Source organism: Myotis myotis, unplaced genomic scaffold (assembly GCF_014108235.1).
Source record: "Myotis myotis isolate mMyoMyo1 unplaced genomic scaffold, mMyoMyo1.p scaffold_m19_p_4, whole genome shotgun sequence".
In the NCBI taxonomy this organism is placed as follows: domain Eukaryota; kingdom Metazoa; phylum Chordata; class Mammalia; order Chiroptera; family Vespertilionidae; genus Myotis; species Myotis myotis.
The window spans coordinates 76,893,895-77,005,566 of record NW_023416346.1 but is presented as its reverse complement, the minus strand read 5'-3'; the positions used below and the strand labels follow the sequence as shown (position 1 = coordinate 77,005,566).

Sequence of the window (111,672 nt, the reverse complement as noted above, 5' to 3'; positions counted from 1 at the left end):
CACACACCACCAAGGCTAGAAAACCATTTCCTTATTAGGCCTTGGTCTTTGCCCCGAGTTAGTCAGTTATAGAGGAATTAATTTTGTAGGCAGTTTTACTGGGAAAGATGGTGTTGGCTCCTAAGGATTATCTCTGGTGCTGTTTCACTACCAGCAGCAATGCTTCAGACCACTGTATTTGAAAGACCCTCAGGGCATGCTTACTTGGCCCAGTGAAAAGGTAATCCTGGGGTGCATGACAATACACTTGTGCTTTGTGTTGCGTTTTGTTTTAACGTATTTTATTGATTTCAGAGAGGAAAGGAGAGGGGGAGAGAGAAATCAATGATGAGAGAGAATCATGGATCAACTGCCTCCTACACGCCCCACACTGGAGATCGATCCTGCAACCCCGGCATGTGCCCTGACCAGGAATCAAACTGTGACCTCCTGGTTCATAGGTCCATGCTCTATCCTTGTACTTTGAAAGGTGTGTGTGGTCAGGTTATTTTTAAATGACCAGAAACGCAGGCCCTTTGAGGAATTAGGTGTTCCTTAGGCTCAGAAAATAGAAACTGGACTGGAAAGGCGGCCAGACCCTAACTCTGTGCGCGACCCCCGCCCGTTGGTTGCAGTTTTTCAAAGGGATGTGAAAGGTTCCTAACGTAAACGGCGGCCAAGGGGCTCTAGGACCCAGCGGCCGCGCGTGGGGCCAGCAGGGCCGCGGCGCCTTCAAAGCCCTGGCGCCGGCCGTTGCAGGGCACCGGTTCTCGACCCGCCCTGGGACTGTCGCCTCAGGCGCGGGCACTGGGGCGCTGAGGCGGCGCACGGCTGCGCACGTGGGCGTGTCCCAGCGGGGCCGCGGGCGCCGCCTCAGAGCCGCGGAGTAGGTCGCCCCTGGGATCAGCTCCAGCGCTCAGGCGGGCAGCGCGGAGCGTGGAGAGCGGGAGCCGAGGGGCCGGCCGTGCCGCGAGCCCCTCGGGCCGCCCCCGCGCGGAGCTCCCCTGACACGCAAAGATGAAATTCCCGGGCTCGGTGCTGGCGTCCGTGTTCCTGTTCGTGGCCGAGACGATGGCGGCGCTGTACCTGAGCAGCACTTACCGCTCGGGCGGGGACGGCATGTGGCAGTCCCTGACGCTGCTTTTCTCGCTGCTGCCCTGCGCGCTCGTGCAGCTCACACTCCTCTTCGTGCACCGCGACTTCAGCCGCGACCGGCCGCTCGTGCTGCTGCTGCACCTGCTTCAGCTCGGACCCCTCTTCAGGTGCGTGCGGGACCCCGGGTCCCAGGCCCAGACCCCGGCCGCCTCCCCTTCCCGCGCCGGCCCGGGAGGTGGGAGGCGGCCTACCAGGAGGGACAGGTGGTGGGACTGGGGACAGGGCCCAGGGCGGCCCACCTCCACTCTCAGCCACCGTTGTAGATCCAGGAATGAGACAGACTCCTGGGATAGTGGCAATGAAGCTGGGCGTACTGTGTTCCTGTTAGGTTCTTGCCTATGAAATTACCGACACTCAACGGAATTTGACTGACAAAAATGGCAATTTCATGTGTTTGGACCTCCTAAAAATCCAGGCTTTCTCTGTGGTCAGGTGGGCTCTGGCAGGTTTGGCTTGGGTCCTGACGAACCCTTGGGAAGTGTGTCCTAAATTGCAGTTGGAGCAAAAGCGGGGACAGATTATTTAATTTATTCAACACGTGTAGTTTACTGTGTGACAGGCATTGTTCTGAACGCTTTACAAATATTAATTTATTCAACTCTCATACATAACTCTAGAAAGCCACACATCAGTCTTGTTTCTTGTGTGTGGAAACATACGGGGTTGTAGAACCATCTTCCGCCCCAGCCTGACTTATGAACCCGGTCCTTGAAGCTGGAACACAACGTGCCACGAAGACAAACACTTGTGGTGTGTTAAGGAAAGAAAAACTAGTTTTTATTAACACAAAGCAAGAGAAATACATGGTAATGATGTAGACTTTGGCTTATCCAAGGACCTTGAAGAGAGTTTAAAATGTGTTGTTTTGATGTCTTTCATCTCTGTAGGAAAAGCAAAACCAAGGGTTTCTATCTGGATTAGAAATAAATTTATATTACTGAACTTTAGACATAGGTGACAGAGGAATTGAAAGACAGAAAGACCAAAGAGGCACCTCAGCAGCCATAAAATTCAGCTATTCAGCTGGCCATGAACCTAGGGAGGCCCCAACACCACCACTACCCCCACATACACAACACAAAGTTAAGCAGCAAGATAGGTTTTACTAAGTGTTTAATAAAGCATTGCACTTCATATTAAAGACAACCATTCTAGCTGACACTCAGAATGTGGACTTGTAGTTTACACACAGTCAGGACAAAGTGGACTAACACATTTTCCTGAATATGCGGAATTCTAGAAAGGAAGAGAAACAGGTACATTGGCAGAAGTAAGAAGTAGCTACTGACATCTTGAGAGCAAGGGAAGAGTTAGGGGAGAAAGGGGAGGCGGGGGAGAGGGAGAGGGAAACGGAAAAGGAGACAAAGTGGGTGAGGGAAATTTTAAAACTCCTGCAACCTGGAGCCATTTGATGAGGAGAGAGTTCATCTTCCCTGGCCTAGTATGCCATAGCACCCTGATTGTATTCCTGTTCAGTAAAATCAATGTTATATGACTTTGGGCAAGGCTCTCATCATGTCTCAACCTGATCTGTGAAAAGAAAACTCAGTACTTGCAGATATTTAAGTAAAGTGACAGGGAAAAGGGAACTGACATTTGTCAAATGCTTCTTGTGCTAGATGGTTTGGTAGGTGTTTATATGCCTCATCATGAACTAGATGTAATTGTCCCCATTTTATAGATGAGGAAAATGAGACCCTAGACTATGTCCACAAGGCTTCTTAGAAATAGAGTGGAGTGAAATATGTTCTTTACACTCTGTGAAAGAAGGCAGAGGAGTGTGGAGTGCATTTTATCAGTAGTTCAGTCTTAAGAAAGTTTGGTCATCTTGGAAAAATTTAAAAACAACCTACAGTTATCCAGGTCAATGATAATACCCTATCATTTCTGTCATTTAATATTTTTTAAATATATTTTATTGAATTTTTACAGAGAGAAAGGGAGAGGGATAGAGAGTTAGAAACATCAATGCGAGAGAAACATCGATCAGCTGCCTCCTGCACACTCCCTACTGGGGATATGCCCGCAACCAAGGTACATGCCCTTGACCGGAATCGAACCTGGGACCCTTAAGTCCGCAGGCCGACTCTCTATCCACTGAGCCAAACCAGATAGGGCTCATTTAATATTTTTGTAAATACTAAGAGTGACTTACGATAAAGCTAATTATATAATATTATGTATAAAACAGGATGGCAAAGATAAAAGTGGTAATTTCTGATGGTGGAGTTATGGGTGATTTTAATTTTCTCCTGAAAAATATAGAAAGTACATCATTTCCTCCTTTAGTATACGCTTCTCTACATTTTTCAGTTTTTACAGTGAAAATATTTAAACTTTATTAAAAAATAAAGTTTGGTGCTTTGAAGAGATTACTAGTCATATGAAGAGTTACACCCCATAAAAAGACATATTTCCAGAAAATTCTGAATAAGTCATTGTTTTTTTGTTTTTTTTTTGTGGAACAACAAAATAAAATATAAAAAACAAACATTCCCCTTCTGTCAACAAGAACTCTGTCATTCTAATGCAGCTGATTTATTTCCAGGAGACATCGGACCCATGATCTTAGAGCTGAGATACACAAAATGCAGCTACAAGCCTCTTAGCTTCCAGATGAAAAAAAGAGCAATTTAATGTTGTGTATTGGCGTGGCTTAATATACTATGGAAGTTTTTTTTTGTTGACTGTTTCTATTTTAACTCTAAGATTTTACATAGGATCAACATTGCCCCCCGCCACCCCCCCCCCCCCCCCCGTACAAAGGAGAGTCATGGTGTGTTTCTTTTCCTGCCTTATCAATTAGACTTAGTAATATTTTGAAATTGCTTTTGGAAAAATTAGCTCTGTTTATTTTTGGGTGCACACTAACTGGCCCAACATATTCTTTTTAGGTGAGATGCTGTGTTTGAATTTACTCAGTTAAACTGAATTACAATGATGATGGGCTAAATACTGCAATCTAGACCCCGCTATTCTTTCCTTTGGGGATGCAGTGGAGAGCAGCATATTTCATTTATATCAATATTATATTTAAAACTAGACTTGCAGTTTGTATGGTTATTTCCTAATTAAGGCCAGGTTTCAATAATAAGAACACAGAATAAATAATGTCTTGATTTTTTTTTTATTTTAAGGGCAGTGTTATTGTGAATAATAATAGATGTTCTGAAAAACCAGAGGGTGGGTGGAAATACCTCTTAACAGCAACAACAAAATTTGTTTATGCTTTTACAATATGTTGATTTTAGAAATTAATTGGGAGAAGGAATGAATATAAATGAGTTACTAGTTCAAGTAATTTTCCTCTATTTTCATTTACTGGTGAGGAAAAATGGCTCATAAAAATCTATGTTTATAATATAAAAGCTAAGAAGTTCCAGTAATATTTTATAGAACATTGCAGAATTATTCACTATAGTATTTTTCTTTATTGCATACCTTCAAAAGACTTTAAAATAATAATACCCTACTTTTAAAGACCACTTTTTGTTGCAAAGTGCTTTTACATACAATATTTTATTTCATCCATTGTAAAACCCTGTGAGCTGTCATTATCTCTTTTTCACAATTTAGGAATTGAGGCTCAGTGAGATTATGCAAGTGCTTTTTCAGAGGTCACATGCCACTTTTTATTGTTTGGTTCTTAGGTAGCCTCATCAAGCATGTGTGTCTTACAAAGATAACATGATAGAAAAAAATCATAGTATTTTTTTTGAAATGTGTTTTTATTAACTACCTTCAAGGCTTTCTGTTACCGTTGGTTATTTAGGCTGACACCAACATGCATGGTTTTACTATGGTACTTGAAAATGAGATAAAGTTGGAGGGTAAAGGGGATCTACCTGCTAATTATCTGCATTAGGGGTTGGCAAACTATGCCCCACAGGCCAAATCCCCCCACTGCCTGTTTTGTAAATAAAGTTTCATTGGAGCAGCCATGCTCATTCATTTATGTACTGTGTATGACTTCTTTTGCACTATAGTGGCACAATTGACTAGTTGCAATAGAGGCCATGACCTGCAAAGCCTAAAATAACATTCTTTGTAAATACTTCACAGACAAAGTTTGCCAGTCCTTGGTCTACATCAAGCACATTAAACTCAAAGGCTAACATGAGCCAAACAAACAAGGTTTAAGTTTATGTGGGCTGCAAAAAAATGAAAGCTCCAGTTTTCATAGAAACGTAGGTTTATTTCAATAGAGACATGCTGAATACAAAGGGCTGAAATAAATGAGTAATCATTTAACATAAAATAATAGAACATTTTAAAAAGTAATGTTTTTTCTTGAACATTAACTTACCAGAAACTGAATAACTGCACAAATTAATAAGCGTAATGCAAATAAACCTATTTTTCTTGTTCTCAGAAAGTGAAATATTTCCTGTTGTGCACACCAAACAAGTCAGTACAAGACTAATGACGTGGCAATAGGCTGCTAAAATATTTTCTGCTATCATTAGTGGAGAGAAATGGTGCGCCTATGCATAAGTGCGTGAGGGAAATGAATGCAACATGATTATAGTAATCAGTCATTAGTGAACGTTGTAGTTCGTTAATAATTATGTATAACAGGATATTGTGAAAATTAAGTTACGAAATTTTTATTAAAATGTTGATTGCATACCACTATATTTGCTGGGCTGCAAAAATATTCATTGTGGGCCTCATGTGGCCCATACACTGTGAGTTTGACGTGCTTGGTCTACATGATACGGAAAAACTATCTTGAATGATTTTGATGAAAATATTTAATTTATGGCTATATTTAGACAACCTCTCAAGCAAAAAAAAAAAAACAACCCAAAACAAATAAAAGCAGCAACAACAAAAACCCACGATTGATGTAATTGGATGAGTCAGAGAATTTCAATAAGAAACAGAAATTTGTTTATCAGTTTCTTAACCAGTAGTGGCAAGTAGTAGAGGTCTTAGGGCAGTGATGGCGAACCTATGACACACGTGTCAGAGGTGACACGCGAACTCATTTTTTTGGTTGATTTTTCTTTGTTAAATGGCATTTAAATATATAAAATAAATATCAAAAATATAAATCTTTGTTTTACTATGGTTGAAAATATCAAAAAAAATTCTGTATGTGACACGGCACCAGAGTTAAGTTAGGGTTTTTCAAAATGCTGACACGCCGAGCTCAAAAGGTTCACCATCACTGTCTTAGGGCCTTTCACAAATGTATCAGATACTTATAATGTGTAAAACTCGGTACTAAGATAAATGTATTTTCTTAGGAAAAACAATGGATTGCGAGGGGTCCACCTGAGCTTCAGGGCCACCTCTGTGATTAACTCTTTCTGGGGCATTCTTTAATTTGCATTGGTAGACAATGAAGTTTCATTTCATTTACAATTTTGTAAGTTCTTGTTTAATGCCCCCTCCTCAGCATCAAGAGAATTGCTTTCTCCTCTGACCTTCTGTTTCATTCACTCCTTTCTTAGCATGTATCTGTGTTTCATTTTTTTGTTTGCTTTTTTATTTAGTCTTTAAAAATTCTGAGCTTGATTTCATTATTGAGGTAAAACATTTGTTGCTAAAAATGACAAAAGAGCAAAAAATCCATAAGCACAATTTAAAAATGTAAAAAAACCCTTTAATTTGACTGACTAAAGAGAACAATTCTTAAGATTGTGTTGTACATATATCCTTACTAATATTTTACAGTGATAAGCTAATAAACTTTGTTTTTGGGGAAAAGGCCATGATTGCAATGTTTGCTGATTTATATGATGTAAAATTCCCATTATGGCTTATTTCAAGCTACCAGTTGGTTAACAACTGGCTCACAAAATTCATAACTCTTTTTTTATTGTTTTATTGCTTAAAGTATTATAAAGAGTATTATATATGTCTCCTTTTTTTTTCTCCCCTTGACCATCCCCTAGCCTCCCATGCCCCCCAGTGTCTTGTGTCCATTGGTTATGCTCCTAAGCATGCATATAAGCCCTTCAGTTGATCTCTTACCACCAACCCCTCCCGCCCCCGAACCCTCCCTAGCCTTCCCGCTGTAGTTAGACAGTCTGTTCCGTGTGGTTCTGCCTCTGTATCTATTTTTGCTCATCAGTTTATAATGGTCTTAATTATCCATAGATGAGTGAGATCATGTGGTATTTTTCCTTCATTGACTGGCTTATTTCACTTAGCATAATGCTCTCCAGTTCCATTCATGCTGTCGCAAATGGTAAGAGTTCCTTCTTTTTTACAGCAGCAGAGTATTCCATCGTGTAGATGTACCACAGTTTTCTAATCCATTCATCTGCTGATGGGCACTTAGGCTGTTTCCAGATCTTAGCTATGGTGAATTGTGCTGCTATGAATGTAGGGGTGCATATATCCTTTCTGATTGGTGTTTCTGGTTTCTTGGGATATATTCCTATAAGTGGGATCACTGGGTCAAATGGGAGTTCCATTTTTAACTTTTTGAGGAAACTCCATAGTGGCTGCACCAGTCTGCATTCCCACCAGCAGTGCACGAGTGTTCTCTTTTCTCCACATACTCTTGAGCACTTGTCATTAGTTGATTTGTTGATGATAGCCATTCTGACCGGTGTGAGATGGTACCTCATTGTTGTTTTGATTTGCATCTCTCGGATGATTAGTGACTTTGAGCATGTTTTCATATGTGTCTTGGCTTTCTGAATGTCCTCTTTTGAAAAGTGTCTATTTAGGTCCTTTGCCCATTTTTTGATTGGATTGTTTATCTTCCTTTTGTTAAGTTGTATGAGTTCCTTATAAATGTTGGAGATTAAACCCTTATTGGTGATAACTTTGGCAAATATGTTCTCCCATGCAGTGGGCTGTCTTGTTATTTTGTTGATGGTTTCTTTTGCTGTGCAGAAGCTTTTTATTTTGATGTAGTCCCATTTGTTTATTTTCTCTTTAGTTTCCAATGTCCAAGGAGCTGTATTGGTGAAGAAATTACTTCAGGATATGTCTGAGATTTTGTTGCCTTTAGATTCCTCTAGTATTTTTATGGTTTCTTACATTTAAGTCTTTTATCCATTTTGAGTTTATTTTTGTGTATGGTGTAAGTTGGTGGCCTAGTTTGATTTTTTTGCATGTATCTGTCCAATTTTCCCAACACCATTTATTGAAGAGACTGTCTTGACTCCATTGTATGTTCTTGCCTCCTTTGTAAAATACTAATTGAGCACATTGGTTCGGGTCTATTTCTGGGCGCTCTATTCTATTCCATTGATCCATATGTCCGTTCTTGTGCCAGTACCAGGCAGTTTTGAGAACAGTGGCTTTGTAATACAGCTTGATATCTGGTATTGAGGTCCCACCTACCTTGTTCTTCTTTCTCAAGATTGCTGCTGCTATTTGGGGTCTTTTTTCATTCCAGATAAATTTTTGGAGAGTTCATTCTAGATCTGTGAAATATGCCGTTGGTTTTTTAATGGGAAATGCATTGAATGTATAGATTGCTTTGGGTAGTATGGACATTTTAATGATGTTGAATCTACCAATCCAAGAACATGGTATGTTCTTCCATCTGTTTATGTCTTCCTCTCTCTCTTTTTCAACATCCTGTATTTTTCTGAAGAGGACTTTTACCTCTTTAGTTAAGTTTATTCCTAGGCATCTTAATTTTTTTGGTGCAATGTTAAATGGGATTGCTGTTTTAGTCTCCTTTTCTGTAGGTTCACTATTGGTGTATAGAAATGCCTCAGATTTCTTGGGGTTAATTTTGTATCCTGCTACATCGCCAAATTCATGTATTAAGTCTAATAGTTTTTTGATGGAGTCTTTAGGGTTTTTATGTATAATATCATGTCATCTGCGAATAAGGACAGTTTTACTTCTTCTTTTCCAATTTGGATGCCTTGTATTTCTTCTTCTTGTCTAATTGCAATGGCTAATACTTCCAGTATTAAGTCGAACAGGAGTGGTGAGAGTGGGTATCCCTGTCTTGTTCCTGTTCTTAGGGGAAATGGTGTTAGTTTTTGTCCACTGAGTATGATGTTGGCTGTGGGTTTGTCATATATGGCTTTTATTATGTTGAGGTATGATCCTTCTATTCCCACCTTGCTGAGAGTTTTTATCAGAAATGGGTGTTGGATTTTGTCAAATGCTTTTTCTGCATATATTGATATGACCATGTGGTTTTTTTTTTTTCATTCCATTTGTTTATGTGATGTATCACGTTTATTGATTTGCTAATATTGTACCATCCTTGCATCCCTGGGATAAATCCTACTTGGTCATGGTGTATGATCTTTCTGATGTACTGCTGGATCCAATTTGCTAAGATTTTGTTGAGGATTTGGGCATCTATGTTCATGAGTGATATTGGCCTGTAGTTCTCTTTCATTGTGTTGTCTTTCCCTGGTTTTGGTATTAGGGTGATGCTGGCTTCATAGAATGAGCTTGGAAGTGTTCCTTCCTCTTGAATTTTTTGTAGTAGTCTGAGGAGGATAGGTTTTAGTTCTTCCTTGAATGTTTGGTAACACTCCCCTGTGAAGCCGTCTGGTCCTGGGCTTTTGTTTGCTGGAAGCTTTTTGATGACTGCTTTAATTTCTTTCATAGTTATTGGCCTGTTGAGATATTTAGATTCTTCCTGATTGAGTTTTGGAATGTTGTAGTTTTCTAGGAATATGTCCATTTCCTCCAGGTTGTCTAGTTTGTTGGAGTAGAGTTGTCCATAGTATTTTTTAACAATCATTTGTATTTCTGTGGGGTTTGTTGTTATTTCGCCTCTATAATTTCTGATTTTGTTTATTTGGGTCCTCTCTCTGTGCTTCTTGGTGAACCTGGCTAGAGGTTCATCAATCTTGTTTATCCTTTCCAAGAACCAGCTCTTGGTTTCATTGATTTTCTGTTTTGTTTTTTTGGTCTCTATGTCATTTATTTTTGCTCTGATCTATATTATCTCCTTCCTTCTGCTCACTCTGGGCTTTTCTTGTTGCTCTCTTTCTAATTCTTTGAGTTGTAGAGTTAGATGATTTACTACCATTTTTTCTTGTTTGTTGAGATAGGCCTGTAGAGCTATAAACTTCCCTCTCAGGACTGCTTTCATTGTGTCCCAAAGGTTTTGGATTGTTGTGTTTTCGTTGTCATTAGTTTCCACGATGTTTTAAATTTCTTCTTTGATCCATTGGTAACCCAAACAATCCTATCTAATAAAAGAGAAACATGGTAATTGGCGTACGACCGCTACCCTTCCCATTGGCTAATCAGCGAGATTTGCAAATGAACTGCCAGCCAAGATGGCGGCCGGCAGCCAGGCAGCTTGAAACTAACATGAGGCTTGCTTGCTTCAGTGACGGAGGACTCCAATGTTCCCTGCCTGCATTGCCGGCCTCTGAGCCTGCAGTTTGAGACATTGTAACAAATATAGAAGCTAAACAAAACCCCAGTAACCAGATTTCAGTGAGCCGGGATCTCAGAGCTTGAGTTGATACAGAGTTTCAATTATAGAACTGAAACAAATCAGTTACGTGCTTTCAGCAGCGGAAGCCTCAGAGCTGGAGCCAGGCCTCAGAGCTAAATCTGGCACAGAATAAAAAAAAAAAAAGAAAAAAAGGAGCAGTTGGGAGCTTCAGTCCCAGCCTGGAAACAGCCCTCAGCCCCTCACCCAGACTGGCCAGGCAGCCCAGTGGGGACCCCCACCCTGAAGGGTGTGTGACCAGCTGCAAACAGCCATCATCTCCTCATCCAGGCTGGCCAGGCACCTCAGTGGGGACCCCCACCCTGATCCAGGACACCCTTCAGACCAAACCAGCCAGCCCCCACTCATGCACCAGGCCTCTATTCTATATAGTAAAAGGGTAATATGCCTCCCAGCACCGGGATTAGTGCATCCGCGAGGCCTCCCGGCACCGGGATCAGTGTGACGGGGCAGCGTCCAAACCCCCTGATCGCCCTGTGGCTCTGTGTGTGACAGGGGGCGGGGCCACAACCTCCCTATGGGCCCTGATCTGTTCCAGATAGAGGGGAGCTCCCCAACCCCCTGATCGCTCTGCGCCTCTGTGTGTGACAGGGGGTGGCGCACCAATCCCCCCACCCCACGGGCCCTGCTATGTGGGTGATAGAGGGTGGCGCCCCAACCCCCTGATCGGCCCCGTTTGTGATGGGGTAGAGCCATAACCTCCCCATCGGCCCTGCCCTGAGTGCGAGAGTGGCGGTGCCCCAACACCCTGATCGGCCCTGCTCTGTGGGTGATAGAGGGTGGTGCCCCAACCCCCCAACCCCACGGGTCCTGCTCTGTGTATGATGGGGTAGAGCCATAACCTCCCCATTGGCCCTGCCTTGAGTGTGACAGTGGCGGCGCCCCAACTCCCTGATCGGCCCTGCTCTGTGGGTGATAGAGGGCGGTAACCCCAACCCCCTGATCCGCCCTCTTCTCTGCGTGACAGAGGGGAGCTCCCCAACCCCCTGATGGGCCCTGCTCTGTGAGTGACGGGGGGAGCTCCCCAACCCCCTGATGGGCCCTGCTCTGTGCGTGACAGGGGGGAGCATCCCAACCCCCTGATCGGCCCTGCTCTGTGCATGACAGGGGGCAGCGCCCCAACCCCCTGATTGGCCCTGCTCTGTGCATGACAGGGGGTGGCACCGCAACCTCCCCATCGACCCTGCCTTGAGTGTGACAGGGGGTGGTGCCCCAACCCCCCAATTGGCCCTACCCTGAGCGTGACTGAGGGTGGCATTGCAACCTCCTGATCCGCCCTGCTGTGTGCATGACAGAGGGCGGCGCCCCAACTCCCCAATCGGCCCTGCTCTGAGCCCGACCAGGGGCTGCACCTAGGGATTAGGCCTGCCCTCTGCCACATGGGAGCAGGCCTAAGCCAGCAGGTCATTATCTCCCGAGGGGTCCCAGACTGCGAGAGGGCACAGGCCGGGCTGAGGGACCCCCCCCCCCGCACCCCGAGTGCACAAATTTTTGTACACCGGGCCTCTAGTATTTAATAACATGCTATTCAGCTTCCAAGTGTTTGAGTATTTTGGGTTGTTTTTATTATAGTTTATTTCTAATATTATGTCATTGTGATCTTAGAAGATGCTTGGTATGATTTCAGTCTTCTTGAATTTGGGGAGATTTTGCTTGTGACCCAATATGTGGTCTATTTTTGAAAATGTCCCATGTGCACCTGAGAAGAATGTGTATTCTGTGGCTTTGGGGTGAAATGTTCTGAAGATGTCAATTAAGTCCATCTGATCTAGTGAGTCATTTAGAATTGCTGTTTCTTTGCTGAGTGTTTGTCTAGAGGATTTATCCAGTGATGTCAGTGGTGTATTAAAGTCCCCTACTATGATTGTATTGTTGTCGATATCTCCCTTGATATCTTCCAGGAGTTTTTTCATGTATTTGGGTGCTCCTGCATTGGGTGCATATATGTTTTTCAGGGTTATATCTTCTTGTTGTATCGATCCTTTTAGTATTATGAAGTGGCCTTCCTTATCTCTTGTTTCGGCCTTCACTTTGATGTCTATTTTGTCTGATATAAGTATTGCTACCACAGCTTTTTTTTTCATTTCCATGTGCCTGAAAGATATTTTTCCATCCCTTCACTTTCAGTCTGTGTGAGTTCCTTATTCTGAGGTTGGTCTCTTATAGACAGCAAATATATGGGTCATGTTGTTTTATCCATTCAGCCACTTGATGTCTTTTAATTGGAGCATTTAGTCCATTTACGTTTAAAATTATTATTGAAAGGTACTTATTTGTAGCCATTTGTATTTTTTGTGCCTGTTTTCTTTGTTAGATTTTTATTTCTTCTTTTTACTCCAGTCCCTTTAGCATTTCTTGCATTGCTGGCTTGGTGGTGATAAACTCCCTTAACCTCTTTTTGTCTGTGAAGCTTCTTATTTCCCCTTCAATTTTGAATGATAACCTTGCTGGATAGCGTATTCTTGGATTCAGTCCTTTGCTTTGCATCACTTTGTAAATTTCCTTCCATTCTTTTCTGGCCTGATGTGTTTCTGTTGAGAATTCATTTTATAATCTAATGGGAGATCCCTTGAATGTAACTTTCTGTCTCTCTCTTGCAGCCTTTAAGATTCTCTCTTTGTCCTGAACATTTGCCATGGTAATGATGATGTGTCTTGGCGTGGGTCTCTTTGGGTTCATCTTGTTTTGGACTCTGTGCTTGTGTGACTTTTTTCTTCCCCACCTCAGGGAAGTTTTCTGATATTATTTCTTCCAATAGGTTTTCTAACCCTCGTTCCTTTTTCTGTTGTTCTGGCATCCCTATTAAAATTTATAACTCTTTAACAGTCTCTTTCTTGAGTCAGTTCAAGACCTCCACCATTTATGTGTAAGTGTGTGTGAGAGAGATTTGTATATATTTTTACAGATAAGTAATTTTGTTTTTACAAAAAAAATTGGAACTTTCTATATAAATTCCATTGTAATTTGCTCCTTTCATTTATCAAATATATCAAACATTTTTATATATCAGTAGATATATGTGCATACCATCAAATTTAAGGACTGGATAATATTTTATTGAATACACATATTATAATTTATTTAATCATTGTTTTGGGGGGACCTTTAGAATATTGCTAGAATTTTGCTATTACAAATGATGCTTTAATTCAAATTCTTTCAATTGGCTTTCTTTTTTAAAAAAATCTATTTTTATTGATTTCAGAGAGGAAGGGAGAGGGGAGAAAGAGATAGAAACATCAATGATGTCAGAGAATCATTGATCGGATTCCTCCTGCACACCCCCTACTGGGGATGGAGCCCACAACCCGGGCATGTGCCCTTGACTGGAATCAAACCTGGGACCCTTTGGTCTGCAGACCGACGCACTATCCACTGAGTCAAGCTGGCTAGGGCTCAATAGGCTTTCTTTCAACATGAGTTAATATATTATAAATATCTTATAAACTGAAAGTGCTGTATACATATTAATTGTATTTACTATACTTTATTTTTATTATGTATATGTCCCATTTTCCCATTAGATTATGATCACCTCTGAATGAGGCATTGGAATCCAACTGTCTTTGCAGTCCTTACAGCATATAGCAAAGTGCATCTTCATTCATCACATATTTGAAAGTAAAGATGATGGTCAGTCCTTGCTGTGGTCAGTGGTCCCATAGTGTGAAGTTGCTAGGCCTCAAACAAATTTAAGTTTTTTCTCAGACAAAAATAGTTGCTTCAGGTTGCATCTGGTGGACTTGAACTCATAACCTGAACTTCATTATTTTCAGGTTAACAAATTGGTTCAGGCTGTTTTACATGTTTTCATGTAATATGTTAACATGTCATGACCCCACTGGACAAAATGTAGCTGACAAACCACACACACACACACACACACACACACATACACACACAGGAACTGCTATGTACCTTCTTTTTCCCAGGAACAAATGAACAAAGATGATAATAACAAAATATGTCCAATTTGTATTCTCTAGAGAGTTTCCTGCATTTCTTCTCTTACATCAAGTTTTAATATTTCAAATTATGAATTTACTAGAGGCCCAGTGCATTCATGCACTGGGGGCGGGGTGTCCCTTAGCCCGGCCTGCCCCCTCTCCGGAAGCCCTCAGGAGATGTTCTACTAGCAGCTTAGGCCCACTCCCTGGGGAGCAGGCTTAAGCCACAGTCTGGCCTCCCTCTTTGGGAGGTGATCTGGTGATCAGGGGAAGGCACCGCCCCCGTCACCCTGCCGCTGCTGCTGCTGCTGGCCGCCTCAGTTGCCTGCCCTTGGCCCTCACAGCCACTGCAGCTTTGTCTAGAACAGTGGTTCTCAACTTTCTGGCCCTTTAAATACAGTTCGTCATGTTGCGACCCAACCAATAATTATTTTCGTTGCTACTTCATAACTGTAATGTTGCTATTGTTATGAATCATAATGTAAATATCTGATATGCAGGATGGTCTTAGGCGATCCCTGTGAAAGGGTCGTTCGACTGCCAAAGGGGTCGCGACCCACAGGTTAAGAACCACTGGTCTAGAAGGACATCTGGAAGGACGTCTGGAAGGACATTCTGCTGTCTGGATTCTTCTTGCCATAGTTGCCTCGGGGTGAGAGTACAAAGTTAAAAACATTCAATAAAACAAGTGAAACCATAAAAACTTCCGTCAGTATTATAAGGTTGTTATAAAAATGCATGTTTGGGGGTAAATGTACTATGAGCATTTTTCTTATTCTTAGGAAAAACCCATTTTTTCCCAGCATTTTTTTATGAAAAATAGTTTTCATTGAATTTATGGAGGTGACATTGGTTCACAAACCATACAAGTTTCTAGTGTACAACTCAACAAAATATCTTCTTAACACGGCATGTGAGCTCATCACCCCAAGCAAAGTCTCTGTCCCCATTTCTTCCTCCTTTGCTCACCTCCACCTACCCCCACCCCCTTTCCCTCTGGCTATCACTACATTGTTGTCTGTGTGTATGTGTGCGATATATGGGCTTTTTTTCTTAATCCTTTCACATTATTTCATCCAGCCCCCAAACCCTCCTCCTCTCTGACAGGAAAATTTTTGAACATAAAGAGGACAACGTGAAAGAACTGTATGGTGAACACCCAAGTACTAGACACCTAGATTTTATAATTAACATTTTATTTCACACATCTATCCATATTTCTATCAATCCATTTGTGTATGTGTATATTTCAAAGTAAATCAGACACATCAGTACTCTTCCTCCCTTCAGTGTCCATATCATTACCTAAAGAGGAAATCCTATTTTAAAAGCCAGGTACTCTGTCAGCGTAAAAAGGTGACTGGTTACAGCTCCTTCCTCAGGTAGGCTTGAAATTCTAAAGCTGGTCAGCCCCCAGGCATGATTGACTTTAGTCATGTTCCACAATGTCTTATGAGAGCAGAGAGATAGGAAATATATAGTGGTCTTCCAGGGAAATGCTAAATGGCAAATTGTTCTGTGATTGGGGGGAGGAATCTTTCAACCATAGCTGCTGCTTTAACTAAGGAAATTTGGGGCATCTCTTGGACGTGGAAAAAAAAATAGAGAGATATTTATATATATAGATATCTGTGTGCATATGTATATATATATATATATATATATATATGTGTGTGTGTGTGTGTGTGTGTGTGTACATATATTCTGTATTAACTCCATAACAGTGTGGCAAGGTAGATTTTATCTCTGCTTTATAATTGAGGGAAATGACTCAAGGGTTAAATTACTTGCCCAAGACTGCACAGCTAATAAATGTCAGGAAAACAAACTGAATATTTTTCTAGAGACTTGGTTTGTTTCTCTCAGTGGGCTTCAATGTCACCTCTCAATTTGGTTCTCAGTCAGTCCCAGTTGGCCTGCTGGAGGGACTCAAGAGGACTGCATACTCAGAACTGGCCCTTGGTGTGGATGATTTTCTAGGAGGGGCTGCAGTCCAGAGTAGCCAAGTCAAGGCTTTAAGAATCGGGCTAAGTGTAAGCAGGGTAACTGAAAAAAGAGAATCCTGTCTGCCTCTGATTATCATGACTTGCTGATTTGTTTCCAGGTGTTTTGAAGTCTTATGCATCTATTGTCAGTCAGGCCACATTGAAGAGCCTTATGTCAGCATCACCAAGAAGCGACAAATGCCAAAAAATGGCCTCTCAGAGGAGATTGAGAAGGAAGTGGGCCAGGCAGAGGGCAAGATGTTCACCCACCGATCTGCATTCAGCCGGGCATCAGTGATCCAGGCTTTCCTGGGCTCAGCCCCCCAGCTGACCCTGCAGCTATATATAAGCACCTTGCAGCAGGACATCACTGTCGTAAGAAGTATGTATATCTTTTATCTCTGCCTTAATTTAGGGATCAACATGGGGAACAAAACATAAAGTTTATTTTGTTTTAGGTAAAATTCATTCATAGGTGCATTCAGTCCTGAGTTTGCATTCCAGTTACTAAGCTCAAATATTAGTGAGTTGAAACAATAACAGTGTTTATTTGCTTATGAATCTGCAATTTTGGGAGGGCTAAAAGTACTCACCTATGCTTTACTGTGCTTCAGCTGGTGTGGCCCAAAGATGGGAGGCTAGAATCCACTTCAGGCCCATCCACTTATATTTCTTACTAGAGGCCTGGTGCATGAAATTTGTGCACCTGAGGAGTGATCTCTCAGCCCGGCCTGTGCCCTCTCGTGGTCCGGGAGCCCTCGGGGGATGTCTATCAGGCTTAGGCTTGAGCCCGGCTTCTGGCTGAGCCTCACTCCCCCTGTGGGCAGCTGACCACCAGGGAGTAGCTTCTGCATTGAGCATCTGTGCCCTGGTGGTTCAGTGTGCGTCATAGCGACCTGTCATTCCACTGTTCGGTTGACTTGCATATTAGCCTTTTATTATATAGGAGTAGAGGCCCGGTGCACAAAAATTTGTGCCCCCGGGGGGTGGCCCTTCAGCCTGGCCTATGCCCTCTTACAGTCTGGGACCCCTTGGGAGATAACGACCTGCTGGCTTAGGCCTGCTCCTGGGTGGCAGAGGGCAGGCGCAATCCCTAGGTGCAGCCCCTGGTTGGGCTCAGAGCAGGGCCGATTGGGGAGTTGGGGCTCCGCCCCCTGTCATGCACAGAGCAGGGCGGATCAGGAGGTTGCGATGCCACCCTCAGTCACGCTCAGGGTAGGACCGATTGGGGGGTTGGGGCACCGGCCCCTGTCACACTCAAGGCAGGGTCAATGGGGAGGTTGCGGCGCCACCCCCTGTCACTCACAGAGCAGGGCCCATCAGGGGGTTGGGGAGCTCCCCTCTGTCATGCACAGAGCAGGGCGGATCAGGGGATTGGGGCACCACCCTCTATCACCCACAGAGCAGGGCCGATCAGGGGGTTGGGGTGCCGCCACTGTCACACTCAGGGCAGGACGGATGGGGAGGTTATGGCTCTACCCCATCACACACAGAGCAGGGCCCGTGGAGGAGGGGTTCGGGCACCGCCCTCTATCACCCACAGAGCAGGGCCGATCAGGGGGTTGGGGCACCGCCACTGTCACACTCAGGGCAGGGCTGATGGGGAGGTTATGGCTCTACCCCGTCACACACAGAGCAGGGCCCGTGGGGGGGTGGGTTGGGGCGCCGCACCCTGTCACACACAGAGCAGGGCTGATCAGAGGGTTGGGGCGCCACCCCCTGTCACACATAGAGCCTCAGGGCGATCAGGGGGTTGGGAAGCTCCCCCCTAACAGGTACAGAGCAGGGCTGATCAGGGGGTTGGGGCGCCTTCCCCTGTACGAACAGAGCAGGGCGGATAGGGAGGTTGTGGCCCCACCCTGTGTCACACACAGAGCCGCAGGGTGATCAGGGGGTTTGGGCGCTGCCCCGTCACACTGATCCCGGTGTCAGGAGGCCTCTCAGCTCCGCTGATCCCAGTGCTGGGAGGCATATTACCCTTTTACTATATAGGATAGAGGCCTGGTGCACGGGTTGGGGCCGGCTGGTTTTCCCTGAAGGGTGTCCTGGATCAGGGTGGGGGTCACCACTGGGGTGCCTGGCCAGCCTGGGTGAGGGGATGATGGCTGTTTGCAGCTGGTCACACACCCTTCAGGGTGGGGGTCCCCACTGGGCTGCCTGGCTAGTCTGGGTGAGGTGCTGAGGGCTGTTTTCAGGCTGGCGGGTGACTGAAGCTCCCAACTGCTCCTTTTTTTCTTTTTTTTTTATTCCTGGCCAGCTTTAGCTCTGGCTCCAGCTCTGAGGCCTCTCCTTCTGAAAGCAGGTATCTGGTTTGTTTGGGTTCTATAATCGAAACGCTGTATCAACTCCAGCTCTGAGATCCCGGTGGGCTGAAAGCAGGTTTCTGGGGTTTTGTTTAGCTTCTATATTTGTAACAATGTTTCAAACTGCAAGCTCAGAGTCCGGCAAGGCAGGCAGAGAACGTTGGTTTCCTCCGTCACTGAAGCAAGCAAGCCTCATGTTAGCTTCAAGCTGCCTGGTTGCCGGCCGCCATCTTGGCTGGCAGTTCATTTGCATATCTCGCTGATTAGCCAATGGGAAGGGTAGTGGACGTACGCTAATTACCATGTTTCTCTTTTATTAGCTAGGATTGTTGATGCTGGCTATTGCTCATGGTCTCAGATCCTCTTTGTTTCATCTCTCTGTTTGGGCTGGTTTGGGCTTCATTGCTTGGTGGCTGCTTTCAAGGGTCAGTGTCCCAAGACAAGAGAGAGGACCAGGTAGAAGAGTATCACCTTTTGTGATCCAGCCTTGGAAGTCCTGTGACCTCATTTATGCTGTATTTTCTTTGTTGAAGCAGTTAGGAATCCTTATGAAGTTGAAGGGAAGAGGAGGGCAGGAAACTGATTCTTGTTGGGGAAGAGTAAATAGAGTTCTGGAAGTTCACTGCAGTGACCATTTTTGAAAATACAGCTTTCTGTAGGCTGAAAATCCTCTTTGGATTTTGCCTCTGTCTTTCAGTGATAGTTGTAAACCACCTGTCACAGTTGGTTGTAACAGCTTCTTTATGGTAAATAATGTAAACAAGAGCACTCTTCTGTCTTCTTTCAGCTTTTAAATGAACAGTTCTCTAACCTTTGGGTTACTCTAACATTATCAAATTAAGGGCAGGTTTTGGTTAAGCTAGATCCCCTCCCCGGAAAAAAAGCCCCACCTTTATGTGCATGGACATAGTTGAAAACTTTCATATGAGAAGAGGAGATAGCCCCTTTCAAACATTAATATTATCCTATATAATAAAACCCTAATATGCAAATTGACAGAATGGTGGGACGACCAGTTGAATGACCAGTCGCTATGATGTGCACTGACTACCAGGGGGCAGATGCTCAATGCAGGAGCTGGCCCCTGGTGGTCAGTGGGCTCCCACAGGGGGAGCGCTGCTCAGCCACAAGCCGGGCTCATGCTGGCAAGCACAGTGTCGGTAGTGGGAGCCTCTCCCGCCTCCACAGCAGCGCTAAGGAGCAGTGAGCAGGTGGGTGGTAAGGAATGAGGGGTCCCGGACTGCAAGAGGGCACAAGCTGGGCTGAGGAAACCTCCCCCCATCCCATGCACAAATTTAATGCACCGGGCCTCTAGTTAGTAAATAAACTAGATGTTCTGATAAGTTTTACTACATAGATAAACAAAAATGAGTTAAAAGCCTTAAGTTGAAAAATACATATTGAAGATAATACTAAACTTAGAATTAAAAAATAAATCACTCATTAATTTTACTTCCCTTAATATTATCTTCTTTCTGCCTACATTACAAACTAAGGGGTAGAATTTCTTCATTTATGGCTGGGTCACAGGACATTTGCATGTTACAACTATCTCCCTCATCCTGGTTACCTCAGAGTGAATGTGATTCTTAAGATATATCAGGGCCTAAAGTTGAGGTCTTGAACCTTGGTGTATTAACATTTATGTTAAAATACCTTCCACAGCCACATGCAGGTAGTAAGTGCTCAAAAAGTACCAGAGTATCTCTGCTTTCTAAGGACTTATAACTGGAATGGGCATTGACCAAGGTGAGTCATGTATGTGTATGGCACTATAGCCTTTTCCCAGTTCCATTTTTTTTTTCCATGTCACAGTCAGGGACAAAGGGAAAGACCAGGTGTGATTATAGTCTGTTTGATTTTTACAAGTAGACCCATTTTTTCTCAGGTTTTTGAAAATGAAGATTGTCTTATAGTTCAGAGGTCAGCAAGAAACAGCACATTGGTCCAATCAAGCACTGCTAGTTTTTATATTCTTTTCAGAAAAATAAAATGTATCTTGTAAATGTCAGTGTCACACAAAAAATATCTGTGCGATGCCCTCAAAGGATTTGGAAAAATATAAGTCCTCTGAGAGTTAATAAATCAAATATATATGGAAAAAGGAAATGGCCATGGTCCTCTTAAAAATTCAGATGGCTGCAATTTATGCAGGTCTTGACTAATCCCAATCATCTCCTTAACATCTGTGGAAGGAATTCCTCACCAAGAAGGAGAAAGGCAGTTATAATTAAAACATGGTTTGGGGTGTGTCGCAGAGGCAAACATTGATAGTGTCCATTGTGTGATTGTTACAGAATTTACCAGGTGACCGAAAAATACACAGGCATACTTGGAGGTCCAGGATAAACCCATTTATTTTCAGATGTTTCACATGTATTAGTAGTGACTGAGGGGGTCAGTTCTCCAAATCCTGAGTAAGCCAATATGGATGAAGCTTTCTCTTTATACCCTTTGGTTTCTTTGTCTCCCATATATGGATCATACTTCCAGGTCTTTCACGGGCTTTGCAAAAAGCCCCATGTATTGGGATGGGGGACGTGAGACCACACCTAAAGGCCTAACCTGGTGCCAGCACTGATAACCCCCTCTGGGGGTTGTGTATTGTTCATGATTTATGGCTTCTATAAAATGTGAGTATTTAGGTAAATAGGTCTTGCAAGACCAGATAATTAAGGAAGGGCCAGTGACTAGACTATAGGCCAGTGATGGCGAATCTTTTGAACTCGGCGTTTCAGCATTTTGAAAAACCCTAACTTAACTCTGGTGCCGTGTCACATATAGAAATTTCTTTTTCTTTTTTTAATTAAATCTTTATTGTTCAGATTATTACATTTGTTCCTCTTTTTCCCCCCCATAACTCCCCTCCTCCCAGTTCCCGCCCCACCCTCCGCCCTCACTCCCCACCCACTGTCCTCATCCATAGGTGCACGATTTTTTTCCAGTCTCTTCCTGCATCTCCCACACCCCTTTCCCCCCCAAGAATAGTCAGTCCATTCCCTTTCTATGTCCCTGCTTATATTATAATCACCAGGTCATTCTGTTCATCAGATTATTTATTCACTTGATTCTTAGATTCACTTGTTGATAGATGCATATTTGTTGTTCATAATTTGTATCTTTACCTTTTTCTTCCTCTTCCTCTTCTTAAAGGATACCTTTCAGCATTTCATATCATACTGATTTGGTGGTGATGAACTCCTTTAGCTTTTCCTTATCTGTGAAGCTCTTTATCTGACCTTCAATTCTGAATGATAGCTTTGCTGGATAAAGTAATCTTGGTTGTAGGTTCTTGGCATTCATCACTTTGAATATTTCTTGCCACTCCCTTCTGGCCTGCAAAGTTTCTGTTGAGAAATCAGCTGACAGTTACCTTGTAGGTAACTGACTGTCTTTCTCTTGCTGCTTTTAACATTCTCTCTTTGTCTTTTGCTCTTGGTATTTTAATTATGATGTGTCTTGGTGTGGTCCTCTTTGGATTCCTTTTGTTTGGGGTTCTCTGCGCTTCTTGGACCTGTAAGTCTATTTCTTTTACCAGGTGGGGGAAGTTTTCTGTCATTATTTCTTCAAATAGGTTTTCAATATCTTGCTCTCTCTCATCTTCTGGCACCCCTATAATTCTGATGTTGGTACGCTTGAAGCTGTCCCAGAGGCTCCTTACACTATCTTCATATTTTCGGATTCTTTTTTCATTTGGGGTGTTTTTTGCTTCTTCACATTTCAATTCTTTGACTTGATTCTTGCGATCCTCTGGTCTGCTGTTGGGTGTCTGTATAATATTCTTTATTTCAGTCAGTGTATGCTTAATTTCTAGTTGGTTCTTTATCACAACATTGAGGGCCTCATTAGATTTCTTGAGGATCTCACTACATGTATCGGCAGTTTTTAGAAAATTATTGAAAGACCTTAAAAGTGTGGTTTTGAGCTCTATATCTTCCATTTCTGACATCTGTGTCCTGTTTCTTTGTCTCCGCATTTTTTATGCTTTCTTGGTGCAACCCCTAGTGGTCTTTATGCGCAGTCTCGTTGTAGTTAAGCCTAGATTGCTGTAGGTAATACTGGCGGGGATTTGACCTCCGGGCCAACTGGTGGTGAGAATCAGCTGTGTCTGCAGTGAGAGAACTTCTGTCCTCTAGGGAGGTGCTAATCTAGCGTTTGCCTGAGGCTCTCCGGCAAATGCCTCTGTGCAGGGCTTGGGCGGGGCGGGTCGCACGGGATCAACAGGGTGGGCTGGAGCGAGCAGTTATGGCTGCTCTCAGTCCTGTCCCCAGGGGCTCTGCCTCTGTGAGTCCCAGCAACTGCTGCAAACCTCGGAGAGAAAGCTGCCCTCGCGTTCCGACCGATGCCAGACAGTCCCCCTTCTCCCGTTTGAGTCTGGGTCCCTAAAGACTCTCCCGGATCTGGAGCTCAGAGTCTGCGACTCCCTCCCGATTGAAAATGCCAACCGCACCCTCAGCCACCAGCCCGCTCTGCATGCACTCTGCACCTTAGTATTTGACTTCAGCACTGCGCCTCCTCTGAGTCTCGGTATGTGTTTCTCTTTCCTCCTAGTTGTAGGACTTCCACTCAGCCAGTGTTCCTGTGGTTCTGGGTGATGTCCGTTCCGTCTTTTAGTTGTATTTTTGAAATGGTTGTTCGAGGCAGCAAACTCCGTCGTTAACCTATGCCGCCATCTTGGTTCTCATCCACATATAGAAATTTTTTGATATTTGCAACCATAGTAAAACAAAGACTTATATTTTTGACATTTATTTTATATATTTAAATGCCATTTAACAAAGAAAAAATCAACCAAAAAAATGAGTTCGCGTGTCACCTCTGACACGCATGTCATAGGTTCGCCATCACTGCTATAGGCTAACAGGAATGTACTGATTAACTAGGTACAGAGTCAGGCTGCTGGTCTCCCCCCCAAAAATGTCTTAATTTTCTCAGCATGATTAGGGATAGATTTATTGCAAGGGACTACACTTGACTACAGGTTTAAACACCTGGGGTTTATTTTGCTCATGTAACAAGAAAAATTGGAGGGAGACAGTTGTTTGTGGCATTCTTTCGGCTGCTCACAATGGCAAAGTTGATGGCCTTGATATTCCATTTATATTTTAGCCAGCAGCACTTCTCATGAACTTGTAGAATGCTAAGAGGTGGAAGGGATCTAAGCGGTCATCATGTCTGACTTTACATTTCATGTAGAAATCCCATCTTTGATGTCTCTGAAAGGTGATTCATTAGTCCCTATTTGACTGTGTTTAGCACTGGAGCTCTCAGTACTCAGAAGACACTGTTCCATTGATAAAACACTTGCTAGAACATTGTTCTCATATAGTGAATTAAGTAGGACTTTTTCTTTTTTTCCAGAAGTGATTTCAGGTCCAAGTGCTGGATATGCTGCATTCAGAAAAAAAGCCACTAAGTATTGGCCAGATTCTTTTTTTCAGGATCTTACAAGAGTTACAAAGCAGCCCAACATCCCCAACCTCATATTCTATAAGAAATACCTGTAGGGAAGAGGTGAGAGAATAGGGCAGTGATGGCGAACCTATGACATGCGTGTCAGAGGTGACACACGAACTCATTTTTTTGGTTGATTTTTCTTTGTTAAATGGCATTTAAATATATAAAATAAATATCAAAATATAAGTCTTTGTTTTACTATGGTTGCAAATCTCAAAAAAATTCTATATGTGACACGGCACCAGAGTTAAGTTAGGGTTTTTTAAAATGCTGACACGCCGAGCTCAAAAGGTTCGCCATCACTGGAATAGGGACTTCTATAACAAGCCACCTAAAGTAGGGTTTCAAAATGATGCCGAAACCGGTTTGGCTCAGTGGATAGAGCGTCGGCCTGCGGACTGAGGGGTCCCAGGTTCGATTCCGGTCAGGGGCATGTACCTGGGTTGCGGGCATATCCCCAGTAGGAGATGTGCAGGAGGCAGCTGATCGATGTTTCTCTCTCATCGATGTTTCTAACTCTCTATCTCTCTCCCTTCCTCTCTGTAAAAAATCAATAAAAAACATATTTAAAAAAAACCAAAAAAAACACAAAAAAACAAAATGAAGGGTACTCATAACATGGGTAGCCAAGTATTTCACTCCTTGTCTTGTACGCTGGGAACCCATAGACCCATCCCAATGATGTTTCCTTCAGAGATAGCTTGTTGTGTGTACCCTGGATTTTAGTAGCATCCATGAGCATAGAGGCTGAGGCCTGCTTCTTATTTGTAGATTTCTGAAGGAAGGAGTCTTGAGGGAATAGTCTGGGGTAAGTAGAGATTCTGTTGCCATTTGCCTGGAAAGGTGACAAGAGGTCATCACTGTGTCAGCTAGCTATTGTGAGTACCCAAGATTTAGTGGTTTAATTAATAAGTATTTATTGTTGTTCAATAATATACAGGGAAACAGAAGTTCTGGTCTGGGTCAGGCTATGCTGATCTTGACTGAACTTGCTCATTAGTACACACTTAGCCTGTGGGTCAGTTGGGAATGACTGGTCTAGGACAGCTGTACTGGTCTAGGAATGGCTCACGTCCATGTGGTCTCTACTTCCCAAGCCTGTTAGTCTCATGGTGGCAGGGCTCTGAGAAAGTCAAAGCATGCAGAACTGCAGAGCCTTTGTGGGTGGTCTAGGCTCAGAACTGGGACACTGTCACTTCTTTCACATTCTATGTCCACAGTTGAGTGGAGATTGGAGGGGTGGGGACAACAAATCCCTTTCATGATAATATCAAGTTCACAAAACTAAGTAGAGCATTTTCACTTAAATGATATGGAAATCAGCCTCCTTTCATCTTCAGCCTGATGGTTAGACCCGATTTTTCCCACTAAAGCAACACACACACATCTACTCCCCCTTATCACATGACAGATCCCCAAATATTCAAAACTATCCTGTGTCTTTTTTCTTTTCCATTCTCCAGATCCTTCAATCATTTCTCCAGTGACATGCTTTGAAGCTGAAGCCATCAAGGTCACTGTAGATGAGATCCAATCTGACTTGTCATTTTTTTTTTCTTAAAACATGATATTCACAATAGTACGTGACATTGAATTTATTTTGACAAGGGCTGTTAGCAGTAGGATTATGTTTTATTTTCTTGTTTTGCTTTAATCTGAACTCTGATTTTATTTATGTACCCAAATGTAGCTTTTGGGGGAGTTGAATCACACAGTTGGTTTATATTGATGGTTCAGTGAATTCTCCCAGTTTTTTTTATACTGAGAGCAGCTAAACCAAGATTTACCCATCCAGTACCTATACAGTATATTTAGAAATGTTTACCTCTTCCTTAGTCGACGGCTTCTCATCCTTGAGATGAAGGTGAGGGTCAGAGAGAGGGGCAAATGTCTATTTGTGCTTAGGTACCTGATAAGGTAAGGTCCCTTTAACACTGTTGAAGAGAGCCTTTAATTAATTGTATTTCCCAGTGGACAAAAAATCTCTGGGTTGTTGTGGTCTTTGAATTTTTGTCTCCTGGGAGTACTGGGAAATGAATGCTATTAATTTATTAGCTCCTATAACGCAGAATGTCTGCTTTTTACTTTTCCTTATATTTGGGAAACAAAATATTTAAAAATAAACAATATTTTAAACAAAGTCATAAGAATAATTATTCTCAATTCAGTTAGTTCATAACTACTTTTGTTTATTCTGATTATTTGCCAGTATTTTTTTTGAACAGAGTAATTCTTTGAAGTTTTATAAATCTTCATCCAGTTCAAAGATATGAATGGCCTGTTTAGAAGCTTGCAAGTCAGAGTAGGTCAGAGTCCTTTTCATGGATTTTTCTAAAGATATACCTGCAAATGCATCAGAGTAAAGCAATGACTGTCCATGAATGACAAGACTTAAAAGCAGCACGGTTATAGATTTGATTACAATGCAATTGATAAAAACTTTGCTTTTCTATAAGATATAACGTTCCAAGACAACAATTTCTTGGTAAATGATAATTATTATAAAATACATAGAAAATATAAAATCTGTATATATGTAGATTCAATATATAATTTTAGCATATAAAGAAGAAATATGTAAGATTTTAAAACATGGGACATGGCTTATTGCAAGGGGTATGTTGAGCATTGAAAGTAATTCATAAACTTCCAATATGTGAAACACAAATACCCAGAGTATCACCAGCAGATGCCCTCTCCCCCCCACCCTGCCCCCATCCCCCAACCAAGGAATCATTTTTGGCTTGCCTGGTGTCCTGGACTGGACACCTGCTACCCCTGAGAGTTTTCTGTTTGAACTTGGCTCTGAATCTTTGCAAGTTCCTTTCTGAAAGAGACTGAAATTTCTATAACATTCATTTTAACAAAATATATGTATATAAATAGAACATAGTTATTATTAATTTTTATTTGACAAAGCTTCCCACGTAATTTCAAGTATATTAAATCAGCCTAATTTAGTTCAAAAGTATTTCTTTTAAGAAGAGGGAATAAATCCTTTAGTTATTCCAGGGCCCATTGGAATGGCTCAAAGTCTCTTGGTTAAAAGTCTTAAAATTTAAACTTTGGAAAGATTGTCAAATATACTTAACCAAAAGATTATATCATAAACTCTTTGTAAATCTAGGAAAAAACATGTATTTTATGGTAATAACTCTAAAAGACATTAATCAAACTTAAACCAGTTTTAATATTAAAATTTTTGTCCAGACCACAGAATTCTGCTTAATTTATATAAGTATTTAATCTTTTTTATTTAATTAGGCCAATAAAAGGTTATATCCTACTAATGCCATCCAGAGGCTGAAAATTTACCATAGGTAATACACAGACAAACACATGCCACATAAAGACCATATACATAAATACCATAGCATAATTCGAATTACTAATTTTTGTCCGGAAAATGCAAGATTATTTTTTTCCTCTCAAAAATGAATCTCCATACCTCATGCATTCTATTATTACAACCATATAATTTATCCCTACTTAATTTGAATTTTTAACTCTTAGAAGCCTCAATTTCTAATAATAAAAATAAAATAAGTGACCAGCATTCCTTAGATTGATGTTTATGAACACATTTTAAACACACTCTCACTTTCAAGAAACACACCTCACGCACCAGATATTCTGTCAAAAGTTCAAATCCATTTTACAGACTTCGGCAATAAAGACAAAAGCAGGCGAATTTAAAGACCTATTTAGCAATCAATGTTTCAGTATTTCATGTTATTTCAAAATACCTAGAAATTCAATAACCTTAATTAAAATGTACTAATTTAGAAAGGAATAGTTGAAATAAGTTAAAAGTGATTTGTTTAGGGGACTATTTTCCAAAGATTTATACTTTAAAAATGGCCCAGACTAGAGTTCCTGGTATTTGCATTTCAAAAGTCCTGGACCTTTGGTTTTGGAAAGCCAGTTATAGCATTTTGAGCTGAATAGGGGAGATTTAAGGGAATGTAAAAGGAAGGATTTAGTGGGCTTTGATATTCTGAGTCACACACCTCTTGTTACAGAATTTACCAGGTGACCGAAAAATATGCAGGAGTATCGGAGGCACAGGAAAACCCATTTATTTTCAGATGTTTCGCATGTACTAGTACAGGACTCAGGGGAGACTGTTTCTCTCCAAATCCTGAGCAAGTCAATATGGAGGAAGCTTTCCCTTTACACCCTTTGGTTTCTTTGTCCCTCAAATATGGATCATACTTCCAGACCTTTTGCTGGCTTTGCAAAAAGCCCCGTGTATTGAGATTGGGGCCTTGAGACCACACCTAAAGGCCTGGTCTGGCACCAGTGCTGATAACTCCATCTGGGGGTTGTGTATTGTTCATGGTTTATGTCCTCTCTAAAATGGGAGTAGTACTTAGATAAATAGGTCTTGCAGGCCCAGATAATTAAAGAAGGCGCAGTTACAAACTATAGGCTAACAAGATTATGCATTAGGTTACTGGCACAGATTCAGATTGCTAGGCCCCCCAAAATGTCTCATTTTCTCCATCATTCTGACCCTGTAAACACTGCATAGTAAAACAAGGACAGTACTTTAATTCCTCAAGGATTGGAAAATGTTGGCAAAAGGACTAACAAATTCACACATTTTGAAATGTTTCTTTCATTTGAGTATATTTTTCTCTGAGGCTCTGTAGCAGTTACAGAGAGATCTATTTTACAGGTAGCATATATCAGTGCCATTTCTGACTCATAAAGGCTTGCATGTATGGAAAAGACACATTGATCTAAGAAGGCTTCTTTCTTCATTCACTTCCCTGGGAATTAGAAAACAGACCTAGCTGCAGGCAGGATAGCATTTAACTTAGTGGTACCATTAACTGGCCAAACCTCTTCATTATAAACCACTATAAAGTGGACATCACTAATTTTAAAAATCTCTATCTGGTAAATTGGGACTGAATTGACCAGTAAAATATGTTGCCCCTTAACATGCCCTAATTGAAAGGAGACAGGTTCTGATTTGAAAACAGCTATTTGTTGCTTAGACACCCCTACCATTTGTACAGAAGCTTTACTCTGAGGAAGGGGGAAACTTAGATGGATAGGGTTAATAGCAGACAAAGTAGCCCCAATATCAACAAGGGCTGTAGTAACTTCCCCTTTTTAAAAAAAATTTGTTTTATTGATTAAGGTATTACAAAGAGTATTACATATGTATCCTTTTTTCCCCCCTTGACCTTCCCCTGGCCTCCCCTAACCCACAGTGTCTTGTGTCCATTGGTTATGCTTATATGCATGCATACAAGTCCTTCAGTTGATCTTTTAACCCCCCGCCCCCCCCGAACCCAACCCGCTGTAGTTTGACAGTCTGTTCAATGCTGCTCTGCCACTGTATCTATTTTTGTTCATCAGTTTATAGTGGTCTTTATTATCCATAAATGAGTGAGATCATATGGTATTTTTCTTTCTTTGACTGGCTTATTTCACTTAGCATAATCCTCTCCAGTTCCATCCATGCTGTTGCAAATAGTAAGAATTCCTTCTTTTTAAAAGCAGCATAGTATCCCATTGTGTAGATGTACCACAGTTTTCTAATCCATTCATCTGCTGATGGGCACTTAGGCTGTTTCCAGATCTTCGCTATGGTAAATTGTGCTGCTGTGAACATAGGGATTCATATATCCTTTCTGATTGGTGTTTCTGGTTTCTTGGGATATAGTCCTAGAAGTGGGATCACTGGGTTAAATGGGAGTTCCATTTTTAACTTTTTAAAAAATATATATATTTTATTGATTTTTTACAGAGAGGAAGGGATAGGGATAGAGAGTTAGAAACATCGATGAGAGAGAAACATCAATCAGCTGCCTCCTGCACAGCCCTCACTGGGGATGTGTCCGCAACCCAGGCACATGCCCCAGACAGGAATCGAACCTGGGATTCTTCAGTCCACAGGCCGATGCTCCATCCCCTGAGCCAAACCAGTCAGGGCCCATTTTTAACTTTTTGAGGAAACTCCATACTGTCTTCCATAGTGGCTGCACCAGTCTGCATTCCCACCAGCAGTGCAAGAGTGTTCCCTTTTCTCCGCATCCTCTCCAGCACTTGTCCTTTGTTGATTTGTTGATGATAGCCATTCTGACAGTTGTGAGATGGTACCTCATTGTTGTTTTAATTTGCATCTCTCAGATGATTAGTGACTTTGAGCATGTTTTCTTATGTCTCTTGTCTTTCTGAATGTCCTCTTTTGAAAGGTGTCTATTTAGTTCCTTTGCTCATTTTTTTTATTGGATTGTTTATCTTCCTTTTGTTAAGTTGTATGAGTTCCCTATAAATGTTGGAGATTAAACCCTTATTGGTGATATCGTTGGCAAATATGTTCTCCCATGCAGTGGGTTTTCTTGTTATTTTGTTGATGGTTTCTTTTGCTGTGCAGAAGCTTTTTATTTTGATGTAGTCCCATTTTTTTATTTTCTCTTTAGTTTCCAATGCCCTAGGAGCTGTATCGGTGAAGAAATTGCTTCGGCATCTGTCCGAGATTTTGTTGCCTTTGGATTCCTCTAGTATTTTTATGGTTTCCTGTCTTACATTTAAGTCCTTTATCCACTTTGAGTTTATTTTTGTGTTTGGTGTAAGTTGGTGGTCTAGTTTGATTTTTTTGCATGTATCTGTCCAATTTTCCCAACACCATTTATTGAAGAGACTGTCTTGACTCCATTGTATGATCTTGCCTCCTTTGTCAAATATTAGTTGAGCGTATTGGTTTGGGTCTATTTCTGGGTTCTCTATTCTATTCCATTGATCTATATGTCCGTTCTTGTGCCAGTACCAGGCAGTTTTGAGAACAGTGGCTTTGTAATACAGCTTGATATCTGGTATTGAGATACCACCTACTTGGTTCTTCTTTCTCAAGATCGCTGCAGCTATTCGGGGTCTTTGTAACTTTCCCGTTTATGATCATTTCAATTTCTCCTAAAGTATTAGTAAGAAGGGGAAAATACCCTGTCATAGTCCTGGAGCTACCCTATGTTTGCTTCTGTTTTCTCTTTGTAAATCACACTTCAGGTTTTCCTTTTAAATAATTTTTTTTATGGTGACCTGGCTTTTTATAGCAAAAGACTCCTCTAGTTTCATAGCAGACCATATTTAGTAATTCTGTTGCCTTGCTCTCAGAAATCAGTAGGTGTATTGATTGGAGTAGGTCAGAATAGCCAGGATTACATGTTCTAACAGTTAAATTTTTGTGAATCCATCAGGGTCCCACATAAAGTCGGGAATAATTGCTGGTTCCTCTCTAGCTTCGACTAGCTTTTTTTTTTTTAATCCCAAAGGGAGCTGTTAGAATTCCTATTGTCATTTTCCTTCTGGTCAGTGGTAGTAGAGGAGAAGGAAGGGAAAGGAAGAGGGGAGATGAAAGGGCAAGTCAGGACAAGGAAGCTCAGAATGGAAGGGCGGAAAATGGGGTATAGCCATTTATTAGCTTCAGAATAGTTCTGAGACAGTCTCTAAAATTTCTTATTAATTTCTAGTTTGGGGGGGAAGAACTTTTTCTATGCTTCTCCTTAGAAGCTTCTAATTTCCAAGTCAAGATATGTTTCCCTTATAGTCATTCAGTTTAATTTTGGAACTGGCATTTTTCTAATTTTTGCATGCAAAATATTGATTTAGGTATCCAAGGACAACTGCATTTTGGCCATGTTTAAGTTGGTATTTTCTAGTTAAATCTTCCCATTTCTTTAAAACACTTGCAAGTAAAGGTTTCCTATCAGGAATATTAAATGAGGGCTGGGGTCTGGGAGTTTCTGGCCTTGGAAGAACAATTTCCCATGTTAATTTTTTATTTATTTTTGGATATCTATAGTCTGAGCAAATTTTTTAGACACGTTATGTAGTGGGTCAAATGTGACCTCAGTTTTTCTCCCAGCTGTCTAAAACAACTGGAAGGGTTCAGGGCCCGGGCAGACCAAGCCTTATGGTGGCCCCTGGATGAGCCATTAATTAATTATAGTTGAGTTGGGACTTCCCTTTGGGGCTCCTGCACGTCTGACACCTTCACAAAGATTCTTAGTCACCTAAGAACATCTGAGAATCGGACTGGAGGGAGGATGTGCTCCTTTATCTTTGGAGCTGAATGAGTTCAGCTCTCATTTTTACGGCAAATGTTTTTTGCTCAGACTCTCAGGGAGCAATTCCAATTAAAAAACCAAAATCAAAACCAGCCACCTATTTTTTCCTCCACTCTGGCCTTAGCCTGGGTTCTGTCAACCCTTAACCTTAGTTCCACCTCGAGGATTTTAAAATACAGCTCAAATAAAGTCAGACCCTATATCAAAAGTAAGGGAAGATCCAAGAGGCAACTCACCCAAGCAGGCTTAATGGGCCCTTTGCTAGAGGCCCTTGGGATGGTCCTGGGTGAGCTTCTTTAGAATCCTTCTGCCTACACCAAGTGATGTTAATGTAAAAGCATTACAACCTGTAAAGAATTTTGTGAGTTTGTTTGAGCCAAACTGTTGACAATTGCTGGGAAGCAGAATCTCAACAGATTAGGATAATGATCTGGAGAATGGCAGTTTTTCACCTATTTTTAGACATTATAATCAAAGGAGGAGACATAGGTGGGTTACATGAAATCCATTGGCGATAGATTAGAGAGGCAGGAGAAAGCAAAGTTGGGAAACCTCTGGGATTCCATAAAAAGTTAAATAATAGACACATTACTTTGGTGGGTACATGATAGTTAAAAGTCAACAATTAACATGATAACAATAACAATGAAGGAATTTATGGTCTCCTTTCTGGCACCCAGGAGCATTTGGTTGTGCCCCAGGTGTTGGGGGAAAAAGGGAAGTTACAAGTTACTCTGACATTTCATAGGTATGTTATCTTAGATGCAGAAAGGCAATAGGCTCAGTTGAAGTAAAAATTGACCTTGTCAGGGAAAATACCTGCCTAGGACATGGCTACTCACCATAACTGCTTTTAGTTAAAATTTTAATTTCAGAGCATCCTTTGTGGTTACTTTAGGTCTTTGAGTTTGCAAGACTGCCATGCAGGCCTTCCCTGAGCTTGTCAGGTTAGCATGTGGCCCCTTTCCTCCACACATACAATGTCCTTGGTTGATTACCTCCCACCCACCCAACCTCCCCCACCTTCCCTCTGACATTCTTCACTCTGTTCCATGCTTCCATGTCTCTGGATCCATTCCCTTCATCAGTTTATTTTGTTACTTAGATTCCACATATGAGTGAGATCATGTGATACTTATCTTTTTCTGACTGACTTATTTCATTGAGCGTGATACTCTCCAGGTACCACCATGCTGGCTCAAAGGGTAAGATATTCTTCTTTTTACTGCTGCATAGTATACCATGCTATAAATGTACCACAGCTTTTTTACCCACCTATCTACTGATGGGCACTTGGGCAGTTTTCAGATCTTGGCTATAGTATATTGTGCTGCTGTCATCATAGGGGTGCATACATTCTTTCTGATTGCTATTTCAGGTTTCTTATTATATACTAGAGGCCTGGTGCACAAAAATTTGTGCACTCGGGGCGGGGGGGGGGGTCCCTCAGCCCGGTCTGTGCCTTCTCACAGTCTGGGACCCCTCGGGAGATAATGACCTGCTGGCTTAGGCCTGCTCCTGGGTGGCAGAGGGCAGGCCCAATCCCTAGGTGCCTGCCCTGCAGCCCCTGGTTGGGCTCAGAGCAGGGCCGATTGGGGAGTTGGGGCTCCGCCCCCTGTCATGCACAGAGCAGGGCAGATCTGGAGGTTGTGATGCCACCCTCAGTCACGCTCAGGGTAGGGCCGATTGGGGGGTTGGGGAGCTCCCCCCTGTCACGCACAGAGCAGGGCCCATCAGGGGGTTGGGGAGCTCCCCCCTGTCACGCACAGAGTAGGGCCGATAGGGGAGTTGGGGCACTGCTCCCTGTCACACACAGAGCAGGGCGGATCAGGGGGTTGGGGCGCCGCACCCTGTCACACTCAGGACAGGGACGATGGGGAGGTTTGGCTCTACACCATCACACACAGAGCAGGGCCCGTGGGGGGGGTTGGGGAGCTTCTCCATGTCACACACAGAGTAGGGCCGATAGGGGAGTTGGGGCACCGCCCCCTGTCACACACAGAGCAGGGCTGATCAGGGGGTTGGGGAGCTCCCCCCTGTCACGCACAGAGTAGGGCCGATAGGGGAGTTGGGGCACCGCTCCCTGTCACACACAGAGCAGGGCGGATCAGGGGGTTGGGGCGCCGCACCCTGTCACACTCAGGACAGGGACGATGGGGAGGTTTGGCTCTACACCATCACACACAGAGCAGGGCCCGTGGGGGGGTTGGGGAGCTTCTCCCTGTCACACACAGAGTAGGACCGATAGGGGAGTTGGGGCACCGCCCCCTGTCACACACAGAGCAGGGCCGATCAGGGGGTTGGGGCACTGCACCCTGTCACACATAGAGTCGCAGGGCAATCAGGGGGTTGGGGAGCTCCCCCTATCAGGAACAGAGCAGGGTGGATAGGGAGGTTGTGGCCCCGCCCCCTGTCACACACAGAGCCACAGGGCGATCAGGGGGTTTGGGCGCTGCCCCCTGTCACGCTGATCCCAGTGCCGGGAGGCCTCACGGCTCCGCTGATCCTGGTGCTGGGAGGCATATTACACTTTTACTATATAGGATAGAGGCCTGGTGCACGGGTGGGGGCCAGCTGGTTTGCCCTGAAGGGTGTCTTGGATCAGGGTGGGGGTCCCGCTTGGGTGCCTGGTCATCCTGGATGAGGGGATGATGGCTGTTTGCAGCTGGTCACACACCCTTCAGGGTGGGCGTCTCCACTGGGGTGCCTGGCCAGTCTGGGTGAGGGGCTGAGGGCTGTTTTCAGGCTGGCGGGTGACTGAAGCTCCCAACTGCTCCTTTTTTTCTTTTTTTCTTTTTTATTCTGGGCCAGCTTTAGCTCTGAGGCTTGGCTCCAGCTCTTAGGACTTGGCTGCTGAATGCACGTATCTGGTTTGTTTGGGTTCTATAATCGAAACACTGTTTCAACTCCAGCTCTGAGATCCCATCTGGCTGAAAGCAGGTTTCTGGGGTTTTGTTTAGCTTCTATATTTGTAAAAATGTTTCAAGCCGCAAGCTCCGAGGCCAGCAGTGGCAGGCGGGGAAGTTGGAGTCCTCCATCACTGAAGCAAGAAAGCCTCATGTTAGCTTCAAGCTGCCTGGCTGCTGGCCGCCATCTTGTCTGGCAGTTAATTTGCATATTGCCCTGATTAGCCAATGGGAAGGGTAGCGGACATATGACTAATTACCATTTTTCTCTTTTATTAGATAGGACTAGAGGCCCAGTGCAGGAATTCATGCACCAGTGGGGTCGCTTGGCCTGGCCTGTGGGATCGGGCCAAAACTGGCTCTCCAACATCCCCGTAGGGGTCCTGGATTACAAGAGGGCACAAGCCAAGCCAAGGAACTCCACTGGTGCACAATCCAGGCCAGGGAGGGACTCGGGAGGTTGGCCAGCTAGGAAGGGACCACGGGAGGGCTCCAGAGCATGTCCGGCCCATCTCGCTCAGTCCTGATCAGCTGGACCCCAGCAGCAAGCTAACCTACTGGTCAGAACGTCTGCCTCCTGGTGGTCAGTGCACATCATAGTGAGCAGTTGAAGGGCGTTAGCATATCATTAGCATATTATGCTATGATTGGTTGAATGGACAACTGGCCTACTGGACACTTAGCATATTAGGCTTTTGTTATATAGGACTAGAGGCCCGATGCACGAAATTCATGCAAGAATAGGCCTTTGCAGCAGTGGTAGCTGCCTGGATGCCTCCTTCACACCCATGATGGCTGCCTTGATTCCGCGCCTGTAGCCCTGACTTCGCTTCGTCCAGAAAGACATTGGTCTAATTAGCATATTATGCTTTTATTATTATACTAGTGGAACCGTGCATGAAATTCGTGCACGGGGCGTGTCCCTCAGCTTGGCCTGCACCCTCTCCAACCTGGGAGCCCTCAGGGGATGTCCGACTGCCGGTTTAGGCCCGATCCCTATGGACATCCCTCTTGCAATCCGGGACTGCTGGCTCCTAACCACTTACCTACCTGCCTGCCTGATTGCCCCTAACCACTCTGCCTGCCAGCCTGCTTGCCCCCAAATGCCCCCCCCACCGGCCTGCTCACTTCCAACTGTCCCCCACAAGCCTGATCACCCCAACTGACCCCCTGCCAGCCTGCTCACCCCCAACTGCACTCCTTGCCGGCCTGCTTGCCCCCAACTGCCCCCCTATCGACCTGTTCACTCCCATCTGCCCTCCCCACTGGGCTGCTCACCCCCAACTGCCCCCTGCTGGTCTTCTCACCCCCAACTGCCCCCTGCTGGTCTTCTCACCCCCAAGTGCCCCCCACTGGCCTTATCACCCACAACTGCCCTCCCCTCTTGGCCCCTAACCTCCTCTTCCTCTGCCCCACCACCATGGCTTTGTCCAGAAAAATGTCCAGAAGGTCTCCTGGAAGGTCTCCCAGTCTAATTAGCATATTACCCTTGTATTAGTATAGATAGAGGCCTGGTGCATGGGTGGGGGCTGGTTGGTTTGCCCTGAAGAGTGTCCCAGATCAGGGTGGGGATTCCCTTGGGGGATTGAGCAACCTGGGCAAGTACCTGTGGTGGTTTGCAGGCTGGCCACGCCCAAATTGGAGTGAGAGTCCCCACTGGGGATGGTGCCAGCATGGACGAGGAGGTGGGGCAGTTTGCAGGCCAGCCACGCCCCCATGGGGTGAAGGTCCCCACAGGGGGGGCCTGGCAAGCCTGGGTAAGGGGTTGAGGGCCGTTTTCAGGCTGGCCCCGCCCCCCCAGCAGGGACCCTCACCCCGATGGTGGCGTGGCCAGCCTGGGTGAGGGGCTGAGGGCCGTTTGCAGGCCCCTCCCTCGGCAGCTGGCCTGGGCAACACAAGCCTCCGGCATGCTCAGTTTGGCTCTGTGGCTGCTGCAAACAGGCCCCTCCTTCAATGGCCGGCCAGGGTGGGTGGAAGCTTGGCTTCCTCCATCGCCAGGGGCGACCCAAGCCTCCTGCCTGCTCCGGCTGGCTCCATGGCTGCCACCATCTTTGTCCTGCTAATTTGCTTATTCCCTCTTGATGGGCTGTGGGGCATTGCAGAGGTACAGTCAATTTACATATTTTCTATTATTCGTGTAGATTACTAGACATGGGATAACTGGGTCAAATGTAGTTCCATATTTAATTTTTTGAGGAACTCCATACTGTTTTCCATTATGGCTGCACCAGTCTACATTCGTACCAGCAGTGTACTAGGGTTCTCTTTTCTCCACATCCTCATCAGCATTTGTCATTTGCTGATTTGTTGATGGTAGCCATTCTGACAGGTGGGAGGTGAGAACTCACTGTAATTTTAATTTGCATCTCTCTGATGATCAGTGACTTTGAGCATTTTTTCATATGTCTCTTGGCCATCTGTATGACCACTTTGGAGAAGTGTCTATTTAGGCACTTTGCCCATTTTTAAATTGGATTGTTTGTCTGCCTCTGTTAAGTTGTATGAAATACCCATATATTTTGGATATTAACCCTTTATCAGATGTATCATTGCCAAACATGTTCTCCCATCCCTTTTCATTTTGTTGATGGTTTCTTTTGCTGTGCGAAAGCTTTTTATTTTCATGTAATCCCCTTTGTTTATTTTTTCCTTAGTTTCCTTTGCCCTAGGACCATGGTCAGCAAACTGCGGCTCACAAGCCACATGCAGCTCTTTGGCCCCTTGAGTGTGGCTCTTCCACAAAATACCACGTGCGGGCGCGCGTACAGTGCGATTGAAACTTCATGGCTCATGTGCATAAGTCAGTTTTCAGCCTGGGCGAGTCTATTTTGAAGAAGTACTGTTGATATTTGGCTCTGTTGACTAATGAGTTTGCTGACCACTGCCCTAGGAGATGTGTCTGTAAACATACTGCTACAAGAGATGCCTGAGATTTTGCTGCCTATGGTTTCTTCTAGGATTTTTATGGTTTCCCAACTTACATTTAAGTCTTTTATCCATTTGGAGTTTATTCTCATTTATGGTGTAAGTTGGTGGTCTAGTTTCATTTTTTTGCATATATCCAATTTTCCCAACACCATTTTCTGAAGAGACTGTCTTGATTCCATTTTATGCTCTTGCCTCCTTTGTCAAATATTAATTGAGCATAATGCTTGGGATGATTTCTGGGGTCTCTGTTTCTGTACTGTTGATTTATATGGCTGTTCTTGTGCCATTATCATGCTGTTTTGATTACAGTGGCTTTGTAGTATAACTTGAAATCTGATATTGTGATTCCTCCAACTTTGTTCTTCTTTCTTAATTTTTCTTCTGCTTTTTGGGTTTTTTTTTTTTTTTTGTTTGTTTTTTTTTTTTTTTGTTCCATATAAATTTTTTGTACTATTTCTTCTAGATCTGTGAAATATGCCATTGGTATTTTAATAGAGATTGCGTAGAATCTGTAGATTACCTTGGGTAATATGGACATTTTAATGATGTTGATTCTACCAATCCATGAACACAGTATATTCTTCCACTTATTTATATCTTTTTCTATCTCTTTTTTCAACATCCTGTAGTTTTCCAAGTATAGGGCTTTTTCCTCCTTGGTTAAGTTTTTCCTAAGTACTTCAATTTTTTTGTTGCAATAGTAAATGGGATTGCTTGATTAATTTCTCTTTCTGAGAATTCTTTATTGGTATATAAAAAAAACCAGTTTTTTGGGTGTTGATTTTGTATCCTGCTACATTGCCTAATTCATTTATTAAATCTAGTAATTTTTTGATGGAATTTTTAGCGTTTTCTATGTACAATATTATGTAATGTGCTGTTAAAGTTTTACTTAAGCCTTTCCAATTTGAATGCCTTTTATTTCTTCTTCTTGTTTGATCTCTGTGGCTATGACTTCCAGTACTATCTCTCTATATAAAAGAGAAACATGCAAATTAACCATCCCTCCATGATGCCCATCAGCCAATGAGGGGTGAGTATGCAAATTAACCTGACAAAGATGATGGGTTAATTTGCATACACAGTTGCTGGGGAGCCGGGGTCGGGGTGGTGTGCATGGAAGCCGGGGGCAGGGCCTGGAGCTTTCTCCTGCACCACTTTTGTACATGTGTGGGCACCGGCGGAGGTTCTCACCCTGCGGCTGCCTGTGTGTGCACCGTCACCAAAAGGCCTGTGTCCCTGGGACAGGCGACCTTGGGAGCCAGGCCACCCCAAGCCTGTAGGCCTGCACCTATTCCCAGAGCAGCTGGGATTCTGGAACGTGACAGAGGGTGCACTTTGGGCTGAGGGTACTGCCCCCCCCAATGCACGAATTTCGTGCACCGGGCCCCTAGTGTTGAATAAGTGCGGTGAAAGCAGACGTGCCTGTCTTGTTCCTGTTCTGAGGGGAAGTGGTTTTAGTTTTTTCCCATTGAGTATGATGTTGGCTGTAGGTTTGTCATATATGGCCATTATCATTTTGAGATATACTCCCTCTATTCCCACTTTGCTGAGAGTTTTTATCAAAAACGGGTATTGGATTTTGTCGAATGCTTTTTTGTGCATCTTTTGGTATGTGTCCGAGTAGAGTATATGGGGCATTATCCAAGACATCCCTTGAGATAAACTTAACTGTGCAGGTGTTCAGACATTAAGTAGTTGCTAGCAAAGAGACTACTGTAAGCAAGCAAGACCGAGGGTAGACATTATCATCTGACCTTATATTAATACTAGAGGCGTGGTGCATGAAATTCGTTCGGGGGGCGGGGAAAGTCCCCTCAGCCCAGTCTGCACCCTCCCCAATCTGGGACCCCTCGGGGTGTGTCCAACTGCCTCTCGCAATCCGAGACTGCTGGCTCCTAACCTCTTGCCTGCCTGCTGGCTGCCTGATCACCCCTAGCCCCTCTGCCTGCCTGTCTGATCACCCCTAACTGCTCCCCTACCAGCCTGATTGACCCTAACTGCTCCCCTGATGGCCTGATCACCCCTAACCATCTCTGCCTCGCCCCACACCTGGGACCCAGGATTCCCTCCTCTGGCTGGTTGCAGACACCCAGGACCTGGGCCAGCTTCGCCCAGGCCGGCCACACCCATAGGGGACTGTGGGCGGGTGGCTTGTCCCTCTCTTGGGCTGCAGCTGCAGACACTGGTTCCCAGGACTGTGGGGCATGTGGCTTGTCCCTTTCCTGGGCTGCAAGCATATCCGCTGGTGCCTGGGACAATGGGACATGTGGCTTGTTTCTCTCCTGGGCTGGGCTGCAGCCGCAGGTGCAGCTGCTGGCACCCGGGACCGCAGGGTAGGCAGCTTGTTCCTCTCCTGGGCCACAGCCCCAGCCACTGGTGCCCGAGACTGTGGGGCGGGTGGCTTGTCCCTCTCCCGGGCTGCAGGTGCAGGCGCAGCCACTGGCACCCAGGACTGCGGGGCGGGTGGCTTATCCCTCTCCCGGGCCACAACCCCAGTCGCTGGTGCTCAGGATCGTGGGGCAGGCAGATTCTCTCTCTCCCCCCGGGCCGCAGCCTGGCTGGTCCCCATTCCTTTCTTGTGAGCTTATTTGTGCCTGGCTGTTCCCCATTCCTCTCTCCCCAGTGTTGAGTGTTTAAGCCATTACAGTGTGACGGCATGAGGGCGTGATGGACGTTTGCATATTAGCTCTTTATTATATAGGATAGTTAAGACTGCCAGAGGAATTACGCCACACAAAAATATGCAGTTGCAAACCACACAGCACACTTTATTACTCACAAGTTTCCTGGTGCCGTGGGCTCAGATTTAACAGGGTCCCTGGGGAAGAGTGGCATCCTCTGCGGGCAGCGGCTGATCTATCTTTGGATGACTTGCCGACTGGTTGTTCTAGTCAGCAGGAGGAGGGCAACTGAAGTCTTGTGATTGGAGGTTCAGCTTTTCTGCTGTCTGGCGTGGAGCAAGGCAGCATGGAGTGTGGATCAAAAGGATGATTGATGTCTGAAGTCAGGGACCCGTTTTTTAAACCTGTTCTGGCCCACGGCAGTCCAGGTGGCTATAGTAACATATGTCATCACATAAGTGTTAATCAGAGTACAAGCTGATTATCAGTAACATGCATCATTCCTATGGGTGGAGTACAGGAGGAATATGGGGTAAATTTTATCTATGTCTCACACACACACAAGGAGGTGGCTACCTAAGTGGTCAAGTCTGACACTTTATATGTCACTCTAAGAGTTCACCCTAATATTACAGTATGATCATATGATTTTTGTCTTTCAATTTGTTTATGTGATGTATCACGTTTATTGATTTGCAAATATTGTACCAGCTTTGCATCTCTGGAATAAATCCCACTAGGTCATGATGTATGATGTTTTTGATGTATTGCTGGATTCCATTTGCTATTATTTTGTTGAGGATTTTAGCATCTATGTTCATCAGGGATATTGGCCTGTAACTCTCTTTCTTTGTAGTGTCTTTATCTGGTGTTGGAATTAGGATAATGCTTGCCTCATAAAAAGGACTTGGACGTGTACCTTCCTCTTGGATTTTTTGGAAGAGTTTGAGGAGCATAGGTGTTCTTTGAATGTTTAATAAAACTCCCCTGTGAAGCCATTGGATCCGAGCTTTCGTTTGGTGGGAGTTTTTTGATTACTGCTTCTATTTCATCATTTGTTATTGGTCTATTCAAGGTTTTCTGATTCTTCCTGATTCAGCTTTGGGAGATTGTGTTTTTCTAGGAATTTGTCCCTTTCATCCACATTGTCCAATTTGTTGGCATATAGTTGTTCATAGTATTTCCTTATAATCCTTTGTATTTCTCTGGTGTCAATGGCTACTTCTCCACTTTCGTTTCTGAATTTATTTATTTGGGTCCTCTCTCTTTGTTTCTTAATGAGACTGGCTAATAGTTCATCAATTTTGTTTATCCTTTCAAAGAACCAGCTCTTGGTTTCATTGATTTTTGTATTGTTTTTTTAGTCTCTATGACATTTATTTCTGCTCTAATCTTTATTATTTCCTTCTTTCTACTTACTCTGGGCTTTTCTCGTTGTTCTCTTTCTAGTTCTTTAAGATATAGGGTTAAATAGTTTATTGTTGATTCTTCTTGTTTTTTGAGGTAGGCCTGTAGTACTATGAACTACTCTTTCAAGACTTCTTTTTCTGTGTCCCGGAGATTTGGGGTCCTTTTTTGTTTATTTTCATGAAGTTTTTTCTTTCTTTTTTGATCTTGTTGGTAACCCATTCGTCTATAATAATAAAAGGGTGATATGCTAATTAGATCCAATGTCTTCCAGACATCATTCCGGACATCCTTCCTGATGAAGCTGGGGATGGAGGGAAGCCAGCTGGGTCCCAGGTGGCTGCTGGTGGCCCAGGGGAAGCTAGCCTAGGGGAAGCCAGCCGGATTCCCAGGTGCCTGTGGGCGGCACAGGGGAAGCCAGCCTGGATGCCTGGTGTCTGTGGACAGCCCAAGGGAAGCCATCCCAGGTCTCGGGTGCCTGCGGGTGGCCTGGGGAAGACAGCCCAGATCTGGGGTGCCTGTGGGCAGCCCAAGGGAAGTCAGACTTGAGGAAGCCAGCCGGATTCCTGGGTGCCTGTGCGTGGCCCAAGGGAAGCCAGCCCGGGTCCCAGGTGTCTGCCGGCAGCTGGAGGAGGGAAGCCTGGGTGCCAGAGGGAAGCCGATGCTGGCAGCGGGGGGAAGGAAGGCATACTCTTGCATGAATTTTCATGTATCAGGCCTCTAGTTGTTTAATAACATGCTATTTAGCCTCCATGTGTTTGAATGTTTTCGGTTGTTTTTACTGTAGTTGATTTCTAATTTCATTACACTGTGATCTGAGAAGATGCTGGATAAAACTTCAGTCTTCTTGAACTTGTATAGACTTGTTTTGTGTCGTAACATATGTGGTCTATCTTTGCGAATGAACCATGTGCACTTGAGAAGAATGTATATTCTGCAGCTTTGGGATGAAATGTTCTATAAATTTAAATTAAACCCATCTAATCCAGTGTGTCATTTAGAGTCATTGTTTCCTTGTTCAGTTTTTGTCTGAAAGATCTATCCAGTGAGTTCAGTGGGGTGTTACAGTCCCCTAGTATGACTGTATTATTGTCGTTCTCTCCCTTAAATCCTCTAGAAGTGTTTTTATAAACTTAGGTGCTCCTATATTGGGTGCATATATTTTTACCAGGGTTATATCCTCTTGTTAGACTGACTCCTTTAGTATTATGTAGTGTCCTTTGTTGTCTCTTGTGATGGCCTTCATTTTGAAGTCTATATTGTGGGATATGAGTATGGCTACTCCAGCTTTTTTGTCTTTTCCATTTGCATGGAAATTGTTTTTCCATCCCTTCATTCTCTTCCTGTGTGTATCTTTTGTTCTGAGGTGGATCTCTTGTAGTCACCATGTAGTTGGGTCATGTTTTAATCCACTCAGCTACCATGTGCCTTTTGATTGGAGCATTTAATCCATTTACATTTAGGTTATTATCAATATGTACTTATTTATTGCCATTTTAATTCTGTGTGCCTAGGTTTCTCTCTCTATTTCCTCTTTTCATTATAGCAATCCCTTTAGCATTTCTTGTAATGCTGGTTTGGTGTTGATATACCCCTTTAGCCTTTTTTTTTTTTTTTTTTTTTTTTTTGTCAGGAAAGTTCTTTATTTGACTGTCTATTTTGAATGATAGCCATACTGGATATAGTAATCTTGGTTTCAGATCTTGCTTTCCATTACCTTGAATACCTCATGCCATTCGCTTTTGGCCTATAGAGTTTCTGATGAGAAATCAGGTGTCAGCCTTATGGGAGCTCCTTTGTAGATAACAGTTTGCTTTTCTCTTGCTGCCTTTTTGATTCACTATTTGTCTTTATTTTTGGCATTTTAATTATGATTTGACTGAGCGTGGGCTCATTTGGCTTCTTCTTACTTGGGGTTCTCTGTGCCTCCCAGACTTGTGTGACTTTTTCCTTTACCAGGTTAGGGAAATTTTCTTCCATTATTTCTTCAAACACGTTCTGTATTCCTTTCTCTCTTTCTGCCTCTTCTTACACACTTGCTATTCTAATATTGTTATGTTTCACATTGTCCCACAGCTCCCTTAAACTGTCCTGTTTTTTAATTGTGTTTTTTTTTCTTTTTGGTTCTCTGATAGAGTGATTTTTTTCAATTCTGTCTTCTAAATTCCCTGATTGGATTCTCGGCTTCCCCTCATCTGCTCAGTATTCCTTATAATGTGTTTTTTATTTGTGCTGTCATTCTTTATGTCTGTTTTAATGGTTATTATATCTTTTCTCATGCTGTTGAGCATCTTTACCATTATTATTCTGAACTCTGTACCAGATAAATTTCTTATCTCCATTTATTTATCTCTTCTTCTGGAGCATTCTCTTATTCTTTCATTTAGGGGTTGTTCCTTTGTCTCCTCATTTTGGCTGCCTGTTTGGATTTGTGACTATGTATTAGGTAGATCTAATACGCTTCTCAATCTGTAGTGTAAGACAGTGTCAAATGCTATTTCTGACTAATTAAATCAGGCAAAGATTCAAAGCTTCCAGAGACCACCTCTCTCTACAGACTGATAGGATTTTTTCCTTACTTGCCCTCAGTCAATCATCCACAGGTGTGGCAAGAGTTTTTCTTTTTCAACAGTGTGGGGCAATTGTTTCTGCTTGAAGGCTATTTGTAGTCTCTTACTGGACCTGAGTAACTCTGCATAGTGGGGCAAGGTATTTTCCAATAGGTGGATCAACTATCTTCCCCCCAGGCAAGGTCACCTGTATAGCAAATGTCTGTGTGAGAAAGATGACCTCCATAGCATGAGGGAATGACTCGGCACTGGAAACCTTTTGTCTGCCTTCTGAGCTCTAGCCCCAGAGTCCCTGATCCTGACTTCTGCTCACACAGCTCTAGTACACACCTTCCTCCCTCTGCTGGAGCACAAGGTGGATGGCTCAACAGGGAATTTTGTACATTAGCCCTTTAGGAAGGTGCCTGCATTTCTTGCTGTCTCTCCCCCGCTGACAGCAACCTTGTTGCTTTTCATAGCCAGATGTTATGTGGGTACCCTTCTCAGTTCTGGTGCTCTCTGATGGGGGAGGGAAGCTTGGGGTTTAGACCCCAGAGTTCTCAGTGGCAATCCCCCACAGCTAAGATATCTCTCCTGAACTTCACTTGCTGTCTGTGGGGACCCGGCCAGCCCTTTTGCACCTCTGTCCCTCCTACCAGTCTCTACACAGTCTCCACTTTTGGACTTCAGTTATCAGGGTTCTCTCCAGAGAGTCTTCTGTTGATTATTCAGGGAGTTGTTCTGTATTCTAGTTATAATTCCAGATTGGTCCTGAGAGCATGTCCGTGCAGCATCCACTTACTCTGCCGCCATTTTTAATCTCCCCTCAATGATTTTTTTGTCTCTTCATCTATAAACGGCATCTGTTAACATAGGTTTGACAGGATTGTTATGAAAATTAGATGAGATAGGCTGAAAACATGGGCATGTGATGCAAGTTCTTGGGGAAATACTCACTAGAGGTTAATTTACTATAATATTAATCATTTATTTATGAACGGTCTCCTTTAAGATCACTGTACTAGAAAGCAATGTTGCTTGGGCTATGTGCCTACTTTTTTTGTATAAAAATGTTAACTTTAATGGGTTGTAATGAAATTTTTAACCTTACTAAAGGCAATTAAAATGAGCTTTTACTCTATGTTTTGGCTTTTTCTAGTCTTGATACAAAGTAGTGATGAATTAATATTTCTTCATGGGAAGATTTTGCTAATCAATTTAATTCCTTTAATAGATAAACGGCTATTCAGGTTTTTAACCTCACCTTGCGTCAATTTTAGTAAGTTTTGTTTTTCCAGCAATTTTTTCATTTCACCTAAGTTACTGAATTTTCTGGCAAATGTTAATGTTTCCTTAATACAGTGAATGTCTATAGGACTATACTGGTATCCCCTCATTTCTGATATTAGCAATTCATATTGTGTCTTTTTTTCTTGATCAGTCTAGCCCAGGGGTGGGCAAACTTTTTGACTCGAGGGCCACAATGGGTTCTTAAACTGGACCGGAGGGCCGGAACAAAAGCATGGATGGAGTGTTTGTGTGAACTAATATAAATTCAAAGTAAACATCATTACATAAAAGGGTAAGGTCTTTTTTTTTTTTTAGTTTTATTCATTTCAAAAGGGCCGGATCCTGCCCGCAGGCCGTAGTTTGCCCACGGCTGGTCTAGCCAGTAGTTTATTAGTTTTATCTTTTCAATGACCCAACTCTTTATGTCTACTTTAAAAACTATCCCAAAGTAGGTACTTTCTGAAAAATATAAATAAACTAGAGGCCCGGTGCACAAAATTCGTGCATTGAGAGGAGGGGGGGGTGTCCCTCAGCCCAGCCTGCATCCTATCACAATCTGGGACTGTTGGCTCCCAAATGCTTGCCTGTCTGCCTGCCTGATTGCCCCTAACTGCTTCTGCCTGCCAGCCTGATCACCCCCTAACCCCTCCCCTGCCAGCCTGATCAACGCCTAACTGCTCCCCTGCCAGCCCAGTCACCCCCAACTGCCCTCCCCTGCTGGCCTGGTCACCCCTAACTGTCCTCCCTCCCCTGCAGGCCTGGTTTCCCCCAACTGCCCTCCCCTGCTGGCCCAGTCACCCCTAACTGTCCTACCCTGCCAGCCTGGTTGCCCCTAACTGCCCTCCCCTGCTGGCCTGATTGCCCCCAACTGCCCTCCCCTGCTGGCCTGGTCACCCCCAACTGCCCTCCCCTGCTGGCCTGGCCACCCCAACTGCCCTCCCGTGCCAGCCATCTTCTGGCGGCCATCTTGTGTCCACATGGGGGTGGCCATCATGTGAGCACATGGAGGTGGCCATCTTGTGCAAGGGCGTGGCAGCAATTAGCATATTACCGCTTTATTATATAGGATGATAGTGTTTTTGGAGAATTGTATGGGTGGAATTTCTCTGTTGCTAGTGGGAGTGAGGGATCCCTTTCTGCAGTGGGTGCTGGGGGTTTGGTTCTTATAATATCTTGAGAAAAAGAATTTTCTAAGACTTGCTTGGGAGAATGAGTGATTTTTATTTGTATGAAGTTATACCCCTCAATTTTCATATTCCCATTTCCCTTAAATCAGTCCTAGAAAAGGTTCAGCTTTGGATTCACCAGAGCTAAAAGCAAAGCCAGTGTCCAGAGTTTCCATGATGAAGCTGAATCTGATGTAGCATCAGGCTGGTTAAAGTCCATTAGTCCACTGTGTGGGGGGTCCACATGGCTGTGAGCCATGTGGGTGAGTGCAGAGCATGAGAGCCCCACAAGCCAGGAATCAGGTGCAAGCAGCAAGGGAGAGAGAGAGGGGGGACTCCTTTGTTCAGGAGCTTATGTATTTTAGATTTTGTGTCCTTGCAATGGCCACGCCTATTCTGGCCAATGACCTGCTCCCAGGTATGACTGACAGGAAAGCACCTTCTCTAGTTCTTGGGCATGAGTACATTCTTTCTTTGTCTAGTTCAAGCATGTCAAACTCAAAGGCTAACATGGGCCAAATACACAAGGGTTAAATTTATGTGAGCTGCAAAAAAAAGCTTTAATTTTCCACTGAGCCAAACCGGCCAGGGCAAAAAAAGCTTTAATTTTCATAGAAACATAGGTTTATTTTGATAGAGACATGCTGAATACAAAGGGCTGAAATAAATGAGTAATTTTTAACATAAAATAATAAAACATTTTAATAAAAATTAATATTAATATTTTTCTTGAATATTAATTTACCAGACACTGAATAACTGCACAAATTAATAAGCATAACGTAAATAAACCTATTTTTCTTGTTCTCTGAAAGCAAAATATTTCCTGTTGCGCACACCAAACAAATCAGTTCAAGACTAATGATGTGGCAATCGGCTGCTAAAATATTTGCTGCTAGTATTAGTGGAGAGAAATGGTGCACCTGCGTGTAAGACGTGTGAGGGAAATGAATGTGACAAAATTATAGTAATCAGTCATTAGTGAACATTGTAGTTCATTATTAATAATTATGTATAACAGGATATTGTAAAAATAAGTTACAAAATTTTTATTAAAATGTTTCTTACAAACCATTATATTGGCTGGGACGCAGAAATATTTGTTGTGGTCCACATGTGGCCTGCAGGATGCAAGTTTGACATGCTTGGCTAGTCCCTTCCCTCAGGATCTGTGGGGGACAGACCTGGAGAGTATTAAACTGAAGCTTTCTGGCAAAGATGTACAAATGGAGAGCCTATGTTACCTGGCCTTCCCTTTGCTCCTTTCCTTGGTTAATTACAATGGTGTCATTAGTATCCTTCATACATTATTGAAAACATCTTTTTTATGCCTTTAGCCCATGTGTAATAGGACCTAGCCTGATAGGCATTTGGGCACACTAAAGACTATTTTCAAAATTGAATTGAATTCACATTTTTGTTTCTTATGTGGGCATTATTAAATATTTCCTCATCCACTGCAGTCAAATATCACCCAGACTGCCAAGTGGGGGAATTAAAGGTGGTCTAAGGGCTGCAGATTTTGAAATGGGCAAGGGGGACATGTGGAAGGTTTCAAACTGGCTGACACAGCTATATTATAATGTGGACTAGAGGCCTGATGCACTAATTCATGCATGGGTGGGATCTGGCGGGCCCTCCTCAATGGAGGGAGATTAGGGGCGAGGCTGGCCAGGCCGAGGGGCCATGGGAGGTTGGCCAGCTGGTCCTGCCCCTGATTGGGGTGGGGGGCAATCAGGGGTGAGGCCAGCCGGGGGGGGGGCACAAGGGGCTGGCAAGGTGGATGTGCTGTGGGCAGTTGGCCAGCCAGCCCCTCCCCCAATCTGGATGGGAGGGCCAATTGGGGGCTGGGCCAGCTGGTGGGAGGGGCCATAGGAGGTTCGGGGGCCTGATCAGGGCCCCAATAGCGCCAGTTGGCTGCCACAGTGCATGTTTAAGTGACGGGGCATCCTGGTCATTCCAGTCACTTCGTCGTTCAGGTCGCTTGGCTTTTATATATAGATACATATAGATATAGATATAGATATAGATATAGATATAGATATAGATATAGATATAGATATAGATATAGATATAGATATAGATATAGATATCCTATATAATAAAAGAGTAATATGCAAATTAACTGTCACTCCTCACTCCGTCAGTCCATCACAAAGATGGCTGCGCCACAGAATTGGAGTGAGCAGGAGTCTTGCATTACCCCTGGCAATGGAGGAAGTCAAGCTTCCTGCCTACCCTGGCCAGCCCTGAGCTCCACTCAAGGCTACAAAGTTTCAATTATAGAAGATAAATAAATCCCAGATACCTGCTTCCGGCCAGCATGGCCTCCACTCAAGGAGGGGCTGGGAACCTCGGTTGCCATGGACAACCCAACCTGGGCTCCGCTTAAGGCTACGAAGTTTCAATTATAGTAGTTAAATAAATCCCAGATACCTGATTCCAGCCTGCGGCCATGGCCAGCCTGAAAACAGCCCTTAGCCCCTCACCCAGGCTGGCCAGACACCCCAGTCGGGACCCCCACCCTGAAGGGGCTGTGGTCAGCCTGAAAACGGCCATCAGCCCCTCACCAGGCTGGGCAGGCACCCCAGTGGGGCACCCTCCACCCTGAAGGGGCTGTGGCCAGCCTGCAAATGGCCATCAGCCCCTCACCCAGGCTGTCCAGGCACCCCAGCAGGACCCCCTCCCACCCTGAAGGGGTGTGACCAGCCTGCAAACAGCCATGAGCCCCTCACCCAGGCTGGCCAGGCACCCTAGTGGAGACCCCCACCCTGAAGGGGGTGTGAATAGCCTGCAAACAGCCATCAGCCCTTCACCCAGGCTGGCCAGGCAACCCAGCAGGACCCCCCCGCCCCCCAAAGGGGCTGTGGCCAGCCTGCAAACAGCCCTCAGCCCCTCATCCAGGCTGTCCACACCCCCATGGGGTGAGGGTCCCTACTGGGGGGCTTGACCAGCCTGAAAATGGCCCTCAGCCCCTCACCCATGCTGGCCAGGCACCCCAGCGGGACCTCCACCTTGATCCGGGACACCCTTCAGGGCAAACCAGCTGGCTCCCACCTATGCACCAGGCCACTATCCTATATAATAAGAGGGTAATATGCAAATTGACCCTAACAGCAGAATGACTGGGAATGACTGGTCACTATGACACACACTGACCACCAGGGGACAGACGCTTAATGCAGGAGCTGCCCCTTAGTGGCCAGTGCGCTCCCACAGGGGGAGCTCTGCTCAGCCACAAGCCAGGCTGACGGCTGCCAGCACAGCAGTGGTGGCAGGAGACTCTCCTGCCTCCTCAGCAGCGCTAAGGATGTCTGACTGCAGCTTAGACCTGCTCCCCGCTGGCAAGTGGACATCCCCCGAGAGCTCTTGGGCTGCCAGAGGGATGTCTGACTGCCAGCTTAGGCCCGATCCCCTGGGGAGTGGGCCTAAGCCAGCAGGTGGACATCCTCCGAGGGGTCCCAGACTGCGAGAGGGCACAGGCTGGGCTGAGGGACCCCCCCCCCAAGTGCAAAATTTTTGTGCACTGGGCCTCTAGTATATATAAATTTTAGTTGTTTTGTGTTTCTGGCCTTTTTTAAAAATTAAGGTTATTTCTGCAGTTTTTCAGCATGTAGGAGACAGAGAAATAACATTGAGAGAATCTTTATATTTCCAGAAATAAGTAGTTTTTTAAAATTTATTGATTGATGAGAAGGAGAGAAAGGGAGAGGGAGGGAGGAAGGAAGGGAGGGAGAGAGAGAGAGAGAGAGAGAGAGAGAGAGAGAGAGAGAGAGAGAGAGACATCACTTTGCTGTTCCACTTATTTATGCACACATTGTTTGTTTCTTGTATGTGCCCTGATCAGGGATCGAAGGTATCTGAATGATGCTGTAACCAAACTAGCCAGCCAGGTCCCAGAAAGAAGTAGTTTTTAATGCTTGTTTAGATTGCAAGTTAATTCCGGTATTTCTAATTGTGCCTCAAGAGACTCAAAAGTAAGTTAGATTCAGTGGATAGAACAAATTTGAATTTTCTCTAAAGAAAATAATATTTAAAAAAAGAAAATAATATTAAATATAAATTCAAAGCATCTTATAACAAAGTTATTACAATGACATATGTTCTCTATGTTTAGTAAAAATAAATAAATAAATTCATGACTTATGACTTCCAGGAATTGGCTACTTTGAGTTCAACTTAAGGACATGCAATTGTTATCATCTGCTTCTTTTAACATTTTCTAAGTTCTTGTATGTGTGCTCCAGGTTCCAAATTTCAAAGGAAGTGTGTGTGTGTGTGTGTGTGTGTGTGTGTGTGTGTAGAATGATGAATATCTAGAAAGAATCTACAAAAGTTCCTAATTGTTTTAATGTTTCATTATTCACTTTTACACCTTCTATAAGTGCATTTGAATTACTTTAGTTAATGCTTAGTAAAAAGGATGATAATACATTGAACAGAGAGTTGGCTAACCGATTTCTTCTCTTTCAAAGAGTAACTATCAGAACAAATGTGCCACGAAACTCACTCACTTAGTACAAAGAAAATGGAGATTTCTGGGCATTTGATTTTCTAGTAAATATGGGCCATGCAGAAAATATTTTGCTTATATGTTTTTAGCCTTATTTATTTTATCTTTCTGCCTTTCTTTGGAGAATATTCCATACATATATTAGCAACATTCTTTGGGGATTGAGGTCGGTGCACCATTTGGAACATGTTTGTACCATATGATTTGGTAAATGAAGAATGTATGTAAACACTTGCTTAAATAGAGTGCTTTTTCAACCCAATTTAAAAAAAAAAAATTGGGCAGAGAACCTGAACAGAAACCTCTTCCAAGAAGACATACACACAACCATCAGATACATGAAAAGATGTTCAACCTCCCTAGCAATTAGAGAAATGCAATTCAAAACTACAATGAGATACCGCCTCAGACCTGTTAGAATGGCGATTATCAATAAGACGTGTAATAATAGGTGTTGTAGAAGTTGTGGAGAAAAGGGAACCTTCATTCACTGCTGGTGGGAATGTAGACTGGTACAGCCACTATGGAAAACAGTCTAGCAATTCTTCAAAATATTAAGAACAGAGATACCATATGACACAGAAATCCCTCTCCTGGGTATATACCTGAAAAGATATATGCACCCCTATGTTCATTGCAGCATTATACACTGTGGCCAAGACATGGAGACAACCAAAGTGTCCTTCAATAGACGACTGGATAAAGAAGATGTGGTATATATACACAATGAAATACTATTCAGACAGAAGAAAAGACAAAATACTGCCATTTGTGACAACATGGATGGACCTTGAGAATATTATGCTAAGATCAGTCAGTCAGGCAGAAAAAGCTAAGAACCATATGATTTCATACATATGTAGAATATAAAACAAACTCGTAGACACAAACAGCAGTGTGGTAATTTTCAGACAGAAGGGGATGTGTGCAGGTAAAGGGGGTCTAATATATAATGACAAAAGATGACTTGACTTTAGGTGGAGGGGACACAGTGCAATATATAGATCTTGTAACATAGAAATCCATGCCTGAAACCTTTATTAACTAATATCTCCCTAATAAATTGAATAATAGTGTTTTTTTACTTAATAATAAATCCTTATTATCAGTTAACTTATTCAACAAATATCTATTGAACATTCACTATGTACCAGGCACTGTACTTGTTGCCAGGCATCAGTGAACCAAACAAAATTTCTGTTTTTGTTGAACTTCCATTCTAATTAGGGACATGAACTTCACAAATTTCTCTTGTGCAGAAAAGCACAACATTGGTTAATTGGAAAATCTGGTTAAATATTGGCTAATTGAAGTTTGTGGTTATTTTAGTTACTAAAAATTTTACTTGCCCATGTCCAAACTCATCAAATTGTACACAATAAATGTTTGCAGTTCTTTGAATATAAATTATACCCCAATAAAGCTGTAAAAAGTACTGTAGTTTGTTTTCTTCTTACCCTAAGATTGATTTAGGTGTATTGTATTGGTTTTGCTTCAGTATGGAAGTTTCTGAAACCTCTGCTCCATGTTAGATGTGTGTGATTTGTATCCCACACTGCTCTCATCAACCCATACCCAAATGAATTTATTTGACTATTGAAAATCCAAGAAAGAAGTGATATATATTTAAATATTTTTCTGCACTGAAGAGCATTTTCAACTATACTTAGTATAGTGTACATAGCTGCTATACTATAGTGATCTAAACAATAGTCTATATATGATTGTGTAATGGGCATATATCAATGTGTAAGACAATAGGAAATCTGCAAGTCTTCACATCCATTCCTCCTCAGTTGAGCTCATCTCCAAATGCACTGGGGGAAACATGCTTCTGTATACCCCTAAGACTTTTCATTCAGGCTTGGATTTTGCCTGGGTGTAGGCTTCAATTTTTTTCTGTAATCTGTGGCCACAGCCAGTTGAAATTACTTACTGCTACTCGGTGGAAAGACACACTACTCTCCTCCATATGAGTGTGTTGTCAAGGCTGTGCTTCAGTTCCCTGGAGCATGGAAATGCTGCTTATAAAACTTCTCAGGTTTACTTCTAAGAAAACACACACACACACACACACACACACACACACAAAACTGTATAGAACCTTCTGATTCCTCACCCATTTCTGTAAAGTAAGTAGGTCTTGGTTGTGCAGCTTAGAATTTGGAGCATTGAGCAGAAGGTGAACTGAAGTCTTCTTTGCAAGGTCCAAGCCATTTATTTAACCATTTTAAAATATATTTATATCCTACCTGTTTCTAAAAGGTTTCCCAGCTGTTTACAACTATAAATTCATTTACAACAAGACCATTAAATAAGAAGAACAGAATAAAGCATTGGAGAAAATAGAAGGGAAAATAGTTTTGGGGAAAAATTATACTGAGAATTATTGTAGCAATTGTAAGACCAGTGGAGGTAAGGATGTGTGTGCAAATATATGTGAGTGTCTAAGGTTCAAGTGTTGGCAAAGGCAGAAAATGCATGATATTATGTTAGTTGTAGAGGGTCAAGTGGCCATGCCTGATTACTTACAAAGTTCACTGTACACGAATTACAATGCTTTAAGACAGTTTGCCATTCCTTGCCATAGTTGAGACTCTGCAGCAAAATGCAGAACTTTGTCTTGGGGTTCCAAGTAGTCCTGTTACCATTGCACTGTTAGACAACCTGATAGAGGGTTCCCAAACATGGGTCAGTACTAACTTCCTTTGTCTGGCTAAGAAGTACAATGGTTGTCTTTTCTCTAGTTCAACTCACTGATGCCTCTTTTCTCTGCCTGAGGCAGGATGACAAGGAAGTTGGTAGGGCAGATTGAAGAGCTTGCCCCACTTCTTTCTGATCATTGGTTGTGCCTTGGAGTGCCATTACCAGAAACCATCTTAAGTGTAGTAAGGCTTACCCATTCCCAGGTGCCTAGACAGCACACTTTCAAGAAGCCTTTATATTTAAATACTCATGTAATAGAAAATATTTATGAATTTTTGGCTCAGTGGGAGCAAGGAAGAATTGGAAATTATCCAGCATACTCTAGGGAGATTCTTCAGACTCTGGGCCTTGGGCAATTTCAAGTGTAGCTGACTACTGCTTCTTGTCTCCTATTGATGAAAGAAATTAAAAAGTGGGGCTAAGACCACTGTTAGGGAAATAGCCCTCATTATATTTATGTAGATAGAATTGCCTACTACTTCTATGTAGTTAAGACTCTAGAGCAGGGGTGGGCAACCCCTGGCACGCGTGCCAAACATGGTACACCGGTAACTTTTGCTGGCACGCGAAACCCTCTCTTATAATCTTCCATTTACAATTTTTTTCTTAATATCGACTTTTTTATTTTTCAGATAAATTCAGTTTAGGTGCATCTTAGATAAATAATTTTACATAACAAGTTATCTTAAAGAACATAGACATGGTTTGACAAAAGAGGGGAAGAGAAATTTCAATAGTGTCAAAAACGAACTATTGAGGACTTGGAATGCCATTCCAGAAAATTTTTTCTGTTAAAAAAACTTTGCAACAGCGTTACCCTCCATGTTTTCATCCACATACGCTTGTGAATCTTTGTTCTCAGTGATGAATTTTGTGAAGTCTCATAATAGGAGTAGCCTGACGGATGAAAGTAGTAGCTCATGAATATCTCTGAAGGTCACGAAATATAAACCTGATGTAAAATCTCTGTCATCAGTGATGCAGCAGCAAAAGTCCCACTGATAATATCAAACGGAGTCATAAACTTTTCTGTTGTACTATCATTGTACATGTATACATTAAAAAATAAATGTATTTTTCATCATCATATATTGTGTTTTTGTCGCTCGAATGAATTTTATTATTTCTTCAAGGTTCTTCACATACGTACACCTTAAGAGATACCAAGTAGGCGTAACATGTTCTCAAAAACTTAGGGTTGGCCTGCAGAAGAATTTTGAGTCAGAGATTTTGCTGGTTTTCGCACGCACTCACAAAAAGTTTGCCCACCTCTGCTCTAGGCAAACCTGCTTAGATTTTAATTTCCGTTTTGCCAGCTGAGTAATTTCTGCAGTTATTTAGCATTTTTGTATCTCTGGTTTCTCATCTGCATAATGAGGCTAAAAACAGTATCAACTTTATAGAATTGTTATAATTAAGCATTTAGCACTATAAAGTGCTTACAATAGTCACTAGCATGAAGTAAGTTTTTTAGCATAAGACTGATGAACCAGAACAGAATTTATCATCTAGTTTCTTTAGACAAGTATTCAGAACAATGTGTAGAGAAAAATAGCAAAATCGTTCAGGATCTCTGGTGCTTGTAGAGTAGACAGTAATAATCATATCATGTGTGCTTATTATATTTGTCCTGAAAATTCTGAGTGCTAATCAAATATATAAATATGTATTGAAAGGCCTCGATTTTTTACTAAACATCTGGTAAACTGGCAGATGTTCCAAGAGAGATTTTGGTGAGCATAAGGTCTTAGTCACTAGAACTTTAAGATGTATTTTACAGTATTAGGGTGTCATTATGGTTATATACGTAGAACTATAGTTTTACTATAGTGATCTAAGTAGGGTTTATACTATGTTTGTTTCCTACTTGGCATTTTGCCAGGGTAGGGAAGAAACTGTTTCTGAAACAACTTTATTACAGTAATGGAAGAGTAGCCCTTTGCCCTAGAAAATTCAATTAAACAAACATTTATTGAGTGCCTAGTAAGTATAGTAGTAGTACACCTGGTTGTTTTTAAATAAACATTTTTATTGGTGTGAAATATATACAGAAAACTATACTCACCATACAGATGAAGCTTGATGAATTATCATAAATTAAATACACCCATGTAGCCCTTTACCCAAGTAAAACAGAAGAGTACCTACACTTCTAGAAGCCTCCCCTGTACTTCTCAATCACTTTACCAATATTCCTTCCCAAAGGGTAATCACTAAGTAGAAAGCAGCCATCTAACATTACAGATGAACTTTTTTTGTTTTTTACATTTTATATAAATGGAATCAGAAATCTAGTTTCTTTTATTCAACATTGTATTTGTAAGTTATCCGTGCTGTGGCTTGTAGAAGTTTGTTCATTAGCATTGCTGTGTAGTATTCCATTGTATGAATATACCATAATGAATAGATACACTTTTCTTTATTAATATTTATGTTACTTCCAGCTGGGGATTATTAAAAATAATGCTACTGAAAATATCCTTATACATGACTTTTAGCAATATATGTATGCAGTGCTGTTACATCTATAGGTATACCTTGAAGATATTGCAGGTTTGGTTCTAGACCACCACATCAAAATGAATATCTCATTAAATTGAGTCACAAGGAATTTTTGGTTTCCCAGTGCATATAAAATTATTTATGTTTACATTATACTGTAGTCTAGGAAATATACAATAACATTATGTCTAAAAAAATGTACATCCTTAATTTGAAAAAAAATTATTGCTAAAAAATGCCAACTATCATCTGAGCCTGTTGGAAAAATGGTGCTGATAGACTTGTTTGATGCAGGATTGCCACAAACCTTCAATTGGTAAAAAATGCAATATCTGCAAAGCGCAATAAAGAGAAGCACAATAAAATGAGATAATGCCTGCACTCAGGAGTACAGTGGTTGGGCTATAGGGAATGCCTATCTTAAGCTTTAATAGAAACTGCAAAAGTGGTTGTACCACTATACACGTCAACAAGCAGTGTATAAGAGTTCCAATTGCTCCAAATCCTTGTCAACATTTGGCTTTACTTTTAGTAATGCCATGGGTGTGCAGTTGTGTCTCATTTTTTTAAAATTTTATTGTTTAAAGTTTTACACGTATTCTTTTTCCCCCGATTGACCACCCTGCTGGCCACTCCCACCCCCGAGGGCAAGTCCCCACCGCCCCAGTGTCTGTGTCCATTGGTTATGCTAATATGCATGCATACAAGCCCTTCCATTGATCTCTAACCCCCTCCTCCCCTGCCATTTGTCTCTGGATTATTTTTGTTCATCAGTTTCTGTTGATCATTATATTTCACATATGACTGAGATCATGTGATATTTATCTTTCTCCTACTGGCTTAGTTCGCTTAGCATAATGCTCTCCAGTTCCATCCATGCTGTTGCAAATGGTAAAAGTTCCTTCTTTTTTATAGCGGCATAGAATTCCATTGTGTAAATGTACCACGGTTTTTTAATCCATTCATCTGCTGATGGGCAGTTAGGCTGCTTCCAAATCTTAGCTATTGCAAATTGTGCTCCTGTGAACAAGGGATGCATATATCCTTTCTGATTGGTGTTTCTGGTTTCTTGGAATATAGTCCTAGAAGTGGGATTACTGCTTCAAATGGGAGTTCAATTTTTAATTTTTTGAGGAAACACCATACTGTTCCACAGTTGCTGCACAAGTCTTCAATCCCACCAGCAGTGCACAAGTGTTCCTTTTTTTCCACTTCCTCACCAGCATTTGTCGTTTCTTGATTTGTTGATAATACCCATTCTGACAGATGGGAGATGGTACCTCATTGTTTCAATTGGCATCTCTCAGATAATTAGTGACTTTCAGCATGTTTTTATATGTCTCCGGGCCTTCTATATGTCCTCTTTCAAAAAGGTCCTTTACCCATTTTTTCATTGGAATGTTTATCTTCCTTTTGTAGAGTTGTATGAGTTCTCTGTAAATTTTGGAGATTAAACCCTTATCTGAAATAGCATTGGCAAATATCTTCTCCCATGCAGTGAGCTTTCTTGTTTTGTTGATGGTTTCTTTTGCTGTGCAGAAGCTTTTTATTTTGATGTAGTCCCATTTGGTTATTTTCTCCTTGGTTTCCATTGCCCTAGGAGCTGTATTGGTAAAGATGTTGCTACAACATATGTCTGCAATTTTGCTGCCTATGGAGTCTTCTAAGATTTTTATGGTTTTCTGCCGGGAGCCGGTCCATCCTTGCTGTTTCAAGGGACCTGGCATATGGCATACGGTTCTTAATATGTTTGCTTACCTTCTTGGCACTATGTGTTTTAACCAAGGTCTCTGAGAAAGGTTGTTTCCCCAGGTAGGGATTTTCCCCTGAAGTTAGGGAGGGAATAAAACCTCTTAACTAGTGCCAGGTGGGTAATTAATCACTTTAACTACGAACAATCATGCTTAAGCTACATAATCTTTACTCCCTGGAATGAAGATAAGAAACGCCCTAACCTTTGTAATAGAGATTGATAGGATTGAATCAACTGGTATAAATACAGATGTAATAAGACAGCTAGAGACAGAACTTAGAACACAGAACCAAGAGAGACAGAACCTAGGCACAGACCCTACACAGAACGTTCTCTAGAGACAGAAGAACTTCGCTGGAGAGAACATGGCAAAGGATCCTGGACAGAAACTGACCTCAGAACTTAGAGACAGAACCTAGCAAGAGAACATGGCAAAAGATCCTGGACTGAACCTGACTACAGAAATTGGCAAGAGAACCTGACTAGAACCTGGTGACTGAACCTGGCTGGAGAACCTGGACAGAACCTGGCTGGAGAACCTAGCGAGGGAACTTGGCTACAGAACCTGGCTGGAGAACCTGGAGAACCTGGCTGGAGAACCTAGCAAGACAACATGGACACAGAACCTGGCTGGAGATCCAAAGCAGAACCTCTCTGGAGATCCAGACCAGAACTTGGCTAGAGATCCTGACTGGAAATCCTGGCTGGAGATCCTGGCTAGGCTGCTGATCAACTGAACTCCGTCTCCGTGTCCTTCCTTCTTCGCCGACTCCATCCACACCTTTGGGGACCCCTGGACCTGCTGGGGTTGGACCCCGGCAGTTTTCCATCTTACATTTAAGTCCTTTAGACATTTTGAGTTTGTTTTTGTGTATGGTGTAAATTGGTGATCTACATTTGCATGTATCTGACCAAATTTCCCAGTACCAATTATTGGAGACTGTCTTGACTCCATTATATGCTCTTGCCTCCTTTGTCAAATATTAATTGAGCATAATGCCTTGGGTCAATTTCTGGATTCTCTTCTGTTCCATTGGTCTATATGTCTGTTCTTGTGCCAGTACCAGGCAGTTTTGAGAACCGTGGCATGGTAATATAGCTTGATATCTGGTATTGTGATGCCTCCAACTTTGTTCTTCTTTCTCAGGATTGCTGTTGCTATTCAGGGTCTTTTTTTATTCCAAATGTATTTTGGGAGAGTTTGTTCTAGATATTTGAAGTATTACATTGGTATTTTAATGGGGATTGCATTGAATATGTAGATTGCTTTGGGTAGTATGGAAATTTAATAATGTTGATTCTACCAATCCATGAACATGGTATGTTTTTCCATTTGTTTATGTCTTCCTCTATCACTTTTTTTCAATGTCCTGTAGGTTTCCAAGTGCAGGCCTTTTACCTCGTTAGTTAAGTTTATTCCTAAGTATCTTAATTTTTTTGTTGCAATGGTAAATGGGATTGTTTTTTTAGTTTCTCTTTCTTTGAATTCATTATTGGTGTATAAAAAGGCCATAGATTTCTGAGTGTTAATTTTGTATCTTGCTACATTGCCAAATTCATGTATTAAATCTAGTAATTTTTTTATGAAGTCTTTTATGAAGTCTTTCTATGTCATCTGCAGATAACGACAGTTTTACTTCTTTTTTTCCAATTTGGATGCCTTTTATTTCTTCTTCTTGTCTGATCTCTATGTCTAGCACTTCCAGTACTATATAGAAAAGGAGTGTCGAAAGTGGGCATCCCTGCCTTGTTCCTGTTCTTATGGAAAATGGTTTTAGTATTTGCCCATTGAGTATGATGTTGGCTGAAGGTTTGTCATATAAGGCTTTTATTATATTGAGGTATGATCCCTCTATTCCCAGTTTGCTGAGAGTTTTTATCAAGAAAGGGTGTTAGATTTTGTCAAATGCTTTTTCTGCATCAATTGTTATGATTATGTGGTTTTTGTCTCTCAATTTGTTTATGTGATGTATCATGTTTATTGATTTGTGGATATTGTACCAGGCTTGCATCCCTGAGATAAATCCCGATTGGTCATTGTGTATGATCTTTCTAATGTAATTTTGTTGAGGGTTTTAGCATCTGTGTTCATCTATGTAATTCTCTTTCTTTGTATTGTCTTTATCTGGCGGAGGGATTAGGGTAATGCTGGCTTCATAGAAAGAGCTCAGAAGTGTGCCTTCCTCTTGAATTTTTGGAATAGTCTGAGGAAGGTAGGTTTTAGTTCCTCTTTGAATGTTTGGTAAAACTCCCCTGTGAAACCGTCCAGACCACAGCTTTTGTTTGCTGGAAGTTTTTGGATTACTGCTTCAATTTCCTCCATAGTTATTAGCCTATTCAGATTGTGTTTTTCTAGGAATATGTAAATTTCATGTAGGTTGTCTATTTTTTTGAAATAGAGTTGTTCATAGTATTTTTTTTACAATCCTTTCTATTTCGTTGGGGTCGGTTCACCTCTTTCATTTCTGATTTTATTTATTTGGGTCCTCTCTCTTTGCTTCTTGGTGCACCTAGCTAGAGGTTCATTAATCTTGTTTAGCCTTTCAAAGAAATAGCTCTTGGTTTTATTGATTTTTTGTATTTTTTTTTTTTTGCGTGGCGGCGGGGCGGGGGAGGGGGCGTCTCTATGTTATTTGTTTCCACTCTAATCTTTCCTTCCTTTGCATACTCTGGACTTTTCTTGTCTCTCTTTTTCTAATTCTTTAAGTTGTAGGGTTAGATAATTTATTACCATATTTTCTTGTGTGTGTTTTTTTTTTTTTTTTTTTTTTTTTTTGAGGTAGGCCTGTAGAGCTCTGAATTTTCCTCTCAAGGACTGCATTCACTGTGTCTCACAGATTTTGGATTGTTGTGTTTTCATTGTCGTTTGTTGCCAGGATGCTTTTTTATTTCTTTTTTGATGTCTTTAGTAACTCAATCGTTGTTTAATAGCATGCTATTTATCTTCCAATTGTTTGAATTTTTTCATTGTTTTTTATTGTAGTTCATTTCTAATTTTATGCCATTGTGATCTGAGAAGATGCTTGATATGATTTCTATATTCTGGAATTTGAAGAGACTTTGACTGTGTCCCAATATGTGCTCTACCTTTGAAAATGACCTGTGTGCCTTGAGAAGAACATATATTCCGTGTCTTTGGGATGAAATGTTCTGAAGATGTCAATTAATTCCATCTGACCCAGTGAGTCATTTAGGATTGAAGTTTCTTTGCTGATTTTTTGTTTAGAGGATTTATCCAGTGGTGTTAGTGGGGTAATAAAGTCCCCTACTATGACTGTATTGCTGTCAATCTCTCCCTTGATATCTTCCAGAAGTGTTTTGTTATTTTTAATGTATTTGGGTGCTCCTGTATTGGGTGCTCATATGTTTACCAGAGTTATATCCTCTTGTTGAATTGATCCCTTTAGTATTATGAAGTGGCCCTCCTTATCTCTTCTTATGGTCTTCACTTTGAGGTCTAATTTGTCAGATATAAGTATTGCTACCCCAGCCTTTTTTTTTTTTTAATTTAAATTCGCCTGACTTTTTTTTCCCATCCCTTCATTATCAGTCTGTGGATGTCCTTTTTTCTGAGGTGGGTCTCCTGTAGATAGTAGATATGTGGGTCATGTTTTCTTATCTATTCAGCTACCCTGTGTCTTATGATTGGGGCATTTAATCCATTTATGTTTAAAGTTATTATTGATAGGTACTTGTTTGTCACCATTTTTATTCTTTATGCCCATGTCCCTTCTTCCCTTCGTGTTTTTTCTTTTTACAGCAGTACCTTTAGCATTTCTTGGATTGCTGGTTTGGTGGTAATAAACTCCCTTAGTCCTTTTTTGTCTGTGAAGCTTCTGATTTCACCTTCAACTTTGAATGATAGCCTCGTTGGTTATAGTATTCTTGGATTCAGATCCTTGTTTTACATGACTTTGTATATTTCATTCCATTCCCTTCTGGCCTGATGTGTTTCTGTTGAGAAATCAGTTGATAGTCTGATGGGTGATCCCTTGTAGGTAACTTTCTGTTTTTCTCTGGAAGCCTTTAAGATTCTTACTTTGTCATTGGTGTTTGCCAATTTAATTATAATGTGTCTTGGTGTCAGCCTTTTTGGATTCATCTTGATTGGGAATCTGTGAGCTTCTTGGACTTGTGTGGGTTTTTTCTTCCCAATATCAGGAAAGGTTTTTCTTGTTATTTCTTCAAACAGGTTTTCTATTCCTTTCTCAGTTTACTCTCCTTATGGAACCCTTATTATGTGGATGTTGTGTCATTTTGTGTTGTTTCAAAGCTTCCTTAGGCTCTCCTCCTGTTTTTTTAAGGTTTTATTTCCAGTTGCTGCTCTGCTTGGGTTTTTTTCCTACCTTGTCTTCTAGCTCACTGATGCGGTCCTTAGTTTCTTCTAGTCTACTGTTAATGCTTTCTATTGTGTTCTTTATTGCAGCTATGCCATTCTTCATTTTTTCTGGCTCTTACACTTGTTGTTGAATTTGTCTTCCATCCTTTTCATTATCCTTATGATCATTGCTCTGAATTCTTTCAATGACAAATTGCTTGCCTCCATCTCATTTACTTCCGTTTCCATTTCATTTCCTCCTTTTCTTTTGTATGGGTTCTGTTTCTTTGTCTCCTCATTTTCACTCCTCTTAAGGTGTCTGGTTTTGTGGCTCACTCTCTGCTGCATTGACTTAAAGACACAAAATATAACTTAACAAGACACAACATAGAAGGCACCAAAAGTGAATGTATTTATGATACCAATGACCCCAAAAGGTAAGAGAGAAAAAAAAGAAGAAAGAGGGGGGGAAATATATGCATATGGGGAGAAAACACCAAAAAACCAACAACTAATCCAAAAAATGCAAACAACAAACACCCATAAAAGAGGGAGGGAAGCTAAATCTGAAGAGATAGAACTTATTTCCAGAAGGTAGGGTCAAGGAATTGAATGAATGGGGAAATGGCCACGATTCGGTATAGAGGAGGTAGAAAGAGAATAAGTGTATAAAAAGAAAAGTAAAAAAGTACTAAAAAATAGAAAATAATAATTGACAAAAATAATAATAATTGAAAAAAGAAAACATTATATCCTATCTAATAAAAGAGAAACATAGTAATTGGTGTACGACCACTACCCTTAAAATTGGCTAATCAGGGCGATATGCAAATTAACTGCCAGCCAAGATGGCGGCCAGCAGCCAGGCAGCTTAAACTAAACATGTGGCTTGCTTGCTTCAGTGACGGAGGACTGCAACGTTCCCCGCCTGCCTTGCCGGCCTCTGAGCTTGCAGTTTAAAAAACATTGTAACAAATATAGAAGCTAAACAAAACCCCAGAAACCAGCTTTCAGAGAGCTGGGATCTCAGAGCTGGAGTTGATACAGAGTTTCGATTATAGAACCAAAACAAACCAGATACCTGTTTTCAGCAGCTGAGGCCTCAGAGCTGGAGCCAGCCTCAGAGCTAAAGCTGGCCCAGAATTAAAAAAAAAAAAGAAAAGAAAAAAAGGAGCAGTTGGGAGCTTCAGTCCCAGCCTGAAAGCAACCCTCAGCCCCTCACCCAGACTGGCCAGGCACCCCAGTGGGGACCCCCACCCTGAAGGGTGTGTGACCAGCTGCAAACAGCCATCATCCCCTCATCCAGGCTGGCCAGGCACCCCAGTGGGGACCCCCACCCTGATCCAGGACACCCTTCAGGGCAAACCAGCTGGCTCCCACCCATGCACCAGGTCTCTATTCTATATAGTAAAAGGGTAATATGCCTCCCAGCACCAGGATCAGTGGAGCTGAGAGGCCTCCCGGCACCGGGATCAGCATGACAGGGGGCAGCGCCCAAACCCCCTGATCGCCCTGCGGCTCTGTGTGTGACAGGGGCGGGGCCACAACCTCCCTATCCGCCCTGCTCTGTTCGTGACAGGGGAAGGTGCCCCCACCCCCTGATCGGCCCTGCTCTGTGCCTGATAGGGGGGAGCTCCCCAACCCCCTGATCACCCTGCGGCTCTGTGTGTGACAGGGTGTGGCGCCCCAAACCCCCACCCCACGGGCCCTGCTCTGTGTGTGACAGGGTAGAGCCATAACCTCCCCATCAGCCCTGCCCTGAGTGTGAGAGTGGTGGCGCCCCAACCCCCTGATCGGCCCTGCTCTGTGCGTGACAGGGGGGAGCTCCCCAACCCCTGATCGGCCCTGCTCTGTGCGTGACAGGGGTCAGCGCCCCAACCCCGATTGGCCCTGCTCTGTGCATGACAGGGGGTGGCGTCACAACCTCCCCATCGATGCTGCCTTGAGTGTGACAGGGGGCGGTGCCCCAACCCCCCAATCGGCCCTACCCTGAGCGTGACTGAGGGTGGCATCGCAACCTCCCAATCCGCCCTACTCTGTGCATGACAGGGGGCGGAGCCCCAACTCTCCAATCGGCCCTGCTCTGAGCCCGACCAGGGGCTGCACCTAGGGATTGGGCCTGCCCTCTGCCACCCGGGAGCAGGCCTAAGCCAGCAGGTCGTTATCTCCCGAGGGGTCCCAGACTGTGAGAGGGCACAGGCTGGGCTGAGGGAACCCCCCTCCCCCCCGAGTGCACAAATTTTTGTGCACCGGGCCTCTAATATATATATGTATATATTAGATGTACCAGTTAATAATGCAGATTTTTTCAATAGATGGAGTTACACATATGTTGATATATATGCGATTTGATATGTATGCTATTTTGTTTATTGAAAGCAAGCTTCAAAACTTCATATGTTAAATTTGCTGAAGGTATTAACATCATAGATATTTCATGCTTAAAAATGTTGAATTTGTGCCCCAAAAAAGAGCATTTATGGGCAGTTTTAATTCATTACTTATTTTGAAGAAAAAGTTATCATATACTTCGGGAAGCTTATGGTGAACATGCTCCATCTCAAGATACTTGTGAATGCTTGTTTAAAAGCTTTAAAAGTGATGATTTCTATATAAAAGACAAAGAATGTACAGGACAAACAAAAAAGTTTGAAGACCAACAATTACAAGCATTATTGGATGAAGATGTGTGTCAAACTCAAAAACAACTTGCAGAAAGATTAAACATTGCTCAGCAAACAATATCTGATCATTTACAAGCAATGGGAAAGATTTTAAAGGAAGGAAAATGGTGCCACATCAACTGAATGAAAGACAAATGGAAAACCGAAAAGTCATCAGTAAAATGTTGCTTCAATGGCACGAAAGAAAGTCTTTTTTGCATCGAATTGTGACTGGCGACAAAAGTGTATTTATTTTGAGAACCCCTAATTCACAAAATCATGGGTTGATCCAGGTCAACCATCATCGACTGCAAGGCCAAATCACTTTGGAAAGAAGACAATGCTCTGCCTTTAGTGGGATCAGGAAGGTGTGGTGTATTATGAGCTTCAAAAATCAGGTGAAACTGTTAATACTGATCGCTACCGACAACAAATAATCAATTCTAACCACACTTTGATCGTGAAACGACCAGAATGGGCCAGAAAACACGGCAAAGTAATTTTGCTTCATCATAACGCACCATCACTCACTTCAAAACCAGTTAAAGACACTTTAAAAGATCTTTCCTGGGAAGTATTAACCCACCTGCTGTATTCACCACACCTTCCTTCTTCAGATTACCACTTGTTCCAATTGATGGCACACACACTTTCTAAGCAGCACTTCAAAATGTATGAAGAAGTGAAAAATTGGGTCTCCGAATGGTTTGCCTCAAAACAAGAAAAGTTTTATTGGGATGGTATGCACAAATTACCTGAAAGATGGGGGAAATGTGTAGCTAGGGATGGACATTACTTTGAATAAAGCACTTTTGATGTTTCTCTTGAAATTATCATGTTTTCTTTGATTACAAAATCTGCCATTATTAACTGGTACACTGTGTGTGTGTATGTGTGTGTGTGTGTGTGTGTGTGTGTGTGTGTGTGTGTCTCCCTCCTTTCTTTAATCTATATATCTATATATTCATCTATTTTTAGAAAAGGAAAATAGAGAAGATAGGCCTGGGTTGGTAATTGAAACTATGTAAGCTATTAGTAGAGGAAGGGAAGAAACGAGGAGAGGAAAAACAAAAGCATAAAATAAAATAAAAAACTAATAAACAAACAACAACAAGGAAGAATGAAAGAAAAAGAAAAAAATTTTGCTAGTGAAGAAAGAGAAAACAGACGTGTGCATGGATTTGGAGCAAGGGAGAAAAATTAGATATATGAGTAGGCCAACAGAGACTATTTTAATAGTCATGCATCAATAAAGCAGATAAAGAAGATCAATTTTTAACAGGGAGGAAAAAGGATAGAGAAAAAGTAAAGTAGGAGCTGGGGAAAAGAAACAGGATGAAAAAGTGGAAAAGTGTGGAAGAAAGTGTTGGCATAAAGGAGAAATTGAGATAGTAAAATAATGATATAAAAAATAAAAATAGAATGTAGAACAGTAATCCAAAATGAATAAATAAATCTTAAAAATGGTAAAACAATAATAATAAATAAAAATATAATAAAAAATAAAGTGAGAAAAAAATTTAGTTTCTTAAGTAAAAGATAAAAAATAAAAAAGTAATGAAGTTCATTTGCTTTAGCGGAGCTTCGATGTCCCATGGGAGCAGGTTTAAGACCCCTTTCTAATGGTCTGTCTGCCACATCTGTTTCCTGTCAGGCAGTCAGCACAGCATTGAAGTTCCCAGCAATCCACTGGTCCTCTGTGTCATACTCCACAATCTTGGTTTCTGGCAGGTGGTATCATTCTGTCTACTCTGTTTTTCTGTCTGCTTTCAGTTGTCTTTATACAAGTGTCTATGTCTGACATGAACCCTGGGTGTCAGTGTTTCTGTATTAGTTTCTGGGACCAAATGTCCCCTCAACCCAGTCCTCCAGGGCTCCCTGGAGGTATTTCAAATCTTCCTTTCCCTGCTGTGCTTCATACTGGGTGTAGCTGCTCTACTAGGAGGAGCCTAGTCTTCAGGAGAATAATGTCTGTTCAGGGTTGTAGGGAGAGACAGTCCCAGAGCTGGTTTCCTCCTCATCTCTCTCTATTTGCCCCAGTTTCCACAAAAACCATCTTCTCCTGAAGTCTCGGTGAGTGTTTTTATTGAAAGATCCTATGCACTGGGTTTAGCAAGTAAAAGCAAGGGATTTATCAAGACAGAACAACCATACCACTTCGCATTTTTCTCTCCCCAGCACTGCGCGGCCAGTATAGAACTTCAGGCTCTGGGTGCAGTCTCCCATGGCTGTGGGTTTAGAGTCCCCAGCTAACAATAGCCCTGTGGACCCCCTTCCACATTCGAGGGCTACACTGACCCCAAGGGGCACAGATTTGGTGCAGCACAGTATCCCTCTGAGAATCTAGTCCCTGCTGTGTGCGTTTCTCCCTCCAGTCCAGATCCCTGATCCCACCCCTCTCCGGGTGATCTCTGACCTTTCCATCCACAGATGGCCTCAATAGCTGTGGATGTTATTTGATTCAGCTGTTTCTTCTATCTGCTCTGTGAGAAGGTGCAGGACCCATCCACGTATTTGGCCGCTACCTTGTCTCCCCCTGGACAAACTTTTTAGGTGCACGTGGCCAGGGAGGCTGGAGTCTCATTTTTCATTGGTTCACAGCCGAGGCATCTGGTCCTTGGGTGCTGTGGTTGTAGGGTCCTGGGTGGTATCCAAGGCTTCCTCAGATGAAGGTAAGGCTGGGCTTCTAATCACAGCTGCTCTCCCCTTCAAGATGGTGCAGTCTCTGTGGCAGAGCTGGCTGCCCCAGGATAGATTTCAGTGGTAGTAGAGGCTGCCCGGCCAGGGGAGCCTGGTTTGCCAGTTCCTGACAGTCCTGTGGAATATAACTGTCTCTCACTCACAAATATACACACTCCCCGCACATCCACACACTCTCCTTTCGCTCTCTCACTCACTCACACTATCTTGCTGACTGCCGTCCTGTCGGCTGCCATCTTAGATCCTTCAGTAGTGTCTCATTTTTGTTTGAATTTGCATTTCCTGATGGCTAATGAGCTTGTTAGTTTTCATGTCTTTAGTGGCCATTTTGATGTGTGTGTGTGTGTGTGTGTGTGTGTGTGTGTGTATGAAGTAAATGTTAAAATCTTTCTGCCCACTATAAAATTGAGTTGTACTGCCAGGCCAGTGTGGCTCAGTGGGTGAGTTTCAGCCTATGAACAAGGAGGTCATGGTTCGATTCTCAGTCAAGGAACATGCCTGGGTTGTGGGCTCAATCCCCTTAGGGGGGTATAGGAAGCAGTTGATCAATGATTTGCTCTCATAATTAATGTTTCTCTTTTTTAAAGGTTATTTCAAGGACTTTATTTTTTAAATGTATATATATCATTACTTTTGATAGTATTATATATATCTCCCATTTTTCCTCCTTTACCCTTTCTTCCCAGCCCCTACTCACACTCCCAGGTCTTCAGCACCCTATTGTCCATGTTCATGGACTATGCATATAATTATATAAAATTTTTTGCTTATCCTCAGTCACAGAACCCCATATTGAGGTATATTAGTATGTACCATGCCTCCATATTTTGGTTTCTTAATTTGTTGATCAGTTCATTTTGTTAATTAGATTACACAAATAAGTGATATCATGTGATATTTGTCTTTCTCAGATTGGCTTATTTCACTTAGTGTAATAGTCTTCAGGTCTATCCATGCTGTTCCAAAAGGTAAAATATGCCTCTTTTTTACAGCTGCACAGTATTCCGTTGTGTAAATTTCCCATGCCTTTTTTTTTTTAATCTATTCACCTATTGATTGGCTCTTGAGATGTTTCCAAATCTTAGCTATTGTAAACAAGCTATGAACATCGGGGTGCATGCATTCTTTCTGATCAGTGGTTAGGGGTTTTTAAGATATATTCCCAGAAGTGCAGTCACTGTATCAAACAGAGGTTCCATTTTTAATTTTTTGAGGAAACTCATATTCTTTTCCATAGTGGCTGCACCAATCTGCATTCCCACCAGCAGTGAACTAGTGTTCCCTTTTCTCCACATTCTCGCCAGCACTTGTTTGTTGATTTATTTTTATTTATTTATTTATTTATTTATTTATTTATTTATTGCTTAAAGTATTACAACGGGTATTACATATGTGTCCTTTTCCCCCCCCCAGCCCTTGACAGTCCCCTAGCCTCCCCTACCCCCCAGTGTCTTATGTCCGTTGGTTATGCTTATATGCATGCATACAAGTCCTTCGGTTGATCTCTTACCCTCCTACCTCCTGCCCCCCAACCCTCCCCGGCCTTCCCGCTGCAGTTTGACAATCTGTTTGAGGCAGCTCTGCCTCTGTATCTATTATTGTTCAAAAGTTTATAATGGTCTCTATTATCCATGAATGAGTGAGATCATGTGGTATTTTTCCTTCATTGACTGGCTTATTTCACATAGCATAATGCTCTCCAGTTCCACCCATGCCATTGCAAAATGTTTGTTGATTTATTGATGACTAGAGGCCCGTTGCATGAATTCATGCACCAGTGGGGTCCCTTGGCCTGGCCTTTGGGATCGGGCCAAAATCGGCTCTCCGACATTCCCCCAGGGGTCCCAGATTGCGAGAGGGTGCAGGCCAAGTTGAGGGACTCCACCAATGCATGACTGGAGCCGGAGAGGGACACGGGAGGTTGGCCAGCCGCGGAGGGACCGCGGGAGGGCTCCAGGGCAAGTCCAGCTTGTCTTGATCAGTCCAGATCGGCCAGACCCCAGCAGCAAGCTAACCTACCTGTCGGAGCATCTGGCCCCTGATGGTCAGTGCATGTCATAGTGACTGGTCGACCAGTCGACTGTTCCCTGGTGGTCAGTGCATGTCATAGCAAGCGGTTGAGTGGCCTTAACATATCATTAGCATGTTACACTTTGATTGGTTGAATGAACAACCTATCGACTGGACACTTAGCATATTAGGCTTTTATTATATAGGATAGCCATTCTGACAGGTGTGAGGTGATATGTCATTGTGGTTTTAATTTACATTTCTCTGATGGTTAGGGACTTTGAGGATCTTTTCATATGCCTCTTGGCCATTTGTACATCCTCTTTGGAGAAGTGTCTATTCAGGTTTGCTGCCCATTTCTTGAGTCTGGCGCCTTAGACCACTCGGCCATCCTGACACACTACTGCCCATTTCTGTATAAGTACCGCACGCTAACCGATTGCGCCACTGGAGCTCCAACTGCCCATTTCTTAATTGGATTGTTTATCTTTCTTAAGTTGAGTTGTATGAGTACTTTTTATATTTAGGATATTAATCCCTTATCAGATGTTTCATTGGCAAATATATTCTCCCATAGAGTGGGTTCCGTTTTCATTTTGATCGTGGTTTCTTTTGCTGTGCAGAAGCTTTTCAGTTTGATGGAGTCTCATTTATTTATGTTTTCCTTTGTTTCTTTTGTCCTAGGAGAGGTATTGGCAAAAATTCTGCTATGTGAGATGTCTGAGATTTTACTGCCTATGTTTTTTTCTAGGATTTTTATGGTTTATGGCTTACATTTAAGATTTTTTTATCCATTTTGAGTTTATTTTTATGTATGGTGTAAGTACTGGTCTAGTTTCATCTTTTTACATGTGCCTGTCCAGTTTTCCCAACACTATTTGTTGAAGAGATTTTCTTTACTTCATTATATGTTCTTGCCTCCTTTGTCAAATATTAATTGATGATAATGGTGTGACTCCACTTCTGGAGGCTCTGTTCTGTTCCATTGGTCTGTATGCCTGTTTTTGTATCAAGACCAGGCCGTTTTGATTATAATGGCTTTGTAGTATAGTTTGATATTTGGTATTGGGATCCCTCCAACTTTTTTCTTTTTCAAGATAGCTGCAGCTATTCAGGGTGTTTTATGGTTCCATATAAACTTTTGTAGTATTTGTTCTAGTTCTGTGAAGTATGCCATTGGTATTTTAATAGGGATTGCATTGAATCTATAGATTGCTTTGGATAGTATGGACATTTTCATAATGTTAATTCTTCTAATCCATGAACATGGCATTTGCTTCCATTTGTTTTTATCTTCCTCTATTTCTTTTTCAATGTGCTATATTTTTTCAAGTACAGGTCTTTTTACCTCCTTAGTTATGTTTATTTCTACGTATCTTATTTTTGTTGTTGAAATGGCAAATGGTATATTTTTTTTAGTTTCTCTTTCTGAGAGTTTGTTATTGGTGTATAATAATACCATCAGTTTCTTGATGTCAATTTTGTATCCTAGAACCTTGCTGAATTTATTAAATAATTCTAGTAGAACCCTGATAGAATCTGTAGGGGTTTTTTTATGTACAATAACATGTCATCCAAAAATAATGAGAGTTTTACTTCCTCCTTTCCAATGTGGATGTCTTTTATCACTTCTCCTAGTCTGATTGCTGTGGCTAGGACTTCCAGTACTATTCTATATAATAAAGAGGTAATATGTAAATTGACCCTCACACCCTCACAAGATGGCTGCCTACCACCAGGCTGGCAGGGGGGTTAGTGAGGGATGACCAAAGACTAAACAAGCAGGCTGTGTGGGGTGACCAGGCCGGCAGGGGGGTTAGTGAGGGACGACCAAATGACTGAACAAGCAGGCTGTGTGGGGCAACCAGGCTGGTGGGGGGTTAGTGAGGGACGACCAAAGGACTGAACAGCAGGCTACATGGGATGACCAGGCTGGCGGGGGGGGGGGGGGCTGTGAGGGGTGACCAGGCTGGCAGGGGGGCAGTTAGGGGCAGCCAAACCAGAAGGGGGACATTTTGGGGAGACCATGCCAGTAGGGGGGGCAGTTAAGGGCAACCAGCCAGCAGAGGGGGACTGTTAGGGGTGACCAAGCTGGCAGTGGGGGCAATAAGAGGCTACCAGACTGGTGTGAGGGCAGTTAGGGGTGACCAGGCTGGCAGGGGGTGCAGTTGGGGGCAACCATGCCAGCAGGGGGGAGTTGGGGGCAATTAGGCTGACAGGGGAGGCAGTGAGAGGAGACTAGGCTAGTGGGGGAGGCGATTAGGGGTGACCAGGCCAGCAGGGGGGAAGTTAGGGGTGACCAGGCAGGCATAGGGGGGCAGTTGAGGGCAACCAGGCTGGCAGGGGGGGCAGTAAGGGGTGACCAGGCTGGCAGGGGGTGCAGTTAGGAGTGACCAGGCTGGCAGGGAGGGGGCAGTCAGGGGCGACCAGGAAGGCAGGCAGGTGAGCGATTAGGAGCCAGTAGTCCAAGACTGTGAGAGGGATGTCCGAATGCTGGTTTAGGCCTGATCCCTGGGATTGGACCTAAACTGGCAGTTGGACCTCCCCCAAGGGGTCCCAGATTGTAGAGGGTGCAGGCTGGGCTGAGAGCACGAATTTTGTGCATGGGGCCTCTAGTATTGAATAAGAGTGGTAAAAGTAGAAATCCTTGTCTTTTTCCTGTTCTTAATGGAAATGCTTTTAGTTTTTGCTCAATTGAATAGATGTTGGCTGTGGGTTTGTCATATATGGCCTTTATTCATATATGGCCTTTATTATGTTGAGGTATGCTCCCTCTATTTTCACCATGCTGAGAGTTTTTATATAAAAATGGTGCTGGATTTTGTCTAATGATTTTTTATATCTATTGATATGATCATGTGATTCTTATCTTTTATTTTGTCGATTTGTGAGTCACATTTATTGATTTTGGAATATTGTACCAGCCTTGCATCCCCAAAATAAATCCCACTGGATAATGGTGGATGCTCTTTCTTTTTTTTCAGACTCTTTCTTTCTCTCACACTCTAATATTTTCTCTTTCCCATAAGTCTCTCATGCTTTTTATTTCTCCATTTTCTTCTGACTTGCCTTCTATTTAATTAGTAATTATTTTTATAACTATTTCTAGCCTATTAAACCCATTTGTTGATTTATTAATTGTACTTATTGTATTTTTCAGTTCTAGAATTTTCACTTGAGTTTTAAAATAGTTTCCAGTCTATGATAAATTCTCCATCTTGTCATATAATTTCCTGAACATATTAGTTACAGATATTTTAAAGTCCATGTTAGATAATCCAATATCTCCTATGTGTCTCTTTCTATTATCTATTTTTATCCTTGGAATTTGATCATGATTTTGTTTTTTGTTGGCATGTCATGTTATTTTTAATTAAATGTCAGATATTTGTAATGAAAATAGAGATAATTTATCCTGGCCAGTATTGTTCAGTTGGTTGGGCGTCATCCTGTGCACATGCATCAAAAGGTTGCCTGTTCCATTCCTGGTTAGGACACATGCCCAGGTTATGGGCTCAAATCCTAGTAGGGGATGTGCAGGTGACAGCCAACTGATGATTCTCGCATAATTATTTTTCTCTATCCCTTCCTCTCTGTCTAAAATGAATTTTAAAAGAATAGAAATAATTTAAGTGAGTTATCTTTGTCCAGGAAGATATTACTTTTGTTTATGACAGGTAATTAGATTAGCTACAGATAAACTTGACTCATTCACAACTTGAATTAGTTGAAATTTGTACTTTATTCTCTGGGAGGACTTATCTATTTCTGGTCATCCTTACTTCCAGTGCCTCATCCTTTAGGTTCCCACCAGAAAGTTTTAGGTGCATAACAGGACTATTCATTATAAATCTGGAATGTTATGATTTGCTCCCATACCCACCAGCTTTGAGAGACTTCTACAAGCTGGGTTTAAATTCTTAGTCTCTTAGTATCCATTATCATATGGGCAAACATCTAGGGGAAAATTAGCTTTAGAATTTTCTTTTGGGACTTTTCTTCTCTTTGAGATCTTGATCCCAGAAACACTCACTGCTTTCTGATGCCTTTGAACAGATGTTTGTGCAGTTGGTATTGGCAGACAAATTGAACCAAAACAAACTATTCTGCCATTGCCACCATGGTAATTTTCTTTTGCTCCTTAAAATATTTTTAGGGAATTTAAAAAGCATGAGAAGATTGAATTGTACATTTTTTAAAAAGTTAAATGTTTAATTATGGCTGTGTGGAAGGCTAATATATTGTTCTGAAATTAGTCTATGAATACTGGATGCAATATCTTTGGAAAACAGTTTGGCAATTCTTCAAACAATTAAACATAAAGTTACCATATGGCCTAGCAATTCTACTCCTACAGACCCAAGACAAATGAAAACATTTGTACAGGAATGTTCATAGCAGTATTATTCATTGTAGCCATACAGTGGAAATACTGCAAATTTTCCTCAAGTGATGAATGGGTAAACTAATGTTGTATATCCACATGTTGGATTATTATTTGACCCTAAAAAGGAATGAAGGCCCTGACCAGATTGCTCAGTGGATTGGAATGTTGTCCTGTACACCAAAATGTTGTGGGTTTGATTCCCTGTCGGGCCATAAGGGAGGCAGCTGATCAATGTTTCTCTCTCTTTCTAAAAAAATGTAAAAATATATCCTTGGGTGAGGATTTTAAAAAAACAAATGAAGGACTGATATATGCTATAATGTAGATGAATTTGTAAACTTTATACTAAGTGAAAGAAACCAGTTACAAAAAAATCACATACAGTTTTACTTCCTCCTTTCTAATTTGGATGCTTCTTTTGTTTTCTTCTTGTATGATCTCTGTGGCTAGGACTTTGAGAACTATTTTGAATAAGAGTGGTGGAAGAGGGCATCCCTGTCTTGTTCCTGTTCTGAGGGGAAATGGTTTAAATTTTTGCCAATTGATTATGATACTGGCTGTAGGTTTGTCATATATGGACTTTACAATGTTGAGGTGTGATTCCTCTATTCTCACTTTGCTGAGAATTTTTATCAAAGAAGCATGCTGAATTTTGGCAGATGCTTTTTCTGCATCAATTGATATGATCCTATGACTTTTGTCTTTCCATTTATTTATGTGATGTATCACATTTATTGATTTGGGAATATTGTACCAGCCTTGCATCTCTGGAATAAATCCCACTTGGTCATGGTTTGTGATCTTTTTAATATATTGCTGGATCTGATTTGCTAAAATTTTGTTAAGGATTTTAGAATCTATGTTCATCAAAGATATTAGCCTATAATTCCCTTTCTTTGAAGTGTCTTTATCTGGTTTTGGAATTAGGGTAATGCTGACTTCATAGAAAGAGCTTGGAAGTGTTCTTTCCTCTTGAATATTTTGGAATAGTTTGAGGAGTATAGGTGTTAGTTCTTCTTTGAATGTATGGTAAAACTACAACAACAAAAAATAGATACTTAGGAATAAACTTAACCAGGAGGTAAAAGACCTGTATTTGGAAAATTACAAGACATTGAAAAATGAGATAGAGGAAGATATACGTAAGTGGAAGAAAATAGCGTGTTAATGGACTGGTAGACTTAACATCATTAAAATGTCCATACTATCCAAGACAATCTACAGATTCAATGCAATCCCTATTAAAAACCAACAGCATATTTCACAGAGCTAGAAAAAAATTCTCCAACAATTTATATGGAATTAAAAAAAGACCCTGATTAGCTGCAGCAATTTTGAGAAAGAAAACAAAGTTGGAGGAATCACAATGCCAGATTTTAAGTTATACCACAAAGCCACCATAATCACAACAGCTTGGTACTGGCACAATAATAAGTATATAGAGCAATGGAACAGAACAGAAACCTCAGAAATCGACCCCAAGCCATTACGGTCAATTAATATTTAACAAAGGAAGCAAAAGCATGCAAGGGAGTCAAGACAGTCTCTTCAATAAATGGTGTTGGGAAAATTGGACAGATACATGCAAAAAAAAAATGAAACTGGACACCCAACTTACCCCATACAGAAGAAAAAACTCAAAATGTATAAAAGACTTAAATATCATTCATGAAATCATAAAAATCCTAGAAGAAGCCTAGGTAGCAAAATCTCAGATATCTCTCATAGGAATATGTTTATGGATACATCCCCTAGGGCCGTGGTCAGCAAACTGCGGCTCGCGAGCCACATGAGGCTCTTTGGCCCCTTGAGTGTGGCTCTTCCTAAGCCTTAGGAGTATCCTAATTAAGTTAATAACAATGTACCTACCTATATAGTTTAAGTTTAAAAAATTTGGCTCTCAAAAGAAATTTCAATCGTTGTACTGTTGATATTTGGCTCTGTTGACTAATGAGTTTGCCGACCACTGCCCTAGGGCAAAGGAAAACATGGAAAAAATAAACAAATGGGACTACATCAAAATAAAAGGCTTCTGCACAGCAAAAGAAACCATGAACAAAACAAAAAATGAGCCCACTGTATGGGAGAACATATTTGGCAATGATACATTTGATAAAGGGTTAATATCCAAAGTATATAAGGAACTCATGCAACTTAACAAAAGGAAGACAAACAATCCAATTACAAAAATGAGCAAAGGACCTAAATAGACACTTCTCTAAAGAGGATATAGAGATGGCCAAGAGTAATATGAAAAAATGCTCAAAGTCACTGATCATCAGAGAGATGCAAATTAAAATGACACTGAGGTATCACCTCACACCTGTAAGAATGGCTACCATCAACAAATCAACAAATGACAAGTGCTGGCAAGAATGTGGAGAAAACGGGAGAAAACGGAATCCTAGTTCACTGCTGGTGGGAATGCAGACTGGTGGAACCATTATGGAAAACAATATGGAGTTTCCTCAAAAAATTAAATATGGAACTGCCATTTGACCCAGTGATCCCACTTCTAGGAATATATCCCAATCAGAAAGAATATCCCAAAACACAGTCAGAAAGAATATATGCACCCCTATGTTCATAGTAGCAGAATTTACAATTGCTAAGATCTGGAAATAGCACAAGTGAACATCAGCAGATGAGTGGATAAAAAAGCTGTGGTACAATTATACCATGGAATACTATGCAGCAGTAATAAAGAAGAATATCTTACCCTTTGAGACAGCATGGAGAGTATCATGCTAAGTGAAATTAGTCAGTTGGATAAAGACAAATATCACATAATCTCACTCATATGTGGAATCTATGTAACAAAATAAACTGATGAATGGAGTGGATCCAGAGACATGGAAGCATGAAACAGAGTGGGGAATCTCTAGGGAATGTGGGGGAGGTGGGTGGGTGGGAGGTAATCAACCAAAGACCTTGTATGCATATATGCTTAACCTATGGACACAGACAATAGGATGCTGAAGACCTGGGGTGGGGGTGGGGAGATAGGCTGGAAGGGGGTCAATGGGGGAAAAAGGGGTACATACGTACTACTTTCAACAATAAAGAATTATTTTAAAATGATATATAGAAACAAAGGAGAATGACAGTACAACACAGCAAAACCTCTGGGATGCAGCAAAAACAGTAATAAGAGGGAATTTTATATCATTACAGGCCTATCTCAAGAAATAAGAGAAATTCCAAGTAATCAACCGAACATTGCATCTTACAGAACTAGTAAAGGAAGAACAAAAACAACCCAAAGTCACCAGAAGAAATGAAATAATAAAAATTAGAGCAGAATTAAGTGAAAGAGAGAACAAAAAGATTATACAAAAAATTACTAAAAGAAAGAGCTGATTCTTTGAGAGGAAAAAGAAAATTGATAAACCCCTGGCTAGACTCACTAAGGAAAAAAGTGAAAGGACCCATATAAACAAAATTAGATATGAGAGAGAAGTTACCACAGATATCACCGATATACTAAGGATCATATTAGAATATTATGAAAAGTATATGCCACCAAATTCAATAATCTAGAAGAAATGGGTAAGTTCCTAGAACTATATAACCTTCCTAGATTAAATCATGAAGAATTGGAAAATCTACCAGTGAGGAAATTGAAACAACCAGCAAACCCCCCCCCCCAAAAAAAAAAAAGTCCAGGACCAGATGTCTTCACCAGCCAATTCAAAGAATATTTAAAACCTATCCTCAAACTCTTCCAACAAATTGAAGAAGAGGCAATACTTCCTAACACATTCTATGAGGCCAATATAGTCCTGGTACTAAAACCTGGCAAATATAACAGAAAAAAAGGAAACTAAAGACCAATATCTCTGATGAACACAGATGCAGAAATTTTAAAATACTGGCAAATCGATTATAATAGTATATCCAAAAAATAATAAATCATAGTCTAGTGGGGATTATTCCAGGGGCACGAGGATGATTCAACATACTCGAATCAATCAGTGTAATATACTACATTAAAAAGCAAAGGGATAGAGAGAGAGAAAATGGCATTGGAATAGATGGCTGTGTCCTGAGCCTTGTCCAGGAGCAAATAGAACGAGCAGCTGAAACAAATAACATCCAACAAGAATTGGCGAAGGAAACTCAGCTGGGAGACAGTTGTACCAGGGAAGGGCAGAGGATCCCTGGAAAATGGTGGCCACTTATAGTGGGGTTATTGGTGTTGTGAGTACATTCGTGCTTTGTTCCCTTTGTGTTGTGTCTTGTCAAGGTGAATTTTATCCTGTCTGGCCAGGTGCTAGAGAGTGAGCCTCAAAACCAGACACCTGGAGAGGAAACCCCATCCGTGAACGGGTCAATAACATCCCAGACCCAATTACAGAGGCAGGAAGAAGGCAGAAGTGAGGGAGAGAGCATGAGTGAGTTAGGGAGCAAAAGAGGATCGTGTGGTCATGTGGCATGTGTGTGTGTGTATGTGAGTGAGGCACAGTTAGATCCCACAGGACCTTTGGGGGCAGGCTAACTGGGCTCGCCTAACTAGGCAGCCTCTGCTACCATTGTAAACAGTACCAGAAAGCCAGCTAGTCCTCAGAGGCCAAGCCTTTTTGAAGGGGAAAGCTGCTGTAACTGGGAGTCCAGCCTCACCTCCACCCAGGGTGCCCTCAGATAATACCTGCGACTCTACAGACACCCCTGCCAGGGACCTGCTACCTCAGCTGTGATCCCATGGTTAACAAGTCTCCAGCCACCCTGGGCGCAGGCTCCTGTGAGTTCTGAAGCATACTTCCCTCTGACTAGCCCAACGCTTAAGCCCAGGCCACTGCAACCATGTGAACAGCAGACACGTGAGCAGCCCACTCCTGTCCAAGGAGCAGCAGCCCTGCGAGCAGCCTGCCCCAGGCCTAAGAGCAGCAGCCTCATGTGGCCTGCCCCTGTCCAAGGAACAGCAGCTGTGTGAGCGGCTCGCTCCCCCGTCCAAGGAGCAGCAACCACGTGAGCAGCCCACCCCATCCGAGGAGCAGCAGCCTGCCCACAATTGAGGAACAGCAGCTCCATGCAGCCCACCCCCATCTGAGGAGCAGCTGCTGCACTCAGCCTGAACCCTGCACCTGTCTTAGAAGCAGCAGCTGTGCAATCAACCTGTTCGTGTATGAGGAGCAGCAGCTGCACAAGAAGCCTGCTTCCATTTGAGGAGCAGCAGCTGTGTGAGCAGCCTACCCTCTCACGAGGAGCAGCAGGGCCATGAGCAGCCTGCCCCATTCGAGGAGCAGCAGCTGCCCGAGCAGCCCCCCCAGTCTGAGGAGCAGCAGCCACACTAGCAGACCGCCCAAGTCCAAGGAGCAGCAGCATTGTGCAGTCCGCACTGGTCTGAGGAGCAGCAGTCACATGCAGCCTGCACCTGTCTGACAAGCTGCAGCTGGGAGAGCGGCCTGAACCCATCTGAGGAGCAGCAGCCACATGTGTAGCTCAATCCTACCCAGGGAGCAGCAGCTGTGCAAGAAGCCTGTCCCCCATCCGAGGAGCAGCAGCCGCGTGAGCAGACTGCCCCTGTATGAGGAGCAGCAGCCTCACGTGCAGCTAACTCCCGCCTGAGGAGCAGCAGCCACCCGAGCAGCTGGCCCCGGTCTAAGGAGCAGCAGTCACAGGAGCAGACTGCGCATGTCCGAGGAGCTGCAGCTGTGCACAGCCCACACTGATCTGAAGAGCAGCAGCCACATGCAGCCTGCACCTGTCCGACAAGCAACAGCTGTGTGAGCAGCCCACCCCTGTCCAAGGAGCAGTAGCCGCATGTGAAGCTCCCTCTTGGCTGAGAAGCAGCAGCCGTGCAAACAGCTCGTACCCCATCCGAGGACAGCAGCTGTGTGAGCAGCCTGCACCCATATGAGGAACAGTAGACCTGTAAGCAACCTTCCCTTGTCCAAGAAGTGGCACCCTCACCAGCAGCCTGCCCCATCTGAGGAACAGCAGCAGCATGCAGCCAGCCCCAGTCCAAGGAGCAGCAGCCACATGAGCAGTCCGCCCCTGTCTGAGGAGCAGAAGCCACGTGACTAGCCCACCCCCTTCCAAGGAGCAGCAGCCTTGTGATCAGCCCACCCCTGTGCAAGGAACAGCAGCTGTATGAGCCACCTCCCCAACCAGCCAGAGGAGACACCACAGCTGCGAACTGCACCCAACAGAGCAGCACTTGCCAACTGAGGTGCAGCCACTTCCATGACCAGCTAAAGAGCAACTGCAGCCTGAGGAGACACTGCCACCCAAGGAGTAGGCCCTGGATGACTCGACATCTAGATCAATCGGAGAGACCAAAAATAAGTAGACAGAGAAACCCCCAAAGGAAAGAAAAGGAGGATTGCCAGAAAAGCAGCTAAGTGAAACAGGCATGCAATATGTCAGAAAAAGAATTCAGAATAAGGGTCATACAGTTCATAAACCTGATGGAGGAAAAAAATCAACAACTTATGTAAGAATCAAGAAGAAATGGAGGTAGGGGAGGTCAGGGGATTGTCAAGGGCAGGGGAAAAAAAGGAGACATATGTAATACCCTTTGTAATACTTTAAGCAATAAAAAAAGAAGAAATAGATAAAAAAATCAATAACTTCTGTAAGAATAAAGAAGAAACGAAGAGTAATATAGCTGCAACAAAAAACACTGTGGAAAGTTTCAACAGTACACTAGGAGAAGCAGAGGACCGAATTAGTGAATTAGAAGACAGGGAAGCAAAACACACCCAAAATAAACTGCAATTGGAGAAAAAAATTAAAAGACAGCAGGAGAACCTAAGCAAGTTATGGCAAAAAATGAAACAAAGCAACATACATAGGGGTGCCAGAACAACAGGAAGAGGAACAAGGGTTACAAAACATATTTGAAGAAATAATGTCAGAAAACTTCCCTGAGGTGGGGAAGAAAAAAGTCACACAAGCACAGAGAGTCGAAACAAGATGAACCCAAAAAGACCCACACCAAGACACATCATAATTACGATGTCAAATGCTCAGGACAAAGAGAGAATCTTAAAGGCTGCAAGAGAGAGAAAGTTCACACAAGGGATTTCACATTAGATTATCAAATGATTTATCAACAGAAACACATCAGGCCAGAAAAGAATGGATGGAAATTTACAAAGTGAGGCAAAGCAAGGGACTAAATTCAAAAATAATCTATCCAGCAAGGCTATCATTCAAAGTTGAAGGGGAAATAAGGAGCTTCACAGACAAAAAAAAAGGTTAAGGGAGTTTATCACCACCAAGCTAGCAATGCAAAAAATGCTAAAGGACTGGTGTAAAAAGAAGAAATAAAAAGCTAAGAAAGAAAACAGGCACAAAAAATAAAAATGGCTACAAACAAGTACCTTTCAATAATAACTTTAAACGTAAATGGACTAAATGCTCCAATCAAAAGACATTGAGTAGCTGAATGGATAAAAAACAAACATAACCCATATATATGCTGTCTGTAAGAGACCCAGCTCAGAATAAAGGACTCACACAGACTTCAAGTGAAGAGATGGAAAAATATCGTTCAGGCAAATGGAAATGAAAAAAAAGCTGGGGTTGCAATACTTACATCTGACAAAATAGAGCTCAAAGGGAGGGTCATAAGAAGAGATAAGGAAGGTCACTTCATAATACAAGAGGATATGACCCTGATAAACATATATGCACCCAATGCAGGAGCACCCAAATACATTAAAAAAAAAACTCCTGGAAGATATTAAGGAGAGATCGACAATAGAATCATATTGGGGAACTTTAATACCCCACTGACATCACTGGATAAACCCTCTAGACAAAAAATCAGCAAAGAAACAGCAATCATAAATGACTCACTAGATCAGATGGACTTAATTGACATCTTCAGAACATTTCACCCCAAAGACACAGAATATACGTTCTTCTCAAGTGCTCATGGGACATTTTCAAAAATAGACCACATATGGGGTCTCAACCAAAGTCTCCCCAAATTCAAGAAGATTGAAGTCATATCAAGCATTTCCTCAGACCACAATGGCATAATATTAGAAATAAACTACAATAAAAACAATCCAAAAAATTCAAACATTTGGAAGCTGAAAAGCATGCTACTAAACAATGATTGGGTTACCAAAGAGATCAAAGAAGAAATAAAAAGCATCTTGGAAACTAATGACAATAAAAACACAACAATCCAAAATCTATGGGACACAAATGGGAGCATTCCTAAGAGGGAAATTTATAGCTCTACAGGCCTACCTCAAAAAACAAGAAAAAATGGTAATAAATCATCTAACTCTACAACTCAAATAATTAGAAAGAGAACAGCAGGAAAATCCCACAGTATCCAGGAAGAAGGAGATAATAAAGATCAAAGCAGAAATGAATGACATAGAGACCAAAGAGAACAATACAGAAGATCAATGAAACCAAGAACTGGTTCCTTGAAAGGATAAACAAGATTGATGAACTTCTAGCCAGGCTCAACAAGAAGCAAAGAGAAAGGACCCAAATAAACAAAATCAGAAATAAAAGAAGTGAAATAACAATAGACCCCACAGAAATACAAAGGATTGTTAACAATTACTATGGACAACTACATTCTAACAAAATAGACAACCTGGAGGAAATGGACATATTTCTAGAAAAATACAACCTTCCAAAACTCAATCAGGAAGATTCTAAAAATCTCAATAGGCCAATAACTATGGAAGAAATTGAAGCAGTAATCAGAAAGCTTCCAGCAAACAAAAGCCCAGGGCCAGACGGCTCTCAGGGGAGTGTTACCAAACATTCAAGGAAGAACTAAAACCTATCCTCCTCAGACTATTCCAAAAATTCAAGTCAAAGGAACACTTCTAAGCTCATTCTATGAAGCCAAAATCACCCTAATACCGAAACCAGATAAAGACAAGACAATGAAAGAGATTTACAGGCCAATATCCCTCAAGAACATACATGCCAAAATACTCAACAAAAGTCTACCAAATCAGATCCAGCAGTACATGAGAAAGATCATACACCATGACCAAATAGGATTTATCCCAGGAATGCAAGGATGGTAAATATCCTCAAATCAATAAATGAGATACATCACATAAAAAAATTTGAGAGATAAAAATCACATAGTTATATCAACTGATGCAGAAAATCATTTGACAAAATCCAACACACTTTCTTGATAAAAATTCTCAGCACGGTGGGAATAGAGGGATCATACCTCAACATAATAAAAGCTATATATGATAAACCCACAACCAACATCCTCCTCAATGGCCAAAAACTAAAACCATTTCCCCTAAGAACAGGTACAAGACAGGGATGCCCACTCTCACCACTCCTGTTCAACATAGTACTGGAAGCACTAGCCATTGACATCAGACAAGAAGAAGAAATAAAGGCATCCAAATTGGAAAAGAAGAAGTAAAACTGTCCTTATTCGCAGATGACATGATACTCTACATAGAAAACCCTAAAGACTCTATCAAAAAAATATTAGACTTAATAAATGAATTCGGCAATGTAGCAGGATACAAAATTAATGCCAAGAAAATTATGGTATTTCTATATACCAATAATGAATTTACAGAAAGAGAGACTAAAAAGCAATCCAATTTACCATCACACCAACAAAATTAAGATACCTAGGAATAAACTTGACTCAGGAGGTAAAAGTCCTGTACGCAGAAAATTACAGGACATTGAAAAAGGAGATAGAAGAAGACATAAACAGATGGAAGAACATACCGTGTTTATGGACTGGTAGAATCAACATCATCAAGATGTCCATACTACCCAAAGCAATCTATAGATTCAATGCAATCCCTATTAAAATACCAATGGCATATTTCACAGACCTAGAACAAACTTTCCAAAAATTTATCTGGAATAAAAAAAGACCCCGAAAAGCTGCAGCAATCCGTAGGCAGGATCTCAATACCAGATATCAAACTGTATTACAGTCACTGTTCTCAAAACAGCCTGGTACTGGCACAAGAACAGACATATAGATCAATGGAATAGAATAGAGAACCCAGAAATTGACCCAAACCACTATACTCAATTAATATTCAACAGAGGAGGCATGAACATACAATGGAGTCAAGACAGCCTTTTCAAAAATGATGTTGAGAAAATCGGACAGATACATGAAAAGCAAAATGATACTAGACCACCAGATTACACCGTACACAAAAATAAACTCAAAATGGATAAAGGACTTAAACATAAGATGGGAAACCATAAAAATACTAGAGGAATCCCCAGGCAGCAAAATCTCAGACATATGCCAAAGCTATTTCTTTACTAATACTGCTCCTAGGGCAATGGAAACTAAAGGGAAAATAAACAAATGGGACTACATGAAAATAAAAAGCTTTTTCACAGCAAAGGAAACCATCAACAAAACAAGAAGAAAGCCCACTGCATGGGAGAACATATTTGCCAATGTTATCACCGATAAGGGTTTAATTTCCAACATTTACAAGGATCTCATACAACTTAACAAAAGGAAGATAAACAACCTGATAAAAAATGTGCAATAGACCTAAATTGATACTTTTTGAAAGAAGACAGAAGAAAGGCCAAGCGTCATATGAAAACATGCTCAAAGTCCCTAATCATGTGAGAGATGCAAGTCAAAATGACAATGCAGTACCATCTCACACCTGTCAGAATGGCTATCATCAACAAATCAAGAAACGACAAGTGCTGGTGAGATTGCAGAGAAAAAGGAACCCTCATGCAGTGCTGGTGGGAATGCAGACTGCCTTAGCCACTTTGGAGAACAGTATGGATTTTCCTCAAAAACTAAAAATGGTGCTTCCATTTGACCCAGTGATCCCACTTCTAGGAATATATCCCTAGAAACTAGAAACACCAATTAGAAAATATATATGTATCCCTATGTTCATAGCAGCACAATTCACCATAGCTAAGATTTGGAAACAGCCTAAGTGCCCATCAGTAGATGAGTGGATTAAAAAAGAGTGGTACATCTACACAGTGGAATACTATGCTGCGGTAAAAAAGAAGGAGTTTTTACCGTTTGCAACAGCATGGATGCAACTAGAGAGCATTATTCTAAGTGAAATAAGCCAGTCAGAGAAAGATAAATATCACATTATCTCACTCATTTATGGAATATAATGAACAACATAAACTGATAATCAAAAACAGATCCAGAGACAGAGAAGCATCGATCAGATCATCAAACCTCAGAGGGAAGGTAGGGGAGGGTGGGGGTAAGGGAGAGAGAACAACCAAAGGACTTATATGCAGGCATATAGGCCTAACCAATGGACACAGACAACAGGGGGGTGAGGGCATGAGTGTGTAGGATGGGAGGTAATGTGGGGATAAGGACAGATATGCAATAACTTAATCAATTAAGAAATTTAAAAAAAGAAAATTAATTTAACAAAAAAAACCCCAAAAACGAAAAGATAAAAGTCACATGATGTTATTAATAGATGCAGGAAAAGCACTTGATAAGATACAACATCCATTTATTATTAAAACACTGAAAATAGGAATAGAAGGAAAATACTCAACATAATAAAGTCCATCTATGATAAATCCTCAGCTAATATCATACTCACTGGTAAAAAACTGAAAGCTTTTCCTCTAAGAGCAGGAATAAGACATGAATATTCACTCTCACCACTCTTCCCACTCTTATTCAGCATAATACTGGAAGTTCTAGCTAGAGCAGTAAGGCAATAGAAAGATATAAGTCATCCGAATAGGGAAGGAAGAAGTCAAACTGTCACTTTTTGCAGATGATATGGTTCTGTATATAGAAAACCGTAAAGGCTCCACCAAAAAACTATTAGAAACAATAAACTAATACAGTCAAGTTGCAGGATACAAAATCAATATGCAAACATCCATTGCCTTCCTGTATACTAACAACAGAACTTCAAAAAAAGAAATGAAAAAAATTTCTTTTGCAATAGCAACCAAAAGAATAAAATATTACCTACGAATAAACTTAATAAAGAACATGAAAGACCTATATACTAAAAACTACAAAGCACTATTAAAAGAGATTGAAAAAGACAGAAAAATTGGAAACATATTCCTTGTTCATGGATTTTAGAATCAACATAGTTAAAATGGCCATATTACCCAAAGCAATATATAGATTTAATGCAATCCCCATCAAAATCCTAATGTCATTTTTCAAAGAAATAGAATGAGAAATCATCAGATTTGTATGGAACAACAAAAGACCCCAAATAGCTAAAGCCATCCTAAGAAAAAAGAATGAAGCTGGAGGTATCATGCTACCCAAACTAAAATTATACTACAGAGCTATGATGATTAAAACGGCATGGTATTTGCATAGAAACAGACACACCTATCAATGGAACAGAATAGAGAGCCCAGCTATAAAATCACATGTATATGGACACATAATTATTGACAAAGGAGCCAGAAATACACAGTGGAGTAGAGACAGTCTCTTCAATAAATGGTGCTGGGAAAACTGGAAAGTCACATGCAGACGAATGAAAATGGATTACAGTTTGTTCCCATGTACAAAAATTAATTCAACATAGATCGAAGACCTAAATATTAGACCCGAAATAATAAGTTACATAGAAGAAATTATAGGTACCAAACTTATGGACCTTGGTTATAGAGAACATTTTTTTAACTTGACCCCAAAGGCAAGGGAAGTAAAGGCAAAAACAAATGAATGGGACTATATCAAACTAAAAAGCTTCTGCACAGCAAAAGAAACTGACAACAAAACAATCAGGTAGGCAACCAAATGGGAGATATTTGCAAACAGTTGCTCTGACAAAGGTTTAATTTCCAAAATATATGGATAACTCATAAAACTCAACACCAAATAAACTATCCAATCAAAAAGTTGGCAGAGGACCTGAAAATACATCTCTCCCAAGAAGACATGAACAGCCAATAGATATATGAAAAGATGTTCAACCTCACTGGCAAGTAGTAAATGCAAGTCAAAAGTACAATGAGATACCACCTCACACCTGTTAGATTGGGCATTACTGCAAGACAAGCAATAACAAGTGTTCCAAGGTTTTAGAAAAAGGGAACCATCATTCACTGCTGGTGAAAATGTAGACTGGTACAACCACCATGAAAAACAGTCTAGTAATTTCTCAAAAATTAAGAATAGAACTACTTTAAGACCCAGAAATCCCTCTCCTGAATATATACAAAAAAGCCCAACAACTCAAAATCATGTATTCACAAAGATATATGTACCCCTTATGTTGATTTCAGCATTATTCATGTTGGCCAAGACATGAAAATAACCAAAGTGTCCCACAATAGAGGACTGGATAAAGAAGTGATACATATACACAATTGAATACTACTAAGCTGTAAGAAAGGATGAAATAGCACCATTTCCAACAACATGGATGGATCCTGAGAACATGTTGCTAAGTGAAATAAGTCAATCAGAAAAAGCTAAGATCCATATGATTTCACTCATATGTGGGATATAAAACTGAAACTTATGAATACAAACAGCAGTGTGGTGATTGCCAGAGGGAATGGTATGGGGGAGAAGGGGGTCCTAATATGAAGTGACAGGAGAAGGTTTGACTTTATGTGGCGGTGACATTGTGCAATATAAAAATCTTGTAACATAGAAACGCACACCTGAATCCTAGATGTTCATGTTGAGCCATATTACCCCAATAACTTTAATCCTATATAATTAAAGCCTAATATGCAAATTGTCCCCTTGACTAGTGTTCCTCTGGGAGTTAACAGCTCGACCAGTCACTGTGACGTGCACTGATCATCAGGGGGCAGACGCTCCAACCCATAGGTTAGCTTGCTGCAGGATGCTGGTGGGCTGGACTAGAAAGTGAGGTGTGAGGTGAGAGCTGTCAGGAAGCTCCAGGGTTTGGCCCAAGCCCCTGGTGGAGGCATGCAGGGGCAGGAGCCAGGAGAGACCAGGTGACATGGGAGGCTGCTAAGCATGATCTGAGAGCCATGGGTTGCACAGCCCTCCGCAGTCTGTGGTGTTTTCAGTGCGCAATTCATAATCTTCAGAGCTGCTTCTTTTTATTTGTTAAGTTTCACTAACTACTCCAGGAGAGTGGGTAGCTCCATTATGGGGGACAGGCCAGGTGCACCTGCCTGAGGCCAAGGGGCCACCTAGGGCTCCTGGGGACACAGTAGAGAGGGGGGGCAGGGCTGAATCAGAGAAACCAAGTTCAAAATTTGAAAGGAAACAGGAGGAAGAGAGGGGAATAGGGTGAGGAGCCCAGTGCCTCTCCCACAGTACAGGATCCACATCCTTCCCTCCTTCTCCCCCTCCTCCTCACCATGACCCGTCACCCCAGCTCTCCTCCAAGGTCCCTCCTGGGCTTGCCCCACACAGTTCCACACCACTGCATGGCCTGCACAGCTCTGCCCTGCCCTGCACAGCCTTTGGGGAGCTCTGCCCTGGAGGAGAAAAGGGGGGGCTGCAGACAGGAGGTTGTAGGAGGAGTGGCAGAGCAGGGACCACCAAGTTCAATGGAGGGGAGGGAGGGAGAGACCCCACAGGACTGGGGACAGAGATGGGCGGGGAAGGAGGGCCGTGTGGAAGTATCGCCCTTGGTTGAAGTAGAAATCCTGACCCCATTTTACAGACCCCAGCAGAGTGTCTGTGTGTGTGTGGGGGGGGGGGAGGGGGGGCGAAGGGAAAAGAGGTTGTGAGGGGACTGGTTGGATGGAGAGCAGCGATGTTTGATTCATGGCCTATTTATTTTTATTAATATGTTTTTATTGATTTCAGAGAGGAAGGCAGAGGCAGAAAGAGATAGAAACATCAATGATGAGAGAGAATCGATCTGCTGCCTTCCACATGCTCCCTACTGGGGATTGAGCCCACAACCCAGGAATGTGCCCTTGATCAGAATTGAACCCAGGGCCCTTCATTCTGCAGGCCGTGGCTCTATCCACTGAGCCAAACCATGTAGGGAGACCCATGGCCTATTTAAAACTGCTGCAGTAGGCTGAGCAGGGGACTTACCACTATGGTATAACCAGATAATGAGGGTATCTCTCCTTATGTTGGGGTAATCAGAACTGCAGTGAAGTAAAGACATACCCATGGAGCCTGCAAAGGGTTTCCATGCACATGATGCAATTTACTTCGTGTGGCAGTGGAAGAGGGTGAGTAGAGCCTTGGAAGGACATGAGGTCTCCAAGACCAGGGGCTGGAGGGAAAGTGTGTGCTGAGCATTCCACGTCATGAGTTACAATCCTATATAATAAAAGAGAAAAATGCAAATTGACCATCCCTCTGCTATGCTCAAGTCATGCCCACAAGCCATGCCCACAAGCCAATCAGAAGCAAGTATGCAAATTAACCCAAGTAAGATGGCGGTGGCCATGAAGCTGGAGCAAGCAAGAGGCTTGGGTTGCCCCCAGCGATAGAGGAAGCCAGGCTTCCTGCCTGCCCCGGCCGGCCCTGGGCTCCACTCAAGGCTACAAAGTTTCAAGGAGAGGCTGGGAGCCTGGGTCACCAGGGGTTGTAGCCATCCTGAAAATGGCCATCAGCCCCTCACCCAGGCTGGCCAGGCATCCCAGCAGAACTCCCCCACCATGAAGGGGCTGTGGGCAGCCTGAAGATGGCACTAAGCCCCTCACCCAGGCTGGTCATACCCCCATTGGGTGAGGGTCCCCACTGGGGGAGCTTGGCCAGCCTGCAAACAGCCATCAGCCCCTCACTCAGGCTGGCCAGGCACCCCAGTGGGGACCCCCACCCTGAAGGGGGTGTGGCCAGCCTGGAAATGGCCCTCAACCCCAGGCTGGCCAGGCACACCAGTGGGACCACCACCCTGATCCGGGACACCCTTCAGGGCAAACCAGCCGGCCCCCACCCGTGCACCAGGCCTCTATCCTATATAATAAAAGGGTAATATGCAAATTTACTCTAACAGCAGAACGACTGGGAATGACTGGTCACTATCACACACACTGACCACCAAGGGACAGATGCTCAATGCAGGAGCTGCCCCCTGGTGGTCAATGCACTCCCAAAGGGGGAGGTCTGCTCAGCCACAAGCCAGGCTGATGCTGCCAGCACAGCGGTGGTGGTGGGAGCCTCTCCTGCCTCCTCAGCAGCACTAAGGATGTCCGACTGCAGCTTAGGCCTGCTTCCCCGCTGGCAAGTGGACATCCCCTGAGAGCTCCCAGGCTGCCAGAGGGATGTCTGACTGCCAGCTTAGGCCCGATCCCCCCGGGGAGGGACCCCCCCGAGTGCAAAATTTTTTATGCACTGGGCCTCTAGTCTATATATATAAAAGCCTAATATGCTAAGTGTCCAACTGAGTGGTCAACCAACCAGTACTATGACATGCACTGACCACCAGGAGGCAGATGCTCCGACGGGTAGGTTAGCTTGCTGCTGGGGTCTGGCCAATTGGGACTGGGCGAGATAGGGCCAGACATGCCCTGAAGCCCTTTAGCAGTCCCTCCCATGGCTCCTCCCAGGCCACCTGCCCCGATCAGGGCCTCTAGTTAATAAATAAATTTTAAAAATAAATTGTAAAAAATGAAAATGGAGGAACCAGCCCTGGATGGTTTGGCTCACTTGGTTGGGGCATCGTCCCATACACTGAAATGTTGCAGGTTCCAATTCATGGTCAGGGTGCATACCCATGTTTTGGATTTGATCCCTGGTCTAGGTGTACATGGGAGGTAACCTATTGATATTTCTCTCTCTCCCTTTTCCTTTCTCTCTCTTTAAAATAAATAGAAACATATCCTCATGTGATGATTTAAAAAAAATTTAAGGAACCAGCACATGATCCAGCATTTCCTCTTCTAGGTATTTATCTGAAGAAAATGAAAACACTAATTTGGAAAGATATATGTTCCCCTATTGCAGCACCTCTATGTTGCAGCATTGTGTATAATAGCCAAGATATATAAACAAAGTGTTCATTGACAGATGAGTGAAACAGATCACACACACACACACACACACACACACACACACACACACACTAGAATACATAAAAAGATGAAATATTGTCATTTACAACAATATGGATGGATCTTAAGCTCATTATGCTAAGTGAAATAAGTCAGATGTAAAAGTACAAAAATATTATTTCACTCATATGTGGAATATAAAACAAAAAAGTAACAAACCAGCAAAACAGAATAATAACCATCTCATAGGTACAGACAAGAGAATGGTGCTTACCTGAGGGGAGGGGGACTAGGGGAAGTGTGAAAATGAGTAAAGGGAAGAGAAGGAAACCAGACTTTTAATAGTCTCTATCAGGGGTGAGGAACCTTGGTCCCGAGGGCTGTATAAGGCTTGTGAAATCATTTGGTCTGGCCCTGCCAAGGCATTAAGGGTGAGTTAATTAAATGTTTGTCCAAATATAGCTGGCTAATTTTCAAGTTGATAATTTTGTATGGCCTGCAAATGATGTTATAATTATCCAAATGTCCTTTGGCAGAAAAAATGTTCCCACCCCTGGTCTATACTCTAGCACCCTATAGAGTATACAGATATTAAATTATAATGCTGTGCACCTGAAATTTAGACAATATTTTTAGCCAATATTACTTCAATAAAAAAATAAGAAAAAGGAAAGTTGACTCTAGTGATGGTTGTACATACCTCTGAATCTACTTTAAAAACACCCATTGAATTGTACACTTAAAATTGTGAATTGTGTAGTATATGAATTATTACTCAATAAAGCTGTTAAAATAAAAAAAAGCAGTATTTGTGCTATCAACTGTAGGGTAGGGTAGCAGATGTGGGTGCAAGCTCATGGTGATGATGATATCTCTCATTCTCAACGTCTTCATTAACAATTTGCTGACCAGTTATCAGGGCCTGGGTTGGAATTAAAACAGAGCACTGGGTCCTAGAATAAGTGGTCAAGGATAACTCCAGGGTGTAAACCATGGAATACAGCAAGAACAGTGATCTCAAGAACTAGCCAGGAAGATACAACACTGCCAAGATAATCCAGACATAATTCTGGTTGGTCCCCACATCCTGAAACAGTACTTGGATTCCTTAGTTACTCTGTGGTCAGAGCATCTTGCACTATTCCTACATCACCCTGTTTTGCAGTCCTCTTATGTCCCTTAAATAAAATGTTTTAGGGTAAGACAAATCTCAAAACCCTTTTTCTAATTTGGATGCTACTTCTCAGGAAATGTTGGAAACAGGTACAACTTTGTTTTTTAAAGGTATAGTTGACATACAATATTATATTAATTTCAGGTGTACAACATAGTGATTCAGTATATACATACCTTATGATATCACCACAAGAAGTATAGTAACCATCTGTCACTGTAAAAAGTTATTATGATATAATTGACTATATTCCCTATGATTTATTAATTTTAAAACTGGAAGTTTGAACTTCTTATTCCTCTTTACCTTTTTTACCTATCCCCACCCCAGGTGTAACATCTTAATTGAGAAAGGCATATGAAAGCAGATGTATTTGCATAGGAACCCCATAACCCCAGAAGTCATCCTCTGGTAAGGGGCTATGAGAGTTCCCATTGCTCACTTCAATTATGTCTGTGAGAGATTTGGAGCCTAAATATCTCATTCCATGGTGAAAAAAGGCAGTTCACAGATTGTACAATTTTTAACTCCTTCACTTATTCAACATACATAAATCATAACTTACTCTGAGCCAGTAACTGTATTATGTTCTGTGATAGTGATAAAAATATTCATGAACCTCTAGGAGAGTGCATTAAATCAAAGGTATCAAGTGATGAAATTAAGGTATGCATAGGTGCCTGTGAGACCCCAAAAGAGTGAGTTAACTGAGCTTGGGAGAATCTTGGAAGCATTTAGCACAACTGAATGAATGTCATCAAATAAAGGCTGAGGAAAAGCATCACTAATGAGGTAACACTTTAACTGAAACTTGAAGAACAAGTATGATTTATTCAGGCAGACAAAGAGAAGAAGGCTGTTGGTAGAGAAACAAATGAATTAGTACCCTGTGGCAAGAAGCATATGAAAATTATCAAGGGACAGAACCAGAATGGAAGGAGGAAAATAGCTTAAAGCACTACTTCTCCAACTTTAATGGTCACACATATCACCTGAACAATCTTGATAAAATTCAGATTCTGACTCAATGGGTCTGAGGTGGAGCACTTCTAACAAACTCCGTCAGTGATAGAGTTGCTGGTAATGAGCTACACTTAGAGATCTGTTTGGGTGTGATAGGAGAGGAAGGTGAAAAGTTCAAGTTAACACATAGATTTTTTGATAGAATGATCTGTAGTAGTAGTATCATGGACTTCTAGAGGAAATTTAAGAGGAGATTTTCAGGAAAATACAAGTTTTCTTTTTGTGGGGTTTTTTTTAGTCACCTCTAAGATCTAGGAAAAGATATCTATCTGGTAGGCCCTTGGATAGAAGGGGAAAATAAAACTATGGTACAAAATGAGAAGGGGTACAAAGGAAGTGAGAGGATGATTAGAAGAAAATGATATGATCAATTCTACAGGAAAAATTTCAAGAAGGTGGGGAATGAACAATGTCACATGTTGCAGAGACATCAGGTAGGTGCAAGACTGGAATCCAGATTACAAGGAGTTGAGGATTAGAAAGTGGGTGTTTTGATTAACCATAACTCTGGACGGTTGACTGGAAAGTGTCAAGGAGAGTGCAGTAATGGAGTGGGAAGAAAGAAATGCAGAGTGAAGAGAGGGGTTCTTCCTCCCTCCTACCCTCATTTTCCTTTGTCCTTACTTCTTTCCTTCTTCCCTCCTTTCCTTTCAGCATTGTTTTAGAAATTTTCCAACATACGAATAGATTGAGAGGATATTATAATGAATTTCCATGTATCTATCACACAGCTTCCACAATTTTGTACATTTTTGCCAAGTTGGGATTTTTTTTAGATGCAGCTGACTTAGGTATATTTATTTATACACTCAGGAATAAGTCAAGACAGAAGGAACAGTTGAAAGTTTAGAAGAGAAAAATGATAATTGATGGAGCAAGATTTTTGAGAAGGAGGCAGTAATGGAGTATAGTACAAGTGGTGATTCTGGCTCCAGATAGTGACACAGACACTTTGTCTACTGAGTTGAGACAAAAAGAACCATCAGAAATCTGGTTAAAATTTCAATTCCCAGTCCCACTGCACATCATATCTCTTCAGGCTTCTTCAGTTCCTTCCTTGAATCCATTCACAATTTTTTTTCAAAAATCTATTCCACCCAAACATTTCACAAGTTCAGTCATTTTATTGAAGATCCAGTGCCAACTGAGAGTGGTCACATTACAGAGAACAGTCACTTAGCATCTTCCATCTTGGGAGCAGCCTCTATTATCTCTCTAAAGCAACAGAAGTGTTCCTTTTGTCCTACAACTAAAATTTCTTCCTAAGAAACCCAGGGGAGAAATTGTTTTAATCACTTAACATGGAGATTAAGTTTTTGGTATCAAGTCAAGAAATGAGCAAATTCATTCCTAATACAAATTAATTTATTTGTAAAATATGAAGAGAATTCATTTGGAAAGAGTTCATTTGGTTGGAATTGTGTGAAAAGAAGTTTTATAAGTGTGGCAAGGGTTTGGAATATTGCCAAAGCCTTCCTTTTAGCTTTACCTAAAGTGATGTATTGCATTCTAATAAAAGATGAAAACAGCAAAATGCACCTACACACACACACACACACACACACTCACAGAAAATAAGAATATAAGTATTAGGGAATATTAAACTTCTATGAAGTTCCACTTATATAGGTGGGTCTGTCAACTGGTCCCCTTTTGTGTTTACTGTTGGAAGATAAAGTTGGGGAACTTTTTTTTTTTTCACTTAAGTCTGAATAAGTAGATATTTGTGTGAGCATCATCCTAGCCATTCATTAGATAACAGCTTAATTCTACAGGTAGAAATGTACATTCCAAATATTTTCTACAAGCTTCTTGTCTCCCAAGCGTATCTCTTACTGCCTCCCTTTCTATCTGTGATATTTTGCATTGAGCACCCAATACTGGGAGTGATAATTTAAGTCAGTAATTTTAAGATTATTTCAATTGGGTAGTAATTTAGTAACTCTCTTGATAGAGAAAAAGATATAATTTGGAAATGATCTAATAAAAGAAAAATGGATAGATGCTTAAAAATCGCTTGGGTCATTACATTGCTAAAAGCAATAAATAATTTGGAGTTTAAGTACCATAAATATAAACAATATAAATACTGTACGTGTATAAATTCATAATTTACATTTTAATTATTTAAACTTAGCTCATCTGCATTTGAAATATTTTTATTGTAGTGGAAAATCATAAGGACTAAAAGAAAAGGATTCAATACTATATTCTTATGGTATAGAAATTTGTAAGCATACAATATGTACTACTTTACAGTATTTTACTGAATTAGCCTTTCAAGAAAAATAACTCAGTCCAATTACCTGCCAGTCTATTCTTGTGATAGTATTTCTATCTTTAAATTTGATTAGTAGACAACAGTCTTTCCAGTGAATGATATTGATCACTTAAATCAGTTCCAAAGACTAAGAAATATTGATGCTTTGCATAAAATTGAGCTTCTCCCAGGCAAATAAGTACCAAGGCTTCAGAGTTTTTATGCCCACCAAAATATAGATTTTTCCCCATTGATTCAGAAAAATCAAACAAACAAACAAACAAAAAAACGACAACCTTTATTCCCATGCATTTAAAGTTACACATTTAGGAAGAGGCAATTATATTACAATGACATTGCATTTTAAGAAGCAGGCGTGGAAGGTGTTACCTCAATTTTATGGATCAGAAAACAGAACCCAGAGAGATTGCTATTTCCCCAGTGTGGCCTGGCAAGACAAGATTAAAACCAGAGCCAGATTCTTGGTTCCTAACTCCAAGCCCTGAGCCCTGTCCCTCTTTATTCGAGTATTTGGACTTGGTGGCAGGCTTGTGTTAAGTGATTATGTTTTGACCTCACAGTTTGTGCCCTTGAGTTGACAGCATATTTCTTAGATAGTAGAACTCATAGCCAGCAGTGTCATGCTATCAAACACGGCATGGTGCTCCACTTACATGAACCATATCTTCTTCTGCTGCTTTGTATAAACCTGGATAAACCCATTAGCCATAAGTCATTTTAAGAAAAAATAATAAAGCTTAGATTTGAGACTTGTTAAAGCACAGGTCTTTCAGCCCAAGGCAGATCGACTCAGTAACAGTGAGGTTCTCATTTCTTTAGCAATCTGTAGAATTTAAGAATATAACTGAAGAGTAAAGAAAAGTAAAGAATAGTTAGTATGTAAATGTAAAAAGTCCTGCAGCTAGAGCTATTTATTATTGAGCTTCTTCTGTTGTATACCTTCTACTGGCATATGTTGAGATCAAGAAGAAATATCAGAAGTTGCCACTCTTGACTCCTCAGGAACTTAGAAGCCAATTGAAGAAACAAAACACACCATGTAATGGGCTCTATGGATTCAGGCAGAGCAACGGGGTCAGAAAGGTGTTTTAGTTTGAGTTAACCCAGAAGTAGACTCCAAGACAAGGATTTGAGTGCATGTATGTTTGGTGGAAGGTGGAAAGAGCATGGGAAAAAGAAAGGAAACAGAAGAGAAGATAGCCAATAAAGGGAACATTATTAGCTATCACCATGAGTAGAGGGCTGACGCATGTCTGCCATAGTAGGATTCTTGGTGGAGGTGAGACTTGACAATGCTCTTTCTCATCTCTCCCCAGGTGTCTGCATGTTACTATCCCTATTGTCCATTGTGTATGGAGCCTTGCGCTGCAACATCCTAGCCATCAAGATCAAGTATGATGAGTATGATGTAAAAGTGAAGCCTCTGGCCTATGTCTGCATCTTTCTCTGGAGGAGCTTTGAGATTGCCACTCGAGTCATTGTCCTGGTCCTCTTTACATCTGTCCTGAAGGCCTGGGTGGTACTGGTAATACTCATCAACTTCTTCAGCTTCTTCTTATACCCCTGGATCCTCTTCTGGTGCAGTGGTTCCCCATTTCCTGAGAACATCGAGAAGGCCCTCAGTCGAGTGGGCACCACCATCGTGCTGTGCTTCCTCACCTTACTTTATGCCGGTATCAACATGTTTTGCTGGTCAGCTGTGCAGCTGAAAATCAACAGCCCCGACCTTATCAGCAAGTCTCAGAACTGGTACCGGCTACTGGTGTACTACATGCTGAGATTCATTGAGAACTCCTTCCTCCTCCTTATGTGGTATCTTTACAAGACTGACATCTATATGTATGTGTGTGCACCTCTGTTGATTTTGAAGTTGCTCATTGGGTATTGCACAGCCATTCTATTCATGCTGGTATTCTATCAGTTCTTCCACCCTTGCAAAAAGCTCTTTTCCTCCAGTGTTTCTGAAAGCTTTCAGCGGTGGCTAAAATGTATTTGCTGTCACTGCCGGTGGCAGAAATCCTCAGATTCTGTGGGAAAGACAGATGTAAGGTCATCTGGAGACAGAGATGAAACACCTTCTAGTAGTAAAATAAGTTCTATGCCTAGCCAGATCTTGAATGCTGATGATCTCTGCTCTGCTTAATAGGACCTGAGTTTCTTGGGCCAAAGACATATTGTTTTTTGGGTTGATTACTATTCCTCATACAAGTGATGAGCCCCACACAGTAAACAAAGCAGGAAGTTAGCTCTCACCTCCTTGTGAGTTATTTCCATTTAGAGAATACTTGGGTGTGTGAGAACTATGGAGAGAAGCCAGGGAAGCTTCTGAGGGTTAGAGGAGCAGTCTAAGGCACCACCATTCACAGTCGACCATGTTAACCCAGGCATTACTGTGTATGTGTGTGGGTGTGTGTGTGTGTTTTTCACTGACAAAGTACTCATGATATCTGAGTTGAGCTGGTTAGATTTATAATGAGGACAGGGGCTTTCTTATTTTCTAGTTTTCTAGACTTCTAGTCTGTGTAGCCTAATTTTTTATTATCCCTGAGCATAGTTTTCATCCAAGAGCTGGCTTGATGATCAGATAAAGTGACTGTGTTTTGCCATTGGCAACATCATTACTGTCAGAGTTTTCAGAGAGGGCTGTTCAAGTTTCATTTTTGAATAGACAGGTGTTTCATTTTCATTTCATTAGGGCTCTTTTTATATAACCAACTGTAGCCACCTTGGTCTGCTATCTCTAATTGATTTAAAAGTCTAGATTTGGAGACTTTATACCCAAAAATCCATGGATACAACATTGAATTCTAAATTTCATTATGGAAGCCCTAGAATTTTAGGAAAGTTATGCGTTCCTTCAATATGTTGAAGTTCTGGAACAAGAGGGTTGTTAAAACATCAAAATTATGTAGGCTTTTGTAAGCAGAATTCTCAACTTCTTGGGAAGGTTGAAGATGTGAATCAGTAAGAAGGTAGGCTTAAACCTCTTCAGGGTTTAGTCCTGTCCTACAATTCTGGGGAATTTCTAGTATAATTTGCTAGGATTTGCCTTCTTAAGAAAGAAGAAAATAAAACTCATAGTCTTTACTCCACTTCTTCCTTACCTGTTAGGAAATTTGAAGACAAGATGTACTTTGGTTAGGTTAAAAAAAGTTATTTTGGTTAAGTTTTTCTAGAAAACTCTACAGAAATCTTTCATCTACGCAGGTATATAGGACATTTCATTTTTTATTAGTTGAAGGAAAAAGGATTGTTTTTTCTCCCCCCAAGTTAGATGTTGACTTCAGAAACTTAAATTATAGAAAGTGATGAAATGACCAGAAGATATTTGTCTTTAACTGAATGCATTTTGATTTGGTATTGTTATTATTTAATTTGTACAAGATCTCCAATTTTATCCTTCTATACTCTCCGATCTTCAGTATAATTTCTGAATCCTATTTGCTTCATAAAAGGATTGTGTAGGATATCCTTAGTTGTCTTGGGAAAATGCCTGGATTTAATGCCCACCATAAGAACCTTGATAATGAAATACGTAGAAGCAGGTGGCCTGTCATTAAGTAGGCTGTACATTATAGGTCAATCAGGGTTGACAGTCTAAATACTTGGCTGAACTTTCTGACCAATCCAGATTCTAATGGCCAGACTCTGAGGGGACAAGTTAAAAATGGTTAGTTTGAGCAGGAATAGTTGTCAGAATTATACAGGGATGGAAAGACTGGTACTTCCCAGCCTTGGTTTGGAAGCTTGTCTTCAAATACATTTTAAATCATTTCAATGTAGAAAATAGGTAAGCAGTTTTGAGTGATCTCAAATCAAACTAACAGTGATGGCCTGTCAGATTCCCAAAGCCCAATTATAAGCCACTTATATCAGGACAAAGAAGTTTGGTAACTAAATTGGACATTTTGTCATCTTTAAGCCTTATATACAGATACCCTTGCTTTGGGGCCATGTGTGTCCATTCATTTTGGGGGAGAGAAACCACTATTTTTTTTTTCTGTATGGTGAAAATTTGTCATGGTGAACTGAAATGGTAAAATTATAGTTCATACTGCAGATCTAGGTTGACCTAAAACAAACAAACCAGAAAATTCCCTCACATGTTGAGAGTTAAAATGTGGTTTTCGGTTAGAATTCCAATTTTAAAAACTCTCAATGCTTTGTCTAAATTATATGCCAAAACTTGTCATGACAGCTGCTCTAATTGAATTATTATGATTTCGCTGGTTAGAAGTGAAGTACTTCCCCAAAATATATTGAAATAAGATCTTCAAACATATTTAGACTTTCTTCATTACTGGAGACAGTGCAGTATAGAGATTGGCATCTCCTTGTTAAGCCCTACAACTGCTTTATGCCTCAGTTTCCTTATATACCAAATTTGGATGATATACTTGTCCAGCCTACCTCACAAGGTTGTTGAAAAGATCAAATTAGTTATAGATTTGAAAATATTTTTAAAGTGCCATGTATATTGAAGGAGTTTTATTATAGTTATTCAAATCCATAAACAGGTTATTATTATTTTTTTTTACTGTTAGAAAAGAAACAACATCATCCACATGAGTGTCTCTAGTAAATATGTTGGCATTTGGCCTTATGGAAGGGCAAGTGTAAATTGCCTTTACTTTTGGAGAAAACTCAGCTCTTTCCCATCTCTTACCATTAGTTACTTACAAAAATTCTCACACAGTTCTTGGAGTGAAAAGGCCCACTGCAACCTGAGAAATTGTTTTTGATAGCAGATGAGTATCATTTTTGTATCTTACCATCTTTCATAAGGGACATGATAGTCTCTTTTGGTAATTTACAACTTGAGTGCTTGAGATCCTGCTCCACTTTAACTGAATGTGGGTTTAATCTTTTCAGCCTTGTAAATGGGAAAATGCTGCATTTCCTTGGAAACCACATTGGAAATTTAGTGCTAATGTTATGTGTGAATGTGTCAGTACTTCTCAGCCAGTAAATTGTGAATGTGAGTTTTATAGGCTGCTTCTCTTCAGCCATTGATGCTAATAAATGTTGTTTATGTTTCTTCATTTAATAAATTACTTTTGCAATTTCCCCGTTCTTTTCATTCCTTATATAGTCCTTTTATGGCTTTTTTACTTTAGGGAAAGTTTTAAAAACAGGATTTTGAAAATGATTTTGTTGTGATTAATTATGGTTTTGTAATTATGGTTTTGTAACCTAACCTGGAAATTCTTTCTGTAAGATGAGAAACTTGAGTGTTCTAGGATTCTGTCTTGTGAGACTAACAGTTCAGGTAATCTCTTCTGATTGTTTTTTATAAGCATTTACTCTATTTGTTAAAGCTGCATTGCTGTTTCCTAAGATTCGGCTCAGCTATCTGTCAATTGCTGTGTGTGACACAAAAGAAGTAAGGTAATAGAAATCTCTTCTAGACAAATATAAATAGTGTACTGATTCAGAAATATAAAATACCAAAGGAGTGACTTGATATTAACATAAACAAATAATCAAATTTAAGTGATGACCCATGGTTGGAAAAATCGTCAGTTATGAGACAGACATGGATTATTTCAATAATTCCTTTTCTTCTAAAGGTGGCCTTACAATTTAAAAAGACTTAACTATAGGATGCATCTTTTAAAATAGATCTCTTGGTGTTAAATCAATCCTTGGAGAAAACTGAATGTCTACAAATATAGTGTTAAGTATATTAACCTAAAATTACTTCATTCAGTGTTTGTAAATGTTTTATTTTGAAATAATTTCAAGGTAATTAATAGAAGATCATAAAAATTGTTTCAGGAGCCCCGGCCAGTGTGGCTCAGTTGGTTGAGTGTCATCCATGCACCAAGAGGTTGATGGTCAAGGCACATACCTGGGTTGCAGGTTTGATCCCCGGTAGGGGGAATGCAGGAGGCAGGTGAATGTTGTTTCTCTCTCTCTCCTCCCATCTTCTCTCTCTAAAATCAATACAAACATATTTAAAACATAATAGTACAAGAAATTCCTTTGTATCCTTCACCCAGATTCACCTATTAACATTTTGCCAAGGTTGCTTTATCATTCTCTTTCTTTCACCCCTCTTTTCCTAAATACTTTGGTGTGTATTTCTAAAGAACAAAGGCATTCTCTTACATAGCCACAATACAGTGACCAAATTCAGGAAATTTAACATAGATACAATACTAGTATCTAATCTCGAGTCCTTATTTCACTTAACAATTGTTCCTATCACTTCATTTGTTGTCACAAAACTTCTTCAACAGTGTAAACCCACTCAGTTCTCTTCTATGGGTTCTTTTTGTTTAAACTTATCAGTAAATTTTAACTTGCCTATGAACACTGGGAAAACTACAGCAGACTTTGAAAAGCTATTTGAAGAGAACATATGTTATCGCTATTGACTAATATGTTAAAACCATAAATTTGGAATGGATACTGGTGAACTGTGAGGAATTCTTTTTCATGATATCTATTTTAGGCATCAAGTGTTTGCTTCTTAGTATGTGAGCCTGTAGTTCTGTCACCATCCTTGCCCCACTGTTTGACAAAGTTTGGTCCCAAGTTTGTAAAAATTAGGAAGGAGATAAGGGAAGTATATATTATCCCTCTATGGGCACATTTCTCCAGGTTCTGCCTTATGGGAGACTATATTCTCTATCAACATCTTTACAAATGGAGAAGAGCTCAGAATTGTCAACTATATACTGTAATTAAACGAGTAACATTTTGAACCTTTTCTCTCTCTCTCTCTCTTTTTTTTTTTTTCAGAAAAAGGCACTTTATAGAAGCATAGATTTGTACAGAGCTGGGAATTCAGAAACACCTCAATCCCACCTTTCTCAGCACATAAGACATCCTGTCAGGCTAGACCCCCTAACCTGCTAAGAAGGTGTGTCTGCCTCAGAAGCCTGCTTGAGGGAATTACTCACTCCTTCTTGTCACCCTGTATGCATGGTTGTTTCTGTGAAAATTATTAGGCCAGGAAGGTCTAAAACAGTGTTGGTTTAAGCCGGTTTTGTATCCCAGAGAAGTATGCAACTGCATCTCTTTGTCGCAGATTATCAGGAAATTTCCTACCTAGAGTCTACTGCAGCATACACTTTCATGTGAGGGGGTTTCAGGGTTTGCCCCCTACCAAGGAGAGATTCATTCAGAAAGATTTTTGAAATTCTGCCCGTGGTGCTGCTGCTTCTTCTCCTTCTTCTTCTTCTTCTTCTGCTTCTTCTTCTTCTTCTTCTTCTTCTTCTTCTTCTTCTTCTTCTTCTTCTTCTTCTTCTTCTTTCTTTCTTTCTCTCTCTCTCTCTCTCTCTCTCTCTCTCTCTCTCTCTCTCTCTCTCTCTCTCTCTGAATTAATTCTCTTTCTGTCTGAATGTTGAGTTCCTGATTAAAGCCTGATTAGTATGCTTCCTAGAGCCCTGGGAATATCATCCTCCTTAGACATCTGTATTATACACCCTGGTTTAATGTCTTATCAGTCAGCTTCCTATTTTAATTACCTAAACTCTATGGTTAATAAGTCAGGTTTTCAGGGTGAGCAATAGCACCCTAGAAAAAAAAAACAGAATTTAGAAATTCCATTCTGGGGTGGTACTGTAAGACCATTCCCCCACCACCCAGTGAAGAAGAGAATGGTTCTCTGTTGACCTCCTTAAGTTGAGTGGCAAAATCTTTTAAGAACAACGGTGGCCAGCTGTATGGCTGCAGAGCTCCAAGAATTGGAAAGTTATCACTCACTCCTCTCCACTAACTAGAAATGTTTGCACACTAACCAGAGATGTCTGGCATACACTCTATAATTATTTTTAAACTCATGGGGATGCTGTTGTGAGTGATAGAAAAGGACTGATTTAAATTGTCACTATATTTAAATTAACTTTGTCATTAACCCCTCAACCCCTACCATGTACAGTTGTTAAAATCCAAGCACTATCATGTAGGAAAGGACCTTAAAAGACCTCCTTTGTCATTGGAAATGTTTGGAACTGCTACCCTGGAAGGTTTTTTTTTTTTTTCTCTGCTGGAATGTTTTATCATGTGTGCTCATAGTATACTAGTACACTTTTCCTTTTTTAAAAAAAATATATTTTATTGATTTTTTACAGAGAGGAAGGGAGAAGGATAGAGAGTTAGAAACATTGATGAGAGAGAAACATCAATCGGCCGCCTCTTGCACACCCCCTACTGGGGATGTGCCCGCAACCAAGGTACATGCCCTTGACCAGAATCAAACCCGGGACCCTTGAGTACGCAGGCTGACGCTCTATCCACTGAGCCAAGCCAGTCAGGGCCACTTTTCCTTTTAAGAAGAGGATTGTTCACATGCAAACCACTTGGCTTTTCTATTTTCCAGCTCGATACAGAGTTAATAAAATGTGAATGTTCTATCTTCAAAAAGTAAATTATCTACCTTTACACAAAGTAGGTTATTAAAACAAAATGCAAAGCACTAATAAATGTGTATTATAATAACCATCAAAATAGTGATTTATTGAATTAATTGGGGTGACATTGGTCAACATGAACATATAGGTTTCAGGTGTGGGTTTCTATATTACAAGATCTTTATATTGCACCATGTGATCACCACTCAAAGTCAAATTCCTGTCACCATATATTAGGATCCCTACTCCCCCCACCCCTTCACTCTGGCAATCACCACACTGCTATTGGTGTTCACAAATTTCAGTTTTATATGCCACATATGAGTGAAATCATATGGTTCTTAGCTTTTTATGACAGACTTATTTCACTTAGCATAATGTTCTCAAGGTCCATCCATGTTGTTGCCAATGGCACTATTTCATCCTTTCTTATGGCTGAGTAGTACTCCATCGTGCATATATACCACATCTTCTTTATCCAATCCTCTATTGTGGGACACTTTGGTTGTTTCCATGTCTTGGACACCATGAATAATGTTGCAGTGAACCTAGGGATGCATATATCTTTGCGAATACATGATTTAGATTTTTTGGTATATACCCAGGAAAGGGATTGCTGTGTCATAAGGTAGCTCTATTCTTAATTTAGAAGGAATCACCAAACTGCTTTCCATGGTGGTTGTACCAGTTACATTCCCACCAACAGTGAATAAGAGTTCCCTTTTTCAAAACCTCTCCAACACTTATAATTGCTTGTCTTGTTGATAATGGTCATGCCATCAGGTGTAAGATGGTATCTCATTGTAGTTTTGATTGGCATTTCCTACTTACCAGTGAGGTTGAACATCTTTTCATATATCTATTGGCTGTTCATATGTCTTCTTGGGAGAGGTGTATTTTCAGGTCCTCTGCCAACTTTTTGATTGGATAGTTTGTTTGGTGTTGAATTTTATGAGTTATTCATATATTTTGGAAATTAAACCTTTGTCAGAGCAACTGTTTGCAAATATCTCCCATTTGGTTGCCGACCTGATTGTTTTGTCAGTTTCTTTTGCTGTGCAGAAGCATTTTAGTTTGATATAGTCCCATTCATTTGTTTTTGCCTTTACTTCCCTTGCCTTTGGGGTCAAGTTAAAAAAAAAAAGTTCTCTCTGACCAAGGTCCATAAGTTTGGTACCTATATTTTCTCCTATGTAATTTATTGTTTTAGGTCTTATATTTAGGTCTTTGATCCATTTTGAATTAATTTTTATACATGGGGACAGACTGTAATCCAGTTTCATTCATTTGCATGTGACTTTCCAGTTTTCCCAGCACCATTTATTGAAGAGACTGTCTCTACTCCACTGTGTATTTCTGGCTCCTTTGTCAATAATTACCTGTCCTTACATGTGATTTTATAGCTGGGCTCTCTATTCTGTTCCATTGATTGGCGTGTCTGTTTCTATGCCAATACCATGCTGTTTTGATTATCATAGTTCTGTAGTATAATTTTAAGTCAGGTAGCATACCTCCAGCTTCATTCTTTTTTTCTCAGGATTGCTTTGACTATTTTTGGGTCTTTTGTGGTTCTATACAAATCTGATTATTTCTCATTCTATTCTTTAAAAAAATGACATTGGGATTTTGATGGGGATTGCATTAAACCTGTATATTGCTTTGGGTAATATAGCCATTTTAAACATGTTGATTCTTCCAATCCATGAACATGTAATGCTCTTCCATTTTGTTGTGTTTTTTTCAATCTCTTTTAATAATGCTTGGTAATTTTCAGTATATAGGTCTTTCACATTCTTTGTTAAGTTTATTTGTAGGTATTTTTTTACTCTTTTGGTTGCTATTGCAAAAGGAATTGGTTTTTTCACTTCTTTTTCTGATGTGTTGTTATTATATTGCCCCGACCCGCGGGACAACAACGGGGGAACGAAGAGACACCCTAGGAGAATGAAACAAACAAGGGACACGAAAGAATGGAGGCAAGACAAGTTCTGATCAAGCCTCAAACTTTATTCTCACAGCGGCAGAATATATACTGTTTTAGGGAAGGGGGGTGGGTAAAGGGGTCTATGGGCAGTAACCTTTTACTAGAGATTTATTAGGCTCCTGATGGCTGTGCTTATCAGCAGAGATGTGTGATTTAGCAGGCTCCGGATGGCTGTGTGTTTATCAGTGGAGATGTGTGATTTAGCGGCTGTGTGAGGGTAGTTTATCTGTAACTGCTGGCCAATTTGCAAGACACAGGTGGTTTCTGGTAATTAGGAGTTTCTGGAGGAACCAGAAACTTATAGTTCTTAAGATGGCTTTGTCTAAGCCAATATCTTTAATGGCTCCCAACATTATATAAGAAGGCAATGGATTTTTGCAGATTGATTTTGTATCCTGCAACTTGACTTATTTGTTTATTGTTTCTAATAGTTTTTTGGTGGAGCCTTTTGGGCAGGGGTCCTCAAACTATGGCCCGTGGGCCACATGCAAATACAAATATTGTATTTGTTCCTGTTTTGTTTTTTTACTTCAAAATAAGATATGTGCAGTGTGCATAGGAATTTGTTCATAGTTTTTTGTTTTTTTTAACTATAGTCCAGCCCTCCAACCGTCTGAGGGACAGTGAACTGGCCCCCTGTTTAAAAAGTTTGAGGACCCCTGCTTTAGGGTTTTCTGTATACAGAATCATGTCATCTGCAAAAAGTGACAGTTTGATTTCTTCCTTCCCTATTTGGATGCCTTATATCTTTCTCTTGCCTTATTGCTCTGTCTAGGACTTCTAGCACCATGTTGAATAGTAGTGGTGAGAGTGGACATCCTTATCTTGTTTCTGATCTTAGAGGAAAAGCTTTCAGTTTTTCACCATTGAGTGCCGGGGTTCTTGTCCCAGCATCAAGAAGGGTTCAGGAATCTGGAAAAGGCTGTGCATAGATGACATAAGAATCCAGAGACTAATAAAGAGTCTTGAGACAAGATATAATTTTGAAAGGCATTGGGGGTCAGAAGACTTTCAGCTAAAGGAACTAACTGAAGACTCCCTCCTTGTCTAGGACCCTTGCTTTTATTAACACAATTTGTCCTAAGGCAAGGTGGAGAAAATACACTTCAAAGGGTAAGGTTTCAAAGGGTACAGAAGCATTGTCAGAATGGGGGAATTAGCCTACGGTGTTCAGGTGTTTGGCCAGTAGGAGGCAATAACATGTAGATTAAGATGCCCTTTAACTGTCTGGCAGCCACAATCAGTTTCCTATTCAGGTTTGGGAAATGCCTTTAGCCATTCCCAACAGGTGACTACATGTGTGACTCAACCCTGTTGAGTCCCCAAGTCTCATCAACCTTTTGATGAAACTCTTGAAATTATGACATGCTGGAATTGGTCTACGACAATTGAGTATGATATTAGCTGAGGGTTAATCATAGATGGCCTTTATTATGTTATTGAGTGTTTTAATAATAAATGGATGTTGTATGTTATCAAGTGACTTTTCTTCATCTAATTTAATAAAAGACAAACATGCAAAGTGACCGTTCCTTCACTACGCATTAAGCCACGCCCACCAGCTAATCAGAGTTACTATATGCAAATTAACCCAACCAAGATGGTGGCCAGCAGCCATGGAGCTGAAGCGAGCAAGAGGCTTGGTTGCTCCAGTTATGGAGGAAGCCAAGCTTCCTGGCCAGCTCTGAGCTCCACTCAAAGCAACAAAGTTTCAATTATAGGAGATAAATAAACCCCAGATACCTGCTTTCAGCAGGCTGTGGCCATGGAGCTGGAGCGAGCAGGAGCCAGCTCTGAGTTCCAGTGAAGGCAACAAAGTTTCAATTATAGAAGGTAAATAAATCCCAGAATAAAAAAAAAAGAAAAAAAGGAGAGGCTGGGAGCTTCCGTTGCTGGGGGGCTTGGCCAGCCTGAAAACGGCCCTCAGCCCCTCACCCAGACTGACCAGGCACCCCAGTGGAGACCCCCAACCCTAAAGGGGGTGTGGCCAGCCTGAAAACAGCCATCAGCCCCTCACCCAGGCTGGCCAAACCTCCATGAGGTGAGGGTCCCCACTGGGGGGGGGTGGCTGACCAGCCTGCAAATAGCCATCAGCCCCTCACTCAGGCTGGCCAGGCACCCTAGGGGGGGACCCCCACCCTGAAGGGAGTGTGGCCAGCCTGGAAATGGCCCTCAGCCCCTCACCCAGGCTGGCCAGGCACCCCAGTGGGACCCCCACCCTGATCCAGGACACCCTTCGGGGCAAACCAGCCAGCCCCTACCCAGGCACCAGGCCTCTATCCTATATAATAAAAGGGTAATATGCAAATTGACCCTAATATAGCAGAAGGACTGGGAATGACTGGTCACTCTGATACACACTGACCACCAGGGGCAGACGCTCAATGCAGGAGCTGTCCCCTGGTGGTCAGTGTGCTCCCACAGGGGAGCTCTGCTCAGCCACAAGCCAGGCTGATGGCTGCCAGCACAGCAGTGGTGGCAGGAGCCTCTCCTGCCTCAGCAGCGCTAAGGATGTCCGACTGAAGCTTAGGCCTGCTTCCCTGCTGGCAAGTGGACATCCCCTGAGGGCTTCCGGGCTGCCAGAGTGATGTCTGACTGCCAGCTTAGGCCCAGTTCCCCAGAGAGCGGGCCTAAACCGACAGGTGGTCATCCCCCAAGGGGTCCCAGACTGCGAGAGGGCACAGGCCAGGCTGAGGAACCCCCTCCCCCTTCCCCCCCCACGAGTGCACAAAGTTCTGTGCACCGGGACTCTAGTCTATTTATAAGATCATATGATTTTTATCCTTCCTTTTGTCTATGTGGTGTATTGATTTGATTGATTTGTGTATGTTGAACCATCCTTGTGCCCTTGGAATGAACCCCACTTTATCACGTTTTATTTTTTAGATGTACTATTGTATTAGATTTGCTAGTATTTTGTTTAGGGTTTTTGCATCTGTGTTCATGAGAGATATTGGTCTGTAGTTTTCTTTTTTTGTGTTATCTTTGCCAGGTTTTGGTATCAGGGTTATATTTGCCGGGGTTCTTGTCCTAGCATCAAGAAGGGTTCAGGAATCTGGAGAAGGCTGTGCATAGATTTAATAGGAATCCAGAGACTAATAAAGAGTCAGGAGACAAGATATAGTTTTGAAAGGCATTGGGGGTCAGAGGAGCTTAGCTAAAGGAGGTAAGATCCAAGATCTTAAGTCTAGGGTCTTAGGTTCTCTCTGTCCCCAGGAACCCATGCTTTTTATTAACACAACTTGTCCTGAGGCGAGGCAGAGATATACACTTCAAAGGGTATACAGAAACATTGTCAGAATGGGGAAATTAGCTTACGGCTGTTCAGGTGTTTGGCCAGTAGGAGGCAATAACACGTAGATTAAGATGCCCTTTAACTGTCTGGCAGCCAAGCAATTATCCCTTTTCAGGTTTGGGGAAATGCCTTCAGCCATTCCCAACAGGTGACTACATAAGACTCAACCCTGTTGAGTCCCCAAGTATGGTAGCAATCATCTCAGGTAGAAACTATAGTTTAACTTTAACCCTGCTGTTTGGCTTCTGTACTTATTTGCTTTGGTTAACAATAGAAAAGTTATTTTGATTTTCTGAATTATATAAATCATCCCATTCGATTGAATACCTTATTGATTGTAATGTGAATACCCCATTGGTTGTGGTCATACTGGTTTTAGAAAGCAAATTCTTCTGTACCTGGGAACGAGGACAGCACAATTATACCAAGACCCGAAGGCTCCAGATAATGTGTCCCTGTTGACTCAGTGGTCCCAAGACCCAAGGGCTCCAGATAATGTATTCCTGTCAACTCAGTGGTCCCAAGACCCGAGGGCTCCAGATAATGTGTTCCTGTCAACTCAGTGGTCCCAAGACCCGAGGGCTCCAGGCAACGTGTTTCTGTTGATTAAGTGATCAGGAGACCCGAAACTATAATTTAGCTAACATGCTTAATTCTGCTTCTGTAAACTGCTTTTTTGAAAACCAGGTTCCTCATTCAAAACCCTGGGAGGTAATCAGTACCTTTGTGATCTTTGCCTATATAAATCTGGTGTTGGTGCTGGGGAGGGTACTGTGAGATTTGGGAGAGCAAAATGCCCCCTCGTAGTCCTGGATTTTCAATAAATGTGACTCCTTAATTCGACTTCTTGAGGCGTTCTTGTGTGATTCGCGGGGTACATTACAACACCTTTTGATGAAACTCTTGAAATTATGACATGCTGGAATTGGTCTCCGGCAATATTGGCCTCATAGAAGTATTGCCTTTTCTTGAATTTTTTTTGTAAGAGTTTGAAAAGGATAGGTTTTAAATCTGGTTTGAACATTTGGAAGAATTCACTGGTCAAACCATCTGGTCTTGGACTTGGAGGTTTTTGATGGTTACATTAATTTCCTACTGCTGATTGGTCTATTCAGATTTTCCATTTCTGTATGATTTAGTCCAGGGATATTATATATTTCCAGGAACTTATCCATTTATTTAAGGTTATTGAATTTGGTGGCATATATATTCTAGTATGATCCTTTGTATATCTGTGATGTCTGTGATGACTTCTCTCTCATTTCTGATTTTGTTTATATAGATCTTTTCCCTTTTTTCCTTAGGGAGTCTAATCAGGTCTTTGTCAATTTTATTAATCTTTTCAAAGAACCAGCTCTTTTTTGTATTGATTTTTTCTTCTCTATTTCATATAATTCTGCTGGCTTTCAGTTGCTTCTGTTCTTCTTTTTCTAGCTTTTTAAGATGTGATATTAGGTTGTTTACTTGGGATTTCTCTTGTTTCTTCAGATAGGCATGCAATGTTATAAAATTCCCTCTTTTACTGCATCCCAGAGATTTTACTTTGTTGTATTATCATTTTCATTTGTCTCTGCATATCTTTTGATCTCATCTTTTATTTCTTCTTTGACCAAGTCATTTTTTAGTAGTATGTTGTTTAATCTCCACATAATTGTGGGTTTCTTCACTTCCTTTTTGCAGTTAATTTCTAATTTAAAGACATCGTGATCAGAGAATATGCTTGGTATAATTTCAGTCTTCTTGAATTTGTTGATGCTAGTTTTGTGACCCAACATATGGTCTATCCTTAAGAATGTTCCACGTGCACTGGAGAAAAATGAATAATCTGATGTGCTGGGATGAAAGGTTCTGGGATGGTCATTATGTCTATTTCACCTAATGTTTCATTTAAGGCTAATATTTCTTTATTGATTTTCTGTTTGGTTGCTCTATCTAGAGC

General features: G+C 41.7%; 1 protein-coding gene across 2 annotated transcripts; it reads left to right on the top strand.

Moving 5' to 3' along the window:
• The first annotated feature begins 833 nt into the window (after positions 1 to 833).
• XK (X-linked Kx blood group) lies at positions 834 to 102,996 on the top strand. Of its 2 annotated transcripts, XM_036304066.1 has the most exons (4): positions 839 to 1,241; positions 16,595 to 16,857; positions 97,411 to 97,933; positions 102,842 to 102,996. In XM_036304066.1, exons 1-4 carry the CDS (start codon positions 997 to 999, stop codon positions 102,864 to 102,866), a joined length of 1,056 nt encoding a protein of 351 aa, XP_036159959.1. In that variant the 5' UTR covers positions 839 to 996; the 3' UTR covers positions 102,867 to 102,996. The 2 variants fall into 2 exon arrangements, with proteins under 2 accessions (XP_036159958.1, XP_036159959.1); XM_036304065.1 differs by lacking the exon at positions 102,842 to 102,996 and having other exon boundaries at positions 834 to 1,241; positions 97,411 to 101,161.
• Positions 102,997 to 111,672: the final 8,676 nt, after the last annotated feature.

Excerpts from the sequence above, each read along its gene's own strand:
- XK (XM_036304065.1), top strand. The coding sequence starts at position 997 with ATGAAATTCCCGGGCTCGGTGCTGGCGTCCGTGTTCCTGTTCGTGGCC. Across the intron at positions 1,242-16,594 it reads CAGCTCGGACCCCTCTTCAG|GTGTTTTGAAGTCTTATGCA; the intron begins GTGCGTGCGGGA and ends ATTTGTTTCCAG. Across the intron at positions 16,858-97,410 it reads GGACATCACTGTCGTAAGAA|GTGTCTGCATGTTACTATCC; the intron begins GTATGTATATCT and ends ATCTCTCCCCAG.